The 121226-nt window shown below is 39.6% G+C and overlaps 3 protein-coding genes and 1 pseudogene across 7 annotated transcripts; 2 read left to right on the top strand and 2 right to left on the bottom strand.

Annotated features, from left to right (window-relative positions):
* Positions 1-9777: 9777 nt before the first annotated feature.
* Positions 9778-9876, top strand: LOC131834977 (U6 spliceosomal RNA; annotated as a pseudogene).
* Positions 9877-11263: 1387 nt separating this feature from the next.
* On the bottom strand, positions 11264-49011 carry PPIL4 (peptidylprolyl isomerase like 4). Of its 2 annotated transcripts, XM_059177284.1 has the most exons (14): positions 48860-48955; positions 46666-46781; positions 42636-42703; positions 42484-42548; positions 41992-42109; positions 40212-40354; positions 39700-39796; positions 38831-38947; positions 33296-33420; positions 31788-31854; positions 27703-27814; positions 26304-26400; positions 22347-22494; positions 11264-14954 (listed from the first exon to the last, which is right to left on the bottom strand). In XM_059177284.1, the coding sequence occupies exons 2-14, from the start codon at positions 46715-46717 to the stop codon at positions 14703-14705; spliced, it is 1461 nt and encodes a 486-aa protein (XP_059033267.1). In that variant the 5' UTR covers positions 46718-46781; positions 48860-48955; the 3' UTR covers positions 11264-14702. The 2 variants fall into 2 exon arrangements, with proteins under 2 accessions (XP_059033267.1, XP_059033266.1); XM_059177283.1 differs by lacking the exon at positions 46666-46781 and having other exon boundaries at positions 48860-49011.
* A 6334-nt stretch (positions 49012-55345) lies between these two features.
* GINM1 (glycosylated integral membrane protein 1) lies at positions 55346-76838 on the top strand. Of its 2 annotated transcripts, none has more exons than XM_059177282.1 (8): positions 55346-55549; positions 60500-60559; positions 60728-60824; positions 68509-68660; positions 69198-69354; positions 69921-70051; positions 71409-71572; positions 76137-76838. In XM_059177282.1, exons 1-8 carry the CDS (start codon positions 55430-55432, stop codon positions 76249-76251), a joined length of 996 nt encoding a protein of 331 aa, XP_059033265.1. In that variant the 5' UTR covers positions 55346-55429; the 3' UTR covers positions 76252-76838. The 2 variants fall into 2 exon arrangements, with proteins under 2 accessions (XP_059033265.1, XP_059033264.1); XM_059177281.1 differs by having other exon boundaries at positions 55347-55549; positions 69918-70051.
* Positions 76839-78306: 1468 nt separating this feature from the next.
* KATNA1 (katanin catalytic subunit A1) lies at positions 78307-115410 on the bottom strand. 3 transcript variants are annotated; one of them, XM_059177280.1, is made up of 12 exons: positions 115110-115410; positions 108736-108943; positions 106990-107164; positions 103621-103778; positions 98337-98517; positions 87075-87196; positions 85538-85643; positions 84504-84662; positions 81266-81392; positions 80635-80769; positions 79984-80110; positions 78307-78668 (listed from the first exon to the last, which is right to left on the bottom strand). In XM_059177280.1, the coding sequence occupies exons 3-12, from the start codon at positions 107149-107151 to the stop codon at positions 78470-78472; spliced, it is 1476 nt and encodes a 491-aa protein (XP_059033263.1). In that variant the 5' UTR covers positions 107152-107164; positions 108736-108943; positions 115110-115410; the 3' UTR covers positions 78307-78469. The 3 variants fall into 3 exon arrangements, with proteins under 3 accessions (XP_059033263.1, XP_059033262.1, XP_059033261.1); XM_059177279.1 differs by having other exon boundaries at positions 108736-108924; XM_059177278.1 differs by lacking the exon at positions 108736-108943.
* Positions 115411-121226: the final 5816 nt, after the last annotated feature.

Genomic DNA, 121226 nt, shown 5'->3' with positions numbered 1-121226 from the left:
GGGGAGGGACCGAGCAGACACCCCGCCAAGCAGGGACCCTGATGTGGGGCTCGATCCTAGGACTGTAGGATCTGCACAGGAAAGCCAGGATTCCCACAATTTCCCCGATTCCCACAATTTCCCCCCGCAATCCTTTGCTCTTTTGGAGTGCTTTCAACCAGTCTCCAAGTTAATGCTGGTCCCCAGATGCAGGGCACTCTCACTTGTATTGGGGTATTACTGAGCTGAAGGCAGATGCTTAACCCACTGAGCCACCCAGGTGCCCCTGTCTCCCACAAAAGATGTGAGGCAGTTTAGAACATTAAAACATGGATGGAATAAGATCATTGCCAACAAAGTACAATCAGAAATTATTAGAACAGGGGGTGCCTGGCTGGCTCAGTCAGTAGATCCCATGACCCCTGATCTCGGGACTGCAGGTTCCCGCCCCAGGCTGAGAGTAGAGATGACTTAGAATGATTAGAACAAAATCGAACATGGTGTCAGAACCTAAGTTTAAAGAGTCACTTCCTCTGGGCACTAGCTCCAGCTTGGAGTTTCCTGGCACAACGGGCTTCCTAAGGACAACCACGGCTGGGTTAGTACTGCACTGGGAGCCTTCCATCGCCGTATCCTAGTGCCACAACCACTGATGGCCTCGTGGTCATTATTCCCACTTTGAGACAGGATCATTGGGGTGAGAAAGGGTGACTCAACTGCCCAAGTTCACTCAGTAAGGGGTTGGGTCAGGACTGAAATCCAGGACCGCCGAGCTCCCCAAGAACTCTCTCTATACTGTCACCAGGGGCCTCTCCGCTGTCAGATCCTGAATAAAGCATGCACGCTTTCCCCATGAAAGAAACATTTTCCTGGTATTACATTTTAGGAAAAACCTAAAAATCCTTATGCTGAGTAACATATGAGACGGTATTTTCTATTCAAGTCCTATAGAAGCTCAGAGGTCATGGTGGGGAGGTCAACCCAGGAGGGAATTCTCTGAGAATCGGGCCAAGGGCCACCCTGCTGTGCACGGACCACCAGCTCAGCCTGAGCAATGAAACAAGGATCTCTATTTGTGTTCAACCCCAGGAGAGTAGTGCCTGTGCCGGGGAGAGGGACCGGAGGCGCCCCCACCACGGAAAGAAAGACGTTTGAACCTGCTCGACCAATCAGGCACAGGCCCCAGAATTCTGTGTCTGAAATCTTGGAGACATTATGTAGACGAGAAAAATTGTGATTCCTCTAAGAAAAGGACCCCCAACCGTATGGGCCTGTGATGGTATTGGATCCAGAGGAACCTGGGCTGAGTCCTTTACAGGCTAAAATGACTTAGTTGCCCGACTCAAGGTGCCAAAAGTTTGAAGCCATGGTTCAGGCTGCTTATTCCCAAGTGAATGAGAAATAGGGTCTACCCGAGGTAAGGATCTTCATGAGGATGTCACTGACCCCAAACTAGCCTGTGTTCATGACAGACGGAAATGAGACAGCAGAGGGGACAGGGCAGGTGGCGACAGCTCTCAGAAGCCAGGAGCACCCTGACAAGGGTGACAAGGGCGGGAGGGCAGGCCTGGCACCCTCCACTCCTCTCCTCTGCTTACCCTGGCCTTGCACCTGCCCTGCTCTGGCCCTCCCGGCAGAAGGAGGAGGTCTTTGCTTTCAGGAAGGGCCCACAGGTGTTGAGCCAGGGTATCCTAAGTGTGGGGACAGACCCTTCTCCGGGAGGGGCACTCAAGCGTGCAGAGAGATGACCCGGTGGCCTGGGGAGGCCCAGGCAATGGACCGAGGGCAGGGCCCTGGGGCCTAGTGGCCTCCCCTCTCCCCACAGCTTCGGGGAGCGCCGAGAACAGTCTTGCTCTGTATCGGGTTTTCTCCAGAAGCTAACATGGCCTGGAGGAATTCACAGCAGCGGCCTGGGGCCTGCAGAGGAGATGGGCTGGCTGGACAGCTCACAGCCACCCTCCGCCATCGGACTCCTCCCCAGGAGACGGGAGGGTGACACATTCTGCTTTCTGCCCATCCGATGGGTAAGAAATGCTACAGCCCTTCTTGTGGTTATTTTGACTTTCATTTCTCGGATTGCGAGGAACGTGAGGATCGCTTTGAGTTTACCGGCCAGGCAATTTTCCTCTTCTTCCCTCCGCGGCCCATGCGGCTTCCTGGGGGCTTCTTCTTACTGCGGCTGGTCACCTCCGCAGAGTCTCCTGCCGAGCCCTTAGCTCGCCTGTATGCCGCAGCTGTCTGGGCTAGCCCAGCTCTTGTCCTTTAGCTTTGTTTATGGTGTTCTGCAAACATTTTAGCTTGTGTGCGGTCAAAACTGTGGGCTTTTCCATCAACATTTGTGCCCTTTGAATGTTGTTTAAGAAGTCCTCCCTATCCTGAAATTGTAAATATGTTTTCCTGTATTTCCTCTAAAGTGGTAACGTTTTGTCTTTTACAATCAGGTCTCGAATCATGATCTGGAATGTGGTCTGCTGGATGCTATGAGAAAGGATCTAAGCTTATTATCATAGTTCAGGTCATAAACTCGGAGTCAGACCGACCGCCACCTACCAGCTGCGGAAACCTAAACGAATGGTTTATTCTCTCTGTGCCTCAGTTCCCTCATCTGGGTAATGGGAATAGTAATCACATCTATGTCATGGGGTATGAGGAGAATTCAATTAACCCATGCATGAAAAGTGCTTAGAGCAGCCCTTGGCACCTACAAATTGCTCAGTGGACGGTCGTTACTATTTTGAGCACAAACTTTAATGAGGATAGGATTCATGCAAGTGATGACGGCCAAGTCTAGCATCCAGGAGAAACTGAAACAGGGTCAGGGAGCTACAGAGACGAGGGAAACAACACTCTCGGTCCTCAACAGGAATGGGTACGCCCACAGCAGACAACGAAGCAAAGCGGAGAAGCAGTTGTCATTGCTGTGTGGGGTCAGCTTTTTTTTTTTTTTTAAGATTTTATTTATTTGATAGAGAGAGAGATCACAAGTAGGCAGAGAGGCAGGCCGAGAGGGCGGAGGGGACAGGCTCCCTGTCAAGGAGAGAACCCAACGCGGGGCTCGATCCCAGGATCCTGAGACCATGACCTGAGCTGAAGAGAGGCTTTAACCCACTGAGCCACCCAGGCGCCCCTGGGGTCAGCTTTTTAAATCTAATTTAAAACAATTGTGCACTTGAGACAACTGTAGTTTATTAAATAATATCTATGCATCATTCCTCTGAGTTCCACCTGAGATGTGATCTTAGCTACAGGGATCAAGGCAACAAAGACTGTTAAGAACATTCCAGTTTCATTTCACACTCTGCACCGGGCTGAGAGCACCAGCACCAACGGAACATTTCTGCCCCTGTGCGGGTGGAGGCAAGACTGGAAGCGAAGGGCTATGGTCACATTATGGTAACGTGCTAAACGTTAGCCTAGGGCAGGGTTTCGCAACCTTGGCGCTACTGACATTTGGGGCTGGAAAATTCTTTGGGGTGCAGGGACCATCCTGGCCCCTGGGGGATGTTTGGCCCGTTCTCTGGTCTCCAGACTCACCAGCACCCAGGAGCACAACCCATCCTCACATTGTGACAACCACAGATGTTCCCAACATTGAAGTGTCCCCATGAGAGCAAAAGGGCTCCTGACTGAGAACCACTGGACTAGCAGGTCTGTCAAAGAGGGAACCCCTACTCTGTGAAGAGGCACAGGAGGCTTCCTGGAGGAAAAAAAGGCTCAGCTGATTTAAGACAACAGGCTAGTCTGAGTTCTCTGGGACATTCCAGGTGGCAGGAAAGTCTAGGTGTAGGCTTAGAGGCACAGGGAAGCTTGGCAAGATCCAGAGGGCTGGTACTCAGCCTTGAAGTAAAGAGCTCAACTCAGGAAAAACTTCAAAAACTTTTCAAGAAGGCTTTTAATTTTAAAAAGTAAAATTAAATGGGGTACCTGGGTGGCTTAGTCAGTTAATCATCTGCCTTCAGCTCAGGTCATGATCTCAGGGTCCTGGGATCGAGCCCCACATCGGGCCCCACATTGGGCCCCTTGCTCAGTGGGGAGTCTGCTTCTCCCTCTCTCTCTTTGCTGTTCCCCCCTGCTCGTGCTCTCATTTCCCTCTCTCAAATAAATAAAATCTTTAAACAATAAAATATAATTAAATTATATTAACTGAATTATTAATAAATATGTTCTTTCACCCAGGCTTTTCTCTTGTTTTTTTTTTTTTTTTAAGATTTTATTTATTTATTTGACAGGCAGAGATCACAAGTAGGCAGAGAGGCAGGCAGAGAGAGAGAGAGGGAGGCAGGCTTCCGGCTGAGCAGAGAGCCCGAAGTGAGGCTCGATCCCAAGACCTCGAGATCACGACCCGAGCCGAAGGTAGCAGCTTAATCCACTGAGCCACCCAGGCGCCCCACTTGTTTATTTATTTATTTTCTTAAGCAAAATAATTTTCATTTCTGGGCCATAATGAAGCCACCAGGTTGGGAAAACGGATGGTCTCAGATGGTCTCAAAAACACCACCACCAGTATAATGTCTGCCTGGGCCCTCGCAGACTTCCTTTATTCCTTCTCCATCCCAGGCTGCTGACTTCACTGCCCTGCTGTTTACTGCCTGGTTTGCTAACCTGGGCTCAGATGCGTCTGTGTTTGGTCCTGGAGACATTCTCTGCTTAGAGAACAAGATTGTATCTCTATAACCTAAATAAGCTGGCATTCTGGAAAATCTTCCTAAAACTGCTGTGACACATAGCTTCTATGGATGACCAGGGACTTTGGAGAGCCTGCCTCTTCTGGACTCTGTGGTTCTCTCACAAAAGCCCTGAGGGAGATATGAGATGGTCTCCCCCTCTCCCCATGACAAGAAAGACTATGAATCAAAAGGCGTGAGGTTTATGAAAACCAGGTAGAGGAACCCAGGCTAAAGACCAAGAATGAGTGGCGATACACGTGTTAACTAAGGCAGCTTCTCCTGGGCTAATGTTTGTGGTGGTAAGTGGTCACATCTGAGCCCTTGTGACATCCCGTATCTAGAAACCTGGGCTCTAGGGCTCAACCTGGTTTTCTCTCCACAGCATCTTCACTGGCCTCTGGCCAAAGGGCTGCAGAGGCTTTTCTTGGACTTTGCAAATACCTCACCGCTTACAGTGGGCTGAATTGTGCCCCCACAAAGATACACTCAAGTCCTAATCTCCAATATCTGTGAGTGTGATTTATCTGGAAATGGGGCCTGTGCGGATGTAATCAAGGAAGGTTGTTACTCTGGGTTAGGCTGGGCCCTAAACCCAGTGTTGGTCAGAGAAAGGAGAGGAAGGGTTGCATGCAGAGACACAAAGGAGCCACAGGGAAGGCCAGAGGATGAGGAGATTGGAGTGTCACAGCCGTGAGCCAAGGACCACTACCGGGAGCTAGGAAGCGGCGAGGGAGTGTGGCCTTCTGGCCTTGCCAACACAGTGAGACTTCCAGCCTCTAGAACTGTGAGAACAAATTTCTGTTTTGTTAAGCCGCCCAGTTTGTGGTCATTTGTAATGGCAGCTCTAGGAAGTGAACACAGTCCTCAATCCCCAAACCGCCTTCCTCTCCGAGATCTTAGCCATGGCCACCATTTCCCCAGCTAAGCCTGCTTCTCCAGAATGGGAGGACGGGCAGACGAGCTCTCAGGCGGGTGAGTCCATGGGCCTGAGGGTTGGCTGATGGGCCAAAGAGCCGCTGTCCTCCCATGACACAGGGTCACCTGGGCCTGCACACCTAGGACAGACCTGAAGATCAGGGCACTCTACCGGGAGGCCCAGCACATTATTTCCCATAAGCACATGCCGGGAGAAAAGGCCACGGATGTGTGTCTTTAGTTTGTTTTCAGAGAATGAATAGTAGATAGTTATCAACATAATTATGAAACAACATTTATGATAAAGTTAAAAATACATTTACTTCCACCTGCTGAGGTGGCAGAATTTGCAAGACTGGTTTTCCACTTGGTGTGAGGCAGTCTCCTGCGGGCCAGATGTGAACAGACCAGTCAGGCCAGGGGCCTGTGGCTAACCTCTGCTGGTCTATCCGTGACCATTCCAAGGATATTCCAGTTATTTCCTATAAGGCCAAATGAGTGGTTATGTAGCCAGGACAGTATGACTTTTACACATTTTCACTGTGATGCCCGTTCCACATTCTGGCTTCTACATCACCTCCTCCGGGAAGCCTGCTTTGATGTGAATCTGGATTGGGGACTATTGTTGAAGGAACCATACACAATGCCATCTAAGGGATTTGGTGCCAATCCCCAACGATGATCCTATCCACAGCTCCCCAATGATCCCAACGCACCACTTCCCTTCTCCGGAACAAGTTCTAATTTTCTACTGCCTGGAAAATCAAAGCCTAGTTTCTCAGTCTTGCACTCAGCACACTCCCATCCTGGTTTCCTCCTCCCTTTCCATGTCCGGGAACCTCCACCATCCTCTGCCTCAGCCACAACGTCACATTGCTCTCCCCTCCATGGCGTGCCTCTGCTCTCAAGCCCAGAACCCAAAGTTCTCTCTGCCAGATCAAACTGCTTTTGGAGGAAACAAAACCAAACTTTCCTCTTTTTCAGAAGCCAGTGGTCACTGTGGTCTGGTTCTAGATTCACGACAACAAAGCAGCACCTTTCTAAATTCTCTTTTCGTCTATAGTTTACTTATACAAAGTAGGTTACCCTATCTGCAGTCCCCTGTGTGTCTCGAGCTTCCTAGTGCCCAAGGCAAAATAAATAATAGTCATACAGCCTTTTTTTTTTTTTTTAAGATTTAATTTATTTATTTGACAGAGAAGAGAGAGGAAAACACAAGCAGGGGGAATGGGAGGGGGAAAAGCAGGCCTCCCGCTGAGCAGGGAGCCCGACTCGGGACTCCATCCTAGGACCCTGAGATCATGACCCCAGCTGAAGGCAGACGCTTAACGACTGAGCCACCCAGGTGTCCCAGTCATATAGCCTTTTACCTGCACAGGAGACATCTCTCAAAAGCCCTGCCCCATCTGCCCATTCGATGCACAAGGCATAGAGAGAAAGCAAACGCAAAATTAAACCTAATGGGCAGTCCCTGCGTGGGGTAACATGGGGTAAGAATGAAGATTGTTCCAGTCACAATAACTGAGATTACTTGCTTTAAAAAATAGACAATTTTGAAAATTAAGGGGATCTCCGTATTCTATCACTTAACAACAGGAAGCACAAGCTTCTCTAAAATTTCCCATCAAAACAGTTTCATAGCAACAGCCACTGAAAGGTAAGACTTCTGTGATTTCGATTTTACTGTCTATTATGCATTCTTTGTGACTCAGTAAGGTGGGGAAGAAATGTCAAACTTGAGATTAAACATTTTTTATGATGCGTGGAAAACATAGATAGGAAAACTATCTTTCAGTAATTAAAAAACAACCAAGTTATTTAAAGACACTTGTGAAAGTAGCAGCTTATTTACATTTCTTTCTTTTGCTGTGACTCCTTAGGGCTTCTCTACTTTTAGCTTTTGCTAGTTCTGATCAAAACCTTTGAAAATTCAACAGGTAAGACAGATTGACCTGAAACTTCACAGCAAAGTTATAATGAGTGGGCAATTTTAGCCTTAAAATAACCTTTAAAAAAAATAACCTTTTTTGTTGTTGTTAATAAAAAACAATTTGATTACTCTATTTTGTTCTTTTTTCCCCAGTTTTAGCAAAAGCAACTAAGACGTGTTACTGGAGCCTGGTTCTGAGTTCAGAGAAAATGTCCAGAAGTAAAGCAGAATAAATAGGAAATACGGTCACCTCCCCCCACCCCCACTGTAACAGCCCCCTGTAAAACACCCTCATGCCAGATCAATCATACCAGTCATACTTTAAATACACCAATGAGATTGGAAGACAGGGATTTCCTCAAGACCCAAAAATATATTAACAAAATGTTAAGTGAACCACCAGCATTCATGCAGAGCTTGGTGGGGTGTGGGGGTGGGCGTGGCGAAGTAGTAAAGGCCTCAGACCACAGGGACGAGATATGTCAATGAATACCAGGATATGGGCCCTAAGGGAGTTGGGAACCTAAAGCCAGGGACTAGAAGGGATCACTGCTGGAGAAAGTCTAGGCTAGAAAAGAACATGTGCAGGCATCTTCCCAGCCCTGCAATGATGGAGACAGGAATAGACCTTAAAACAGACTGTTTCCCCTGATATTTTGTTAACTCTCACCATGGTCTATACTATGCATGCCCATGGAAACTATAAGCCAAGAAATCAAAGTGGCGTGGCTCCAGGTTATGTGATTTGCCTAAAATGTAAATATAAATCCTCTTTGGAGAAAAGCATTCTCAATTTAGATAACTTAGGAGTCCCAAATTACGTATTCCCAATTTTTTTTAAAAAATGAAAATACACAAGAAATCACTATGTACAAGAGCTAACAGGAAAAAAAAAAAAAACAACTAAGGATTTAAATTCTCAAGAGACATAGGATATTGGAATTGTCAAAAACACAGTATAAAGTAACCATGAATGGAAATAAATGATTAAAGAAAAAAGGAAATATAAAATAACCATGAGAACTTGAAAAAGAAGCCAACAGACTTCTAAAAATGAATCACTGAAATTAAAAATTCAGTGAATGGGAAAAAAAGGAAAAAAATTCAGTGGATGGGTTAAATAGCATATCTGGCTTATATGAAGAAATAATGGGTGTCCTGGAAAACAGACATGAAGAAATTACTCAGAATGAGCCATATGGAAAACATGAAAGTGAATATACAAAGAACAGAAGAAGGAGACACTAAAAAAAATGACTGGAATTATGAAGGGAAGAACAGAATGAACAGGGAAGAGACAATATTTGAAGAGAAAATGGCAGAGAAGCTTCCAGAATAATGAAAAATCTGAAGCCATCAGGCGTAATATACAATAAGGCACTGTAATCATGAGACAAATGATATACCAAGAAAGCTAACTTAAATAAATCTGTGTCTAGACATATCATGGTGAAACTCTGGCACACCAAAGACAAAGAAAACCCTTAAAATAGCAGCCAGAGACTTTTCACCAAATGGTGCTCCAGCAAGTGGATTAACTCAAACTGGATCACAAACTTAAATATAAAACTCTGAAACTTTTAGAAAAAAAAGTAGGAGAAAAACCCCAAGATCTAGGGCTAGACAAAACAGTTCTTATTCTTGACACCAAAAGCACAGTGTGTAAAAGAAAAAACTGATACACTAAACCTTAAAAAAATTAAAATCTTTTCCTCTGCAAAGACTCTGTAAGAGGATGAAAAGACAAGCTGCACACTGGGTGAAAACATTTGCAAACAGGGGTTGCCTGGGTGGCTCAGTGGGTTAAAGCCTCTGCCTTCGGCTCAGGTCATGGTCCCAGGGTCCTGGGATTGAGCCCCACATCAGGCTTTCTGCTCAGCAGGAAGCCTGCTTCCCCCTCTCTCTCTGCCTGCCTCTCTGCCTACTTGTGATTTCTCTCTCTGTCAAATAAATAAAATCTTTTTAAAAAACATTAGGATCTTAGAGCACTGGGAAAAAAAATTACTGTCTCCTTAGAACTGGGTATATTAAAAAATGAACTTTAAAGAGCAAGGGGGAATTAAAAGCACTTTTGATAAAAACAAAGGGTTTAGTCACCAACAGACTTGGCTGTTGCATCTCAGACCTTCTGAATGGGGAAAGAAAAGAAAAAAAAAAAACCAGTGTATTTGCAAATAACATTATTGTCCCCATAGAAGACCCCAAAAACCCTAGAGACCAATTCTAAATATAAGACTTTGGTAAAATGGCTGGATATAAGAGCAGTGATCAAAAACATTAACTTGTGTACTCACTTCAGTAGCACATATACTGGAATTGGACCAGAGATTAGCATGGACCCTGCACAAAACTGACATGAGAATTAGCAAAGTGTTCTGTATTTTCATTTTTGCAATGTTTCTGTAAATCTCAAATCATATCAAAATAAAAAGTTGAAAGATAAGTGTGACCTCATAGGTCAGGAAACAAAATCATACGTTTAAAAGATACTATTTAGGGGCATCTGGGTGGCTTGGTCAGGTCAGTGTCTGCTTTTGGTTCAGGTCATGATCTCAGGGTCCTGGGATACAGCTCCCTGCTTGGCGGGGAGCCTGCTGCTCCCACTTGTGCTCTGTCAAATAAATAAATAAGTAAAGTCTTATTAAAAAAAAAGATACTATTTATAATAGAATAGAATCTTATTCATAAAAGGTATAGAAACCAGGAGTAAATTCAACAAAAGAGCAAAAATTCCGTAAGGAAAATTTTAAAAGTTTCAAGAACAAACTAGAGCTATGCTATTTTTATGAAAAGAAGATTCAATATTATGATGATGTTTTTTTCCATGAAAGTTCCTATTGTTTTAATGCAAATGCAATTAAAATCCTAACAGAATTCTTGGAGAAACCAGGGAAGTTGATTTCAAAATCGCACACAAACAACAACAAAAAAAGGCAAAGGCATTACTAATAAAGCAGGTGGGGGAACTTGCTTAAATAAATACTTTCTAGGGGCATCGTGGTGGTTCAACCTTCAAAAGTATGCCTTCAGCTCAGGTCATGATCCTGGGGTCCTGGGATTGCTCAGGCTCCCTGCTAGGCAGGAAGCCTACTTCTCCTTCTCCCACTCCCTGCTTGTATTCCCGCTCTTGCTCTGTCAAAAAAATAAAATAATAATAATAATAATAATAATAAAATCTGTAAGAAAAAAAACAGACTTTCTATAGTCACAGAAATGTAGATGTTTGATACTGGTAGTGGGATAAACAATAAACCAATGGACTAGAGAGCCCATGAAACAAAACCCACACATATATGGAAACATATATGACAGAAGTGGAAGGGTAGATCAACAGGGAATAGATGAACCATTCACTAATGGATTTTGGACAACTGGTTGTATCCATGTTTTTTTTTTTTAGAGTGATATTTTTTCATTATATCAAACCATCTACATACACACATACAATGTAGATAAAGAGTTAAATGTGAAAAACAAAGCCTTACTATTGTATCTTAAAAATCATGAGTATTGAATTTTATCAATATCTTTTCTAAATGTATAAAATAATCACTTTCACTTTATTCTTTTAATGCATTGAATTACAATGATAGATTTATTCATGCCAAACCATTCTTTCATTTCCAAATAAAATTTTTTTTAAAAAAGCTTTACTTACAACTTTTAGAATGTAGAATATCTTTTTTTTTTTTTTTTTTTTTTTTTTTTTATTTATTACATTGAGAGAGACAAGGAGAGTGAACACAAGCAAGGGGAACAGCAGGAAGAGAGCTAGAATGTAGAATATCTTTATTAAGGATATCTTAAAATGCAAAAATCACAAAACACACAGAGAAAGGCTAATAAATTTGACATTCAACTTAAAAGTTTCTGCCTAAATATATATCCTAATTCTAATCAAACATTTAGACCTAACTTCCAGTTCATAGGAAATAGAAGAGTTAGAAGACACCATGAAGTTACCACCAAATAATTCCCCAAATCTGAAACATTCTGTGAAATATTCTGGCCTGAACTCTTCAAAAAGTCAATGTCATTTAAAAAAAAAAAAAAAAGAGGTGGGATGGATGGGTAAGAAATTCTTCTAGATTAAGAAAACAAAATGACAGCAACATGCAAGGCCTGGACCTTGAGTTTGGGTTTAAAAACAAATCAACACCTAAAAATGACATTCCTGAGGCAATCAGGGAAATTCCAGTATTGACTATGTGTTATATATTACGGGATTATTGTTACTTTTTTAAGTGATCTCTATCCCACTGTCAGGCTGCCTGATATGGAGCTGCATGCTGTAACAACGGAGCCAGCCAGGAGCCCTTATTATTAATTGTCTCAAATGCGATAATAATATTGTGATTAAACAGGATGCTTGCTTGCATTTTAGGAAATGCATGGTGAAATACTGAAAAGTGAAAGGTCATGATATTTTCAATTTACTTACAAACTGTTCAACAACAAAGAGTTATTGACTATTAAATCTGGATGGAAGGTATATGGATGTTCACTGTTTTTGTGTTTCTATATATGTATGAAGCTTTTCATATTACAAAGTTGAGGGGAAATTCGTAACTTGTGCTCTTCCAAGGGCATCAATAGGAAGGTGAAAAAATTAGCCACAAACTGAGAGAATATGTTCATAACATCTCATGGTAATAATGGATTAGTATCCACAGTCCATAAAATTCTGTAAGAAGACAGTAACTTCACATAAAATGGGCAAAAGACATGTAAAACTTTTCAGAGGGAGCCATCAGGAATTAATAAAACACATATGAAAAAAATGCTCAATCTTGTTAGCATTTAGGAAATGCAAATTTAAATACTGAGATTTCCACTTGGGCCAAAAAGAAAGTGACAGGACCAGGATTTACTTTCCCCATTTTAAACAACTAAAAACCTGTACAAAGTATATACTACATAGTTTTTCAGATACTGGACAGCAGACAGTGCAGGGCAGTGATTCTTGAGAGAAGGAAAACAAGAAAGCGACAATTGCCTGAGCTGATGTGCAGTTTCCACACTGTAGGACTATGACAGGGATGTGATTCAAAAGAGCCTGGGAGTCTCTGGGAGGGGGAGAGTTGGTGGAGCTAAGATGAAGTTTGTAGGGCAGAGTACTAGAAAAAGGAGGGAAATACAGAAGGAAGAGTTCCAGATCTGCAGAGGGTTTGCCCCAGTCTTCAGCTGAATATTCATTGGTGTATACACATGCGGAAGCCACCTAAAGGTGGAAAAGACCCACCAGGAGAGAGTAGGCAGCACAACCTAGGACCCAGTTCATATAGGACTCACAATAGTTCTCGTTCCCAATAGCCAGAGAGGAGAAATCTCTGAAGAGACTAAGTGAAAGGGAGATTATTCAGAAGGGTGTTACCTCAGTAGTGGGCCACATTAGCCTGAAAAGCTCTTCTGGTCCTACCTCATTACACTTAAAAGCAAGCTATAAAAGGATCAGACTGTTTCCAAGTAACTTAATTATGTTCCGGAGAAAGCTCAATATATTTAAAGGAACACAAAAACTCTAGTATCCAGCAATATAAAATCTAAAAATTACCAGGCATGCAAAGTAAATCACAACTTAATAATGGGTGGGGGGGGGGGGGAATTAACCAACAGAGACAGACCGGAAGTGATACAGATGACAGAATGGTCAAGTACATTAGAACAGCTATTATTAATGTACTCCAGGTGTTAAAAAAAAAAAAAAAAAAATGGAGGAAAGCATGAGCCTGTTAAGAAAAAGCACGGAGGATATAAAAAAGACCCAAATGGAACTTCTAAAATCAAAATATTGTACCTAAGGTGAAAAATACACTGGATGGGATTAACAGATCAGATACTTCAGGAGAAAAGATGAATGAACTTGAGGACACAGCCATGGAAACTATTCAATTTATGAAATAGGAGAAAAGGACTGATGGAGCATCAGTATAATGTGTGACAACCTCAGATGGCCTAACATACAAGTCGGTGGAGTCCTGGGAAAGGAGTGAGAGGAGGGGAGGGACAGAAAAAAGTAACTAAATAAATAATACCCACAGCTTTTCCAAATTTGGTGAAAACCATAAACCCGTAGGGAAACAGCCCCAGCAGAAGAAACATGAAAAAACTATACCAAGCACATTATAATCAAATTGCACAATAGCAGTGATAAAGAGAAAATGTTAAAAGCAGCTGGCAGCGGTGGGGAGAGGGTGGAAAAAAGCAGCCAGAGAAAAATAACGAGTTACATATAGAAGAACAAATATAAGAATAATATTAACCTCCTTCCTGGAAACCACAAGAAGGTACCACTAAGCATCCACTACACTGGTGAAATTTAAGATTGAAACTAAGAAGTATTCAAGATGGTATAAAACAAAGGTAACTCACATAGCGCTGGTCTGGGAATAAACTGGTTCAGCTACTGCAGAATATATTTGGCATTATCTTGTAAAGATGAAGATATCCACATCATACGAGCGAGCAATATCACTCCTGGACACAGAATGTTCACAGCAGCACTGTTTGCAACAGCAAAACCAAAAACAAACCAACAACTCCAAATGTTCATTAACAGAATGGGAGAGTTGTGGTCTATTCATATGATGCAATAAAGCAATAAAAATGAATGACTCTCTAAAGAAATACTAAGTTGAAAAAGCAAGTCACAGAAGTAAACATACATTATGCCACATATAAAATTCAAAAACATACAAAATTTAACATTTTTTAATACATACACTGTTGTAAAACTGTAACAAGCAAAAGAATGACAAATACAAAATTCAGAATAATCATCACTTGAGGAGAAAGCACAAAGAGGGTTTCTAAAATGCAGGTGATCTTCTATTTCTTAAGCTGGCTCATGGGCACACAAATATTTACTATTCTTTATACCTTATATATACATGTCTGTGAATTTTTAAGTATGAAATATTTCATTAAAAAAAAGAAGAGTGGGAAATGTGAAAGACTTTAAAAATGAAGACTACTATTTATGTATAACAATAAAATTAGTGTAAAAAAGTATACCCCCAAAAATGTTCAGTTCTTTATAGTCTTTCTGTGCCCTATACAATCAGAATCAATTGAAAGGGGCCATAACCCTAGGATGAAAAAAAAAAAAATGAGCAGAGTCTTTAAGGGCTTTGACACAAAATTTGAATATCTGAGGTTCTACATTAGACAACAGTAAATACATTAGCCACTCAGGTCTGATTCTTCATTTTTCATCTGTACTTAGATTTTTCTTTATCTTTGGATTTCTTGGGACTCCTACTTCGGTCTCTCTTTTTACTCCGTTCTCTTTCATAGGGGTCGGTTTGGTATTTGGATTTGTGACTATTACTGTAGTGGCCGTCCCTTTCTCGAGATCGGCTACGACTTCGGTTTTGAGGTCGGTCTCTCTTTTCACTCTTTTGTTTCTCCCAACAGCTTTCCTCTTCTTCATAGTGACCAAACCCCATCTCCCTATAGATATCCTGTCAAAGGAATGGAGAGAGAGTTACAAGTGAATCCATAAAATAATCATTTTGTAGGTACTGTCAATTAATAAAACTCAGAAAGTCTACCATACCAAGCAGCTGTAACAGCTCAAATTTGAACACTACCACTAATGCTGAGAACCTTCTAAATTAGCAAAAATAACTCAGAAAGACTTAATCATTTTTCTTATCAATATCATTGCTTTCTATCTACTACTTCAGCTGAACTGAAGGATCAGATCCCAAAACAAAGAACTGAAATCAGAACAAGTGTTTAGAGAAAATCACAATACCAACAATTCTGGCTGTGGCTAGTCACCTTTCTACCTCCCCCTTCTCTACTCCCCCAACTGATCAGCAATGGAATTACTAAAATTCCCATAAAAACCCTAAAAAGAAGACATTTAAATAACATGGACAGAAGATGCTTTAAACAAGTCAATCAGTCTAAAAAGAAAACACTGAATACTTTGGTCTGAGTGATTATTTTTATTTTTTTTAAAGATTTTATTTATTTATTTGACACAGAGAGATCACAAGTAGGCAGAGAGGTAGGCAGAGAGAGAGGGGGAAGCAGGCTCCCTGCTGAGCAGAGAGCCCGATGTGGGACTCGATCCCAGGACCCTGAGATCATGACCTGAGCTGAAGACAGAGGCTTAACCAACAGCCACCCAGGCGCCTGAGTGATTATTTTTAAAGTGTTTATTTTTTAACAGCTTCTCTCCAAATCTTCAATATATTTTCCTTGTTTACATTAGGCTGATATATGTGTTTTACTAAAATCATTTCTTGGGATGCCTGAGTGGCCCAGTCGGTTAAGCATCAGACTCTTGATTTTGACTCAAGTCCCGATGTCATGGGTCAGGAGACAGAGACTGGGGTCAGGCTCCACCCTCAGAGGGGAGTCTTCTTGAGAGTCTCTCCCGCTGCCCCTCCCCACTCACATGCATGTACTCTCTCTCTAATAAATAAGTCTTAAAATAAATAAATAAACAAATAAAATCCTCTATTTACATATTTCTTAAAAATGAGTTAAGAAACAATGGGCCAACAGAGTAGATACATTAAATACTTTTTTTTTTTTCTTTTTTAGAGGGGGTGAGAAAGACAGAGACAGAGAGAGGAGAGGGGTAGAGGGAGAGAATCTTAAGCAGGTGAGCCTGTTACTGTTACTAATTAAGTAACAGTAATAATTTTCCTATATGAAGAGAGCTAGTTACAACAATTCTATTTCTCTTTGTATTCTATCCCTAATTAAAATGAGTATCTCAGGGGAGCCTGTGTGGCTCAGTCTGTTGAGCATCTGACTATTGATCTCAGCTCAAGTCTTGATCTCAGGGTCGTGAGTTCAAGCCCCACCTTGGACTCCACCCTGGGCATGGAGCCCACTTTAAAAAAATAAATAAAATACAATGAGAATCTCAGCAAGTGGCTGAAATCTAAAAGAGACCAGAGCCACTGCTCTTTAAAGAGACAGTTCATAAAATTCAACTTCCTTAAAAGATTACTCTCAGAGGAAAGCAAAATCCTAAGGATTGAGTTCCCAAGGTTCCCAACTCTATCTACCACAGACATTATTACAGTAGATGTAAATGTCAAGGTTTCAAATCTAGAGTGATGAATACCCATGGTTAATGACTGGGTTTTAAGGATTCGTAACTATTCATAATTATTCCATATACTGTCTAGATACTGTACCTTACACCTGGCATGGAGACTGCAGCATGTGAAAATAGATCTAACAGGATTGTTGTAATCAGTGTTTGTGGAATACAACTTTGTAAACCATTTCATGACTTCCTGCACAATCCCAATAGTTCTTTTCACTCTATAAAGTCCCAGAGGAATGGTTTAACTCTTTAACAACTACTTTCGAGCAATATATGACAGCCCTAGATAAAAGAATTTTTTGTGCTTCCTGTAACATACACAAAGTGTAAATATCTATGTACTATTCTGTCTACTTAAGTCCTGTATTAGATGAGGTAACAAACTTCTAAAATGGAGAGACGGCTGATACAGAACTATAAAATCTTCAGTAATTATACAAATAGGCACTTAAGTGCTTTGAGTATTTAAAATACAACAGAAAGAGATAAAAGATTATAAAGTACTTAATTCTCTGAAAAACTTGATGAAAGTGAAAATCTGAAATGCACTGAAAGCTTAAAACCTCTCCTACTTGGGGTGCCTGGGTGGCTCAGTTGTTACGCGTCTGCCTTCTGCTTAGGTCATGATTCCAGCATCCTGGGATCGAGTCCCACATTGGGCTCCCTGCTCAGCAGGAAGCCTGCTCCTCTTTATCCTACTCCCTCTGCTTGTGTTCCCTTTCCCTGTCAAATAAATAAAATCTTTAAAAAAAAAAAAAAAAAAAAGCCTTTCCTACTTGGAGTATTTTTCGAAGCTACACACTTTAAAGTTTGGCAGTTCTAGGTTCAAAATGGTCTTTGTTAGTTAAGAGACGTGTCAAACAAGAAATAATCTTGAGATTAGATTTACCAGGGAAGGTTTCATAGAGAAGTTGGGACTTGAGATTAACCTCAAAGAATGAGTGGGTTTGGCTGTGGATGGGCTGCAAGAAGGCTAATGCATGGAGTGGAAGTGAAAACTGAAAAGGAAGAATCAGCACCATGTGCACGAAGGGGAAAAGGTCAGGAGGCTGGATGAAGCCATATTAGAATACACATTTAAGTGTGTGCTAGCACAGTGCTAAGTATTTCTGGAATACAATATTACCCTCATTCTAGAAAATAAGGAAAGTGAAACTCAAGAGATCTATACAGGGTGGAGAAAATTTAACTGATCAGTCACTTGACATACAAAATTGAAAGGGGATGGTAGAGAACAATGAAAAACCCCATACCTGACTGAATCAATATAATGTTAAAATTCTAGCTCTCTCGTTAAACTATAAAAGGCCACAGGCCTGTGGGGTCAAAATCTTTACATCTAAGGGAAAGGCAATGAATTAGATGAGCTGTCAGCCCTCTCCAGTGCAAACTTTAAAAAATTCTATCATTTTATACCCTTTAGTCGTAAGACAAAATGACAAAAATAGTATGTGGCTTAAAAGGAAAGAAAGAAACACCACAAAATAGCCAATTTATTTATTTTTTTAAGTGGCCAATTTAAAGCAATCACCTTAACCTATCCAATGATTTCATGTAAAGCAGTCCAAAAAAAATCTAAACTAAAAGCTATCCTTGTTCAGGTCTCTAGGACTAAATCAAAGACTTAGTTAAATCTAAATCACTAAAATAACATTAACTGATTAAAATGACAGCAAAAACAGAGTCTCCAGTTATAAGAAAATAACCACCTATGAAAGCCACAGAGGAGAACTGACTACCAGGATGCATCCTCTCCGCCAGGCAACCCACAGCCCAAAACTCACTTTCCGAAACTCCAGTAAAACCCAAACCTCAACAACATAGTAACCATCTCTGAATTAAGATATGAGGTGGAAAAATTAAACAGAGAAGTTTTCAAATTGAACAGTGAGGCTGTCACTCAATAAAAAACAAAGAACTTGAAGAAATAAGTTAAAACATTCTTAGGAAACTAGGCTCACCAAGCAAAATACCAACAAACAGGAAAACCTGAGCTACATTTGAGGATGAACTAGTACTGAAAATTCCCTTTAAAGAATTATATTTTTGAGACTGAAATCAAAAGGATAAAAACCAGAATAATAAGACAAAAAATTGGGCCCACTAAAATCTTAAATACAGATGCTATTTCATTGGGAAGAAAAAGAAAATTAGTGTACTTGTATTGTTAAATCAAAATATAAGACAAAAAAAATTTGCTTTGAGGGGAGAAATAAGTTAAGAGATTATTATTTGGAACTTAACAATTTTATAACTGCCAAATAATTTAATATTATTTTTTTTAATTCTAACAACATTCCCCCCAAAGACTACTTAATGGCTTTTACTCCATGCCAAAAAAGAAAAATATTTTCTATTGTAAAGTTTTAAGTAATCAAACAGCAGGATAAAAAAGATGTACAAAAAGAAGGGGGAAACACATACTTAAAATGCAGCCAGATTTTGGATTTTTTAGACCTCTGGTTATTTCAAATACACCAATATGTATCTCACACCTAAATTCACTGAAAATTCTATGTACAAGTACAGGATGAGAAGCCGTAGCTAAAAGCAACACGCGGCACGGTGGTTGGGGGTGATGCAGGGGGTGAGAAAAGGAATTCTAGTGGAAAACGTGTTAAATATTCATAGAAATGTGACGTAGCCACTATTTCAAAAGACTGGGGTGGTCTTAGACTAAACCAATACAGTACAAAAATTAAGAGGGAGACATGCCAGTTAGATCACACTGGAATATTACACTAGGAGACAAATTTTAGTAGGATAGCAACAGAATTTAGGGGAGAAAACTACCAGAATGTACTCCAGGTCAGAGCAATGGCTAGGAGTGCAAGTCTGGATTTACACTGTGGCTCTGCTACTCATCAGCTCTGAAAAACCGGGAAAGTCACTTAAACTCTTCAGTTTTCACCCTGTTGTAAAATGGGGAAAATCGTATCCACTTCACATTGTCAAGCACACAGATGCCACTAGCTGTCACTGAGGCATGTGCGTCTTAGTTGGGAGAACTGAGTAACAGAGGAAAGGTGTGACTTACACGCTTATGGCGGTGCATTAAAGATGGGACTCATTAAATAGCAAAAAGGCGGGGCGCCTGGGTGGCTCAGTGGGTTAAGCCTCTGCCTTCAGCCCAGGTCATGAACCCAGGGTCCTGGGATCGAGCCCCGCATGCTCTGCTCAGGAGGGAGCCTGCTTCCCCCTCTCTCTCTGCCTGCCTCTCTGCCTACTTGTGAGCTCTATCTGTCAAATAAATAAATAAAATCTTTAAAAATAATAATAATAATAATAAATAGCAAAAAGGCTGTGGAAAAAGGTCCACAGGCTAACACCAAGGAGTAGGAATACATACTATCTAGAATAGAGGAAACTAAGAATATATATAAAATACAAATCAGCTGAAATTTTTTAAAAGTGAAGAACAATCCATGAAGCACACTGGGCAGTTACCTTGGGGGGCAGAAGAAAGGGAGCAGGGCAGGGACAGAATCTAGGTTCTCTGCACATACCACTTCGTAGATTATACTTTGGAAGCATACAACAAATTTTTATAACTACAAAACACAAAAAATTATTTAAAGCAATCCCTAAATATTGAAAAGAAACAAATTAATTGAAATGAGTCCAGTGAATGGCCTTACCACAGAAACTATTCTGACTTAAAACACAGTAATTTTTAACAGTAAAATAACAGCCAGTGTAGAAAATGTGTGCACACACATACTTCTTCACTTTATCTTAACAACATACCTGTGAGGTAAGTATAATCTCAATTTCACATAAGACTGAAATCGGCGGCTGTGGCTCAGAAAGCTAGTTAGCTTGTGGAGGCCACATCAATGGCTAGTGGTGCAGAAACTTTACACCTCGCTTTTCCAGAGCCAATCCTGCATTTTGCCAACCATCCTACATCTCTCCTTCTCTGGGTCTTTGCTTGATGGGCCATTCCCCCATCTTGAATTTTCTCCCTCTCACCTCTGCCTACTAAAATCTCTTTACCCACCACGCCTAGCTCAAAAGTCCTCCCGTGGTAACACAAAAGCAAGGAGCTATCACGTAATTTGCTTTTCATTTAATGGAGAGCCAAAACACAGGCTAGAAATGACTTCTCCCTAAGAGAAAATCAGTTTTCTTTGAGGAATTATTAGTACCATGGTCTCCAAAAATGTATTGTTAGGGCACCTGGGTGGCTAAATCAGTCAACCGTCTGACTTCAACTTCTGCTCAAGTCCTATGTCAGGGTCCTGGGATTAAGCCCCCTGTCAGGCTCTGAGCTCAGTGGGGAGTCTGCTTGTCTCTTTTCCCTCCCCCTGTTGTGATGGTCCTCTCTCTCTCACACACACACACACACACACACACACACACACAAATAAGTAAATCTTTAAAAATAAAACATGTGGGGCGCCTGGGTGGCTCAGTGGGTTAAGCCTCTGCCTTTGGCTCGGGTAATGATCTCAGGGTCCTGGGATCAAGTCCTGCATCGAGCTCTCTGCTCAGCGGGGAGCCTGCTTCCTCCTCTCTCTCTGCCTGCCTCTCTGCCTACTTGTGATCTCTCTCTGTGTTAAATAAATAAATAAAATCTTTAAAAAAAAAAAAAAAAAAAGAACAAGTATTGTTCAAGAATACATTTGGGATGATCAAGTTAACTATGAGTGCTCTTTTTATTTCAGATACACAATACAGAAGGGCATAAATGTTTCACAGGTCTTAAAACTTCAAGAGCAGGGCTCCTAAGGAGCTGAGTCAGTTAAGTGTCTGCCTTTGGTTCAGGTCAGGATCCCAAGGTTCTGGGATGGAGCCCCGCATCAGGCTCCCTGCTCAGCAGTGGTGTCTGCTTCTCCCCCTGCCCCTGCTCTCACCTTCTCTTTTTCAAATAAATAAATAAAAATCTTGGGGCACCTGGGTGGTTCACTTGGTTAACCAACTGCCTTTGGCTCAGGCCATGATCTCAGGGTCCTGGGATCGAGGCCTGTATTGGGCTCCCCTGCTCTGCAGGGAACCTGCTTCTCCCTTTGCTTCTGCCTGACACTCCCCCTGCTTGTGCACTCTCTCTCTAATAAATAAGTAAAATCTTTAAAAAATACATAAATGGGGACACCTGGGTGGCTCAGTGGGTTAAAGCCTCTGCCTTCAGTTCAAGTCATGATCCCAGAATCCTGGGATCAAGCCCTGCATCAGACTCTCTGCTCAGCAGAGAGCCTGCTTCCCTTCCTCTCTCTCTGCCTGCCTCTTGGCCTACTTGTGATCTCTGTCTGCCAAATAAATAAATAAAACCTTTTTAAAAAATCTAATAAATAAATAAATAATTGAAAATAAGTATCTTTTAAAAAATAAAAATAATAAAAAATAAAGGAAAAAAACTTCAAGAGCTATAAGCACTATCCATAACACTAGGTGATAAGTTAAAATGAGCACTTTTTCAGCACCACATTTGCTTCTGATGAGAGTAAGTAAGTATCCACAGGTTCAGAAATCACTCGTTTCACAATATGGAACTGAATGATATTAAGTTACTCTGAAGACAATATTAAGTTACTCTGATATTAAGTTACTCTGAAGACATATTAAGTTACTCTGAAGACAATCTTTTACCATTTGTGATCTATATTCTTGAACACTCAAGTCCCTTACCCCAGAGAAACCATTCTATGTACTAGAGTTAGGAACATAACCACCCTGCTCAGAACTATATCCGCACCCCCTATATTATGCCACTAAGAAATAATTTACAGAGGGATGAAATATTTCTCTCTCTCCAGCTAAGGCTGGACATTACAAGTACCTGGTTGGTATTTCTGATTGGCATGTAGTCCTCATCTTCTTTTTCTTCAGAGCAGTGACGAGTTTTCTTCTTGTGTTTTTTACTTGTGTGTGAATGACTTGATTTTGAATCTTCTGCTTGCTCATCTAGCACAAGATCATATTTTGCACTGCAGCAACTAGTTAAGGACAGACATGAGAACTGACACTGATAATATAACAAAACGTAAGAATCTGGTAAACGAAGGAGGCCATGAGGCTAAAGGTAATTTTTTAAAGCAAAAAACACCTCACAAGCATAGAACTTATTTCTGAAACAAAACTACTTCATATTTTCTTTCGGGGAAAAATGGGAAGGACCCTGTCCTGAAGTAAACAATTAACAACTGGCAAGTGAGTGGGCAAAAAAAAAAAAAAACAAAAACCAGGGGGCAAAGAAACCTATATTCACAAATGAAAATTTAAGCAGCCATAAAAAATAAGGAAACCTATTTGTCAATAATGAAAAAAACTTAAACTCAGAAAATGAAGTACATGTTTCACTGGAAAAAGTTAAGATATTACAAACCCCAATGACAGAGGAGCTACAGGAGATAAAAGACATTCATGTGACCTCTCTTTTCAAGTACTAGTTAGTTCAATTCTATAGGAGAATATTTAGCAAGGCCTCACAACAGCCATATTTAAATTGAAGGAAGAATTTATAAAAGGTTAAAATAAGTTAAATAAAGGTATACATAACAATTACTTTTTATAACAGAAACTGAGAGTAACAAAAGCCTAGTAATAAAGACATTCTTAAATATACTTCAACAAGATATATTATTACAAAGAAGTTACTAGCAATGATAAATGAATGTTACAAAAACACCCAGAAAATTGACTATGAAAAATTAAATGTGGAAAAAGCTTGAAATAAAAATTGTCTATACCATATGGTAATCGTAACTTTACAAAACATAAAAGATCAAGATTTGAAAGAAACAATGAGAAAACTATCATTTGTCTAGGTAAACTGTGAGTGGATTTTTTTTTTCTTAGTTGAAGTGTAGCTGACATACAATATTGTGTTAGTTTCAGGTATACAACACAGTGACTCCACATTTATAGACGTGAGTGAATCCTGTCTTAACTTCATATAAATGTGCTATTTTTTTAAGGATTTTTTAATTTTTTATATGACAGACAGAGATCACAAGTAGGCAGAGAGGCAGGCAGAGAAGAGGGGGAAGCAGGCTCCCCACTGAGCAGAGAGCCCGATGCGGGGCTCGATCCCAGGACCCTACGACCATGACCTAAGCTGAAGGCAGAGGCTTAACCCACTCAGCCACCCAGAAGCCCACACATAAATGTGTTATAAAAGTTATGGTAATATGTTTTAATTCAGAGGCATTTTCTCTAATATACTATTATGTTTTGGAATAAGAGAAAATATAAAACTGTTGCACTCTCTGTTGAAAATAATCTCAAATTATTTGAGGAAGGCTGACAAGGGCCGGAATAGCGGTTTTCAAAAAAAAAAACAGCTTTGGAGGAAGCCCAACATGCGAGCTGTTTTAGAGGCATGTGCAACTAGAGGAATGGCGGACACGCTTCCCTCAGGACTAGCGTTGTTGGGTCTGTTTTCACAACGCCGAAGCCCTATGCCTTCCTCTGGGACGTCTCACTTCTATGTAACATGGAACAGGCTTGGCTTTTCACAAGATGACTAAAGACAGCCAGTCAGCCTGCACCATATCCTATTCCTACTTCATTATCTCTAACTTCTTTTCTCCTTTATATTACATCACACTGCTTCCAGAGTAGCTTCTGGAGCCTCTCCTTTTCAGGTACGGATCCAACAGCCCTTGCCCAGGATCTCACTTCCTGTGCTGCTGTACACATGCAGCTCCTTCTGTCCAAAATCCATTTAGTGCATCACAGCCAGCATTTTGTAATAAGGTAGAATAGAAAACAGAGAAGATGGCACCTAATAAAAATACCACGGCATTTCTGTTTCAATTATGTGTGTATGTGAATGGCTATTACCTGCTTCCTTCTCTCTCTGCCTGTCTCTCTGCCTACTTGTGATCTCTGCCTGTCAAATAAATAAAATCTTTTTCTTTAAAGATTTTATTTATTTATTTGACAGACAATGATCACAAGTACGCAGAGAGGCAAGCAGAGAGAGAGGAGGAAGCAGTCTCCCTGCCAAGCAGAGAGCCCAATGTGCGGCTTAATCCCAGGACCTGAGATCATGACCTAAGCCTAAGGCAGAGGCTTCCATCCACTGAGCCACCCAAATTTTAAATAAAATCTTTAAAAAAAAAAAAAAATCCAGTTGCTCAGTCCTTTTCACATGCTCAAAACCACATGGGGCTAGTAGCTACACTGGAGGGTGGACATATTTTCCACCACTGTAGAAAGTTCTAGTGGATAGTACTGGGCTACAGATTTATTTTCCAACATGCCTGGTTTCTTTAACTTTCAGTAATCTATCACCTTGAATTTAAAACATTTTATGACTACATATTCATTTTTTTCAACCTGGACTACTTACTTCTATGAGAGAAAGACAAAAGACATCGCCTTGTGTTCCTTTTATTTGCCCTACACATCTGCCAGCTGCAGCTATTAATGGTTAGCTTAATTTTTTTTTTTTTTTTTACAGATTTTATTTATTTATTTGACAGAGAGAGAGAGAGAGAGAGACACTAAGAGAGAACACAAGGAGGCGGAATGGTGAGAGAGGAAGAAGCAGGCTTCCCGCTGAGCAGAGACCCAGATACAGGGCTAGATCCTAGGACCCTGGGATCATGACCTGAGCCGAAGGCAGCAGCTTAACAACTGAGCCACCCAAGCACCCCAGTGGCTAGCCTAAATTTAATTTCAAAGATCTGTTAAATAAATCTCAAGTGTATTCTATCCAGACCTTTTATAATTTTAATATTTCAATCACATCCACCCTACTGTTCATCTTTTTAGACTAAATCTTTGTTCACTGTTTGGTGTGCTTACATGTGAAAGCTTCCTCCTCAGGTCAGTACAATTCAGACTTTATCCACCTCTTATGCCTTACAATGCTTTATGCATTATAGACAGTCAACACATTTTTTAAAATGAGTATATAATAAGTCAACCTGATATTCATCTTTCCTTGATGAATACTTGGAAAAGAAATGTCTAAGACAGTGTGGGAAAAGAGAATCCCTAAAACATCAACAGAAATTAGGAAACAAAGAAACCATTTACCAGAAAGAATCACAAAATCATCACTTTCGCAATGTGTAGAGTGATAGATTTATAATGAGAATATCAATGAACAAATTAAAATGACATAATGTAAATAGTATGTCTCATTGATTTTTACTTGTCTCAACCTAAAACTTGGAAGCACCTAAATTAAATGGTCAAGTCAATGGATTTTTTTAATCCTAAAAAACCAACTCTTGCATACAAATATGAGCCTAATAAATATTTGTTGCTGGACTGACAATGTACTAAGCAGAAAGAAGCAACCTAATCATGTAAGAGAACAACAGGATTTTATTAATCTACATATTCACCATCTCCAAAGAAGTTAAATATTATGCAAAAGGTTAACACCAAGAATTTAGCGTACCTATATGAAGAAAATATCTGAGTATGAGAAATTTAAAACATTACAATTATATACAAAATATGAATCTTACCTAAGATTTCAGAGTAAGTGTTAATCTTAACCTAAGAGTAAGGAGGGAAAAGAATTAGGCCAGAGATTTTGTCAACCCTAACCTTCTTCATACATTAGAGAATATACCAAAGAAAGAAAAGTATATGTAAGATGGTGAAAAAGGACTACAATAATCTAAATGATGTCTTCACAAACCACCAGATTTAGAAACCTTGTCTTCTACAGACTGTGACTTTTTTAACATATTACACAGTACTCTACTGTGTAGATAGATGTACAGAGTAGATAGTCTATCCACAGCAGCTAATTGGTTCTTGTAAAGGATACTCCTGCTTGGGCTTTACTTTATCTTTCAAAACTAAATTAGACGGTTTATCCTGTTCTTTTTCATACTCCTTGAAATCACTCTTGGTATATTTCCCACCTATTTATTAAAGAAAAAAGAAAAAAGACTTAGTAAGAAAACTCAACTAATTTATTGAAGAACAAAAACTAATTTGTAAGACATACAATATATCAGCTATTTTATAAGTGGCATATATATTGGCAGACAGAAAAAGGCTGAGAAGAAAACAAAAGAATAGTAATTCATTCTCCATTACTATTTTAAAATGAAATCAGATACCCATTTTGCTAAGTAGCTGTACATTGCCACCTAACGATGTGTGTGAGTATTACAACATCAAACTTGAAAATCCTCAATTACGAAGTGAATACATTCACTGGGAAATAACGCAGTATTTAAGTAGAGCCATTAACTCCATGAGAAATTTAGGTCCAAAGGAAACTGAGGGCTTGAGACAGGAGTCTGAGATCTGAGAGGCTTAGAAGTTTGGAATAAGTGAGGCTTTAAACTTCTCTGATCTGTCAAAAGAGACATGGACCAAAATCTCAACAGAGCACCAAGCAGATAGCACAACATCAGGAATGTACATAGATGTTCATTAAAGGGTGTGAAAAGGGAGTGTCCCTCCCAAGTGCCAAAAATGAAATCAACAATCCCTTCAGAAAAACAGGACCTACTGTTACGTCTTGACTGGCCTTCACTGGCAGGGCCAGGAAAAAGCATCCTATGCAGCCCCTCTACTCCCAAGTTGAAAAATATATGTACAAAATATACATACTTCCTTTTTTAAAAGAAAAAGCTATAAATATACATGAAACCTACATGGCAATAAAAATATGAAATAAGAGGAAATTCTAACATAAAGTAAATATATTTGTATGTATGTTCAAAGAATATATGTGGAAAATAATACAAGAACAGATAAGAGCGGTTACCTCTGGGAAGGGAAATTGGAAAGATGAGGGGCAAGAGTGGAAGGGAGAGTTTTTTATACCACCTTTTCAATTTTGTACCATATGACAACTAAAACAAACTTTGAAGAAAACTTAAGAGTTTTGCTCCTAGGAGAACCAAGCCACCACAACCACCAAAATCATTACTTTGCAAATATGCCGCGTTTGCAATGGGTAATTATAATTTTTAACGCAAAGATAGTGAATATATTCACCATCAGCTTAAATACACAAATATACACTCACACACACTCCCCTGGTACCCTAGATTCTTGTTATCAGCTACATGAAACCATAAATGGCAGAAGTTCCATCAATGAACATTTCTCCTAATAAACAGCACTAAGGCAAAGGAGGTACAGCACAAACACACACGCATGCACATACATCCACAGTGAACAGAAACAAAGGAAGCTGAACAACATACCTTTTCCTTTCCATTTAACCTTTGCAACAGACTGGCTAAAATCCACATGTATTCTTCTGTCATCTATAAGTACATTGTCCATTTTGAAGAACGCTTTCTCACAATCTTCTTCCTGATAGTAATTATAAAAACTCAAGCATAAATCTTCATGGGAAAGATTTCTGCAGCGAGAACAAATACTGAAAATACCACACGTGTTGTTATGAACACTAATTTTGAGTGTCTGTCACACCCCAGATGCTGCTGCAAGTTCTGCATCTATGGGCTCAGTTAACTCTGATAACAAGCGTATGAAGTACTACCTACCATTATTGCCATTTTCTTGAAGAGAACACATAGGTTTAGAAAGGTGCGGAAGTTGCCAAAGGTCAGCTGGCAAAGGGGAAAGCCACGACTTGAGCTGAGGCAGTGTGACTGTAGTGGACATACATACGTTTACAAACTGTGCTGTCCACGTCCCTTCACAAACCCTTTCATTCAAAACCCGAAAATACTCTGAAAGTTGAAAGCTGTTGTTATAAACTTGGTGTTAAAAATCCATTTGACAACAAAATTGGACCCAACAGAAGACCATGGCCTTGATTTATTCCACTTAGTGTCAATATGCATTAGTTTCAGTGCAGAAATATTCTCTGAATGATTAGAGTGCTGACCCAGAAGAGTATTATATAGTCCATAGACGTGTGTGTACATACACACACATACACACTTCACCTTTCTAAGTTCTGAAAAAACCTGAAATCAGAAACTTAGCTACTCCCAAGGGTGTGGATAATGGACTGTGGGCCAGAGATACCAAGGTCCGTGTTACATAAAGATTCTTCCTGTCAACAACTTCACAAACCCGGTATCTCCATTTCTGACATCTGAAGATTAGAAGTGATGCATTTTAACCCAGCACTGAACAAGTATCTCCTATATTCCTGGAAACATATTCTCTTTTTTTTTTTTTTTAAGATTTTTATTTATTTGACAAGAGAGAGATCACAAGTAGGCAGAGAGGCAGGCAGAGAGAGAGGGGGAAGCAGGCTTCCCGCTGAGCAGAGAGCCCAATGTGGGCCTTGATCCCAAGTTCCTGAGATCATGACCTGAGCTGAAGGCAGAGGCTTAACCCACTGAGCCACCCAGGCACTCTGGAAACATATTCTTTGGTGGTGTGCTCACAACTTACTGGAGACAGTTCAGAGAAGATTAAAAAAAAAAAAAAAAAAAAAACTAGTTATAATTTATTTATTTACCATGTATGTCAAGAGTTAAATGGATTATAAACTGCATAAAGATACAAACCAAGCTTTATTTATCTCTGTACTACATCATTTAGAACATCATCTGGCACATGATAAGCAATCAGCATATTTCTTTTTTTAAGTAACATTTACACCCAACATGGGGCTCAAACTCATGACCCAAGAGTCGCATGCTCTACTGACCAAGCCAGCCAGACATCCCAACAATCAATGCATGCTCGACGAATCTATATACTTGGACAGGCATAACTGCATCACTGCACCACTTCTCTAAAGAGAAAGTTCTCAGATACTTCACACTTATGTAGGCACCTGATTTATGACAAAGATGGCACTGCCAGGCTGTGTGGATAGGAAAACCTTTTTAATAAACTATGAGTCGCCTTGTTATCCAATGTAAGAAAAAATGAAATTTAATATGATACACATAACACTGAAAAATCAACTTACAGATCTAAATGGGAAAGATAATTTCACAGCAAACCTTCTAAAGGTAACACTGGAGAATATTCTCATGTCTGTGGGGTAGGCAAAGCTTTTAAAAACTAGCCGTAAGAAAAATATTGACAAACTGAACTAAAAATCAGAAATTTCTGCTTATCCAAAGCTGCTATTAAAAATGGTGAAAAGGCAAATCTATAGAGAAGATACTTGTAACACATACAATTAAAAAATAAGCTTATATCCAGAAAATGTAAACAATCCTTATAAATCAAGAAAAAGGCATCCAGTCAAAAAGTGGGGCGCCTGCTTTCTCCTCTCTCTGCCTGCCTCTCTGCCTACTTGTGATCTCTGTCTGTCAAATAAATAAATAAAATCTTTTTTTAAAAAAAAGAAAGATTAAAAAGAAAAAAAGAAAAAAGACATCCAGGGGCGCCTGGGTGGCTCAGTGAGTTAAAGCCTCTGCCTTCAGCACAGGTTATAATCCCAGAGTCCTGGGATCGAGCCCCGAATTGGGCTCTCTGCTCAGAGGGGAGCCTGCTTCCCGTCCTCTCTCTCTGCCTGCCTCTCTGACTACTTGTGATCTCTGTCTGTCAAATAAATAAATTAATAATAAAAAATAAAAAATTAAGAAAAAGGACATCCAAATGCAATAATCATATGAAAGGGGGCACAACAAGGGAAATGCAAAATAAAGCCATCATTAAGATACCACTACACACTCACTAGAATGGATAAAAATTTAAGACTGATCATACTAAGAACTGGTAAAGATACAAGATGACAGGAACTCTCATACATTGCTAATGGAAGTGAAAATTAGTATAACCACTTTGGAGAAAAAAAAAGTATAACCACTCTGAAAAACTGACTGAAATAATCTACTACACCCACAACTGTCCTATGACCTAGCAATTCACTCATAGGTACATACCCAACAGAAATGCATATATATGTACACCAAAACATATGAAAGAAATAGTTTACAGTAAAACCATTCATAATGACTCAAAACTACAAAGGACCCAAGTGTCCATAACAGCTGAATGGAAATCTAAATTGTTTTAGATTATAATAAAATAAAATACTATATGGCAACAAAAATCCATATACACACAATGAAATATCATGTCAATGGAAATTAACGAAAAAGGTTAATAAAAGCTACATGTAATCGGGGCACCTGGAGGGCTCAGTGGGTTAGAGGCTCTGCCTTTGGCTCGGGTCGTGATCCCAGGGTCCTGGGATCCGGCCCGCATCAGGCTCTCTCCTCGGAGGCGAGTCTGTTTCCCCCTCTCTCTCTCTCTGCCTGCCCCTCTGCCTACTTGTGATCTCTGTCTGTCAAATGAATAAATAAAATCTTAAAAAAAAAAAAAAAAGCTACATGTAACAATATATAAATCTTACAAATATAACACTTAAGCTAAAGATGCTGGAGACAAAAAACACGTACTGTGTTTACATTTATATCAAGTTTAAAATTAGACAAAACAGATCTATGATGTTAGAAGTAGCAGTGATATGGAGGGCCTCTGGAATTCTACTAAGTTTTTTTCTTCGAATCGCAGTGCCTGATATACAGAAGGTATTTGATAAATGTTCTGGAATAACTATCAGTTAGAAGGAACTTCAACTAGATACACATCAGTCCAATGCTGCTTAAAGAAATGACACAGCCTCTGATAGTGGCTAAAAGCAATAAGAACAGAGTCAGACTTTTCTAAATTCAAATCCCAGCTATGACATTCACTAGTGGCATGATTTTAATCAAGTCACATGACTACTATATGTTTCAGTTTACTTATTTGGAAAAGAAGGAAAGTACCTATCTCATCGAGTTGTGAGGGTTAAATGCAGGTCAAAAAGTGTAATGCCTGACTTAAAGAAAGTTATCTGAGTGACATAAGCCATCATTATTATTATAGATACTATTTAATCCAATATTCAAGTTGAATTTATAAGGAGGGTAATGCCTAGAAATAAGAGTTCTAAACAAACTGACAAACACCATAAAATAGGTGGTCAGTGACAGAGTTTGGGTTAATATCTAGAACTTTATACTCAGCCCTGTTCTCTATTACTCAATTATGGATCTACATAAACAATGCTGAAAAATCACTTATACAATGTGAAGGACTTCACCTAAAACTTTAAAGTTTCAAAGACACATAAACTCAGACTGCACCTGATCCTCATGTAAAGGTATACATATTAACACCCAAAGATGTTGAATTTACCCTCTATTTGAATATATAAAATTATCTTTCTTGGGTGCCTAGAGAAAGGTTAAACTAATTTTCTAATTTCAGAGACAATGGAGTTCTATAATTTTTCACATTTTAACGCTATATAAGAACAAAATAAATATAAACTTAAAGTATATATATTATGACCTACCTTTTCAAATTCAATAAAAGCATAACAGAGGGATTCTCCTGTCTTCCAATCCCGAATAACTTCACAACTGAAAAAGTTTGGAAAAAGTGACTTTTAAAGAAAAATCATTCACTTTTACTCTTCAAAAGTGAAGAACAAAATAAGCCAGTAATTAAAAGTCAAAGTTAGGGGGTGCCTAAGTGGCTCAGTCAAGCATCTGCCCTTGGCTCAGGTCATGATCCCAGGGTCCTGCTCAGTAGGGTGTCTGCTTCTCCCTCTGCCTCTCTTTCTTTCACACAAATAAATCAATCAACAAATAATCCTTTAAAAAATATATCCTCAAAAAATAACCTTTCATGGGGGCACTTGGGTGGCTCAGTTGGTTAAGTGACTGTGTTAGGCTCAGGTCATGATCCCAGGGTCCTGGGATCAAGTCCTGTATCCGGCTCCTAGCTCAGCAGGGAGCCTGCTTCTCCCTCTGCCCAGTGTTCCCCCTGCTCATTCTCTCTCCCTGACAAATAAATAAATAAAATCTTAAAAAAAAAACACAAAACCTCATAAAAAAAAGGTCAAACCATGGAACTATATTCCTCCAAATTTCTTCAATAACAATTAAAAGAAAATAGTTCACTGGTATAGTAACAAAATTATCTCAATTCTCCTCTAAATGCCCAATCTTGGCCTACAGTCCTCAATTTCTAATGCACTGAAGAAAGTATAAGATAAAATTATTTACTTCCCTGTGCCAAAAGTAAACCCCTGCTAAAAAACCCTTCAAGTCATAATTCACTTCTGGTCCAAATGTAGATGAATTATAGAATACCTAATGTTACTACAAAATAATGTAGGCACATTCATACATATATACATGTTTAATAAGTTTATGCTTTGTAGTTTTTGAATTTTAATATAAATCAAGCTTAAATTCCACCCTTAAGTATAGCTATTAGACTTCAATCAAGTAAAAGAGCCAATAAGATGGGAATTGAAAACCATGCAGCTTGTCCATTTTCTCACATATCGTAAGTCTCGTTTTATTTTATTTTTTTAAGATTTTATTTATTTATTTGACAAAGAGATGGAAAGTACAAGCAGGGGAAGCAGCAGGGAAAGGAAGAAGCAGCCTCCTGCTGAACAGATAGCCCGATGTCGGGCTCGATCCGAGAACCATGCAAGACCTGAGCCGAAGGCAGACATTTAACCAACTGAGCCACCCAGACGCCCCATAAGTCTCATTTTAAAAACATGAAATGAGGAGAACTGTTCCATTCACTTCTTGTTTTAAAGCAAAAATGTGTGTGTTGGAAGTGGGACAATCAATCAATTATGTGTGTGTGTATATATATGTACTTATGTATATATATTTGTATGTACACACATATACACATATACATACATATTTTTCTTCCCCACTGTAAAAAGATTTATCTGTAAAATCCATCACTACAAAATTCACAGATTCATCAAAAAATGTTCTTAGAAAATCACCAATACCTAGCTTTTCTAAAATCTCTAACTCTAGAGATTACCTTCTTATTGGTCCAAATCTTGAGAATATTATCTCCAGATCTTCATCAGTGGTCACCGGATTCAGTTTACACACAAACAGCACATTTTCTGGAGGTTTAATATCTGCATCAGGTAGGTCTCCCACCTAAATCATAAGTAAACAAAAATTTAAATCAATTCCTTTGTTGTTTCTTTTCTAAATACCCTATCTAGCCCAAAATGCTGATTTCTCTAAACAGCTAAATTTATATTAGAAATCTACTACAGAAAAAAATTTTTTTTTAATTTTAAAAATTAAAAAAAAAAAGAAATCTACTACAGGCTTAGTAAAAGAAATCTAAGTATGATTTCAAAATTTGAAATTACAGGGACACCTGGGTGGCTCAGTGGGTTAAAGCCTCTGCCTTTGGCTCGGGTCATGATCCCAGGGTCCTGAGCTTCCCCCTCTCTCTCTGCCCGCCTCTCTGCCTACTTGTGATCTCTGTCAAATAAATAAAATCTTTTAGGGGCACCTGGGTGGCTCAGTGGGTTGAGCCTCTGCCTTCAGCTCAGGTCATGATCCCAGGGTCCTGGGATCGAGCCCCACATCGGGCTCTCTGCTCAGCAGGAAGTCTGCTTCCTGCTCTCTCTCTCTCTGCCTGCCTCTCTGCCTACTTGTGATCTCTGTCAAATAAATAAATAAAATTTAAAAAAAAATTTTTTTTAATTGAAATTACAATGTTCCTGGTAGTAATATTAATAGCTAACACTTATCCACCTCTGACTTTGTATGAACAACATGTTTGGCACTTCATATACACTACCAACCAATTCTTAAAACAACCCATGGTTTCCATTTTAAAAATGAATAAAGTTAAATTCAAAAACATTAAATAACTTAAGGCCACATAGCAGTATGCAAGAGTTGGGATTTGAACCCAGATCTATCTGGCTTCAAAGTCCCAATTTTATCTCCTATTTTACTTTTTTCAAATATTTCTTCTATTAAAAAAAGAATTTATATAAAGTATATCTAAGTTAAGAAGCATGAAAATAAAAAACACCCATGATGCCAACAACTAGCTTAAGAACCAAAATGTCGGGGCGCCTGGGTGGCTCAGTGGGTTAAGCCTCTGCTTTCGGCTTGGGTCATGATCCCGGGGTTCTGGGATCGAGCCCTGCATTAGGCTCTTTGTTCAGCAGGAGCCTGCTTTCCTTCCTCTCTCTCTGCCTGCCTCTCTGCCTACTTGTGATCTCTGTCTGTCAAGGTACAAAAAAAAAAAAAAAAAAAAAGAACCAAAATGTCCCCTGATCCCACTGACTCTGCTTTTCTCTTTCTCCCCAGAATACCGAATGTCCTACTTTTCGGTTTTCTTTTTTAGACATTCCCCTGGATCTTCAGTTTTCCCACATAAGTATGTATCCCCAGCAATACAGTTTTAGTTTTGTTTTTAAACTTTTGAAAAATATTATTATCGTGACTCTAGACTTCTGCACTAGTAATGTCCCATTCTTTCATACTGTTGTTCGATATGAAACAGCAACAATTCCTGGACAGTGTTTCTAGCTTTTTACTCTTATCCTCATTATCATCTTCTACTTCAGCCAAACTGAAGTCAACTTCACAGACAACTACTGCACTGCACAGGGAATTCCACTGCCTACGGAAGAACCGTTGAGGGTGACTGTGGGAGAAAACCATGATGATGGAATTGGTTTCATCGTGGGAAAACTGTATTTCCCATGGATTTTTAGATAAGAAAACAATATTGTTTTATCCATATATTCAAAAACTCTCAGAGATAATTTCTGATAACATCATGTAAAATGTCTCCTCTTTAAAACACACTTTAAAAAAATTTTTTTTAAGATTTTATTTATTTATTTGACAGAGAGATAAGAGAGCACAAGTATATGAGCAGCAGGCAGAGGGAGAAGAAGAAGCAGCCTCTCCGCTGAGCTGGGAGCCCGATGTGGGACTCAATCTCAGGACCCTAGCATAATGACCTGAGCCTGAGGCAGCCACTTAACTGCCTGATCCACCAAGGCGCCCTAAAAAAAATTTGTTTTTAATCAGAAACAGTAATAAGCAACAGAGCCAGTATGATCTGCTCAGTGTTTCTGAAGCCAAAGACGATAATCTGGGGTACCTGGCTGACTCAGTCAGTAGAGCATACAACCCTTGGTATCGGGGTCATGAGTTCAAGTCCCATGTTGGGCGTAAAGCTTACTTTAAAAAAACCTTTTTTTAAAAGAGATAATAGGGACGCCTAGGTGGCTCAGTTGGTTGGGCAGCTGCCTTCGGCTCGGGTCATGATCCCAGCATCCTGGGATCAAGTCCCGCATGGGGCTCCTTGCTCGGCGGGGAGCCTGCTTCTCCCTCTGCCTCTGTCTACCTGTGCTCTCACTCTCTCTCTCTCTGATAAATAGATGAAATCTTTAAAAAAATAATAAATAATAAATAAATAAATTTAAAAAAGAGATAATAATCTATGTCCAATAAGCAATAACCCAGTATGTAAGGGAAAGAGCAAATCAGTAAAAATTCTGAAAAGCACCTAAAGGAAAAGCATCTAAAGGAAGCACAAAAGGAAAAACAAAAAAGGTTATTGAGTTAAAAAAGAATTAGCTACCCTACTTAGTCAAAAGTAACTTTAAAATACTATAAGGGGGGCACCTGGCTGGCTCAGTCAGTGGGACATGTAACTCCTGATATTGGAGTTCTAAGTTTGAGCCACACACTGGGTGTAGAGATTACTTAAAAATAAAACCTTAGGGATGCCTGCATGGCTCAGTCAGTTAAGCGTCCGACTTTTGATCTAAGCTCAGGTCTTGATCTCAGGGTCATGAGTTCAAGCCCCACATTAAAAATATAATAATGATAATAAAAATTTAAAAATAAAAACAGAAGATAGGGGGCACCTGTCTCACTCAGGTGGTAGACATATGACTCTCAATCTCACGGTCGTGAGTTCAAGTCTCATGGCTGGGCACAGAACTTACTTCAAAAAAGAAAATGGCAGTACCCAGCTGGTTTAGTCGGAGGAATATATGACTCTTGATCTTACAGTAATGAGTTCAAGCCCCAAGATTACTTATATAAACAAAACTTAAAAGGAAAAAAAAAGATGAAACCTATTAATACTGAATATCAAAACAACACAGGATCACCTATTAGAATGGCTAAAAATCCAAAACACTGACAACACCAAATGCTGACAAGGATGTTGATCAACAGGAACTCTCAATCAATTTTTTTTTAAAGATTTTAATTATTTTTCAGAGAGCGAGAGAGCACATGCACACAAGCAGTGGGAGTGGGAGGCAGGAAGAGAAGCAGGCTCCCTGCTGTACAAGAAGCCAGATGGGGGACTTAATCCCAGGACCTTTGGGATCATGACCTGAACCTAAGACAGATGCTTAGCCAACTGAGCCACCTAGGCATCCCTGGAACTCTCAATCATTACTAGTGGGAATACAAAACGGACAGCCAGTTTGGAAGACAAGCTTGGCAGTTTCTTAAAAAGATAAACAATCTTACCATAAATTCCAGTAATTGCACCTTTAGATATTTATCCAAATGAGTTAAAACATCTATCTATACAAAAACCTGCATACAAAAGTTTATTGCAGCTTTAGTCATACTTGCCAAAACTTGGAAGCAATCAAGACATTTTTTAATAGGTAAATGGATAAACAAACTGTGGTACATCCAAACAATGGAATACAATTTTGTGATCAAAAGAAATTAGCTATCAAGCCACAAAAAGACATGGAGGAAAGTTAAATGCATATGGCTAAGTGGAAGAAGTCAATCTTAAAAGGCTATATACTGTATGATTCCAACAGTATGACATTCTGGAAAACACACAAGTATGCAGACAATAAAAAGATCAGTGGGGGTTCCCGGGGGCTCAGTCGGTTAAGCATCTGCCTTCAGCTCAGATCACAATCCCGAGTCCTGGGATCAAGTATTGCATCAGGCTCCTTGCTCAGCAGGGAGACTGCTTCTGTCCTCTTGCCTCTGTCTCTCCCTGATAATCTTGTCCCCACTCCACCCCACCCCAAATGAATACATAAAATCTTTAAATAAACAAAAATAAAACAATACAAAACAAAAGATCAGTGGTGGGGCGCCTGGGTGGCTCAGTGGGTTAAGCCTCTGCCTTCAGCTCAGGTCATGATCCCAGGGTCCTGGGATCGAGCCCCACATCGGGCTCTCTGCTCAGCAGAGAGCCTGTTTCCCTTCCTTTCTCTCTGCCTGCCTCTCTGCTTACTTGTGATCTCTTGTCTGTCAAATAAATAAATAAAATCTTTAAAAAAAAAAAAAAGATCAGTGGTTGCCAGGGGTTCAGGCAGGGAGAGATGAATACACAGGGATTTTTAGGGCAGTGAAACTACGCTCTATGATACTATAATGGTAGATATATATCATTATACATTTCTCAAAACCCACAGAATGTATACAAAGAATAAAACTTAATGTAAATTATGGACTTTACTTAATAATATATCGATATTGGCTTACCAACTGTACCACACTAATGCAAGATGTTAATAAGAAAACTGTTGGGGAGGGGTAGAGAGCTACCCAGGAATTCTCTATACTTTCTGTTCAATTTTTTTTTATAAACCTAAAACAGTGGGGCACCTAGGTACCTTAGTAGGTTAATTAAGCATCTGCTTTCAGCTCAGGTCATGATCCCAGAGTCCCACAATTGAGCCCCATATCTGGCTCCCTGCTCAGCATGGAGTCTGCTTTTCCCTCTCCCTCCGTCCCTCCCCCTGCTCCTGTTCTCTCTCTCTCAAATAAATAAATAAAATATTTTAAATACATAAATAAATAAACCTAAAATAGCTCTAAAAAAAATAAAGTTTTATTTATTTATTTGACAGAGATCACAAGTAGGCAGAGAGGTAGGCAGAGAGAAAAAGGAGGAAGCAGGCTCCCTATGGAGCAGAGAGCCCCATGTGGGGCTCCATCTCAGGAACCTGGGACCATGACCTGAGCCAAAGGCAGAGCTTTAACCCACTGAGCTCCCAATTCTTTTGGGTGCCCCAAAAGAATTATTCTTTAAATAATATTTGGTCTAATAAACACTCTTCAAAAATGAGATGAATATAAACAACTGAAATTCAATGAATATTTGTAAATTGTACATCCACTACTCATCTTTTAAAAAGGCACTTGGCACTATATTGATTTTGGAACCAAATTTGTTTACTATCACGTATTATGTCATATAAAATTTAATCCAGAAAAAAAAATCTTAAATTTTTATTACTCTATCAAAGAGCCAAAAATAGGGATGCCTGGGTGGCTCAGCTGAATGAGCATCCAACTCTTAATTTCAGCTTGAGTCATTATGTCAGGGTTGGGGATCAAGCCCCACATTGGGCTCTATGCTGTGTGTGAAACCTGCTTGAGATTCTTTTCCCCTCTCTTTCCCCAAAGTCCTGCCCTCTCCCTATCTTAAAAAAAAAAAAGAAAAAAAAAGAGCCAAAAGTAAACTCATAATGAGTTATATATGAAATAAACTGCAGAACAACTATCTGAACAAAGATAATCATCTTACCATTTCTAATAGAATAGCTTGAGTTTTGGCCTCTTTTTCCGCCTTTATTTCTTCCACTTCTTCAGCTGATCTTCCTTTGAAATCATCAATTTCTTCATCTGCTCCTATTCGACCACTCTGTAAAGGCAGAAGTTACTTACACATATAGTGAAAAAATGGAAAAATCTGACAAACATGGGAGATGTGATGCTTTATCCTTAGTTCCATCAAATGTGTTAGAACAGAAACTGAAACTTACAAGCCTCCGAAAATTGACTGAAATTAATTTGATAATATGAGCCAGACGAAGCTTCTAATTTATTGTTAAATCAAGATAAGCATTATAAAGAAACTATCTGGTATCCAACTCAGTGCTGAATGCAGAAAATAAATGATCTTAAAAATTAAGCACCAAATCCCAACTATGAAGATCAATTCAGCTTTGAGAAAGCTTCATAAACAGAAACTTATACCTTAAAAAATCTGAAGGGAAAGTCTGCATTATTCCACAAAAATTTCTGGGTTCTAGCATGGCTCCAGAGTATTCTCAGCTGAAAAGCTCCCTTACAAGATAATAGTTTACCTTAGCCTTAAAGCTACACTCCTAGAGTTAAAAGACAAGAAAAAACATTTTTGCAAGGTATTTACATAAGCTTTCAGAGCTAAGGCTCTTCTAGTGGAACAGAAATTGAAAAAAGGAAATTAGGGATATGAAAAGATAGCTAGAAAAATGAGTATCTCTATGGAAGGGAAAAAGAATGCTAAACTTGTCCTAGTAGAACTGATCAAGAAAGACAGTCATTCTGAAGAAGTTTTAATAGACTAAAAAGCAAAATCTATGCAAAGCATTAATATGCATGTACATTCAATCACAAGAGGACTCTACTTACATCTAGCTGTTCCCTCGTAGGTTCTGGTGACCGATCAGGAATTAATAAATCAGGAGGGTCATCAAATGGATCGTCTAAAATCACTGTATGATTTATCCTTACAAAATAAAACCGGGCCAAAGGTTACATTTGCATTATTTCAGAATCCATGTTTTACTTTTTATAAAGATTATAACAAATGTCTTAAGTATTTCTAATGCCCCCAAATCATAGGCATTTAAATTTTAATGCACAAGTATGTGTTACTAGAGTATACTTTCACAATTAGTGTTACTGTTTCTCATTGTTCGATATTAGATTTACTACTCTGCATTACTCTAAAAATGTTTCTAATATCAATATATCTAACTCTAGGTATTTCTGCCATATTTTTCAATAATACACATTTTTAAAAACTAAATTAAGGATTAATAATTCTCCCAACATAAGCAATTATAAATAATTAGTAAAAGTATAAAAATACAAAAGGTCTTTTTTACTTTATGAATAGTACACCAGGATAGCAACCACACCTGATATCTTGATATGGTACAAAGTCCTTGTCAACAAAGGTCTCATTAATTTTCTTAATTATGTCCATGCCTTCTGTCACCTCACCAAACACTGTATGAACACCATCAAGGTAATCTAGATTATCTCCTGTGGTAATAAGAAACTGAATAGAAAAACATAGAAAAATATACACATATATATATATACATATATATAATCTGTAATTCAAACTGAAATCAGTTTCAGACTGACAAAAATACACAAAAGCAATACTCTACATTCACTGCATGGATTCTTACCCACTTGGTACTAGTACTAATTAAAAAGTACAAGCTTATATGTAAAATATCAATACACACATAGATGCTTCCCTGATTCTTAAAAATACTTGGGCAAGGGGCACCTGGATGGCTCAGTGGGTTAAGACTCTGCCTTCAGCTCAGGTCATGATCCCAGGGTCCTGGGATCCAGCCCCACGTCGGGCTTTCTGTTCAGCGGGGAGCCTGCTTCCCTCTCTCTCTCTACCTGCCTCTCTGCCTACTTGTGATCTCTGTCTGTCAAATAAATAAATAAATAAATAAAATCTTTTAAAAAAAAAAAGTTTCCTTCTCTACAATAAAATAAAATAAAATACAGTACTTGGGCAAACCAAAGCTCAGTTTCTTCACATGTGAACTGTGAGGGGAAAAAAATGGGTTGTTGTCAGGATTAGACAATGAATGGAAGATTCTCAACATGATCTGTTTTGAAGTAATAAATACCAAAAGAAAACAGACCACAATGTGGACATTGATGATCCATGGATAGTAGAATGTGGATAATGTTATTTTTCTCCCATGTACTTTTCTCTATTTTCTGAACTCCTGACACTGGACATGACTTACATTTAAAAGAACAAAGTTCGGGTGACTGGGTGGCTCAATTGGTTAAGCATCTGACTCTTGATTTCAGCTCAGGCCATGATCTCAATGTTGTGAGATCGAGCCCTGAGTCAGACTCTGTGCTGGACATGGAGCCTGCATGGATTCTCTCTCTCCCTCTGACCCTCCCTCTCTAATAAAAAAAATATATAACTAACTAAATAAATTTTTTAAAAAGAACAAAGTAATTTCTTTAAAAGATTTTATTTGTAAGTAATCTCTACACCCAGCATGGGGCTCAAACTCACCCCCGAGGAGTCACACATTTTACGGACTGAGCCAGCTAGGCACCCAGCAAAATAACTTCTTTATATAGAAAAATATACAGTATATTTTTCTTCTAACAACTATCTTTGAAATTCTTTTTTTTTTTTTAAGGATTTTATTTATTTGACAGACAGAGATCACAAGCAGGCAGAGAGGCAGGCAGAGAGAGAGAGGGGGAAGCAGGCTTCCCGCTGAGCAGAGAGCCTGATGTGGGGTTCAATCCCAAGTCCCTGAGATCATGACCTGAGCCGAACGCAGAGGCTTTAACCCACTGAGCCACCCAGGCGCCCCTAAAATTCTCTTCTTATTGGATAGTTTAAAAAGATACCTTGTGGCGCTTTCCAGTCCTTCATTTTAAAACAAAACTCATTTTGGGGTGCCTGGGTGGCTCAGTCAATTAAGTCTCTGCCTTCAGCTCAGGTCATGGTCCCAGGGTCCTGGGACTGAGCTCTGCATTGGGCTCCCTGCTCAGCAGGGAGTCTGCTGTCCCTTGCCCCTCCCCTTGCTCATGCTCTCTCTCTCTCAAATAAATAAAATCTTTAAAAAAATATTCTCTACATAAAAAAATAATAATAAAAATATTAAAAACTCATCTTCTTACTCATTTCCTAACCTGAGATCCATGTTGATCACTGCCATTGTTCACCATGGACACAGTGCCCTTCTTCTTGTGCTTAATTCTTGGCACTTTTTCAGCCTCGAAAAAGCTTGCTTGATCACCATACAGTTGACTGAAAATACATATAATAAAATTATAAAATATAAGTACTCTCAACATGAAATGCAAAGTACTAGTAACAAGTAGGATTATCATTAATCATAGCCTGCTTCCTCCTCTCTCTCTCTGACTGCCTCTCTGCCTACTTGTGATCTCTCTCTGTCAAATAAATAAATAAAAATCTTTAAAAAAAAAAAAAAAAAAAAAAAAAAAAAAAAAAAAAAAAAAAAAAAAAATACTTTTTTTTTTTTTTTTGCTATAGACATTTAGGGAGATTGAAAAAATAAACTATATTTGAACTGTATTTTAAAATGCAGATTGAAATATGTTAGGTAACACTGTTGAGACAATTCTATTTTTTCTCATTTAAAAAATAAAAGAACTCACCCAAAAACAGACTCTCCTCCACGACCAGTCCCTGTAGGATCACCAGTTTGTATGATAAAATCCCTCTGTAATAAATAGGATATTTAGTTAATTCACAGAGTTTGCTAAATGGTTCCAATAATATAGGACATGACTAATATCCACCAACTCACCTGTACATTATGAATAAGACAATAATTATAATACTTTATTTTGCACAACTTCAGGAAATTCAAGCAGGCTGAAAGAGAAGTAAATAGTAAATTTATCATAATTGTTCACAAAAACATTTTAAACCAAGTAAATGCACAGTTGGCATAATTTAATTTCTAAATTATCAAACAAATACCCCTAATGGTCAAATATCCTAAATCATAAAAAAGATGTAAGTGTACAAGAAGGCAATAAATTTTATATTTCAATATATTTATCTTTGTATTCTCTTTTTCTTAGGACTTCTTGGGCATCTGAACTAATACAGGAAACTGACAAGTATTTGGGATAGGCAACCATTTATTAATGGATTAGTTCTGCAAGAGAAAAAAAAACCCAAAGAGGATACTATAATGGAAAAGAATCTGAGTTTCTGAAAAGGGGTACAAATTATATAAACTAGAGAAAATCAAGTATCTGAGACCAATTTCTTAAATGACTAAATAGCTCCTCACAAAAATCCATATACTTATCATGTAGCAGCTTTCTCATATAAATGTACTCATTACTCAATAAATATTTACAGAGTCTCTTCTAGGTGCTTGGCACTGCTATCACAAATGCCATTAAACCATAGTCCCTCCCCTCAAGAAATTCATAGTCTAGTTGTACACTAACAAACTCTCCAAACACTAAGCTGGAAATCAGACAGAAAGACATATTAGGCTATCCAGAGTCCTTACACCCAAGAAAAAATAGTTACAAGACCAGATATATCTAATACCATCTGTGCCATTTATATAATAAAATGGTAAAAAGTGGTTTTTAAAAAGCCACAAGAGTTCAAAAGAGATTGTTTCTAGCCAGGGAAATTAGAAGACCTTAATTAATAACAATTAATAAGAAGCGCCACCTGAGAGGCTCAGTGGGTTGAGCCTCTGCCTTCGGCTCAGGTCATGATCTCAGGGTCCTGGGATCAAGGCCCGTATCGGGCTCCCTGCTCAGCAGATCCACCCCCCACCCCCCGGCCTGCTTACTTGTGATCTATCTCTGTCAAATAAATAAAAAATAAATAAAAACTTTTAAAAAACCCCACAATTAATAAGAAGAGGCTTAAGGGGTGCCTGGATGGCTCAGTGGGTTAAGCCTCTGCCTTCAGCTCAGGTCATGATCTCAGGGTCCTGGGATCGAGCCCCATATGGGGCTCTCTGCTCAGTGGGGAGCCTGTTCACCCTCCCCCTGCCTACTTCTCTGCCTACTTGTGATCTCTGTCTGTCAAATAAATATATAAAATCTTTAAAAAGAGGCTTAAGGTGGGCATTAAAAGAACTACACAAGCCAAGAGTAGAGAGTGAGCATTTCAAGTTGGGAAGACAGAATGAATAAGTCTGGATATGCAAATATAAATGTATTCTGAAGGGTCCAAAATACCAGCCTAAGCTCTGTAACACTCTGATAATACAAAGTGATAGAGGGTAAATAGACCAGCAGGGCAAGACGGGCCCATGGTATTGAAAGTGCTTGAGTATCAGGATTTTTATTGTTTGCCTAGAAAAATACATTTCTGGGATTACTGTTTAATGCAAAAAAGTAGTTCTTTAACAAGAAAACAAAAATAATGGATCTAGGCAGTGATCATCAATGGCTGCCAAAATTTTTAAATGAAAAGCTAATGGGGACACTGCAACAGACACAATAGGTAGAAAAGCCTGAACTCACCAACCAATTTTAACTTCACAGGAAGAACCAACCAGACATGATGTGCTTCCTGAATGTGATGCAGCTTAAGTGCAAAAGACCTTATATGAAAATATTCTTGCCAAAAACATTAAACCTGTACTTTATCAAGACTAGACTTAAGTGGCAATTATGAGAAACAGAATAGATAAAAATACATTTAAATATACAACAAGGATAAAATCAGTCAAATCCAAAATGAGGGAAATTCTATAAAATAAATCACTCGGATTCTTTCTCAAAAAATTGATACGGTAGAGGTGCTGGGGTGGCTCAGTCAGTTAAGCCTCTGACTATTTCAGCTCAGGTCATGATCTCAGGGTCCTGGAATCGAGCCCTGTGATGGCTCCACTCAGAGTCTGCTTGTCCTTCTCCCTCTGCTCCTCTCCTGCTCATTCTCTCTTTCTCTCTCTCTCAAATAAATAAATAAACTTTAAAAAAAATGAAGTTGTTAAGGGAAAAATGGGGGTGGGGTGGGGAAGAATCTACAGATTAAAAGATATCAACCAATATAATATATATAAATCTAGATCTTGGCAGTTTCTTCTTTTTTTTTTTCTTTTCAGCATAACAGAATTCATTGTTTTTACACCACACCCAGTGCTCCATGCAATACCTGCCCTCCATAATACCCACCACCAGGCTCCCCAACCTCCCACTCCCTGCCCCTTCAAAACCCTCAAGTTGTTTTTCAGAGTCCATAGTCTCTCATGGTTCATCTCCCCCTCCAATTTCCCTCAACTCCCTTCTCCTCTCCATCTCCCCATGTCCTCCATGCTATTTGTTATGCTCCACAAATAAGTGAAACCACATGATACTTGACTCTCTCTGCTTGACTTATTTCACTCAGCATAATCTCTTCTAGTCCCGTCCATGTTGCTACAAAAGTTGGGTATTCATCCTTTCTGATGGAGGCATAATACTCCATAGTGTATATGCACCACATCTTCCTTATCCATTCGTAGATACTGGCAGTTTCTTACAAAACTAAACACATTCTTACCATACAATTTAGCAATCTAGCAGATATACCTCTTGGTATTTACTCAAAGAAGATGAAAATGTATTTTCACACAAAAACCTGCACACATGTTTATAGCGGATTTGTTCACAATTGCCAAAATATGGGAACAACCAACTTGTCCTTCAGCAGGTAACTGAATAAATAATATGTGGTACAACCAGACAATGGAATATTATTATTTGTTACAAAAGAGAAATGAGCTATCAAGCCATGAAAAGACATGAAAGAACCTTAAATGTATACTACAAATTGAAAGAAACCAATCTGTAAAGACTACATACCGTATGATTCCATTCATGTAACATTCTGGAAAAAACCAAATCTATGGATATGGTAAAAGATCACTGGTTGCCAGGAGATGCAGAGAGATGTGCAAACAAATAGGGAGAGCATGATTTTTCTGTGTGATACTGTAATGGTGGATATATGCATATATATTTGTCCAAATCCATAGAATGTACAACACTTGGATTGTACCTCAGTGTAAACTATGGGTTATGACATGTCAGCATAGGTTCATCAAATGTACTACTGTAATGTGTGTACAGTATTACATAGTACAAATAATACAAATGTACAACAAAGGTACACTCTGGTGGGGGATATTGAAAATGGGGGAGGCTTCCCATACGTGGCAATAGGGGGTATACGGAAAATCTCTCTACATATCTTCCCTTCAGTTTTGCTATGAACCTTAAATTGCTCTAAAAAATAAAGTTTTTTAAAATAGGCAAAAGGGGTGGTAACCGGAGCATAATGATTAGAGAAACTGAATTACTGTCTTACACCCGAAACGAATGTAACATTATGTGCCAACTAAACTCAAACAGGTTTTAAAAAAAAAAAGGCAAGGGGGAGTTCTATAGATCAAAAGATATTTAAGAGCTGTATCAGCCAATATAATAAATGAACCTTGTTTGGGTCCTTAAATTACCAAGTATTTTTTAAACACTTACGAGACAAAAGGGAAATATGAATAATACCAAAAAATTATTGCCAATTTTTTCAGATGTGAAAATGATTTGTGGTTATTTTTTTTAAAAGATTTTATTTATTTATTTGAGAGAGAGAGAGAATAAGAGAGAGAGAGAGAGCATGAGAAGGTGGAGGGTCAGAGGGAGAAGCAGACTCCCTGCTGTGCAGGGAGCCTGATGCAGGACTTGATCCCAAGAGCCGAAGGCAGTGGCTTAACTAACTGAGCCATTTGTGGTTATTTTTTTGATCACTTTTTAGAAATACAAACTGAAGTAACCACAGATTAAATAAGTCCCATGTAATGGATTTATTACCAAAGAATCCAGTATAAATGAAACAATATTGGTTATGTGCTGACAAGTTCATTAACTGGTCATTGGCACAGGAGGGCTCATTTTCATGACTCTTTCTTCTTCTTTATATAAGTTTTCTATAATAAAAAGTAAAAAAAATAAAAAAGGAAAGAAATGGAAGGGAGAGAGGAAGGGAGAGAGGAAGAAAATTAAATCTGGATATATTTACTATAAAGTGTAAGTAGTTATACATGTAAGTAAATATCCAGTCACAGGCTTACAAATACATACAAATGGGGTAGGCTTATGTTTTTAGTCTTCCAAACCACCTTTGAAGAATCGCTATTTGTCTATTCTGTCTGTGTGAACTAGGTAGGATAACCCTACCTCCCCTTTAGTCCCTCACAACCCTGGGGAAAGAGGCCCATTCATTTATCAGATGCTGTCCCACATAAAGAGAGTATCAAACAAATTCAAAGGAAAGGAAAACCAAGAGATGAAAAATACAATTGCCTATAATATCCTTTGAATCCCTGGATCCCACCATTCTTAAAGCCAAGCTTACCTCAGTAACAGGAAGCACTCAATTATTTTCTTTGTTTAAGCCAGTTTGAGTTTCTAACATCTGCACTGAGAATCCTAACTAATGAACACATTTATATACATTAGTCAATCAAGTAATGAGCCTTTAGTGTGTGCAAAGTGGCAGGCACTGCACCAGGCACTTAGCATTGAAAGACAAGGAAGGAAGGCATAGTCTCTGCCCTCTTGGAGTTTCCATTCTTGAGGGAAGACAAGATTTGCAAACGATTCCAGGATAACAGGTAAATGATACAACAAAATGTGTTACATGCTGTTTTAAAAGATCTCAGAGCAGAAGAAACAGACCTAATTCTGCCCAGGGACAAGGGAGAGCTTCACAGAAGAAATCATGCTTGATAAGCAAGAAGTTTGCCAAAAGGACAACAGTAGAAAGAAACATGGAAGTAGAAGCAACAGTACGAGAAAGGCATGGAAGTATAATTGAGCATGTAGTGTTGGGGGTGGGGGGTACAAATCAGTGTAGGACAGAGTGTAATATGGCAGAAGAACACTGTATGTTCTGTTTCATCCTCTTTGACAGACTACATGCCAGGGGGACAGGATCCTGATTGTAACTAAACTCTGTGGCCTCTAGTTTCTCCAGCTCTGACACTGTCTCCACACTGTTGCCTGTCATCTTTCTAGAACATATGTGCCATGCCTCAATCCTGCTTTTAAAAACCTTCAAAGATGCTAGCCATCAGTAGGGCACACAAGACTATTCACATCCACCTAACTAACATAACTTATACAACCAGATTCATACTTTGCCATTCCAGCTCATGTATCATTCTTTCAAGCCATACCAAAATACTTGCTGTTTCCAGAAAATTCCAAGAAAATTAAAAAAACAAACAAACAAAAAAACCGAACAAACAAACAAACAAACAAAACCACCCTCATTCCCACTCATCTTTGAAAGAGCTAGTTCAAGTGTTCTACTTTCTTGGCTTGCTTTGCTTCTCCCCGCCTCCAACGGGGAAGAATTACTCCCTCCACTGGTTTCCATAGCAACTTACATTCTTCAACTACAACATTTACAATGGACACACAACACTTAAAGGGGCTCCCAGGTCTCTTTCTCCCAGTAGAAAATTAGACCGTCAAGGACAAGATGCCTATCCCAGAGCTTGGCACAGTCTCGCACAGCAGACGAGGAGTGTTTGCTAGGGCTCGGTGCACATCTCCGGACAGCCCTTCCTCCACCCAGGAGGGATGCTCACACTCACTGCTCCAAACACCATCCTTCCCGCTTCCATCAGGACTTACTGATTACACACCAAGGAATACAGGTTGTGTTCCTCTCACGAGTAAAGCTCAATAAATAGCCACAAAAGCTATGCGCATAGTATATGCAGCCGGCATTTCCACCCTCCTCCCCGCACACACAAGCACACATCACAGGCATTTAATGCCACAAGCACCCGCCACCCGATCGGCTCGCCCCAGATACAGGAGAGAGGCTGCTCCTCACAAAAACTTTTCTTCGAACCACGGCCCGCTAATAAAATAGCCCTGTCGTGGGACCAGTAGCCCAGAAGCTCGAACCCAGTCAAGGGGACCCGGCAGCGAAGAAACAGTGAGGAAAGGAGATCGGGGCCAGGGCCAGACGGGACCGGGGCCCGGGTCTCACCACGCGGCCGCTCCTCAGTGTACAGATCGATGACGACGTCGCCCAAAGTTGTCTCCAGCAAAACCGCCATGGCGCCCGCTCCTCCTCCGCAACGAGCCGCGGGTGTGACAGGCGCAGCCCGTCGTGGATCTACGCCTCACGTCACTCACGGCGCGACGCCTTTTACGTCATCCCTCCGGCGACGACCCTCCGGTAGCGGTCGGTCTGGTCAGCGCCTGGCCCTCACTGGGCTGGAGTGGTGACCGTGTGTCCCGCCTCCGACGCGGCCCGTTTGAAAATCCTGATTCTTCCAGGGCAACTGGCGCAGAAGCCTGTAGCTCAAAAGGACTTTTGTAAAGGGTTTTGTGTCCACTTCAAGAACGGGGGCACCTTCGAGCGGCCCTTTTTTCTCTCTGCTCCTTGGGGAGCATTGAGAGCGACCGCGGCGCCTGCTTCTCCCACGTTATTATTGGGACGACTACTCTGGATTTCGTAATCAGGGATTTTCGTCGTCCTGAATCAAAACCTTTAGGCCTTGAATGTACAGTTTGTTACCGAGAAAGGTGACTAACAGGGAATTCCGTGGCTGGTCGTGCCCAGGATAGAAGCTCTGCTCACAGTAACAGCGACTGGTCCTTAGAGCGACAAGCTAAAAAACAGTAGGCTTCAGCCCCAAATCATTACTGGTTTTATCAGTAATCTTTAACTTTGAAGACTTAAAAAAACGATTTTTGGCCTCTGTTGAGGATTTCCACGCGAAGTTTATCCTCCCCCCCCCACCACCACCACCATTTCGGACAAAACATCACTTTTGTACCATTTTGTACAATTATAGCTTCCAATTACTTAACATCTGACTAAAACCCAACGTTTTTATAATGGTCTGCAAGGCCTTACATGATACTCTCGCTGCCTATCTACATGTCCTCTCTCTTACTTTGAAGCCACACTACATTTTTGCTATTCTTTGAGCACTGTTGGCCACACTTCCGCCTCTGGGCCTTTGGGCTGGCTGCCCACTCTGGTTACAACCCTCTTCCTCTAGATATTTTCATGGCTCTCCTTCAGCTCCTTTTGGTCTTTTGCTCACTTATCACCTCTCAGTGAAGCCTTGCCTGACTACCATAATTAAAATTAAGCCCACATACATCCACATTTGTTTTTCTGCATAAAGCCTTTTCCACATGGCTCTTTATTAGCTAACATGCTATTTATGAATTTGTTTATGGTAAATATGAATATATTTTTATATTACTAAAATGTAAGCGCTAGAAGGCTAGAGCCAATTTTGCAAGTTTTATTTATTGCTGTATCCCTAGTGTCTATGACAGCCTGCCACATAATGGTTGAGTAAATTTTAGTTGAGTGAATTAATGAATATTAGCAATTAATTAAAGAAATGCATATTAAAATAACAATGAGATTGTTTATGGGAATATAAAATGGTAGAGCTATTTTGGACAGTGCATAGAACTCCAGTCAGAATGGCTGAAATTAACAAGTTAGGAAAGGACAGATGTTGGTGAGGATGTGGAGAAAGGAGGACCCTCCTACGCTGTTGGCGGAAATGCAAGCTGGTGCAGCCACTCTGGAAAAAAGTATGAAGGCTTCTCAAAAAGTTTAAAATAGAGCTACCCTAGGACCCAGCAATTGCACTACTGGGGATTTACCCCAAAGACACAAATATAGTGATCCGAAGGGGCACAGGTACCCCATCGTTTATAGCAGCAATGTCCACAATAGCCAAACTATGAAAAGAGCCTAAATGTCCATTGACAGATGTATGGATAGAGAAGATGTGGTATAGGGGGAATATGCAGCCATCAAAAAATTGAAATCTTGCCATTTGCAATGACGTGGATAGAACTAGAGGATATTGTGCTAAGCGAAATAAGTCAACAGAGAAAGACAGTTATCATACGATCTCACTGATTTGGAATTTAAGAAACAAAACAGGATCATAGGGGAAAGAAAAGAAAAATAAAACAAGATGAAATCAGAGAGGGAGGCAAATCATAAGAGGCTCTAAATCATAGAAAACAGACAGTTGCTGGAGAGGAGAAGGTGAGGGGATGGGGGAACTGGGTGATTCACATTCAGGAGGGCATGTGATGTAATGAGCACTGGGAATTATATACGACTGATGAATCACTGAACTCTACCTCTGAAACTAACAATACACTATATGTTAATTGAATTTATTTATTTTTAATAATTTATTTATTTATTTGAAAGAGAGAGAGAGGAAGGGAGCACAAGCAGAGGGAGAGGCAGAGGAAGAGAGAGAAGCAGCCTCTCTGGCTGCTCCAGCTGAGCTGGGAGCCCAATGATGCAGGGTTTGATCCCAGAACCCTGGGATCATGACCTGAGCCCAAGACAGAAGCTTAACCAACTGAGCAACCCACGCACAATTAATTGAATCTAAATTTTTAAAAATTCTGTGTATGGTCATAAGACATAGATCAAGAGAAAGAGAAGATTTGGAAAAATTAAATATTTTTTAAAGTCAAATTTGGACTATTCAAAGAGAATGAGAAATTGACATAATAAATATGAGGAATGATTTCACATATAAAGTGATTCACTAATCACTATAAATGATATGACCAGACTCTTTTGCAAACTCCAGGCCTAGGTGTGATATCTTAAGCCTAAGATAGAATACCTTATTTATTTTTCAGTGTGCAATTTGCTATATCTTCAAATTATGTTATACTGAATATATATACATACATAGACACAATAATATATCACTAAATATCAAATATTCTACCTTCATGGGGAAAATATTTCATGATGTTATATAGTTCATGCTTATCAGCATCTTATTACATTTTAAATTCTAATGGTATAAATACTTACGTGGTTTATACAGTAGATACATAGGTGAAAAGAAACGAGATACATCCTTCACAATTCTACCAAATGTAACTACTAAAGTAGATTCAGTCTAGAGAAAAGATTAGTAAATGTGTATTGCCTTCCGAATATCACCATCATCAACCATTACAACCAATTTCTCTGTTGACATCATTTCATATATTAATCTGAACAACCACATTCAAATGTCTGTAGCTTTACTAAAATTGCCAAAGGTAAAATCCTGATTTTAAATGACTAAATGTATGAACAACAAAAACACATATTTATGATCATATATAATATTATTTTTTGCAGAAGCATTCATGTGTTTGGCAAGTCCAGCATGGTTTTCTTTACTCAACTTCTGTTTCTTTTCATGCCGTTTCCCCTCACACCTCACACCCTGAGGAATCTCAGATTGGTGAACTAAGATTCATCCTAGTCACTGTTGTCATTACATTTTCAGTAAGATGTCTGGGACAGTGGCAGTCCAAGGGCTAGAGACCATTTCTGGCTGGCTGGAAAGCAGGACATTTTGCCCTTGTTGGAAGCAATCTTTAGCTGCTTCTTCATCTGCCTGTCCTTGTCAAGGACTTCAACCACTTTTTCTTTGTTGTGATTATTTTAGCATTGACGTTTTCCATAGGTGTTATATGGTGTTTTAAAATGTGGGCTTTATTATTATGCATGTACAGTAAAGCCAACAGGTCAGGAGATGACTGCCATTGAAAAGATAGTTTGTTATTCACAATGGGTTTGGGGGCACACACCATGCCATGCAGGACCAAATAGAAAAAGTACAAGGGTTGGTCAGGATGTTGAAGGAGCCAAGAGAAAACTATAGGCAGGAGTCCTTTTCCTGGTTTCTATGGGGAAAGTGAGACAAAGTAGGATAAACAGGTTTAGAATTGGCTAGTGTGAACAATTTCGGTGGGCTCTGGGGTATATAGGCTATCTCTAGTTGTCTTGTACCTGGTCCTGGGATGATTAGGACAGAGGAATATTGCTTCCTTGACTGTAAAAGCCTGATAGAAGAAGAAGAGATTCAAAATGTAGGCTCTGGATTGATTGTTTTGCATATAAAAGGCATGCTGTGAATTAATAGAAAATATATATTGGTCTTTGCCCCCAGTTCCTACCATGGAGATCCTGAAACCCTGTTAATTTCCTTAATGATACAAACACTAGGAGCATCTCTTGTTTTGAAATTGTTTTCTCTCTGGAGATGATTTTTTTTCTCTCTGGGACACCTGGGTGGCTCAGTGGGTTAAAGCCTCTGTCTTCGGTTCAGGTCATGGTCCTCGGGTCCTGGGATGGAGCCCCGCATTGGGCTCTCTGTTCAGCAGGGAGCCTGCCTCTCTGCCTACTTGTGTTCTCTGTCTGTGAAATAAATAAATAAAATCTTTTTAAAATATATGAGAAAAAGATTGGACTCTCTTTTTTTAAAGTAAGTCCTAGTCCCAATGTGGGGCTTCAACTCATAACCCCAAGATTGAGAGTCATATTCTCTACCAACTCAACAGTCAGGCACCCCTAATATTGGTCTTCAATTTTGTTTCAGAAGCTCTTGTGATCTCATGGGTAATAAGAGTGTCTTTTGTTCTACTGAGCTAATTCTGGGTGGGTTTCTGGCTGGCTCCTGGATGAGGACTGGTCACCAGAAAGACCAGGATGTGGCTTAGAATTTTCAGCCCTGTCCCTCATTCTCTTGACATGACACAAGAGCTGAAAATGGAGTTAATGATTGATGATGCCTCCATTAAAATCTCCTAAGTACAGGGTACAGAGAGCTTCAAGGCTGGTGAATAGGGGGAGGTGCTAGGAGTATGGTATGCCTGGAGAGGGCATGGAAGCTCTGCCCTCTCCCACATACCTTACCTATGCGTGTCTTTCCAACCGTTCATCTGTATCTTCTATTATATCCTTTAACAAATGGGGAAACCTAAGTGTTTCCCTGAGATCTGTGAGTTGCTCTAGCAAATTAATCCAGTCCTTGGAGGGGGTCATTGGAACCTCTGCTCTGTAGCTGATTGGTCAGAAGTACAGGTAATAACCTGGGCTTGCAACTGGCATCTGAAGTGTGTGTGGGTGAGAGTAGGTTGGGGCTGTCTCAGGGGAGCCCCGATCCTGTGGGATCTGATGCAATCTCTAGGGAGATAATATCAGAATTGAATTAAATTGTAGGACACTTAGTTGGTGTGGACAAGAACTGCCACTGGTATGTGCCAAAACCTCCAACAAACTCCAACTCTAGCAGGCTTTTTTACTGTTTTTTGTCCACAGCCTTCCTGGGGCTCAGAGCTAGCCATGGAGACAAATGGAAAGATAATGGATCATCAGACCATGGGGCAGAATCTATTGGGAAACAAGCTACTTCACTTTCCCTGTCTACTTTTTCATATAAATGTACTTTAGAATCTTATACATATTACTGATTCAAATTATGCAGATCCACATGTCATGTGTTCTGATCTCCAGATTCGTTTTTAATTCCAGAAGTCTGAAATAGAGTGAAAACCAGGTGGTTGTAGTTGGAACCCAAGAGTGGGTGGAACTTCACTGCAGAAACCACTTGCAGGTTAATAACGTTATTGCGAATCTCACAGTAGGCAAGGAGCTAGTTGATTTTTGCAGTATACCCTACAAAGATTTTATAATTACCCTAGCTAGAAAAGCAGACATGGGGAGAGGGGTTGATAAAGAAGAAGGGCTAAGAGGGATACATAGATTTGTGTTGTTTCCATGTCAAAAGTTAAAAAAAGGCTGAATGTTTCTTATTCTGCCTTGAATGGCAATGTCTCCAAGTTCTCAATCAATATTCAATCCTATTAATCTGAAATATCTTCCTTGGCATTTTCTGCTTTAGAGAGTTTCATAAAATATTTTTTAACAATATCAAAGTGGGAGGGAGTCTATCATCTTCATTTTGTAGATAAAGGAGATTAAGGAACTGAATAGAAAAGCCCCGAGAGCTCAGGTGGAGAGTGCTGTTACCACGGCGTCTGCAGGGATCCGCTGAATGTTGAACCTTTGATGCGTGGTTGACCCTCCACCCTAACACAATAAATCACTCGGGGGACTACAGATGCCAGAACAGCAGCCCAGACTAACTAAATCAGAAACTCGGGTGCCCCGTAAGACCCCACAATCAGTAATTTTTAAAAACTGCCCAGGCAATTCCCATGTGCAGTCATGGGTGAGAACTACTGATTTAATAAAATTCCCCCTCGTGACATATTCCCCCTCATGACAATTCTGCGACATTATCATTACTTCAGTTTATACATATGTGAAATATGCACACGCAGAGCTATAGCTATTTCCATACGTATATATACTAGTCTCGTTAGTATATACTAATTTTAAAATCATGTCAATGAAAACATTTTCACTCCCTCGGATCAGCAGTTCCTTCTAATTTGGCCCGCCAGTCCGAAGACCCACTAGGACCTTCCCCCGGTTGACTCCACCCACCCTCCCGACGTTTCGCGGAGGCGCGCATGCGCAGTCTGCTTTCCCCGTCCCGGGCGGTCCGCTGCCACCCGCAAGTTCCCGGGCTCTTCTCGCCCCCGCTCCGTCCCGCCTCCCAGGGTCCCGCCTCCCAGGGTCCCGCCTCCCAGGGTCCCGCCCCGCGGTAGCCTCGCCCCACCCTCGCCCCGCCCCCGCCCCGCTCCTGGGGCTGGCTCGGCCCTCAGCTCCCGGCCGTCCGCCGCTGCTGGCTTGTCCAAAATGGAGGGTTCTCCGCCGGCGTCGTTTGCCCTCCGGCTGCTCCTGCTCTCGGTGTTGCCGGCCGCCGGGTGGCTGAGGACAGCTACCCAGGAGCTGCCACTGCCGCCCCAAGCCCCGCAGGTAGGGCAGGGCGGGCGCGGCTCGGCCGCTCCTTCGCACGGACCCTCCGGGGAGGCCCGGGCCGGAGCTGTAGGATCGGTGTCCGCATCGACTCTTCTTGCCACCGGCCGGCGGGCCAGGGGAAGGGGTCCGGGCGTCCAAGAGAGGAGTGGGGAGAAGCATCCAAGGAAATGGGGGCAGCCTGGGAAACGGCAGCGAGAGAGCGAAAAGGGTTACTTAATGTGTGATTAAGCCCAGTGCCGCGAAACTTGGGGATTCTTAGGGCAGTCCCAGCCGTTGCCCGCCGGAGGGGATTTTGCCGTCGAAAGTACGCGATCACAAGGGCTCCCAGCCTTGTGTAATGGCGCCTTCCCGGGGTAGAGCCGGCACTGGGGCCGCTCAGTGTTCGGGAAACGTCGAAGTGGCTGGGAGAGAAGACAGAGCGATTCCAGGCCACCTGTCTGCTCCCGCGGCGGCGGGAAGCACTGCCTTCCTCCGCGGCGTGCAGGGCTCCGGGATGCGCCTACTCCGGGTCCCAGCCGCACCAGCATCCACTCGGAGCAGGCTGGAGACTCACTGATCCCATGCCTTTCGGGTAGGGCCCAGGAATCATTGTCGTCGGTAAGCCCCCCAGGCTGATTGTGAAGCAGTTGAAATTGGATAACCACTGCGCCCTGGTACTGGAGGGTGGTTGGTTTTTCTTGCTTTCGCGGGGCAGTCATGTTGAAATAAACCAGTATTTGCCGTTCATCGATTGAATGTATGGTTGGGAAAAGTTTGAAGATTTTAAAATGGGAGTTTTCCCAGAATGAGAAGAAACAATATAGGTATACTTTTTCTTACCGCTCAAGACTTGAATACTCTAAATTCAGGGGTGACTTACAGCATAAATATCACTTCAAAAAAAAAATTTTTTTTTTTTTTTTTTACTTTGAATGACATTATTTTCTCTCTGAGAAGAAAAATAAGGAGCATATCTCACTTTCAGTTCTGTTGGGGCATTTCGGGAAGGCACAACAATGCAAGCCCTAAGAACCACTTGTATATAAAATTGTATATGGATCACAGTGCAACCGGTCAAAAATATGAATGTGATCGCTGAGCACCAAGACACCAAATAAAAATGAAATGATTCTTAAAGTCCTGGAATTCCACTGTTTTCAAAAGTTTTTTCCCCCGTTTTTAAAAAAGATTTTATTTATTCATTTGACAGACAGAGATCACAAGTAGGCAGAGAGTGAGGGGGAAGTAAGCTCTTGGCTGAGCAGAGAGCCCGATGCGGGACTGGATCCCAGTACCCTGAGACCCTGACCTGAGCGGAAGGCAGAGGCTTTAACCCACTGAGCTACCCAGGCCCCCCTGTTTTCCAAATTTTAAAGCTTCATCTTAGTCCCTTGTGAATCCAAGGATACTTAAGTCTGTCCCCATATAGTCTGAGAAAAATGCATTTTGACTGCAAGCTGAAAGTACATTGCAATGTGAGCTTAGTGAGCTCATCATTTTAGTTCTCCCTTTTTATGCCATCCTTCCACTTTTGAAAAGTCCAGATCTAAACTCAGAATTTCATAGATGAAAGAATGCTGAGCAGGGAGAGGGAGAATCGCATTCCCTGGAAACGTTTATATGGGAAACTGAAGCCTCTTGATCTAAATTGTTCAATGTTTTATTTTTTAAATTTTCCTTCCTTTCTTTTCCTTTCTTTTTCCTTTTTTAATGTTTAAGCCCTAGTGCAGGAGGACTTGAACTCAAGACCCTGAGATCAAGACCTTAGCTGAGACCAAGAGTTTGACCCTTAACCGACTGAGCCACCCAAGCAACCCTATTTCAAATATACAGAACATTTGAAAGAATGTTGTGGTGGCCACCAGATTAGATGAGGTCTGTCCAGTAGACTTTGGTATAATGATGGTGTTTGCTCTGTCCATTACAGTTGCCACTAGACTACTGTGGTTAGTGAGTGCTTGAAATGTGGCTGACCAGGGCGATTGAGTAACTAAGTTTTTAAATTTTAATTTTTTTAAAAAGATTTTATTTATTTATAATAAATACAGGCAGAGAGGCAGGCAGAGAGAGAGAGAGGAGGAAGCAGGCTCCCCGCTGAGCAGAGAGCCTGATGCGGGACTTGATCCCAGGACCCTGAGATCATGACCTGAGCCGAAGGCAGCGGCTTAACCCACTGAGCCACCCAGGCGCCCTAAATTTTAATTTTAATTAAATGTAAATAGCCACATGTGATTATTGGGTACATACTATATTGAATAGCACAAACTTAGGCCAACGTTAACATTTTATTATACTTTATGCTTTATCATGTATCTGCTCATCTGTTCATTTTTGTGTCTAACCTGATGTGAATATAAGAAAACTGAAAGGAAAATTCCCTCTATATCCCCTCAGTATGCAGAGCTACTGGATTATAGGCATTTTTCTGTTTTGTTTACATGTGCAATTGTTAGAAGTTGAGGTTACACAGATTGTAAAATAATGCAAATTTTTATAGTACATGCTTCTAATATTAAAATAATTTTGTCACCAAGGAGAGACATCCAGAAGACACATACTTTCTTATATGTGTAAATATTTATTTCATATATTTCCCTGAGACTTAATTCATTTATTTTAAATGAGGTATCTATTACCTTTGTCCTTAGGAAGCTATGTGTACCAGCTGGGCATCTTGTGAGTGAAGGAATTAGAAGAATTGAAAATGGGTGGGTAGAAACTTCAGTTCTGCCACCCACTCTTTAAGTCTCTGCCATCCTGGCTCACAAGCTTGAACTTCCAGTTCAGTCAGAGGTTCTCAGAGCAAGAAATAGGACCTATCTCTGAACTTGGGCTCAGAAGGCAGTAAGGGACCCGGGTCACCTCTGAAATGAAATCATTCAGAAGACTAAAAAATTTAATTGAATTTGGTTCTTGCAAAATACAGCAGGATAGTGTCTGTTAATTGTCTTTTACAAACCCCAGATTTTACTAGGCAAGTGATCTATGTAAGTGCAGTAAATTACTAACAAAATAGTGTATGTTCACTACTGAAAGGCAGAAGCTATGAAAAGGTTTCTTAGAATGCTATCATTGGAGGGTTCTCCCAGGGCTATTAGAAGAACAATAGAGTGTATAGTTGACAGATCCTCTAGTTTGAAAAGAGGAATTTTTGGCTGGAATTAGAACACAAAAACTATAACCACCAGTTTGATGACTTACTGAGTGTTGGTTTGTTCTAGAGATGGGTGTATTGGTTCTGGCCCATGCTTAGTTCTAGATTAGGATGGACCCGGAGAAAGCCAGGCTGGTTCTGAAGCTTCGTAGGCCCCCATGTAGGTTGGCAAGTGTACCAAATGTATGGTATGGACTTTCCATGCTAGAGTTCTGTTCCTTGAGTATAATCACGTCAACCTCACACAGGTGCTTCAGTCTCATTCTCTCATTTGTTGGAAGTGTATAAAGTATTAGAGATAGTCATGGTGCCAAGAGATACTCTTGTATATTATTTTGATTATGAATAATTTTCCTATTTTCAAAGAATACCCCCTGGAAAAAAATATTTTTTATTCTAGATAACAGTGCCTAACTGTGAGTCAACTTAGGGAAGGATTTGTTTTTCAAATGACAAATTGTGAACCCTGTGAGTATTGGTGAATACTTATTAAAATAGTGCTTTCTTCTCTTTAGAAAGCATGTCATTAATAAACTTAAATATTTGAGTAACTGCTTTTGAGCATTTAGTGCCTCTCAAGGATTGTGAACAGTACATACTTGTCCACGGGCACAAGGGGTCCTATTTCAGAGGGGTTAAAGCAGAGGTGCCTGGCTGGCTGTAGTAGGAACACGTGGCCTTTAAGTTTGAGCCTCACGTTGAGTGTAGAGATTACTAGGAAAAAAATAAAGGAAAAAAAAAAGAAGGGGGCGTCTGAGTGGCTTAGATGGCAAGTGTCTGTCTTCAGCTCAGGTCTTGATCGCAAGTGCTGGGATTGAACCCCACATCACATCCTGCTCCCTGCTCAGTGGGAAGCCTGTTTCTCCCTCTCCCACGCCCCTGCTTGTGTTCCCTCTCTTGCTGTCTCTCTTTCTCTGTCGAATAAATAAATTAAAATGAAATCTTAAAAAGAAAAAGAAGGTTTAGAGCAGTTTTGTTTATGAAAATGAGAACGTTGGAAATGACTCAAATGTCCATGGATAGTGGAACAAATAAGTAAATTGGTAATCATATGATGGGCTTTTACACAGCACTGGAAATAAATGTCTTCAGCTGCATGCATCAAAATTTTAAATAAAAGAAGTTCCAGAAGAATCCATACAAAATTGTTCCACTTACATAAAGCCTAGAAACACATAGAACTAAACAACATATTGTTTGGAGAGAGAAAAGCACAATAAAACCATAAAGAAAAGCAAGAAATGATGAAAATGTGGGAACAGGACAGAGAAGGTCACGCAGGAGACTTAAAAGGTGTAGACGATACTCTGGTTTTTAACCTCAGTAGTAGGTACATGAGTGTTAAGTTTTTCTCTTGAACTTTCCATTTGCATATTATATACTCATAAATGTGACATTTCATAATTAAGTGGAAAAAATACAGATTAGGAGAAGGTGGAATTGTGAATAAGGGCATAATAAAGGCTGTAAAAATAAAAATGCTGGGCTTTAAAAAATGTTCTTTTGATGTTTTGAGTGATTATACTAAATATAGTTGAGGGGAAAAGAAAGAATTGAAGGGCGCCTGGGTGGCTTAGTGGTTTAAAGCCTCTGCCTTCAGCTCAGTCATGGTCCCAGAGTCCTGGGATCGAGCCCCGCATTGAGCTCTCTGCTCAGCAGGGAGTCTGCTTCCCTTCCTCTCTCTGCCTGCCTCTCTGCCTACTTGTGATCTGTCAAATAAATAAATAAAATCTTTAAAAAAAAAAAGAAAAAAAGAATTGAGCTATTCTTGCTTGGTGAAATGCATATCTATTCACTTCATGTATGTTTTACAGGACAACATCAGAATTAATGTAACTACCCTGAAAGATGATGGGGAGGTATCCAAAGAACAGGTTTGTCTCCTTTTGATTATGTTTTAGTATCACTGAGCTAAGTCGTAGGCAGCCTCTTATTATTTTTCCCTGCACGTCTAATTTAGTTAGATAATGTATTTTTTACATGAAGAATTTGTCATCATTTATAAACCATTGGAATTAATGTATATGCTGCTTTATTTTAAGGTTGTTCTTAACATAACCTATGAGAGTGGACAGGTATATGTAAATGACTTCCCTGTAAATAGTGGTGTAACCCGAATAAGCTGTCAGACTTTGATAGGTGAGTACTACTAAATTATTTCCATAATTTTTCTGTTTTTAGTAATACTAAATTTGTGAAACACGGTTTTTTTTGTGATGTATTTTCATTTTAAATTAATAATATACATCATTACTGGAGCATATAATAACACTAATGTGTTTAAAATTCAAATCCTACTTTATTTTGGTTATTCCTGGCATATTCACATTTCTTTCTCATGAGATTGTTGTTGTCCAGAGCTGCATTTCTGGTTGGTTGATACTAATGTAAGAATATAAAGAGGGGTAATAAGTGGAGATTTACAAGTAAGAGGCAAAATCTTGAAGGAGTGCTTATCACAGTGTGGAGAAAATAAAGAGAAAAATGAATTGTTGCTCTAATTCTCTGGTAGCTTCTACCCTTATGTCCAGATAATTTTTTTTTTAAGATTTTATTTATTTATTTGACAGAGAGAGATCACAAGTAGATGGAGAGGCAGGCAGAGAGAGAGGGGGAAGCAATGTGGAGCTCAATCCCAGGACCCTGGGATCATGACCTGAGCCAAAGGCAGTGGCTTAACCCACTGAGCCACCCAGGCGCCCCTCAGATAATATTTTTTTAATCTTTTAAAATCTTGGGTTGTTTAAAGACAAGCAGATATGTTGTACCACAGTATTTGAAGGAAATAAGGAATATGAGAAATATCTACAGTAGTCTTACTACCTGTTTTAATATATGCATTTAAGGCAGTAAATTTTTCTCTAAATAATTGTATTTTGTACTTAATTTGTTATGTACTTTTATAGTCATTTGGCTTACAGTGTTTTCCAGTTTTTTGTAGTGAGAGTCCCTTGTCCTGTGGGTCATTTAGAAGTTACAGTGCTTAATTCCTAAACATTTTGGAACTTTTTACTGTTTCCACCTCTGTCATCAGAGGTGCACGGTGTATAATTTTAACCTCTGAAATCAGAGACTTGCTTTGTGGCTTGGCAGATAGTCGGTTTTAGGAAATGGTGATGTCCAGGTGTCCTTGAAAAGAAAGTACATCGTATGATTACTTGGATATGGTGTTCTACATATGTTGGGTGAAATTTTTTGTTAATTGTATTGTTCAGTCTGTTAGGGAAGTACTGATTTTTGTTCATTTGTTTTCTCTGTCAGTTACTGAGAATGTATGTTAAATCTCCACTATGTAGATTTGTCTGTTCTCCCAGCTGTGTCAATTTTTCCTTTCTGTCTTTTGACACAACATTACCAAATGCATACAGATTTGAAGTAGTATGTCTTCCTTGTAGGTTGACTTTTTTATCATTATAAAATGTCTTTATCTCTAGTGATACTTTTGCCTTTAAGTCAACTTTATCTATATATATTTTTTTAAATTTATTTTTTATTTATTTTCAGCATAACAGTATTCATTATTTTTGCACCACACCCAGTGCTCCATCCGTGCCCTCCATAATACCCACCACCTGGTACCCCCAACCTCCCACCCCCCCACCCCTTCAGAACCCTCAGATTGTTTTTCAGAGTCCATAGTCTCTCATGGTTCACCTCCCTATCTATATTATTTTAACAGCAATTGCTTTTTGGCCTGGCAGGTGGGAGGAAGATGGATTGTGTGGTAGCTTTCTATTTTTTTTTTTCAGTCTTTCTGGGTCCTTACAATTCAAGTGAATCTCTAGTAAGCAGCATATACTGATCTTATTTTAAATCAATCTGTCAATCCATCTTTTATTTGGGATTTTGATTTATTTTTATTAATGTTATAACTAATATATTTGGATTTAAATCTTTCTTTAATTTAAATCTTTAATCTGAAGGGGCGCCTGGGTGGCTCAGTGGGTTAAAGCCTCTGCCTTCGGCTCAGGTCATGATCCCGGAGTCCTGGGATCGAGTCCCACATCAGGCTCTCTGCTCGGCAGGGAGCCTGCTTCCCCCTCTCTCTCTGCCTGGCTCTCTGCCTACTTGTGATCTCTGTCTGTCAAATAAATAAATAAAATCTTAAAAAAAAAAAAAATCTTTAATCTGAATCATTTGTTTCCTGTTTGTGTCCCACCTATTCCATGTCCCTTTTTCTTCTCCTTTTGGCCCTCTTCTGGGTTTTTTATTTTTTCTTTCATCATTTCCCTCTATCTTGTTGGTTTTATATTATTTTCCTGTTTTTTAATGGTTACCTCTGAGATCAATAAACTAGTATTTTTATCACTTCTCAAACAAAGCAAGAACCTCAGAACATGGAAACTCCATTTATTCCCTTTCTACATTTTTGCTGTTACTGTCATACATTTTACCTCTTTATGTTCTTAAATATTTATATTATGCATCATGCCCATGATTATACAACATAATTGTTCTTACTATTTTGTGTAGTCCAGTAATGACTTATGTTTACCTCAGTGGTTGCCCTTTCCATCTCTCTTCATTCCTTCCTGAGTGAAGAAATGATGAAGGGGAACAAGAAACACACACATATACGCTCAAAACTTCTGGAGTTTCTGTTGAGAATGTCAGGCTCATTGCTCCAGGATGGATAATAAGGTTTTGTTTTGTTTTCCTGGCTGCCTTTAATATTTTTTTCTTAGTCTTTGGTTTTCAGTAGTTTTACTGTGATGTACCCAGGTGTAGGGTTCTTTAATCTGTGACTTCCTGTCTTTTTGGGAAAATTTTTGAGCATTTTCTTTTCAAAAAGTACTATAAGTTCTCCTCCTTATTCCCTTCTTGCTTTTCATACATGTATGTTTGACTCTTTCATAAAGTTCCATATAAATTTTATACTGTTTTCTGTTTTTTTCTATCCTTCTTTTATTTTCATTCTCCCCGCACACTAATTCATTAGCTCTGCCTAATTGAGTTATCTTCATTTACTGGACTTTACATCTAGTATGTCCATTTTATTCTTTCAAAAATTTTTTTTTCATTTTTCTTTTCTTTTCCATCTCCTGCTCAGGCCCTGGATACTGGCCCAACTCTTCCCCCCTCTCACCCCAATTTTTTAAAAAATTTTATATATATATATTTTTTTTTCCCTAGATTTTTTAATTTATTCACTTGTCAGAAATTACAAGTAGGCAGAGAGGCAGGCAGAGGGAGAGGGGGGAAGTAGGCTCCCCGCTGAGCAGAGAGCCCGATGCGGGACTCGATCCCAGGACCCTGAGATCATGACCTGAGCCAAAGGCAGAGGCTTAACCCACTGAGCCACCCAGGCACCCTAATTTTATATTTTTAATTTTGATTTTAGTAGCTTGCACTTACCTGGTGAAATTATTCATTTTACCACCTATTTTCTTTTATTTAAAGATTATTTCTTTATTTTAGAGTATGCATGAGCAGTGGGGCAGCAGGCGGGGTGGGGGGCGTTCCTGGTCTGAGGGGCAGAGGGAGGAGGGAGAGAGTCTCAAGCAGACTGCACTGTATGGGAGCCCAACACTGGGGGCTGGATCCCACAACCACGAGATCACCACCTGAGCTGAAACCAAGAGTTGGGTGCCCAACAGACTGCACCACCCAGGCACCCATAATTTCTTTTCCTTCTTTCCTTTCTTTTTTTTTTTTTTTTTAGATTTGATTTATTTGAGAGAGAGCACGAGCAAGGGGAGGGGCAGAAGGAGAAGCAGAATCAGACTCCCTACCTAGCAGGAAGGGAGATCCTGAGATCATGACCTGAGTCTAAGGCAGATGCTTCATTGAGTCAGCCACCCAGGCACCCCTATCATCTATTTTATTGAACCTATTACTTTCAGTAACTTTATTTACTTTTTAAAGTAAGATTTACTTTCTTTTTTTTAAAGATTTTATTTTTTTATTTGTCAGAGAGAGAGAGAGCCACAGGCAGAGGGAGAGGTAGGCTCCCTGCTGAGTCCTGATCCAGGACTTGATCCTAGGACCCTGGGATCATCACGACCTGAGCTGAAGTCAGACGCTTAACCAACTGAGGCACCCAGCCATCCCTAACTTTAAAATTAAAATCTGCCCAGTCTAGTTTTTTGAGCCCCTCTGGATCTGTGTTTTCTTTTGATCCTTCTCCTTCAAAATATGTATTTTTGATATTGTGTTCAAAAAGTTCTAAAGTCTCCAGATATTATTATCTTACTCCAGAGAGGATTGACTTTAGCCCCTGGCAGTCATGATAATAAGGGGAAGAATACCATAATTTTTAAGTCGAGGATTGGGCTGACTGAAGGCTGGGTTCTTATCCCTGTGAGGCTTAGTCTATTTCTTATTAACTGCTTTTCCCCAGATGAAGCTCATCGTAGGTCCTGAGTGAAAACCGGAAGTGATTATGAGGGCCTCTGTTGTGTGGGCCTCACACTTCACTGTCATAAGCCTGCCAGGGATCTGCTTAGCTTCTTAGTGTCTTAGATAGAGGCTTGGTTTCTCGGCTCACCCGACTTACTAATAAGCACATGTTTCTGCAGGAGAAGACTGCATAGAATGTTCGCTTACTTCTCTTCTTCCCTTCTCTCTAGGATCTTGTAGCCATAATCTTTATTTTATACCCCTCTGTGTGGGACTGCCCAAATCTGCCCATTCAGCTCTGTTTAGCTTCTCTGCCTCTGAGTCCTTACTTTCTATTGAGCTTTGCAGCTTCTCTAGCTGTCAAGCTTGAGAATCAGTAAATGCCTTGTGGGGGCGCTGGCTGACTTTTTAGCTGTCTGCTGCCTCTAGACAGATGTGGGTTTTGAGTGTATATGAGTGTTTCTATTTTTACATCTTTTCTGGTGGCTCTCAGTGAGAAGGTTAGTATACAACAAGCTAATTCTTCCTAGCTAGGAAAAGAAGTGTTGTTGTTGGTTTAAGTAATAATTCCATTGATGGCATATTCATTAGGAATTTGCCACTGGGTGTGACCCAGCTGCCCTCTGTAATAGTTTAGTTCTAAACTTAGTAGGTGACAACAGTCTCTTGGTTCCTGTAGGTCAAGAATCTGAGCTTGGCCTACCTGGGACATTTGGCTGTCCTGTAAGGTTGCAGTCCTCTCAAGGCTTTGCTGGGGAGGATCTGCTTCGTAGCTCGCTCACGGCTGTTGACAGGATTTAGAACTGTGGGACTGAGGCCTCCATTCCTCCTTGCAGGAGGTTGACCAGAGGCCTCCCTCCTTCCCTTGCCGCATGGACCTCTCTGTTGGGCACCTCACGAGATGGCAGCTGGCTATATTGGCTGGAGGACGAGGGAGGCCGCCAGCAAGAGTGAACCCTCACAAGACAGAACCTGCAACCTTTATCATCTAATCACAGAAGTGACTTCCCGTCACATATACTTTATTCTATTTGTTAGAAACAAGTGACTGGGTCCAGACCATACTTGGTGGAAGGGAATAATGCAAGGACATGAATTGCCAGACTCAAGGGTTGTAGAGAGCCATTTTTGAAAGCTGCCTACCATAGTCAGGAAAATCAGAATATCAAGGGCTTTTGTGCTTTTTAATTTTATTTTATTCTCCAGCAGGGGTGCCAGATTTGGGGGCTGAAGAGTCACCACCTTGATGTCTTTATATGACTGCATTTTCCCCTCTATTGAATCTCTTGTGCCCTTGTGCACAGCCTTTGAGCAGACAGATACACTGACAAGAAGCATGCTGTTCTATGAGCAGGACCAATGGGCAACTAGGGAAAACACAGAGATGGACCACAGAGGAAGAGAAGGAAAGTTTTACAGCTAGAAGCCTTAGAGGAGGGGAGGGAGGGAGGTTAGGCAGACCAGAATGAGAGAGCAGCAAGTGCCCCCAGAAGGAGCCTGAAGAAGGACCATTCAGAGAACTACCAAACAAGTCAGAGGGATGCTGCTGGAGGTGTCTGAGCAAGGCAGCTGTGTAGTCAGAACTTGTTACAGAAGATTAATCGGGCTCCTCTGTGTGAATGCTTTGAAGGGAGGGGGATTGAAGAAAGGAATAGTTAGGTAACCATTATGTTGGTTGAGAGTTATTGAACGACATATTCCACTCCCTACCCCAACCCCACCCCTGGTGGAAGGGAGAAATATAAGAGAGACTAGACCTGGGGTGGCCTGAAGGAAGCAACTAACTGGATACAGAGAATGAGGGAGCAGAAGTCAAATGTAACCTCCTAACTTCTGTCCTTGCGAGTTTGGAGGAGGGTGGATTTATTTACAGAAACAGGGAAGTCAAGGAGGAACAGTTTTGTGAAGATTTAGGTTGAACTAAAAGTTTAGGTCACTTGGATCTTAATGTAAATATCTGTACCTATTTCAAAAGTTAGAAGTGGTAGTCTGTATCCCCCAGAGATTTTGATTTATTGATTGGGATGAGGCTTGGGCATCTGTACTATTCCTCAGTGGATTCTGATGCATAGACAGGATTTAGAGCCCCTAGACTGGGATTTAGAACCATTAGACTGGTTTTGAATAGTATTGGTAACTGATGATGGCATATTTATTTTAAATTATGTATGTCTCATTCTAAATGGAATCACTGCTGAATAAAAGACACAGAACATCGAACCTGACATGTACTGTCAGGGTAAGGCCACCTAGTAAGGAGACAGGTTTATAAACCAAGAGCTACACTGCAAGAAAGTGCTTAAAAAAAGGCACGAACTCAGAGATACAGGGATATAATAGCTAGAACTACTTAAGAGGAGTTTATTAAAAATGGATGAGAAGCGAGGGAGTAGTAGAGAACATTCCAGATAGAGGGAAGAGCCCTAAGGATCTTAGGGAAGAGCATAGAATCTATTTGTTTATTTATTTAAAGATTTTATTTATTTATTTGACAGAGAGAGATTACAAGCAGGCAGAGAGGCAGACAGAGAGAGAGAGAGAGAAAGAAGCAGGCTCCCTGCTGAGCAGAGAGCCCGATGCGGGGCTCGATCCCAGGACCCTGAGATCATGACCCGAGCCGAAGGCAGCGGCTTAACCCACTGAGCCACCCAGGCGCCCCGCATAGAATCAATTTAAACAGCTGGATCTGTATGCAGACTATCCATCTGGGTTTGGTTTTGGCTGACTGTCCTCAGACGATAACATTTGAGAGACTAACGTTTGAGAAGCTAAATGCTCCTTTTCCACTGGTTTCACTGATGTATATTGATTTATCTTTTTCTGTAGTGTTTTCTGCCTCTGGAAGGTCACCGCTGGCTCTGTAGACCAGCTGCAGCTGTCACGCCCCGCCTCCACTGCTGTGGTTTCGGAGGCTCTCCACCAGAGAGGAGCTGATCCTGCCCCATTGTCCCTTAGTGGGGAGGAATTACAGGGCGGTCCCAGCCTCTCCCTCATCCCTGCCCTCCAACAGCAACAGGTCACTTACTGGAGAAAGAATTGAGAAAACAACTTAGTGTCCTCACTGCTTTGGGGCCCCTAGATCCCTGGAGTTTGTGAATGAGTGAATGGATGGATGAATGTACTTACTTTACTGTTACATGGGATTAGCTCTGTCTTCTGATTGCTTTGTAAGTAGTTATGCCTTGTTCATTCCTCCTTGACAAACTATGTAAAGGAATAGGAATGATATTGCTAGTGTGGTAGTCTAAAGACTATCGAGCATTTATCCCTTTTCAACAACTGTTGTAGGCATGGTGAGGATTTGTCGAGTTGTCTTTATTTTCATAAATTCTGTAACATCAGTGAAGTCAGAGATTGAGAAAGCCAAAGAAATTGTTCTGCAACTGTCTTGTTCCATGTAGATGTCATCAAAATAATCAAACACAGCAATAGATTTGGTGGCATTTGTTTTGTTCAAAGCTGTCACTACTTTTTTTTCTTATAGTGAAGAATGGAAATCTGGAAAATGTGGAGGAAAAAGAATATTTTGGAATTGTCAGTGTAAGGATTTTAGTTCATGAGTGGCCTATGACATCTGGTTCCAGTTTGCAACTAATTGTCATTCAAGAAGAGGTAGTAGAGATCGATGGAAAACAGGTACGATAATATGATTATTAATTGAGAATTAAACCCTAAAGATTTATGCTGGGTATTATGCATGTGTTACATTATTGTACTATTTATTTCTGACTTATAAGGAAGAATGTTACCCCAATGTTGCCTGTCTGCAAGCATTTAGAATTTTTTACTTGTTTTAACATTTGTTTAGCATTTGAAGTCTTTAATTGTTTTAAAAAATGACTATATTCATACATGTTTATATCACTTTAAAATATTATAAACATTAGTAAATAAAGCGATTGAAGGGATTGAATAATTTTTATAGCTCTGCCACATTTTCCCCTGGCTAAGTAGATGAAATGGGACAGAGAGCAAGCTTCCAATACTGAATGCTAAAACACTCAGATTAAAGTTGGTAATTAAATGCCTCAAAGTGCAGGGAATGCAGAGTAATTGTGAACTGGATAAGTTTTTTAGTTAAATACAACAAAGGAGGAAAAGTTAGTTTTAGATTCTTATGGGGTTGTGCCATTATTTAAAATAAAGGGTAATTGTTTCTTTTTTCTTTCTTAGGCTCAACAAAAAGACGTTACTGAAATTGATATTTTAGTTAAGAACCAGGCGATACTCAGACATTCAAACTACACCCTACCTTTGGAGGAAAGCATGCTGTATTCTATTTCCCGAGACAGCGACATTTTATTTACCCTTCCCAACCTCTCCAAAAAAGGTACTTTGAAAGGCTGTTACTTAAAGTATTATGGAAATTATTTCTTTAGTGGATAGCTTTCTAATCATAGTTAATATATTTGGAAGTAGGCTTCTTTCAGAAATGCTTTATAACATTTAAGAACTTCCGGGAACCTATCTTGAGTCTTAATAGAAAGTGATCAAAACAAAAAGTGATCAGTAGTGACTGTTTGGTGACATTTTGTGGTAAATAGGTACCCTTACTCTGGGCAGTCGTCACAAAATACACCATCAGAATATCATTTAGGTATATTGAGAGAAAGAAGAATTCATTTTTTCCACCAAAACATGCAACTTTCTGAAATTTGGACTTCTGTGTTCTGTGTGGTAGAATCATAACTGGTGTAGCTCCCTCTTAGTGTCTGAGTCTATGGCTCCTTTCTGGCATTTAAACATGAACAGTGAAATGTTATTTTTTTCCTCCTATGGATGGGAAAGTATATTCTTAGTATCCTATATGTGTTTGGCATAGTAACAGTAGAACTAGGAAGAGAGACACTAGCGTGTACCTAGCGTTTTGGTGACATGGCTCTTCCTTCTCAGTAGAAGGTGTCAGCTCACTGCAGACCACCAGCCAGTATCTCCTCAGGAATGTGGAAACCACCGTAGATGAAGACGCTTTCCCTGGCAAGCTACCTGAGACTCCTCTCAGAGCAGAGCCTCCATCTTCTTACAAGGTACATCCGGTATTCAGGATTATCTTTCTATTACAGACATCTGTAGAACAAAACAGCATCTCAGATGAGGTGGAAACCACGAGGACTAGGAGTGTGAAATGTTAATAGTGGGCTCCTCACTGTTGCAGTGGGAGGCTTTCAGGTTGTCCCATTTTCTTTTCAAGTTCTATTTAATAATACAGTTAGATAATGATCATCAAGTCCCTGGATATCATTCTGGGGGGAATTTCAGCTCCAGAGTCATTCCCATATTCCTGTTTATTGATTCTGTGACTGCCATCTCGAGCATATGTGCATGTGCTCGCGCACACACACAGACACACACACACAGACACAGAGGCCTGGGGCCCTCAGGATCTTCACAGTGACCGAGCGCAAATGGTGAAGGGTGTACTCTCCGGAGTTGGACCACATGGGTTTGAATCCTGGTCCTGCCACGTACTAGTTATGTGATCTTGAACAAGTTCTTAGGCTCTCTAACCTCATTTTCTTTATCTGTGCAATGGGGCATCCACTTTAATCTGTAAAATCATGCAGTTGTTACCAGGATTAAATACACCGGGTACAAATGTAAGGATGTATTTCCACCAATTAAGTACTCCTGTATTACTAGGGGCATGGTACGGCTGCCTGGAAATATATACAGGGTTCACACTGAGTATCTTGATACTTCTGTATGTATTAGCTCAGCCTCTTACTTGAAATAATTTCTGTTTAAGTGAGCAAGAACTGTGGTCCAAAGGATTCCAAAGACTCTTTTTTAGGTTCCCACCGACAGTTGGGATTGCCTACTTGGGGTTGTTGTAGAAACTCTGGTCACTTTTTGCTGCCTGAACGCCAGCACCTCAGTCTGCCTACATGCCTCCCTCCCTGTCTGTGCACCTTAGTGTCTGTTCTGACGTGTTCTGTGCTCAGTGAACCTCCCATCTGGGCCAAGAGCCACTAACATGTTTGTCTTTCTCTCCTGCCGTTGTTCAACTATTAGAAACCCATGGTTGCCTTTGGTCTGTTTGGCGTAGACTAGCCAAACCTCTTACCATTTAGCAACAACTTTCACTTAATTTATACACAATAGTATAAATAATTGTAAAGGATAACAAAATAACATTCCTATACCTGTATTACTAGAACATAATTTTTAAAATTGTAAATAATTTTATCAAGGTATATTTTAAAATAAACTAGCGCCCATTTAAAATGTACAGTTAGGTAAGTTTTGATAAATGTAGGCACCTATGTAACCAGCATGATAGTCAAGATGCAGAATTTTATCAACGCTTAAAACTATAACATAATTTTTAAAGTCTCTTAGAGATCAGATGGTACTTGGCTTGTCTAATCAAAACTCTTCTTTTAGGTGATGTGTCAATGGATGGAAAAATTCAGAAAAGATCTATGTAGGTTCTGGAGCAGTGTTTTTCCAGTATTCTTTATGTTTCTGAACGTCATGGTGGTTGGAATTATAGGAGCACTTGTGGTAATAACCATCTTAAAGGTGCTCTTCCCAGTTTGTGAATACAAGTAAGTATTTTTTTTTTAAGATTTTATTTATTTACTTATTTTTTTTTGAGAGAGAAAGAGCACAAGCAGGCAGAATAGCAGGCAGAGGGAGAGGGAGAAGCAGGCTCCCACTGAGCAGAGAGCCTGACATGGGGCTCGATCCCAGAGCCCGGGGATGATGACCTGAGTGGAAGGCAGCTGCTTAGCTGATTGAGCCACCCAGGTACCCCAGTAGTTACTATTTTTAAACAGCATTAGTGTTTTTAATGATTAAAAAGCGAGTTGTATTTACTGTATTTTAGAGTACAAAATATAAATATTAGGAAGGCTGTAAGACGAGATGGAAGGAAAATGATGTCTGCTTTTTTCCTAGCTTGTCTTCCAACTTTAACAAAACTAAAACATTTATTGGATATCTGTCATGAACAAGACACTTGTCTTGGGGATTCAGATGTGAATAAGACAAACTCTACCCTCTAACATCTTAGCCTATTAGAGAGAGAGAAAGGAAACATTGCCTTTTAGTGGAAAATGCAATGTTAGACTAACAAGTGAAACAAGGGCTTCACCATGTATAATTTTCTACCTCCATCTATCTGTTTTTTCAAAGATTTTATTTGTTTTTTTGACAAGAGAGAGATCACAAGTAGGCAGAGAGGCTGGCGGGGGGCAAGGAGAGGGGAGCAGGCTTCCTGCTGAGCAGAGAGCCTGACGCGGGGCTCGATCCCAGGACCCTGAGATCATGACCAGAGCTGAAGGCAGAGGCTTAACCCACTGAGCCACCCAGGCGCCCTTCTACCTCAAAGTATCAATTTTGAGGTAACAAAGCTTGTAACAAAGCAAAAGCAAAAGAGGAAACCTCTGAACTGTTTATCAATGGTGGTTTAACTGACTAGCAAGCAGTTCCCATGTGCAGTGGGATTCTGTGCAGCCGAGAAGCAAAGAATCCAAAATCTATTAGGTGGGGGAAAACACTGCGTAGCATATGATCCCATTTGGGTTAAAAACAAAAGTATTATGTATATGCGTATATAAATGCACAAAAAACTTCTGAAATGACAAAATAAGTTACTTCTAATGAGTGGGAATGAGAACAGAGGTAGAGGTAGAGACACTTGGTTTCCCTTTCTGGATGGCTTTTTTTTTTTTTTTTCTTTTTTAAAGATTTTTTATTTATTTGACAGAGAGAGAGACACCAAGAGAGGGAACACAAGCAGGGGGAGTGGGAGACGGAGAAGCAGGCTTCCCACTGAGCAGGGAGCCCAACACCAAGCTCGATCCCAGTATCCCTGGGATCATGACCTGTGCCAAAGGCAGACGTTTAACAACTGAACCACCCAGGTGCCCCTGTATGGCTTTTTTTTTAACCATAAGAAATTATTTTATACATGTAAAAGTGAATTTATTGTTAGCATTTTTACAATTTGAACAGGCAGTGGGCAGCTGGCTGGCTCAGTTGCAGGAACATGCAACTCTTGATCCCTGGGGTCGCAAGTTGGAGCACCATGTTGGAAGTGGAGTTTACTTAGGAAAAAAAGAAATTTAATAAGTTAAATAGTCATTTTAGTTGTCTTAATAGAAATAATTTTCAGTAGATAGAAATGACCACAGTTTTTGGCTTAAGTTATATTGTACCATTTTAGAAAAATCCTAGGATTTATAGGAAAGAAAAAAAGATTCAATTCAGACATTTGCTTTTCTACTTGCTTGTCGTAAGGTCTTTGAAACTCCCATTGCTTTATGTGTAATATTGAACTAAAACCTTAGAGGCTTTGTTAGAAGGCCATGATGCAAGCAAAGAGCCTGTGGAATAAAGAAATACTAGTATCTCTCCCAACTTTTAGTTTGGTTTCCCCTGAAGAATTCACATTTCCCATTTCTTTCTGAAAATGAAAATTCTGGAACTTAATAGTTTCTTCCTTTTTCCTTTGACTGCCAGGAAGCTTAGGACCTTTTTTGAACTTTTTAGGCAAACCTGCCTAGAAAACTATGTTGCACTTTTTTTTTTTTAATTGTTCTTTTACCAAATGTTTTGTTATAGACATTTCTGTGGGAAGAGATACAGTGTAAAATTAAAAACCAGATTTGCAGTATACTTGCATCAATGGCAGTTGTACTAAAGTTACTTTCTGGTAGTAAAATATTTCATCAATATAGAAATACAGAGAGCATAAATTAAAATCCCTCTTCATTTCTCTGTTTTTTAATTGTTGTAACTAGAGGTGATCGTGGTTAACTTTTAGGGTGTGCATCTTTTATCCAAATTCTGTGTATTGATAAAAATGTATGGTAGAGTAAACAGTATGATCCCACTTGGGTAAAACAAAAGTATTATGTTTATAATAATAAGGTTGTTTATCAGCTAGATTCTTAACTGTCCCTCACATTGCCCTATTCACTTAACGACAGGTACATAGCTATCTCATTGTGCCAGTAATTTTTTCCTTGGTTCCCTTATCAAGGCCAGATGAAAATTAAAAGAAAAATTTTTATTTCTTTTTAATGCTTTATTTTTATTTTAAATAGTCTCTACACTCAATGTGGGGCTTGAACTCATGACCCTGGGATTGAGAGTCACATGCTCCACCAACTGAGCCAGCCAGGCGCCCCTTTATTTCTTAATTTACATAGAGATGTATATCATTCTTTTTTTTTTTTTTTTAAGATTTTATTTATTTATTTGACAGACAGAGATCACAAGTAGGCAGAGAGGCAGGCAGAGAGAGAGAGGAGGAAGCAGGCTCCCTGCAGAGCAGAGAGCCCGATGTGGGGCTCGATCCCAGGACCCTGGGATCGTGACCTGAGCCGAAGGCAGAGGCTTTAACCCACTGAGCCACCCAGGCGCCCCTAGATGTATATCATTCTTACGTATATTTGCAAATGGGCTGTGTGCGCCCCTCTACGGCCCTATAGAAAACTCTTATCTTGGAATCAGATGGGACACTGCCACCCTCACTTCCTGTCCACCACTAGCTTTTATACAGTGTTGCTTTTGATCACAGCTGCCAAAGTCCAGCTTTGCAAAGATCTGACCTCATTGAAAGGAATGTGTAGTACAACCTGATGTTGAAACTGTAAGCTACCCTCCAAATGAAATCTTGAAAATCTAAAACAGTCTGTAGGGCCCATGAGTCTGCAGCACCACCCCAGGGGTCTTGGTGCATATGGGAACCTCGCCCTTAAGACCTTTTCCTCTCAGCATGCGTATTTGCTTATTGGTCCTCCTGGCTGCATAGTGTTTTCCAGCATAGCTAAGCCATCATGTAACCCCTCCTCCACTAGACATTCAGGTATCTTCCAGTTTCATGTTCTTTTCAATAATGCTCTCGTGTACCTGTTAAATGTACACATATCTCTTGGCACATGTGTATTTACAGAGATAGATTCCTAAAAGTGAAATTACTGGGTCAAAGAGTATGTGTATCTTATCAACAGCTGACAGCAGTCTTTTTGTTTTTGCTACTGTGGACAAAAATATAGTCTCATTTTAACTTGCCTTTTCTTTTTCCTTGTGTCCTCACTAGCCCAGGTCTAGTGGAGTCTAGCATCTTTGTGATAATTGGCTGTGTATTTCTCCTGTGACATGCCTGTTTATAACTTTTACCTGTTTTTCTTTTGTTTTCTATCATCATTGGTATGTGGGAGCTCCTTTATCTGTTTTACACACATAATATCTATTACAATTTTTAAAAAATTTTTAATTAACATATAATGTATTATTAGCCCCAGGGGTACAGGTCTGTGAATCGCCAGGTTTACACTTCACAGCATTCACCATAGCACATATCTTCCCCAATGTCCATAACCCAACCACTCTCTCCCTCCGGCAATGTCTCAGTTTGTTTTGTGAGATTGAGAGTCTCCTGTGGTTTGTCTTATTACATTTTTTTTTAATCCCAGATTATGATTTGTCTTTTGCTCTTGTTTCTGGTATCATACAAAAGTTTTAAATTTAGGCTCAGAGCAATTCATGGGTTTCCTTTGTGTCTTTTAGGATTTTAAATTTTTCTTAAGTATGCCTTTCCTGTCCTAAAATTACTGTTCTTAAAACTTGGGTTTTTACCATCACTTGCGTATAGGTTAAGCTAGTTATGATTTAGTTTTTGCTTTCAAAACAGAGGCCATTGTTCCAGTTGTAATTTGCCCAGTGAATCAGAATGCTACCTTATTATGAATGCAGTTCCCACATACATTCATCTTATTTCTGGACTCTCTTCTTCGCTGCTTTATCTCGTGCTGTGCCACTAGCATGGTTTTAATTACTGTATTGCTTTAATAAAACCAGGCAACTGTCTCTGCTCTCCATTGTTCTTTTTTAAAAATGTTACAGCTATTCTTGCTGTACTCCCTTGTGAACTTTCAGAATCAGCTTGATCAGTTCCATAAACAACTACCTTCTGTTGACATCTTGATTGGGATGATACTGAACTTGCAAAACAGGTCTTGGATCCAATCCAGAGAACTCTTCCTTGGACAGATACTTAAGTAACAAAAGGGAGAATACTGTGTAAAGATCCTTGAGGTAGCCTTGTCTTACTATGAAACTGTAGACAGGAAATATTTAATTTCTGTTTTTTTATTTCAGAGGAACTCTTCAGTTGGATAAAGCAAATGTTATACCTGTCACAGCTATCAACTTATTTCCAGATAATCCTGAGAAAAAAAGAGCAGAAAACCTTGAAGATAAAGCATGTGTTTAAAGCACCATCGCAAATCATGGACTCTGAATTAGTCTTTTGGCTCTAAATTTGCCACTTGAATAGAATTTTCTTTAAATCGCTAAGAATCTGTTTATATACTAGGGAAGTTGCTAAACTCCTAAAACTGCCTAAAACTTGACCTTTAAAGTGACAAGTTAAAAGTCACCTTATTCTGTAACAGATCTGGCTATTCAGATGATGAATTAAAGAAATTTAAATGAAGTGGAAGAGAAGACATGAAGAAACTTCAAACTTACCAAAAAAAAAAAAAAGCAGGACAAATGCCATGTGCCAATACTTTTCAAGGTGCCTTTGTAAAGGAAATTCTATCCACTTAATTACTATAATATATGAGACTTTATGAAAAGCACTTTATGAAATTCTAATTTAAAAGCTCAAGAATTTAACACTTATTTTTTTATTCAGTTTACTGTGCCTTTATATTAAGTATGTGACTCAGTATAAAATCACTTAAGTGTATCATGATTTGATTATATCCTGTACCAAGACTACTTACCTGAATGCACCAGGATTTAAAAATAGTAGTGACATGTTCTCACTCTAAAATAAACTTTTTTTGAGGAAAACAGTATAGAGTTTTGGTATAAAAACATTTCCTAGGCAAGAACTGCTTCTAAGGAAGAGCTCCTTTCACAGTACACTGGCTGAAACCAGGGCTCAAATCAGTTAAGGAGTCCATCAACATCCTGGAATTAAACCAGGCCCTTGCTCTTGTGGTTCTTAGTGCTGTTTACCCTTCAGCGGTGTTTTGGTCTTTTTTTTAACCATCATTCACACTGACATCTATTTTATGCAATCTAATACATATAATACTTTACTCCAAATGGTATTTCCTATTGTTTAATTAAACTCCAAATGGTATTTCCTATTGTTTAATTAATTATTTATTGCAACCCATCATTTTAAACATACTATTCAAGAGTATAGTGACTGGTTTTTAAAACCACCTTAAATGGGTGGGGGGGAATAAAACCCCTTTAGAGTTAGGCTAAATAGATATGTATGTATGGGGAAGGATAACAGGTAGGGAAATGAAGGAGTGAGATTTCATTTTGCCTAGCTTTTTTTAATAAGGAATAACAGCCCTGTGAAATATACTTTCTCATATTATAGAAGAATAAATAATAGCATGCGATTTGGTTTGATCCTAAAGTCACCCAGCTAGTTAACACCTGCTTTATGTCCTTCCTCACCTTGAGATGCTAGAGATTCTAGTTCTAACTGCAAATAATGACAGGGTCCTACTGTATCCATTAAGCATATAGGGACTCAAGTGAGGAGAACCATGCAGGAGTCTCTGTGGCCCACTGGAGAGTGTGATGTGGGATTTGCAGCAAGCAGAGTCCTGTCTGCCTTCCCTCCCTACCGGTAAGACCCAGGATCATGGCATGATGCTCTTTTCTATGTTTGGGATGATACAGTTATTTTTTAAAAAGTAATCCTAAATGGGTATCTTACCTATAAGATTTTAAACCATTAATTCCATTTATTAACCTACAACTGCACCATTAACTATTTTAATTATGCTTTGTATCCATGAGTGAATGGGTTCATGAGTTTCATTCATTAGAACACAGTGAGCAGCACGGGCTGACAAGCATCCGCTTGCCTACAGTGCATCCTCAAATGTAAGCAGAATAAAGTCAAGCAAGAGTGCGCGCGCGTGTGTGTGCATATATATATTTTTATTTTTCTAAGTGCATTATAAAATGAAAGGTCTTTAAAGCTCTCCCAGGAAGGGGAGGGAAGCTACTGTAACCCCAAGCAGGAAGGCACACCAGAGCCGTGGTTTGTGCATCAACTGGCTGCTTCTGTAAAAACGTTCGGGAATTTTCAGTTAGCTACTGGCATCCAAGGTGCTAGAGCTAGTCTTATTCCCTAGAAGGAATAGCAGCTGGACAATGGAAGAGAAGATGCTGTATTTGGAAGTGCATGTAAAGACACTTTTCCAAGCTAAGTAATCGCCCCTGTGCTGCAACACAACGTGGTCTGTGAAAGAGAAAATCGGGTAATGCTAAAGTAAAACACATGTGCTTGCAGCTTTAAAAAATTGCCTTTATTCACAATCATACTTTTTTTTTTTAAGTCTTACCATTATCAAAGTTTAAAAAAATATAGCACTCAGTGCAATGAAATACTACATTTAATTATTAATCAAACACTTAAGGCAGGTTTCTCACAGTTTACATGTGAGAATTTAGCATGATCCAAACTCAAATATCCACTTCTCATATCTTTCAATGTCTGCAGCAGAAACGGACTTAGAGACCTTTTTTAAAGCCATTTCAAAGTCCTCCATAGTTGTAGGCATGTGCATTTCCTCTCTTGAAAGATTTCTGATCTCTTCTGGCGTCAAACCTTCAATGCGCCTTCTCATTGCCATCAAAGATGCATCCCTAGGTTTTAAATTTAAAACAAAGTGTTATTTTGATTGAATAAAATCAAACAAAATCTTTTTTCTGTGAAAAGAAAATCTTTTTTTCTTTTGAACAGAAAATCTTTTCAGTAAGTGGTATTTTGTAATTACCCACTATACACACTTAGTACTGCATAGACTCTTATCAGAATATAAGGCCTGTTCTGAGACATTTTTTAGCTGTTAAATATTCCATGATGAATTAAGGATATTAATAAATTTAAATAACTGAAACTGAGTAGGAAGCCAAGAAAAAGTAAAAGGGTGTAATAAAGAAGCTAGCAATTGGGGCGCCTGGGTGGCTCAGTGGGTTAAGCCTCTGCCTTCAGCTCAGGTCATGATCTCAGGGTCCTGGGACTGAGCCCCGCATTGGGCTCTCTGCTCAGCAGGGAGCTAGCTTTCCCCCTCTCTCTCTGCCTACATGTGATCTGTCAAATAAATAAATAAAGTCTTTAAAAAAAAAAAAAAAGCTAGCAATTGAATTTCATTTTATGTATCCAATAAAAGAAAGAATAAACATCAGAAAGACAGGAGAGAATCAGATGGCTGAAAAACTATTTTCTATACGGGTTAAAAAACTAAATGGTCAAGTTAGCGTGTTTCAGTTTTCCCTTCTTTATTAGTTTTGTCTTGTTTTTTGGCGTTTTTTTGTTTTTAAAGAAGAAACTTTAGACTCAAGGACCCCTCCTTTCATCAAGTTTCAGCTTTAATAACAGCCACCATTTATGCAAAGGGACAGCACCCTACAGCTGCCTTCCATCCACACGTTCTCACCAATGCTCACAACAAGCCCGTGTGGTATACTTTACATTGAGTACCTTGCTGATAAACATGGACTAATAAGACAAAACCTACTTCAATCAACTGGATTAGAGACAGTCTTTTTTCTTTTTTACTCCTGTTCCTGTCATATTTAAGACACCTGCACTGAAAAAATGGGATTTTACTCCCCTGGGGTATGCCCAATCCATTTCACACTTCTTAGGAAAAATACTGAAGAAGTACACCAACATTTTTTTAATCCAAGAAAATCACTCATTTTCTGTATTATACCAATTGTTCTAACATTAGCTTCCTGAACTTGTAGCTTTCAAAAGCACTGCAGACTATTCAATGACATGCAAGATACCCAAATTCTTACCAGCACCTTACCACAAACTTAATCCCAAACTCTTGTCTCTCACTAGAAATTCTAATGTGGGTTTTTATTCTTCACCCATTTTATTAATTCAGCATAAAAACTTCATAACAAAAGTTTATACCCACATACCCTATGCTTTCAAAATAATTCATACCTGCACACATTGGTAATGTCTGCACCTGAATAACCTTCCATATTTTCTGCTATGCTTGCAAGGTCAACATCATCGGCCAATTCCAGTTCACGTAGACTTATTCGTAACAGCTCCTCCCTGCCTTTTGCTAATGATGGAAACAAATTTAAAAATGTAAGCCTTCAACATAAATATACTGTTATTTTTTCTCAAATTTACTTTGTATGAGAAGTTGTTTTCCAATTCTTAGAGCTCATTTGCTTAAAAATTTAAGATTTAAAATTTTAATTTAAAATTTAAAATTTTCTGGTAGCAGGTGGCTCAGTCAGCTGAGTGTCTGCCTTCAGCTCAGATCACAGTCTTGGGGTCCTGGGACTGAGCCCCACACTGGACTCCCTGCTTGGCAGGGAATCTGCTTCTCCTTCTGCCTCTCCCCTGGCTTGTGCACTCGCTTGCTCTCTCTGTCTCAAATAAATTTTTTTTTTTTTTTAAATTTTCTGGTACCAAGGCTTTCAGAAAAAAAAATTTCTGGTACCAGTTAATATAAGGAAAGACAATCTACATTTGTCTCTTTAAAGGAAATTAAATTAATTACTACCAAATTTTAAAATCTCTAAGCAAAATAACCTAAGAGTTAACATGAGCTTCAGACAAGATTCAAATACAGATAACCTGATGGTAATGGAATATAGATTCTTTTTTCAAGACGTCGTCTTAATGCCTCATCAATATCCCAGGGAAAATTAGTAGCTGCCAGAACCATAACCATTTTGGAAGGGTCATCATTTTCAGAAGCACCTCCAACACCTAAAAAAAGGGAGAAGATAATGTAAAAAGACAGGAAGTCAGAGTATAGAAAATAAAGCTCAACTATTTAAAGATCATCACATATTTAGCACTAAATTGCAAGGTAGTGTAACTGTTAAGCCTCCCTAAGACTTCTAAAGCTAAATGGTACATATATGAATTTGCGGCCCAAGAAAAATGTTTTAATATGCAAAAAGTAGGACGCAAAATATTTAATCAAAAGACCTGCCCAGTTTAACTACATACCAATTTCTTGAAAGTTTTCAAAAACATACATATCCCTCAGGCAAATTTATTTACATTTATTTCAATTTCATGCTGAAATAAGAAATCCGAGCATATGCCCATGAGTGCTCTGTGAACAGCCATTATTTCTGGCATGTCTCCACAATACAGTCGATCTCCAGGACCTCCTTGCCAGCCCTCTCTGGTCGGCAGGAGCTGTGTGGCTTAGCCCTAGGAGTAGAGCTTGGTCAACGCACAGACATACACATACCATCCATCTGAACCAGCAGCTCGGCTTTCACCCGTCTGCTTGCTTCGTGCTCTTCAGAAGTCCCTCTGCGACTACAAATAGAATCAATCTCATCGATAAATATGGTGGCTGGAGAGTAAAATCGAGCCTAAATAAAGAAACCATGTAACATCAGGTCTTTATATCATTTAAAAAATAATCAGCAACAATTAGAAAAGAGCCCAGGAGCCCACCACACCACACATCTCTCTCTCATCCCAGCACTGGGAGAAGATAAACTGGAGCAGCTAAAAGACAGCTTTGAATGGAAACTCATCCTAGACTTCAATTTGATATGGCAGTACTTTAATATTCATAAGTGATATAAATACAGAATTACCTTATTTGCTACAACAAGTCAACAGTGGTGGGAAAACATTTACAGATAGTGGTAAGTGTTCTACAGTTCTAGAAAAAAGTTGGTTACCAAGAATCAGTACCTTAAATAAAATCATAGATTCCTTCTAAGAAATCCTAATTAAATTGCCATTTTTCTTTTGACAATACATTAATTATCGTAACTAAAGTTCATAATCATTTTTAAAGATTTATTTTATAGTGAGAGAGCACAAGTGAGGGGAGGGACAGAGGGCGAAAGGAGGACAGCGTGGGAGAGAACAGACTCCCTCTGGGCCTGGAGCCCAGCGTGGGGCTCCATCTCACAACTCTTGAGTTCCATGACCTGAGCCAAAATCGAGAGTCGATGCCTAACTGAATGAACCACCCAAGCACCTCCATAGTTATTATTATTATTATTTTTTTAAAGATTTTATTTATTTATTTGACAGACAGAGATCACAAGTAGGCAGAGAAACAGGCAGAGGGAGAGGAGGAAGCAGGCTCCCTGCTGAGCAGAGAGCCCGATGTGGGGCTCTATTCCAGGACCCTGGGATCATGACCTGAGCCGAAGGCAGAGGCTTTAACCCACTGAGCCACCCAGCCCCATAGTTATTATTTTTAAATGAAATATCCAATGAGGGCTAATTTCTCAGAGATTACCATAAAGATAATAAAAACAAGGCTTAAGGCACTGATGGCTATCAGAGCCACCACACAAAATCAAAGCCAACCCAGAGGTAAACAGGCAAAGGTCAAAAAGACATCCCCCCAAACATCTAAATTGTTAGATCCTGCTAGGCCTAAAAAGCTAAAGTAGATTCTGAAAATTCCTAACTGCATGATCCAATATATTATTCTTTTGGTTTAAACTCATTTGATTAGGTTTCTGGTACTTGAAAATGAAAGTTCTTGACAATCAACAAAAATTACACCATTAAGTTTTGGTTATGTGTTTGCTACCATGTCATGAGAAAAATCCTGGATTTTTCAGATAGTGGTAAGTGGCATTTGTATTTAAGTGGCATTTTTAAAAATACAGGCCTTGAAAAAGAGAAAAGAAAAGAACAAAAAAAGAACACTTGAAATATGTTTGCTTTGAGAGATTCAGGGCAGTGGGGCTGGGTCCTGGGGGAGAGGCAAGTCATCTACAGAGCAGACAAAAAAAAAGATATGAGAGGCAGTACTCTTCACTCCAGGAAAGAGTCTATATGATGAACAGGGGGGAAAAATTAAACCAGTTTTAATTTGAGTTTTAAATATGAGCCCTAATCAGAAGTCCCAAAGGCAGAAGCTCCAAACTGGCCAGTGACTCAGCCCCACTACTCAGCAGCAGGCAACTCAAAGTAGCAGATTCCAGAGAAGCAGGCACTTACTTAAAAATGGTTAACATCAGGGAAGCCAGTAAAAAATAAGCTGTTTGATAAGCCTTCATAACCCTCACTATAAAAAATAATGTAAATTGGGATTTTTTAAGAGGCTTCCCGGCACAGAAAAAAAATGGCTTTTTTTTTTTTTTTTTTAATATAAACTCTCCATTAGAAAATATATCAAATAATCCTGAAACAGAACTGCTACTACCGATTAGCCCCTATGATTCAGGCTCTACAGTAAGCAATTCACAGGCATTAGCTCATTGTGCCATCCGAACATTACAGAGGCAGCTCCTGTGTTACAGTCATCCTCTTACAGATAAACTGAGGAGCAGCAAAGGAATTTGCCCAGAGTTAGCCAGCTAGGAAAGAGATGACACAGGTGGGATCTGAAGCCGGGCCACTGTACCCTACAGACTCCAAACTTAGCTGTTCATTCTATTTACGTTTTAGAATTTTTTTTTAAAGGCTGCGTATTCTGGAATCCCGGCAATGTAATTCTCCTTCCCCTGAAGCAAAGGGCAAACTAATTTTTCAAACTCATCTAAGAGGCTCTCCACTACTACAGTATAAGCTACAGATTCCCCTACTACAGTATAAATTTCTGATAAACTATTAAGAACCTGTTGGAATTTGCATCCTGCCATATGAATTATCAAACTTGAAGGAGAATATGGGAATTCAAACAGGGAGAAACCTTTACAGAAAATGGATAACCTTAAATCTTAAGCGTTTTCATTTACTTGTTTTGTTTTATTCTGAGTCTAGGAAGTATGATCTAGTGTCATATTAACACAGTCCTCTAAGGGGTTGTCCCCAGTGAAGTCTTTAAAGTTAAGCATGCAAGTTCCTGTCCATATAATAAGCATAACTCTGTCCTGATACACGTAACTACACTATTTCTTAAATGAGGCAAGACTGAAATAATCAGTGAAGCTTAACAGAGTCAGAAGTCTAAAAAGCTGTTGAATTTAATCCACTCTACTATGAACTTGTTAAATTATAATTCCTTCTACTGATACTCAGATTAGTGGGAGCTGAAGAAGGGAAAAAAAGAAACTCAAATAAGAAAAGGAGAAACAATTCAAAGTCTGGATCATTAAACTTTAAGGTATTTAGCATAGTTAATAGACTGCAGAGATCTAACTTCCATAACGACTTGATTTTCACCATCTCATGTTACTGTTACAACACTGCACTTATCATATTATAAATAAGCCTACTGATTTAAAAAACAATAATTTCAAACGCCTAGAATAGATTAGGAAGGCAGATCCCATAATGTGAGCATGTCCATAAGCCAACAGAGATGGCTCTTCCTCTGGAGTAAAGGAGACACAGAAAAACTCCAGTTACTCATGTGATTCGTGGGTTCTAGCTTTGAGGGCAGGGGAATCACACTCTGGGCACAGTATCATCCAGCCCAGCTATTCTACACACTGGAGATAGTTACGACTCACTTCCATCCCTTTTAGAGGTAAAGAATCATTAGAGCAGTCTCAAACATTCACCATTTCGAAGAGAAGACGAACAAGCTTCTCAGACTCCCCTCTGTATTTGGAAGTCAGAGTTGACGAAGACACATTGAAGAACGTTGTCTTGCATTCCGTAGCTACTGCCTTAGCAAGGAGGGTCTTTCCTGTGCCAGGTGGGCCAACCATCAACACTCCCTGTTGGGGAAAATAATAACGTAACTGAAAGATTTACCTGCCACTGTTCTAATTCACAAGAATTCCATTACTAAGAATTAATTTTCAACTAACATAAAATATTAAGAAAAACAAAAATAAGCAAAAGGATACTTTATCACCAAGTTATTTTTTTCATTACAAAAGGTAACTACATTATTAAAAATGTGGAACTCAAATGAGAAAAATACAATGTTATAATACTGACATTGTAATAATTACACCCTAACACAGGTACCAATAGTATTTGGATACATTTCCTGCTAGTCTTTAGATCAAACAAACTGGTTTGTTGTTGTTGTTGTTACATAGTTGTACTCAAAGACTGTCCAGAATTTTGTAGCTCGCTTATCATTTAATATTTCAAGAATTTTTAATAAGTACAGAGTTAGCCATGACCACATTTTCTATGTCCAATAAAGTTTTTTTCAGTCTCTTTTCAGGTCAACTCATGACTTTTTAAAAAAGTATCCATTCAATACAGACAGATAGGTCTCAATTTCTTAAGGACAACAGCAAGAAGTAGAGGATACAAGTTCTGTAGCAGATACACCCAATGGAGTAGTTCTGCATTAGGCAACTTGTTCATATTTGCAAATATGAGCTCATTCTAAATCAACTTTCCAAAGATCACACTGTACCTATTTCTTACTCTAGGAATCTTGCAATAGCTTTTGGTCTAAACAAAATATGGAGTTACATATCATTTACTTCAAAATTTTCCTTAAAAAATAAATAAATAAAATTTGCCTTACTTATTCTTTCCCCTCACTTCCCTGCATAAGATAAATACTGGTTTTCTATAGCAAAGTACTTGCCGTTCACTTTGACAACACTATTAACAGTAATAAACTTACTTTCCATGGTCTCCTAATGCCCTTAAAGAATTCTGGCATCCACATTGGTAACACCACAGCTTCCTTCAGCAACTTTTTAGCTTCTACTAAATCAGCGATATCATCCCTGAAAGAGGATATATTTTATCAACACCCTCTTAGATCACATATTTAGCTGTAGGCACTCTTGAAAAACACAGAAGCACCGTTTTCCACAGCTGCCAGACTGCGAAGCCCCGTGCCTGGCACAAGTGAACTCGCACACAGGGAGGAGGCCTGCCACACCAGCCAGAACACATGCAGCACAACCTGAATCTTCAATTCCTGGCAATAATGATTTCCAACTTGGTGAATGACACCACTGGTCTACAGGCCCACTCTTAAATATTTATTATGCCATCTCATTTTAAATTCCTGCCCTGTGATGCTCATTTTCATAAACTCCATGATTTAGAAACAATGAGCCCATTAAAAAGGGGGGGGGTGCTCAGACAGTTAACCGTCTGCCTTTAGCTCAGGGTCCTGGGATGGAGCCCCACATCGGGCTCTCAGCTCAGCGGGAAGCCTGCTTCTCCCTCTCCCACTCCCCCTGCTTGTGATCCTTCTCTCGCTGTGTCTCTGTCAAATAAATAAGTAAAATCTTTTTTAAAAAGTAAGAATAAAAAGGGTGTAAAGCAGAGACAAGGCTCCAATATTGCTGCTTTGCCCCCAACCCTATTAAAATGTAGACACCAAGGATAAAGAGTATCACAGAGACTACTATGAAGTTACCACCAACCACCAGAAAACTCTTACTGCTACTACTATTACTGGTACATGTGGCATTTTCATGAAAATACATGTTTACTATATAAATACCAAATATCAAAAAATATTTTTAAAATGTCCCCCAAGTCATACCTAAAAATCATTAAGATTTTAATGAAAAATACATAGCAGAATGTACCTAATTTTGTGGGAAAGAGGGCCTTTTATTTTTTTTTAATTTAATTTTTTTTGAAAGGGAGCTTTTAGAACTGTGTGATAATTACATTTCTTTGATTAGATACAGTAAGTCAAGCTGAGAACCACTGCTCAAAGTCACAGAAAATAAAAGCAGCATGCATGGGATAAACCTATAGATAACAAGCAACAGTGGGGCATCTGGTTGGCTCAGTGGCTAGAGCACTGCAACTCCTGATCTGCGTAGGGGTTGAGTTTAAGTCCCACTTGGGCACAGAGCTTACATAGGAACAAAAAAACAAAAGCAAACAACACACATGCCTAAGAATCCGTGCCATTTCAGCATCAGAGGATGTCCCAAAAAGAAGAGATGTCTGTGATATAAATTATGAGATTTTTTTATTTAATAGAAACTTATTTATCGTTTGTTATTTTATTAAATAAAGATCTCAGACAAAAATCTGGTATAGCCGGAACCACTGGGTTTACATTGCAGGCACTCTCACTCCAGCCTCAAGGGCTGATGATCTTCAGTGCACGTAATGAAAGTAATGGTTCCCTTTACTTTTCCGAAAAGCATTATCAGCACCAGTTATCTTGCTGTTCTATAACTTACCATCGAACATTGGGATTCTGAGAAATTATATCTCTTTCCAAAGCTTCCACTAAGTCCTTATCATATCCGGTACTATCAAATTTACTTGTCTCTGGTTCAGTAACTGCAGCAGGTGATTTGTTCTACATTGGGAGAAGAACATAAGAACTTCTGATTGACTCAAAAATGATACTCAGAAACAAAGACTGGACTCCAGTGATATTTTTAAAAGAGCTAATATAATAGTACAAGTAACAAGAGAATCCAAGACTATTAAGTCATCCTCTACACCAACATCAGTTTCATACTCAATTTTTACTTTTACATTAAAAGTATGATGAAAGGGGATGCCTGGGTGGCTCAGTTGGTTAAGCGGCTGCCTTTGGCTCAGGTCATGATCCCAGCATCCTGGGATCAAGTCCTACATCGGGCTCCTTGCTCAGCGGGAAGCCTGCTTCTCCCTCTGCCTCTGCTGCCACTCTGCCTGCCTGTGCTCTCTCTCTCTCTCTCTCTCTCTGGCAAATAAATAAATAAAATATTTTTTAAAAAATATTTTATTTATTTATTTGCCAGAGAGAGATCATAAGCAGGCAGAGAGGCAGGCAGAGAGAGAGAGAAGGAAGCAGGCTCCCGGCCGAGCAGAGAGCCCAACGCAGGGCTTGATCCCAGGACCCTGAGATCATGACCTGAGCCGAAGGCAGCGACTCAACCCACCGAGCCACCCAGGCGCCCCTAAATAAATAAAATCTTAAAAAAAAAAAAAAAAAAAAAAGTATGGGGCTGCCTGGGTGGCTCAGTGGGTTAAGCCTCTGCCTTCACCTCAGGTCATGATCTCAGGGTCCTGGGATCAAGTCCTGCATCAGGCTCTCTGCTTAGCAGAGAGCCTGCTTCCTCCTCCCTCCCTCTCTCTCTCTCTCTGCTTGCCTCTCTGCCTACTTGTGATCTCTCTCTGTCAAATAAATAAAATCTTTAAAAAAAAAAAAAGTATGATGAAAGTGTTCAAGAAAAACAAAAATAATATGCATATGAATTGGTGAAAATCAAAAAAGTCAACACTTAGATGAACTGTTAAAGACAGATGGCTTATGTAGTTAAAAAACAGCTCGCTTTTTTTTTTTTTTTTTTTTAGATTTTATTTATTTCTTTGGCAGAGACAGATCACAAGTAGGCAGAGAGGCAGGCAGAGAGAGAGGGGAAAGCAGGCTCCCTGCCGAGCAGAGAGCCCAACGCGGGGCTCGATTCCAGGACCCTGAGATCATGACCTGAGCCGAAGGCAGAGGCTTTAACCCACTGAGCCACCCAGGCGCCCATTGCTTTTTTTTTTTTAAGATGTAATTTATTTATTTGAGAGCGAGAATGAGCTTGTGCATGTGAGCTGGGCAGGAAGCAGAGGGAAAGGCAAAAAATCTCAAGCAGGGACGCCTGGGTGGCTCAGTTGGTTAAGCAGCTGCCTTCGGCTCAGGTCATGATCCCGGCGTCCTGGGATCGAGTCCCACATCGGGCTCCTTGCTCCATGGGGAGCCTGCTTCTCCCTCTGACTCTGCCTGCCACTCTGTCTGCCTGTGCTCACTCTCACTCTCTCTCTCTGACTAAATAAATTAAAAAAAAAAAAAAAATCTCAAGCAAACTCCATGCTGAGCGCGAAGCCCCATGTAAGTCTCCATCTCACAATCCTGAGGTCACGACTAGAGCCAAAACCAAAAGTTGGATGCTAGACAGACTGAGCCACACAGGTGCCCCATCGATGGCTCACTCTTAACCACCTGCTTGGCCTTCATCAATGCTCCTACAACTTTGCTTTCCTCTGTTCCCACCCTGCTCCAAGACAGACACCATCCCCAGGAGCGATTCCTGCCCACCCTCCACGACTGCAGCCCACAGGGCCCCAGCTCCTAGGCCATGTACTGAAGTACTCCAGGGCACAATGGCAAGCTCACAGAGCGCTGCAAGATATTTTACATTTTTTAGTGAAACCCAGCATTTTCTGTTGAACTCTGCGTGAAATACCAGCTCCCTCTCTGTCTCTAGATTAAAACTGCTACATTCCTTTCAGTGATGCCATATTTTTGTCAGGCTGAGTTTCTGGCAGTTTCTGTGATAAGAGAAATAGTGGGAGAAAATCAAGGTGAAAGAGTCATTAGAGTGAAATATCTACTCTGCCTCTGAAGTCTGAGAAACTGAGCAGCGCCCAAAGTTATCTGAACTGAACTTCTGCACCGGTGTATGGGTATTCTTTTTGTCCTTGAGGGGCTGTGAAAACATCAGAGACACTCATGAATTTTTTAAGACAAGAAAATTTATGACGCGCTGCCTTACTGTGAACAGTCATTTACTTGGTCTTGTACAAGAATTCTTACCGTCTCATTAACATTGTTTTGCCCATATGTGCTTTCTCTGTCAGCAGTGCTATTTAAAGTCAGTATTAACATCTAAGCTTAACCAATATTTATATATTCAAAGGTCTTAACACTAGATGGTCAAAAAAGTGTCTTACAATACACATATTCACTATCCAATACAAACATACAAAATTCAAGGAAGGTATTGTGCAGTCTTTAGAAGGCTGGGGCTAGGGGGAGCCTGGGTGGCTCAGTGGGTTAAGCCGCTGCCTTCGGTTCAGGTCATGATCTCAGGGTCCTGGGATCAAGCCCCACATCGGGCTCTCTGCTCAGCAGGTAGCCTGCTTCCCTTCCTCTCTCTCAGCCCGCCTCTCTGCCTACTTATGATCTCTCACTGTCAAATAAATAAATAAAATATTAAAAAAAAAAAAAAAGAAAAAAAAGAAGAAGGCTGGGGCTCCTGGCTGGCTCAGACAGAAAAGCATGAGACTCTTGATCTCAGGGTTGTGAGTTCAAGCCCCACGTTGGGTACAGACATCACTAAAACAATAAAATAAAATAAACTTTAAAAAACAAATAAATAAGGGGCACTTGGGTGGCTCAGTTAGTTAAGCATCTGCCTTAGGCTCAGGTCATGATCCCAGGGGCTCACTGCTCGGTGAGGAGCCTGCTTCCCCCTTCCCCTCTGCCTGCCACTTTTGCCTACTTGTTCTCTCTCTCTCTCAAATAAATAAATTTTTAAAAAACATAAAATAAAATAAAAAATTACAAAATAAAGAAAAGAGAAGATGGTTATCTTTTAGGATTTATGCAGTTGCTGTTCATTCACAAATATTTACCAAGAACTCATTCTGTGCTAGCGGCTGTGGGGGACAGAAAGAAGACACTGTCCTTGATTACTGGGAACTCACACTGTGAGCCTAGGAAGACACAGATAGAAAAGCACTTTCTAGTTGTTTTCTTTCCTCCCACAGAACACAGTGCTGGTGGGATGTCTGCAGACAAAGCAAAAATGAATTTAAGCTAGGCAGAAAGGAGAAACAAATAATAGGTCACCAAAGGGAGATATGGAATTTGAAGTGCTGATGTTTTTGATAGGATTTTATTTCATTAGCCGAAATAGTACAGTTTCCTTTAAGCACATTATTGATTTAATAACTTGCTCTGAGTAAAAATGCTACAAATTACTAGCAGGTGAAAGGGAGTAGGAGAGGGGCTAAAAAGAACACAGTGTTCTTTCTGATGCTTAAATAAAACTGAAGATGAACCAGTTACCCAGGATTTAAATACCCAGGTTTAAAACCAGTTATTATGGGACGCCTGGGTGGTTCAGTTGGTTAAGCCACTGCCTTCAGCTCAGGTCATGTTCCCAGGGTCCTGGGATCGAGTCCCACATCGGGCTCCTTGCTAGGCAGGGAGCCTGCTTCTCTAGCTGCCTCTGCCTGCCACTCTGTCTGCTTGTGTGTACTCTCTCTCTCTGACAACTAAATAAAAAATCTTAAAAAAAAAAACAAAAACCAGTTATTATAAAAGCTGGCAACATTATACACACAAAATCCAAATCCACTATCTCAATTAAAATAATTTAAAGTGACAGCTAGACTTTAACTCACAGGAAAACAGAGTGCTATGGAGAACTAAAAATCCTGGCATTAGACATTTAACAAAGACAGGACTTTGAAAAGTATAGAGAAAGGAAGGCCAACCAGGGAATCTATACAAGGTGGTGCACCTTCTAGGTTTTCTTTCTCTTTCATAAATCCGGACTCAAGGTCAAAGAAGCCAAAAACCCAGAAACGCCATGGGCACTCAAAAACCCAACAAAAGCTTGCTCTCTCTAGCCAGAGGACCAAGAAAGAAGGAGGCTAGCAAGACGGAACTTCCAGACAACACTCTAATCAAAAGCACCTCAGGAAAGGCCGGATCCCAGACCTAGCCAGGCAAGCAAAAGCCAGGTAGAGAGCCTAGGCTTCCACCCTTGGGAAGCTGGAATGAGGTACTCTACACCTCCATTAGGGTATAACAGAGGCCAATTAGGGAGCTGGAATTTTCATCCCTGCCAATCAATGACAGGACTCCCACTCAGTAAGCAGAGATTACAGAGGAAGTGTGTGACCCACCCGGAAGTAACGGGGCACTGGGGTGATGTCAGAGGAAGACCTGCAGACTTTAGACAGGTCACTCCCACAACAATGTTACTGGAGTTCACACGGACAACTTCCGTCACGGCTCAGTGGTAATGGAAGACCCTTTCCCCCATTCAGTTGTCAACAGAGACTGGGTGGGACTTCTACTTCCATCTGATTGTGACCCCTCCCCCCATTTCCCTGATAAAGCAGTGTCAGAAAAAGTCAGGTAAAACAGTAGGTGTAAATAACACCTACAATCTCATAACATAATATGAAAATGTCCAGGTTGCAATCTAAAATCACTTGTTATATCAAGAACTGTAAAAGATCTCAAACTTAACGAAAAGACAATCAACACATGCCAAGATAGAATTTCCTGACAGATTTGAAAACCACCATGAATTTAAAATGCTTCTAATGAGCAATTATGAGCAAATCTGAAACAAACCAACAAAACAGAAAACTTCAGAAAGAAATAGAAGACCCCAAATTAATCCATTGAGAGTAATAAGCAAAACAACACCTTGCCTATAGGGAAAAACTATTCAAATGAGAGAAATTTCTCCTCAGTAAAGGAGGCCAGAAGGAGTTGGCACAAAACTGTTCAGGAAAAAGAACTGTTAATACAGAATCCTCTACCCAGCCTTCAGGGAATGGAAGGGTAATCAAAACATTCTTAGATGAAGGAAAAATAAGAGAATTTGTTGCCAAAAGACCAACCCTAAAAAACAAACAAACAAACAAACAAACGGTTAAAAGTTGTTCTCTAAACAGAAAAGAAACAATGTAAAAAAGACCCTTGGAAGGATGAAAGGACACAGTAAGTAAATATAGGGGTAAGTAAAACAGGCCTTCTTTCTCCTTTTGAGTTTTCTAATTTATTTAACAGTTGAAGCAAAACTTTAACACTCTGTGATGAGGCTAGATCTAAATGAGGGAGAGGAAATATTTAAAAACAATTATAATTGGGAGAGGATAAAGGGATATAAAGAGAAATAAGATTTCTATACTTTATTCAAAGTGGTAAAATGACAGTATCAATCAGCCAGTACAAGTTTTATACACATGATATCTAGATTAACCACTGAAAAAGCTAACAAAAAGGGATATACTCAAAACCATTATGGAATATCAAAATGTAATTCTAAAAAATATTCAAGTAACCCCATGAAAAGGCCAGAAAAAGAACACAGAATAAAAAACAAAACAAAAACCACATCAGAAAACCAAAAATAAAACAGCAGACTTGAAATCCAACATAACAAAATACATTAATCATAAATGGCCTATACACACCAACTAAAAGAAATAAGTGGAATAAATTAAAAACATGACTCAAGTATCTGCAATCATCAAGAAACTTGTCCAAATACAAAGATACAGGTAGGGTGAATGTAAAAGAATGGAAAAAGGTTTAACGTGCAAACATTAATCAAAGAAAAATAGGCATGGCTATATTAATATCAGACAAAGTCAATTTCAAAGAAAAAACCAAAGCCAACAACCAAAACACAACACCTTCCAGAGACAGAGAGGTATATTACATAATGATCCACAAGTGACTCCACCTAGAAAACAAAGCAATCCTAAATGTGAACGCACCGAATAACAAAGCCACAATATATGAAGCAAAAGCCCAGAGAAGTGAACAAATTGGCAAACCTTTACATATAGCTGGAGATGTCAACAACTCATCTCTCAACAACTGACAGAACAACCAGAAAGAAGATCAGCAAGGATACAGAAAAACTGAACAGCACCATCATCCAGCAGAATTTAACTGATATTAACAGAAAGTTCCACCCAACAAGGGCAAAATACACATTATTTTCAAGTACTCATAGAACATATTTCGAGTATTCACAGAACATATACCAAGACAGACCATATTCAGGGCCATACAACAAACTTCAACAACTTTAAAATAATTGACATCATACAGAATATATTCTCTAAGCACAAAGGATTCAAACTAGAAACTGTTATTGATAACAGAGAAGTAACACAATCTCTGGACTATCAGAAACTACGTAACACACTTTTAAATTGTGGGGTCAAAGATAAAGTCTCAAAAAATTTTTTTAAGTACATTGAATTAAAAGCTGAGTACTGAGAGGGAAACTTACAGCACTAAGTGCACAGATTAGGGAATAAATCTTAATAATCTAAACTCCCATCTAAAAATGTACAGTAGAACATCAGAAAACCAAATTATAAAAATAAACTCAAAAGCAAGGAGAAAAAAGGAAGTAGCAGTGATAAGAGCAAAGGCCAATGAAATGAAAAACAAAGAAACACAGGGAAAAATCAATAAAACAAAGAACTGGGGCACCTGGGTGGCTCAGTCATTAAGCATTTGCCTTTGGCTCAGGTCATGATCTCAGGGTCCTAGAGCCCCACATCAGGCTCCCTGCTCAACGAGAAGCCTCTTTCTCCCTCACCCACTCCCCCTGCCTGTGTTCCCTCTCACTGTGTCTCAGTCAAATAAATAAAATCTTAAAAACAAACAAACAAACAAAAACTAGTTCTTTGAAAAGGTGAATGAAACTGACAAATTTCTAGCAGCACTGAAAATGAAAAAAACAGAAAACACCAATTATCAATGTCAAAAATGACCTAGACTTACAGATACCAAAATAATAAAATGGAATCTTACAAAAAACAGTACATACATAAATCTGTTAATTTAGACAGAGGGATTATGTCTTGAAAAACCAACTACCACAACTCACAACTCAAATATGAAAAGATTATTTGAACAGCCTTACAACTACTGAGGAAATTGAATTCATAATTTTAAAACCAAAAAAGAAACATCCAAACCTAGATGTTTCACTGGACAATTTTCTCAAACATCTAAACAAGAATGACTAATCTGATACAGTCTCTTTCAGAAAACAGAAGGAACAATTCTCAATTCATCTTTTTTGAAAAAGGTATGAAAGCAATTCAATAAAATACAGCCTTTTCAACAAATGATGCTGGAGAAATTGCACAGGTACAACAGGCAAAAAGTGATCCTCAACCTAAGTCCACAACTTACACAAAAATCAACTCACAGGGACGCCTGGGTGGCTCAGCTGGTTAAGCGGCTGCCTTCGGCTCAGGTCATGATCCCAGCGTCCTGGGATCGAGTCCCACATCGGGCTCCTTGCTTGGCAGGGAGCCTGCTTCTCCCTCTGCCTCTAGCCTGCCACTCTGTCTGCCTGTGCTTGCGCTCTGTATCTCTCTCTCTCTAACAAATAAATAAAAAAATCTAAAAAAAAAAAAAAAAAAAAAAAAATCAACTCACAACAGACCATGGGCTTAAATGTAAAACATAAAATTATAAAACTTTTAGAAAAAAATAGAAAATTTTCAGGATCTAGGGCTAGGCAAAGAGTTAAAAACTTGACATCATATGGTACAATTATTTATAAATGGAACACTGGACTTCATCAAAATTAAAACCTTTTGCCTTATAAAAGATCCAGTAAAAAGGATTTAAAAAAGACAAGTTGCACACTGAAAGAAAATGTTTTCAAAACACATATAAACAAAGGGCTAGTACCTAGAATATATAAAGAACTCTCAAACCCCAATAAAAGAATGGACAACTCATTCTGACAATGGACAACAAACTTTAAGGGAGAGCACTGAAGAGCAGCACTCTGTGCTGTTTTCCTTTCCTCTAGTCCTCTGGACAGCTACTATTTAGAAGAGCAGACCAAGTCAATACAGAAAGATTGTTAGAATGTACTTATTACTGAAAAGAACAGATTATGATTCCACTTGTGCCCCGCCCCCCCAAAAACATGCATATGGAAAAGGATATACCATGGGATAAACAGATCTCAGGAGGGATAGGAATGTGAGTTTGAGGGTTTTTTTTACTTAATTCTATTTTTGATTTTCTAAAATGAATATGTTATAAAAGATTTTAAATAGGATAAAAATCTATTCACCTTCTATGGCTCAATGGTTTTATTTTTTTTCCATAAAGTTTTCTGACTACTACCAACTTCTGAGAATTCTGTTCTTTTTAGTCATTAGTTACTACCACTGTTAAGCAACTAATTATGCTATAATTACTTGAAATATATTAATCTGGTCTCCCCAAGTATAGTTGCTCAACAATGGGTACATATACTCAAGACACACCAGTTGACTTGGAGGGAAAACCCATTTTGTTTTTGTTTTTGTTTTTTTAAAGATTTTATTTATTTATTTGACAGAGAGAAATCACAAGTAGTTGGAGAGGCAGGCAGAGAGAGAGAAGGAAGCAGGCTCCCTGCTGAGCAGAGAGCCCCATGCGGGACTCGATCCCAGGACCCTGAGATCATGACCTGAGCCAAAGGCAGCGGCTTAACCCACTGAGCCACCCAGGCGCCCACCCATTTTGTTTTTTAAAAGATTTTATTTGTCAGAGAGAAAACAGCAGGCAAAGGAAGAGGGAGAAGCAGACTCTCTCCTTGGCAGGGAGCCCGATGAGGGGCTCGATCCCAGGACCCTGGGATCATGACCTGAGCCAAAGGCAGACGCTTGCTTACCCCACTGAGACACCCAGGCACCCCAGGGAGAAAACCTATTTTATATATTTGTTCTCTGCTGTCCCATACCCCGTGCTCAAAGTCCTGAGGATTTTAGCAGTTAAGTGAAGCCTACACTCAGCAGAGATACAGATAAGACCGCCTCTTACTGCAGCTAATCTTACGTTTATTTAGTATACTTTCTTTTCCTACTCTTGGTTGAAATAGCAGAGAACCAAAGAGTGGTGGAAACACTATACGTTTAAAAACTGACGGTTAGACTACTTTCACTGATAAACAAGAACTTTTTTCTTAAGTGAGTTTCCTTTTAGGGGATTTATTTTTGTCTTGCTTTTAACCCACAATTTCTACCTTTGCTTTTATATCCATTAAGGACAATTTTAAATATAGTCACCAACATCTGAAACATCTCATTTAATTTTTGAAAAAAGGCAATGGCAAAACTGTCTAAACCAACAGCAAATACAGGAAAATCTCAGTTACCTGGAATGTGTGGGAAATAGTAAAAGCTGACACTCAAGAAGTATGTGCTGGGAGCCAGAAAAAGCTACACACTTACCCTACGAAAACTCTAGGAGACAGGTGTTAAAATAATTCTATATAAGAGGAAATAAAACTTAGAAAGACTAAATAGCTTATAGTAACACAGCCAGAAAGAGCAGAGTTGGTGCTTCAACACAGGTCTACCTGTATCTAAAGCCCATGCTCTTAATCACCATGCTGTAGTTTTAAAAAGCTTTATGTTTTCGTGCCTTCCCAGCAAGATCATATTAATTTAATCTCTCTTGGATAACTGATTTGTTGAAAATTATTGTGCCAGAAAATGAGGAGGTACTCCGAGAACAATGAGTACATGTAAAAAAGAGATAGGATCTAGCTTCCAAGGTCACACTCCTCATATTAAGCATCAAAAAGATAGCAACATGATAATTCACTGAACCAAATAATCCATGACTGCATACTGATAAAATTGAATAAAGAGAAAGAGATGAAATTTTTCCTTATGGTAGGATACCAATTAATGTTTCTTTCTTTTTCTTTTTAAAATTTATTTGACAGAGAGAGATCACAAGTAGGCAGAGAGGCAGGCAGAGAGAGGGGGGCAGGAGGAAGCAGGCTCCCTGCTGAGCAGAGAACGGGGCTCAATCAAAGGACCCCGGGACCACAACCCAAGCCAAAGGCAGAGGCTTCACCTACTGAGCCACCCAGGTGCCCCAGGATACCAATAAATGTAGAAGAAATAACAGCATTAGAAAATCATGATTTTTCAATAATTACAGGAACAACATTTAGGCAGGCATCACTGGATGTTAAAACAAGTAGATGAAATTTTGATGAGAAATACGATATTTACATAGTCTCAAGGTATCTCCCCCCAAATTACTGTAAAGGGAAAAAAGAGTAACTTTATAGTGGAGAGCCTAGGCAGACCCCGCCCTAACGAAGCACTCTAATTTATCACAAGTAACAGAACAAATAAACATCCTGTGTCTCCTTATTATACACTGTAAAGAACAAAACTTTTCTTCAATGGTATTCCTGTCAAAAATGCACACCCCTCATCTAATCGCGAAGAAACATCGGAAACAGTCCAAACTGAGACACATTCTACAAAACTTCTGGGCTGTCCTCTTCAAAAACAACGGCCAAAAAAAAAAAAAAGAGAAAAGCTGAGAAAGATTTTCTTTATCAAAGAGACTACAGAAACATGACAACAAAATGTAGTGTACACTTCCCTACTATGTCCTTGCATGGGGATAAAATGAACTACAAATGTCATTACTGGGATAACGGGGCTAAATTTTAGGAGGGTCTGTGGACTGATACAGTACTGTATCAATGTAAAATGTATGGGTTTTGACAACTGTACTGTGTTTATGAGGAACAATGTCCAAGTACCTAGGAAATACACTCTAAAGTATTTAAGGGTAAAAGGGCATGCAGGATACCTACAATTTACTCTCAATGTTACAGAAAAAAAATTGTATATAGAGAGATGATAAAGCAAAACGGGTAAAATATTAATAATTGGTAAAACTGGATAAATTTATACCATTTATACCAACTTGTTTGCAAGTCTGAAATTATTTCAAAATATAAAGATAAAAAAAATACTCCAAAACGTTTGCTTAATATTGTGAATGGGAAAAATTCCAGTGTAAGTGGAATATGACTAAGGTTTTATTATGGTCTGGTGGTTTCAATGACTAAAAATTATTAACATTTATACAGTCTTCATTTTTAAGGTTAATAAATATTTCATTTGTGAAAACCAGTAACATTTACCTTTTCCTCTCTTCCTTTACTCTGTTCTTTCTTTTCCCGACAACGAACAGCTTTCCCTCTGTCATTGTGAAGATTGTGGGCAGATGAACGGTGAACTCTGACAGTTGTGCCTGGACGGTTACCATGTGGCTTAGGGTCACTGTACTGAGGAGACTGGCGTTTTCTAGGTCCTGGTGAGGGTCTAATTAGACACAAGATCATGAAAATCATAATGAACTGGAGGTGGTCCAAATACAGATGAACACAAATCACGTGCAAGTTAGAGTCTATGACCTAAAGAAGCCAAGGCAATAATGGAACCAAGATAGGACTGAATGAATGAAGTCACAAATCTAAGATCTGATATTTCTATGACACACAGTGGTCTGTGGTGATTTAACTAACAAGAAGAATGCACTGCAGTATGGTTATATGGTAGAAATAATAGAAGGCAAGTGATCATCACCTCTCCTTTGAGAGGCAGTCACTGGTGTCCATCAACGATGAATGAAAACTTCATCTGATTCTTAAAAACTGAAAAGACAGCTATTATCAGAGAGAGTTTTATCAAAAGAACCAGAACACAGGGACGCCTGGGTGGCTCAGTTGGTTGGACGACTGCCTTTGGCTCAGGTCATGATCCCGGAGTCCCGGGATCGAGTCCCACATCGGGCTCCCAGCTCCATGGGGAGTCTGCTTCGCTCTCTGACCTTCTCCTTGCTCATGCTCTCTCTCACTGTCTCTCTCTCAAATAAATAAATAAAATATTAAAAAAAAAAAAGAACCAGAACACAGCACAGGTACAGGATTCACATGTATCCACTGGTACATGTATAAGCTGACATTATTTTATTTAGAGTATATCACAGTCCTTATATTTTAATTAATAAAATTAAGTCATTTTCAGGGGCACCTGGGTGGCTCAGTGGGTTAAGCCTCTGCCTTCGGCTCAGGTCATGATCTCAGGGTCCCAGGATCGAGCCCCCCATTGGGCTCTCTGCTCAGTGGGGAGCCTGCTTCCCCCTCTCTCTCTGCCTGCCTCTCTGCCTACTTGTGATCTCTCAAATAAATAAGTAAAGAAAAGAAAAGAAAATCAGTGTAGAAAAGCAGAGAAATCAAAGTGATCTTCACCTATGTAAAGAATTATACAGACACTAACTATAGACAATGGTGAGCCTTCAGGAAGGATACTGGAGAGAAGGTGGTTCAGTGAATAGAAAATCTGAATACTAGCTCAAGAGGCTTAGGTTTTAGCTAACTGCTGCTCAAAGGTTTAAGAAAGATGAGTCCAGGGCTGAGAAAGATACACCGATAAAGGGAACAGAAAGCAGGGTTATCGGCAGGTTACAAATGTTACGGAGGCATGAGATGAGGGCCCGGCTTAAGGCAGTAAGCAATATAAGTCTGAGAGATACACTATTAAAAAAGATACTCCTAACCATGGAAAGTTGAGAATGAGGATTTGGCGGGATGATAAAGACAAAAAGGAATGATGGGGGTTTAATTTTTGGATTTAGGCACCTGGATAGCCAAGTGGAGCTATTTCTTTAAAAGATGTATTTATTTTCCTTTTACTAGAAAAATAACATAAAACAGACACAGAAATATAATCAAGTGTAAAGAATAAAAGTCACCTGTAACCCCATTACCCAGAGTTAACCACTAACATATTAGTCTATTTTCTTATAACTACCTTTCATTTAAACAGAACTGGAACTGTTATATACATATCCACTCATATTTTTCTCTAATCATATAAGGCATTTCCTGTATCATCACCTCATAAATGGCTTTTAATGACTAGATGGCAGTTACATGTAAAATATGCCACTTTCTATCCACTTCTTACTGCTAGCTATTCAGTCCTCCAAAAACTAATTTACTGAACTATCACTGTTGATTATGCACTTGGAACAAAAAAATTTCAAATGAAGTTTAATAAAACCTTTACTCTTACAGACTTATATCTGTGTATGTATGTATGTGCATGGAGAGGGCGCGTCAATGAAGACATCAGATGATGCTACATGCAGTCTAGAAAAATAAAGGAGGGTAGGGGCTCTCATCGGGGGCGGGGGGCATTTCAGGTAGGGTGGTTGGAGAAGGACTTTCTCAGGTAACATCTCAACAAGGTGAGACCTAAAGGAAATGAGAGAACAAGTCATGAAATGTCTGAGCTGAAGGAAAGGCATGTGCAAAGAAGTGAAGCATCTGTGTGTCTGACCTGCTCGAGGATGAAGAGTTGTAAGAACTCAGGTTCTAGAGTTAGTACAGAATGGGACCACATGTACTGCTGGAAGAAGATGGTGAAACTTCCGGTTTTATTGAGAGATAAGGAGATACCTGAGGGATGCTGGGTTTTAAAAGACATTTTAAAAGATTCACATTTAATAATTTTGAAGCTATTTCTAATCTTTGCTCTAAAAGGCTCAGTGAACCACCTCGTACAAACGTTTCTGTGCATGATCATAGAAGAGAACAGTGGGGGCGCCTGGGTGGCTCAGTGGTTTAAGCCTCTGCCTTCGGCTCAAGTCATGATCTCGGGGTCCTGGGATCGAGTGGGGAGCCTACTTCCCCGTCTCTCTCTGCCTGCCTCTCTGCTTACTTGTGATCTATCAAATAAATAAATAAAATATTTTTTAAAAATAAATAAATAAATAAAAGAGAATACTGGATCAGCTCAATCTTTTCTTTAAATGGGACTAAAATCCAGCTGATGACAAGGTCAGAATCACCAACAGAGTTTAAGAATGAGTAAGCTCTCCTAAGCATGAGTACAAATGAAGACTAACAAAAAATATAAAGCTTCGAGGGCTATCTAGTTGATGGAGTAAAATAAACTACAGGAAGGAGCAAAGAAACAGCAAATCAAGTCAAAGAGGAGAACTTTATAGTTAAGAGTGATCCATCCAAGGCACTTAAGATGAGGGACAGAAAAAGGTACTGAAGAAAGCAAAAAGCAATCAGAAAGGAAACTAGAACTTATCATCATAGAATTTCTTAGATGAAGAGACTCCTCTAATTCAACGTTCTATTACTCTCAAGGAGACTCCTCCTGCCTATGCTTGTTAGATTGAGGTGACCAAATAATTCATTAAATTTGAAAGGAACTAAATTTTCACTGGGCACATGTATTCATCAGAAAGTTCTTACCAATAAAGTCGGAAAGAAGTTACAGGGCTGTTATGGACTGAATGTGTCCCCCCAAAATTCAGCATCATTAAATCTCTCATCCCCAATGATACCAGTTCGAGTAAGGGACTAATTAAAGTTAAGGGAACCGGGCTGGCTCAGTCAGTAAAGCATGTGACTCTTGATCTCAGGTTGTGAGTTCAAGCTCCATGTTGGGCATGGAGCTACTTAAAAATAAATAAATTAAATAAAGTTAAATAAGGTGTTGATCTGAGGACCCTGTCCTTGTGAGAGACACCGGAGAGCCTGATTGTTCCCAAAGACAGAGACAAGGCAGCTGTCTGCCCAGAAGAGTCCTCAGGAACCAAACTAGCGAGCACCTTGATCTTAGACTTCTGGTCTCCAGAACTGTGAGAAATAAAGACAAATTTCTGTTGTGTGAGCCACCAGTGTGGTGTATTTTGTTATAGCAGCAGGAACAGACTATTAGCACAGGGGCCAAATGATGATTCTCCAGAAAGAGGAAAGAAAAAGAAAATAAATAGGAATAAAACATATTTATAGGCAAGAAAAAATAAAAACACAACTTGACTCATTATTAGTTCTCCTGAAATGAAGAAAAAAGAAATCATAAATGTAGAAAAAGATTCACTTACAAATATTCACTTTATAATAACAAAAAGTGGAAAACAACTAGTAAGAACACGATTAACTATGTAGGTTATATATAACCCTTTAAAAGCACCCAAACCTGAAATATCTCCTAGGTAAACCTGTATTATTTCAGACTCTTAGAGAGTAAAAACCCAGAATCCACATTTTAATAAGTGCCCCAAGAGATCTTTAGGTATTCTAGAGTTTGAGAATAACTGGTACGGCAGATAATGTCAGCTTTATAATCAAATATATCTGTGTTCAAATTCTAGCTCCACCAATTATTAGCTTTGTGATAATGGGGAAAAGTCACTGTACACCAAACTATCTTATCTGCAATATAAGGAAAACAGGACTTATTTGAAAAACTAACTGTGAATAAATGAAATAACATGTATAGTTCTAACAGTGCTTAGGACACATGAGCACTCAACATCTAGCACTTATCATAAATTACAATCAAGCAGAGAGTTACAAATGACAATGTGAAGCTGAAAAACACTGACCAACGTCTTCCTTATTAGTGCAAGGTTCTCAAACTGCTTAGGGGACAAAGGACCTGCAAATCAGTGTTTTTTTTTAAAATGCTCTTACGTTTAAAATGCTCTCCCACGTTTAGGTCCACAATACAAACTAGGAAATCTATTATGTGAGTGGAATAAACAAGTGACAACCATCTGACACTTGTCAGGAAAAAATATGGAGGGAAACCAAGCATGACTGGCTGTGTAGAACATTTCAGTAAGTATCACTTTCACTGTTCATTTGCCAGCTCCAGATAATAGAAAGCCAAGGGGGAAAATGGCCAGAAAAACCCCTAAAATAGAGAACATTTTATCCTTTTCTTTCTGTGAATTAAAAAGCCCATTTTTCAGGGCACCTGGGTGGCTCAATTGGTTAAGTGTCTGCCTTTGGCTCAGGTCATGTTCCTGGGGTCCTGGGATCGAGACCTGCATCGGGCTCTCTGCTCACTGGGGACCCTCCTTCCTCCTCTCTCTCTGCCTGCCTCTCTGCCTACTTGTGATTTCTCTCTGTCAAATAAATAAATAAAATCTTTTAAAAAAAAAAAAAAAAAGAGCACATTTTTCATTTCAACAATTTTGATGAACAGCATTATTCTATGATAGCATGTTTGAGAACTACTGTTTTAATCTAACTCCCTCACTTTACCTAAGAAAAATCTGAAGCCTAGAAAGATTACATGTTTTTTCCAAAGCTACGGATAGTGACAAAGAGAGAATGAGAGCCCAGATATTTCAATTCCCAGCTCCTTCCAGAAGATAATGTTGTTTCCACTACTTCTATAACCCTACTCACAAAAGCGCATTTTGGATTATTTCCACCTAAGTTTAATTTATCCACACGGGTCATAGTTACATGATACACAATGTAAGAGTTCCAAAAGGCATTCAGTAAAAAACCTTCTCCTGTTCTGTGTCCTGACCACCCAGCTCTCCTAGATATAGCCAACGCTATTCGTTTTCTGGGCCAATATGTTTCTTGAAAGGTCTCCACTCACCTTCGTTCAACAGGCACAGGTAAGGACCAGACTTCCCCCTCAGAGGCTGGGAGCTCATGCTGTGCAGCTTTCAGTGGAGTGTTGTCTAGCTTAAAGCTCTCCAGGGTTTTCATAATATCCTTAACATGTTTAGCTTCCACATTTATTTCTTGCCAAACCTGGTGTCAAAGGAGAATATGGCTCTTTAAATATCTATAACCAATAAATCACTGCCAAGACTAAATCAGGGCCATTTATTAGAGATGTTGGAAACCTCCATTTTGACATCAGCAATCCCATAAACCATGCCAAAATATTCTGTCAAAATTTTAAGGATGGTTCATTAAGGAGTGCCTGGGTGCCTCAGTTGTTTTAAGCATCTGCCCTTGGTTCAGGTCATGAACCCAGAGTCCTGGGATCGAGCCCTACATTGGGCTCCTTGCTCAGTGGAGAGCCTGCTTTTCCCTCTGCCTGCCACTCTGCCTGCTTGTGCTCTGTCTCTTTGTCAAATAAATAAATAAACAAATAAAATTTTAACCCCCCCAAAAAAGAATGGTTCATTACGTTTTTATTTGCAACTGTAAGAAAAAAATGAACTAAATATTCTGACCAATTAAATCATATTACTAACATATGGTTTGTACTCAAACTGCATAACATACTGAAGTTAGCTATAACTTTCTTTTTGGAAATTCTAGTAAAAAGAATCCTTTTGTAAATTGCTTCTTTGATGGTTTTTATTCTGTTACTGGACTTTTTTTTTTTTTTAAGGTTTTATTTATTTATTTGACATAGAGAGATCACAAGTAGGCAGAGAGGCAGGCAGAGAGAGAGCAGGAAGCAGGCTCCCCAGTGAGCAGAGAGCCCAATGCGGGGCTCTATCCCAGGATGCTGGGATTATGACCGGAGCCGAAGGCAGAGGCTTTAACCCACTGAGCCACCCAAGTGCCCCATGATATTGGACTTTTAAAATGGTGATGAGAATGCACTAATTTCATAGCCCATTAATGGACTGAAACCTATAGTTTGAAAAAAAATGGCTTCAGATGACGAATAGCACAATTCACATAAAACCAAGATTTCTTTTAAGCATTCTCGACTCAACTTATAAACAATATATACAAAATACTGAAATAAAGTTGGTAATGTTTGTTTTTTTGTTTTGTTTTCTGGGTTTTTTTTTTTTTTTTTTGATAATGTTTGGTTTTAAAACTAAATGATTCAAGTATCTTTACCAAAAAAGCGTAGACTTTTGGGGCACCTGGGTGGCTCAGTCAGTTAAGTGTCTCACTCTTGGTTTCGGCTCAGGTCATGATCTCGTGGTTGTGGGATTGAGCCCTGTGTTAAGCTCTGTGCTCAGCAGGGAGTCTGCTTCCCCCTCCACTCGCCTGCACACTCTATTCTCTAAAAAATAAATATAGGGGTGCTTGAGTGGCTTAGTTGGTTGAGAGTCAGGTTCTTGATTTTGCCTCAGACCATGATCTCAGGCCTATGATAGCTAGCCTCACGCCTGGCTCCAATTAGCCCCCCAGGCGGTCAGCAGGGAGTCTGCCTGTGATTCTCTCTCTCCTTCTGCCCTTCTCCCTCCTGCCTCACTCCCACCCCAAATAAATACATAAATCTCATAGGGAAAAAAAAAAAGCTTAAGACTTTTAAAATAAAAGTCTCCGGGCTAAAGGGGCACCTGATTGGCCCAGTTAAGTGTCTAACTCTTGATCTCAGTTCAGTTTTGATCTCAGGTTGTAAGTTCCAGTCCCACCTTGGGCTCCACACTGGATGTGGAGTCTACTTTAAAAAAGTCTCCAGGGGTGCCTGGGTGGCTCAGTGGGTGAAAGCCTCTGCCTTCGGCTCAGGTCATGATCCCAGGGTCCTGGGATTGAGCCCTGCATCGGGCTCTCTGCTCAGAAGGGAGCCTGCTTCCTCCTCCCTCTCTCTGCCTGCCTCTCTGCCTACTTGTGATCTCTGTCAAATAAAATAAATAAAATCTTTAAAAAAACAAAACAAAACAAAAAAAACGTCTCCAGACGGGGCGCATGGGTGGCTCAGTGGGTTAAAGCCTCTCCCTTCAACTCAGGTCATGATTCCAGGGTCCTGGGATCATGCCCATCAGGCTCTCTGCTCAGCAGGGAGCCTGCTTCCTCCTCTCTCTCTGCCTGCTTGTTATCTCTATCAAATAAATAAATTCTTAAAAAAAAAAAAGTCTCCAGCCAACAAACATAAGTCTTTCAGTGACAAATTTAAAACTCTTTATGAAATAAAAAACTTTCCCTCTTCTGGTAATGTAAGGGATATGCAGAGGCAGATATAGGGGAAAAGGTTTAAGTTCAAAGAGGTAGGATATTTCCCTCTTTTAAAGAAATTAAGTATAGGGTGCCTGGGTGTCTCAGTTGGGTAAATGCGCTGCCTTTAGTTCGGGTCATGATCCCAGAGTCCTGGGATCAAGTCCCACATTGGGCTCCTTGCTTGGCAGGAAGCCTGCTTCACCCTCTCCCTCTGCCTGCTGTTCCCCCTGCATATGCTCACTCTCCTTCTCTCAAATAAATAATTTTAAAATTCTTACAAAAAAAAAAAAAAAGGAACCAAAATTAAGTACAAAAATGGAATAATATCCATAAAAGCAGTTTAGTGGAATCTGAGGGATAACACTGTACCAAGAAGACCAGCTCAAAAGGACTATTAAATTCTGTTAACATTTCTTTCCTCTGTGATGTACCTAACCTTGCTAGAAATGCCATCTACAGGTGGACTTATAACTTCCACACTTTCCTCATACGGGATTCAAATAGGGTCTGCTTTAGAATATTCTACAGAGGGACACCTAGGTTGCTCAGTTGGTTAAGCGGCTGCCTTCAGCTCAGGTCATGATCCCAGCGACCTGGGATCAAGTCCCACATCTGGCTCCTTGCTTGGCAGGGAGCCTGCTTCTCCCTCTGCCTCTGCCTGCCACTCTGTCTGCCTGTGCTTGCTCGCTCGCTCTCCCTCTCTTTCTCTGACAAATAAAATCTTAAAAAAAAAAAAAAAAAAAAGAATATTCTACAGAGAATCCGTAGCCATGACATTCAGCCATGACATTCATCTGCAGTTTCAACAATGGCTTAATAAATTCTAATTTTACCAGGTAAAAAAATGTGATGTAGAAAAAAACCATCAAAACCATTATTTTTTTAAATCTATTACATTCCAAAAACTATAACTGAGTAGAACTCACAATACTGATGACAGTGAATATGGATATTATTAATATAATAAATCAAATTTCAAGTAACAGCATATATAAATCCATGTAACAAACCATACACTCTTCACATATAACTGCAAAAGGCACTGACAATCTCTTCAAGTCTTCTGAGTGCTTAAACCATGAAGACACACAGCAGCCATGATACTCACCTGTTGCCACTTCTGCTGGAGATAGGTATCTTTGACTGAATACAGATACTTGTTCATCTGGTCAAGAACTCCCTGATAATACACCATCGCAGAGTCATAGTTGCCCAGCAGCGCATACTCACGGGCCAATTTTACATTCTCGCTAATCATAAGAAGACTCATGCTCACTTGTAAGCTAAAAAAAAGAAAGATTTTCACATTAAATGTCTCCTAAAAATAAGTATACAAAGTTTCTCTAAAGTATACACTCTAGTTTCTCTGACTATATACAAGTTGGGGCTCCTTCAAGAAGCTCACAATCACACACACTGCACTTTCCATCTGTTATTTGCTCAAGCCATTTCTCCTTCTTCAAAGAAAGTTCTTGATTCCCACACACAAACCCCACCAATGCTTCAAAGTCCAGCTACCCTCTAAACTTCTCAGTCTAAAATAAACTCTTCCCCTTCTAAAGCCCGCTGACGCTTTACCCAGACCAGGCCAAATTTAAATAAAATCGAAGGGGCACCTGGCTGGCTCAGGTGGTGCAGCATTCAACTCTTGATCTCAGGGATGTGAGTTCAAGTCCCATGTTGGGTGTGGGGATTATTCACAAACAAAATCTTACAAAAAGAAAAAAGAAAAGAAAACCCCAAAACACTGGAAAATACTTTAAAAAATCAAACTATGGGTCATTTAAAAATTAAGAAACAAATCTTGGTGAAACTGATAAAGGAAAAGAAAAAAGAACATTCAAATAAATGAAACACAAAATGAAAAAGAGAAAATAACTAGATGGATCTGAGTTAAAAGTAAATGAAATTTTGGAGGCAATGGGGTGGCTCAGTTAGTTAAGTGACTGCCTTCGGCTTAGGTCTTGACTCTAGGGTCCCAGGATCAAGCCCTGCTCCTTTTCCTTCTGCCTATTGTTCCCCCTGCTTATGCTCTCTGTCAAATAAATAAGATATTTTAAGAAACTTTAGGAACCCCTGGGTGGCTCGGTGGGTTGGGCCGCTGCCTTCGGCTTAGGTCATGATCAAAAGGTCCTGGGATCAAGTCCCGCATCGGGCTCCTTGCTCAGCGGGGAGCCTGCTTCTCTCTCTGCCTCTGCCTGCCTCTCTTCTCTGCCTGCTTGTGTGTACTCACTTGGTCTCTCTCTGTTTCTGGCAAATAAAAAATATATATATATTTTTAAAAATTAAAAATAAATAAATAAATAAATAAAAGAAATTTAAAAAAATTTTTGTTTTATTTTTTCAGTGTTCCAAGAATCACTGTTTTGTTTTTTTAAGATTTTATTTATTTATATGAGAAAGAGAGAGCACAAGATGGGAGAAGCTCAGAGGAAGAAGACTCCCTGATGAGCAGGGAGCCTGAGGTGGGGCTCGATCCCGAAACTCTGAGATCATGACCTGAGCTGAAGGCAGACGCTTAACCAAATGAGCCACCCAGGCACCCAAAATTTTTTCTCCTTTAAAAAGTTGTTCTTCCCTTATTTCCTAGAAAATGGAATTTTAATGGAAGAACTCTACCTTTAAAAGGCTTCAGGTCCAGAGAATCTTTTTCTAGGTGGGTTTTACCTACCCTCTAAGCAGAAAGTAATTCTAATCACATAAAAGTTGATTGAGAAAACAAGGGAAAAACTGACCAACTCTTTTTAGGAGGCTGGGCTCACCTCAATTTCAAAACTGAGTATGAACCCGTTCTGCTTAGGACTATAGATGTGGAAATCCATTAAGAGCTAACAATGTTTCAAAGCACACTCACTCTCTCTCTGATCATGAAGATTCTCCACAGAGGGGCGCCTGCGTGGCTCAGCCGATTGAGCATCCACCTCTTGGTTTCAGCTCGGGTCATGATCTGAGGGTCATAGGGTCAAGCCCAGTGCAGGGCTCCACGCTCAGCAGGGCGTCTGCTTGGGGTCCTCTCTCTCCATCTGCCCCTCCCCTGTCCTCTCTAGGATAAATGAATAGATCTTTAAAAAAAAAAAAAATTTTACACAGGAATGCAAGGATAATTTAAGATTAGAAAATCCATCCTTGGGACGCCTGGGTGGCTCAGTTGGTTAAGCAGCTGCCTTCGGCTCAGGTCATGATCCCAGCGTCCTGGGATCGAGTCCCACATCGGGCTCCTTGCTCCGCAGGGAGCCTGCTTCTCCCTCTGACTCTGCCTTCCACTCTGTCTGCCTGTGCTCGCTCTCACTCGCTCTCTCTCTGACAAATAAATAAATAAAATCTTTAAAAAAAAAAAAAAAAAGAAAATCCATCCTTATAATTCCTCATACTGATGGACAAAAGACTTCAATGGACAAAATGGACAAAAAGAAACAAGTAAACAGCACAAAGGACAATTCAAATAAGAGAAAACCCAAATGGCTAAAAGTACAGATACTATTAACAGATGAATCCAAGTGGAAAGCAATCAAAGTCCCTCTTATACATTCACTAGATTAAAAGCAAGTTAGTAACTCCAATAACACTAAGTATTGGTAAGGATTTGGGAAAAAGGAAACCCTCACATATAACTTGTTGATTAAAAACTGGTACAGTTAAGGCACCTGGGTGGCTCAGTGGGTTAAAGCCCCTGCCTTCAGCTCAGGTCATGATCCCAGGGTCCTGAGATCTAGCCCCACATCGGGCTCTCTGTGCAGTGAGGAGCCTGCTTCCCTTCTTCTCTCTCTGCCTGCCTCTCTGCCTACTTGTGATCTCTCTCTGTCAAATAAATAAATAAAATCTTTAAAAAAAAAAAAAAAACAACTGGTATAGTCATTTTGAAGAGCAACCTGGCAGTCCTTAGAGAAGCTGCATATACATGTATCCTATGATCCAGCAATCCCACTCTTCTGTAAATATTCCAGAGAAAGTCTCACACAGATTCACAGAGGATGTTTTGGGATGTTAATGAAAGAACTGTTGGAGAAATCAAGGAGCTAAAGACAATCAACCTCTTCCCTGCTAGAGAAATGGGTAAGGAAATGTGCTGGAGGGGCGCTTGGGTGGCTTAGTTGATTGAGCTTTTGCCTTCAGCTCAAGTCATGATCCTAGGGTCCTGGGATCAAGCCCTGCATAGGGCTTTTTGCTCAGTGGGGAGTCTGCTTCTCCCTCTCCCTCTGCTGTTCCCCCCTGCTTGTGCATGCTCTCTCTCCCCCGTCAAATAAATAAATAAAATCTTAAAAAAAAAGAAAAAAAGAAAGAAAGAAAAGAAAATGTACTGGATGCATTCTCTGGAATACTATGTAGAAGATGGACGCAATTAACAAAATTTACAAATAGCAACATGCCCAGATCACTGAAATACGGGGTTGGGTGAAAACAAAAAACAAAAAAACAAAACGAAAAAACCTTAGATACAGAACAAGATCTAGACCACAATACCATTTTATAAACTCAAAATACATACGCTATACAAAACACTCTTTTGCCAGAGATAAATACAAATCCAAAAACACATATTAAGTATCTTAGAGTGCCTTTGGAGGATAAAGATACAGAAATATGAGTGAAGAAAGAAGATGAAGGGTAAGGAAGAAAAAAATAAATATTACAAAATAATGGTCTTCTATCAATATACAATGAGAGACAGCTTCCAGAATGGGTCTCCGTACCCTCTGCCCCCTTGTTTCCATAGCCTTGTGAAATCACCTTCATTTGAATGTGAGCTTGAAACAAACAGAATAATCAAAATAACGAAATGTCATTTCTGAGATTAGACTGTGACTTCCATCTCTTTCACTGCTTCTTGTTGGCCCACTCTAAGCTGCCCTGTGCAGAGGCTCACATGATAAAGAACTGAGGGAGGCTCCAGGCCAAGAGGCAGTGAGGAACTGAGGCCTTCCGTTCAATAGTCTAGAGGAGCCGAATCCTGCCATAACCATGTGAGGGAGCCTGGAAGCCGATCCTTCCTCAGTTGAGTCCTCAGATGATGCAGCCCTGATACCTTGATTACAGCCTGTGAAAGACCCTGAATCAGGAGCACCCAGCTACCATATGCCCACAGCCCAACCAAAGAAACTGTGAGATAAAAGTTCATGGTTTCGAGCCACTACGCTTTGGAATAATTGGTTATGAAGCAATACAGCTATGAAGTGACGTTTGTAAGTAACTCAAGATTGAGCACTCGAGGGCCAAAAGAAAAAAGACTCATGACCTACATAGTGATTCCATGGAGTCATGACCACTCATAATATTCCAGCTTAATAAAAGCTCCATGGCCAGGGTATATGGCTCTCTGTTACTTAGATATACCTCTAGCAACCTAGAACCTTGTTTGGCACACAGTCAATATTCAGTCAATCTCTGAATGAATGAATGATGACAGGCTTTTGTTTGAACTACCAAGACTTCTTATCTTTGTCCAGTTCCTGAACCTCAGCACTCTCACATTCCTTCACCCTCAACTCATCCTTACCAGAACTGTGACTGCTTCTGCCCTAAGGCTCTAGATGCCCTATAGTGACACCTCATCTGGGAAACAATGTTAGAAGAGTATAGCTGGGGCCAGGTACTGGCAGTATACAGTGTATCCTGATGAACCTGGATAAGACTCTGATGTCTTCTTCTCTCTCTTTCCCTTAATTGAAAGATCTGGATCCATCCAGATCTTTCTTTCTATCCCCCCTACTTAAAAAAAATAAAAAATAAAAAACAAAAACAAAACTAAATCAAGTTGTTACTGATACACAGATTTCATCTACTTTTTTTTTTTTTAATATCATGATTCAATGTCCCACAACTCATAGAGTTCACTCCAGTCCTTCCTTGAAGGTTCTGTGTTATGAATACTTCTTTCTAGTCAGAAAAAAATTCTTTAGCATCCAATGAATTGACATTTTCTAACAAAAAGAAATACAAAATCAATCCAAGGTCACCTGAAAAATTTTTGATTATCAAAGAAACAATGTGTTTATTGAAAATAGTATCAAAATACCCTTAGCTGATTAAATGTGAGACAAAAATAAATTTTCCTATTCTTCTAGAAGTCTCTAAGACAGCTTTCTTTTCAAATAAACAGCAACACTGCAAATTTATGAGACTCCAATTTTGAAGATTATTTTTTTTAAATATTTTATTTATTTATTTGACAGACAGAGATCTCAAGTAGGCAGAGAGGCAGGCAGAGAGAGAGGAGGAAGCAGGCTCCCCGCCGAGCAGAGAGCCCGATGCAGGGCTCGATCCCAGGAGCCTGGGATCACGACCCGAGCCGAAGGCAGAGGCTTTAACCCACTGAGCCACCCAGGCGCCCCTGAAGAATATATTCTTATCATTGTTAAAATTACACTGTAGTACAGAAATGAAGTCTACCTGGCACAATACCTGGCAATTTCTGAAGAAATTAGTATATTTGGAGAAAAGCCTACAGTCAAATTTTAACCACCATGAACAGTGAAGAGTAACTACTGGTTCAATTAATAAAACACTTATAAAAATGAGATTGTTCAAAAACTCAGATTCTTGATTAGAGAGATTATTAAAGAGACCAATAACCTTAGGTAATGCCTATTTTATCTCGAAGCAAGCTTTTCCTTTACATTATCCTATCAGAACCAACCTTTTGCTTACATGGCTTATGTATTCACTTTTGCTAATGATTAAATCAATTTAAATTAAGGAGGGTACAACATGAAATTTTAATTCAAGTAAAAGAGAGTAAAAATTTTTAGACGATAAAAAATATTGTAACGAAATTTCTAGCAAACTTAATAGTTGCTGTGGTGTGTGTGGAATCTCCACAAAGAGACTTAGGGTGTCTTTTTCTCCTTCAAGATTAGGGAAAAGAAGTGATTAAAGAGACACAAAAAGAACAGGCAATAGATCCAAACATCTGAGGTTCTAGGATTCCTACTCTCTTCCGAAATAATAAATATGGGGCCTTCTTTATTTCACACCTAAAAAGGATACCATATCCACTTAATTTTTTAAGGCTTTAGACTGGGTTCCACTAATACTGCAGTTTTACTCTAATGTGCATAGGTCACTCATTCAAGAAGTATTTACAGAGCACCTAATCAGTTGCAAGGAATTGTACTGAAGACAAAAATAAAAATTAAACCTTTAAATCCTTGAAGTTTAGTAGAGGGGACATCATTTGATCTATCTTATGTGTCTTTTCTTTATTTAGGAGGAGGAAACAAGCACAGCATAGTATTAAGCACAGGCTAAAAAATCAACATCTATGTTAAAAATATTTATCTGTGAGGCACCTGAGTGGCTCCATCATTCAGCGTCTGCCTTCAGCTCAAGTCATGCTGGGATCAAGCCCCGGCATCCAGGCTCCCTGCACAGCGGGAAGCTTCTCCCTCTCCCACTCCCCATGCTTGTGTTCCCTCTCTCGCTGATTATCTCTATCACATAAATAAGTAAAATCTTAAAAAAAAAAAAGTTATCTGTAAAGCTGATGTCCTAAAACAGAAACACATGAAATTCAAGCATACATTTTCTTGAAGGCATTTCTGTAAATCGAGTGTAACTTTAAATGTGACAATACAGTATTAAGCAATGTTCAGAATGTTCATCTCTGGAATATGAAAACAATCATAATACTAAGTTACAGTCAGTAGCTAATGATTATAAATACATACAGTAAATGAGTGACCCATGATCAATTACAGCATGGCATACATTCTTCTTACTTTTATAATCACTGTATAATAAATATTCAAGAAGCATGAGAAAGTTATCAAAAGAGTGCCTGCTCAGGAAAAAAAGGATATATATATAATGTATTTAGTAAACCTTCTCTGTTTATATTTATATAAACAAAATAAATCAGTGAATGTAACAATTAAAATGTAATTTAAAAGCCATTTTCAAGCCATATCAATAAACACTACAAGCAAAAACTATTTAGCATATTGTCAACACTGACCACATTGATTTGAAACACTATCTTTTTAACCAATCATGTAGCTAAAAAGAAAAACCTAAACCTTGTTGTAAACAGAAGTTCAACAATGTTGTTAGTACAGTACATTTCACAAGATTTCCTAATTCTTGTACTTGTCAGAAGAATAACTCCAGTTTCAATAAGATGCAGAATCGCTGTATAATATACCAAGTACAGAACATGTAAAACGAAAAAGCTTCTTGAATAACCAATGCCATAGAGAAGATTTACATAGCTTTCCACAATCTAGGAATGTTGGAAATTAGTCAGCACTGCCTTTTTTTTTTTTTAAAGGCATGATACAGTAATATTAACAATAATACAAAATACAAGAGTTCTGCTGCTATTCCTGTGTGAGAACTCACTGATTACAAAAAATTATCTCATTTGGAAAAGACAATAGGACTGCACATTGAGACACTTAGTCCTGTGAACTTAACAAGAATCTTTATTGATACCGTGGTGTTCTATCATTGTGGCAAAGATTCTAAAACACTAGGAATGTTTTCAGCAGGAATAAAGGTCTGATTTCAAAGAGGATTACATAAATCGATGCTTTCAAGACAGAATGATGCAAAATTGTGCTGTTAGAATTTAGTAACATATAAAATGGCACTTCGCAATTAAAAGAGAAATTTATTTTTGATTAAATAAGGGCTGAGACTATCCACTGTAAGGCACTTAGGGATCCACGTTTATCTCTAGCTTCGTCTCCGTATACTACACGATATGAAACAAAGGTCTGGAGGGAATACATATTTTTAAAAGGTACGAACTCTAAAGCAAAAGGGCCAAAAGCCTCCCAGAGGATGCCCGGCGCCAGAGTAAAGAACATCCTCAACAATATCACACCTACCTAACAAAATGTAAGAAGAGATCCCATTTCAAGGCTTTCGAGGTTTTTCAGGGGTGAGGATATGGGGCGGGGTCGTGGATGAATTCGGGAGAGAACCTCTCAAAAAAGCGAAGAAATAAAGATATACATGTTTTTCCGACCAGAGACTTCTCTAATGACACAAGCCTAGAAAAGGGATCGCCAGGAACCCCCAAAAGTCCCAGGCTGGAGAGGATCCTCAGGAAGAGGACCCGTCACCAGAGCCACAGGTGTCAGCGACAATCTGAGGACCTGAGGCCTCGGCGCAAGTAAGGGTAGTCTCAACGGCAGGATGGGCAGAGCTCTCACTGCTGGCCGCGAGTCCCTCGCCGAGCTGGCCACTGGGGTCGGGGATCCCCGGAGCACGGGGAGAGTAGACACTCACCTGTGGCTGCCAGGCTCCCTGGGAAACCACCCACCGCCAGGCGGAGGGGAAGGGCCGTGCTTGGCTAAGGGCGGCTAGAAGGCAGGGCCGGCCCTACCCAGCCCAAACACTCTGCTCCGTGCTCACGACCCCAGCACGACGGTGTCCAACCGTCACCAGCCCCCAGTGCTTCTTCAGCTCGCCGAGAATTTGAAGGCAAACCCGCCAGGGTCACTTCCGGTGCTGGGGGCGGCCTCGGTGACTCCACCGCACGCGGGGCGACGCCCCGGGAGCGAGGACGCCGGGCGGCGTGCGCGCGCCGGGCGCCAGGCACCGGGCGTGGGGGGCTGAACGCAGCTGGGCGGGGCTGGCGGAGCGCGCCTGCGCAGTCCGCACAGCCTCCTGGCTGCGGTCTGGGCAGTGAGGCTGGTGAGGTTTTAAGTTAGTATCAAGGATCATATTTTGGTATCTTTTTCAAAGATCTCCCTCACATTTCCTCCTATTTGATTTTCACCACACTCCTCAAAGGATAGGAAGTCAGAGTGTCTATTTTACAGTTGAGTGTCAAGGGTCAAATAATTTGTTTATGACAAATCCATATACGCAGAATTCGACTGAGGCTCTTGTCACGACATAGGATGAATAAAATAGGGAATGGGTAAACAAAGATAATCGGACGTGCTTCTAGTGGAGCTATATTTTCTTGATTTACTTTTTTGATCTTTCTCTTAGCACAACCAGAAAATACACAATACTATGCTGTTTCAGGATTTAGATACGTACTACTCAGTACAACTGGCCATGCTTCCTCCAGTCTCAATCTCCATCCTCTCCCTCCACCTAAAGTAGAATGAGGCACTAGACACGTTTTCCTTTATGAGTGCATGGTTATTAAAATTCTAATCTTAGGGGCACCTGGGTGGCTCAGTGGGTTAAAGCCTCTGCCTTCGACTCAGGTCATGATCCCAGGGTCCTGGGATCGAGCCCCACGTCGGGCTCTCTACTCCGTGGAGAGCCTGCTTCCTCCTCTCTCTCTCTTTGCCTGCCTCTCCGCCTACTTGTGATCTGTCTGTCAAAAAAATAAATTAAAAAAAATTTCTAATCTTAAATCATCGCAGCAATTTAACACAGACTTATATAAAGGCAAGTCCAGGGAAATAAATCCATTTAGTCCACAAATATTTATTGAGCAAGTACTATGCTGTCGACACTGTTGTAGACATTGAGTATATAGCGATAAAAAAAAAAAAAAAAAAGTCTCATGTTGCTTAAAGTCTTGTAAAATCCTTGCCTAAGTAGAAAATAATAGTTTTGCTATGGTGGACAGGAACTCCATTGTAATGGAGCAAATAAAATTGTAATTAGTACAGCTAAATAAATAAATAAATAAGAAATATAAAAAATTCTGGGACGTACAGATTAATTATCCTACTTAGGCTGAATCAAACTTCACCTTTTGTATGTGTACAAAGGTATGATGAATTATAAAGCCCTTTTGTACTTTTAAAACTTCTCAAAACAGAGGTGCTTGAGTGGCCCGGTGGCTAAGCAGCAGACTCTCTTGGTTTCAGCTCAGGTCATGACTTCAGGGTCCCCGAGTGGAATAGGATTCTCTCTCTCTCTTTGCCCCTCCTCACTCCTCACACTCACTCTCTAAAATATATCCTAAAACAAAACAAAAACTTCTCAAAACAAAATGAATGCATATTATATAATTCCATGTATATGAAATTCTAGAACAGGCAAAAATAATTTATAGCAACAAAAAGCAGATCAGTGTTTGCTTGAGGCTGAATTAAGGGCGGGAGGAGGGAGGAAAATGATTAGACTTCTCAGAGGCATGAGGAAAGGATTTGAGGTGATGGAAATGTTACATACCTCAATTATGGTAGTGGTTATACAAATGTATATATTTATTAAAACTCTTCAAATAGAAAACATAAAATGGATGCATTTTATTGTGCATAAGTCATACCTCGATGATCAAGTTGAATTTTATTTATTTTTATTTTTTTTTTAAAGATTTTATTTATTTATTTGACAGAGAGAGATCACAAGCAGGCAGAGAGGCAGGCAGAGAGAGAGGAGGAAGCAGGCTCCCTGCTGAGCAGAGAGCCCGATGCGGGGCTCGATCCCAGGACCCCAGGATCACGACCTGAGCCGAAGGCAGCGGCCCAACCCACTGAGCCACCCAGGCGCCCCTCAAGTTGAATTTTAAAGTAAAAAACCTCCAGGGGCGCCTGGGTGGCTCAGTGGGTTAAAGCCTCTGCCTTCGGCTCAGGTCATGATCCAGGGGTCCTGGGATGGAGCCCCGCATTGGGCTCTCTGCTCAGCAGGGAGCCTGCTTCCTTCTCTCTCTCTGCCTGCCTCTCTGCGTACTTGTGATCTCTGTCAAATTAAAAAAAAAAAAAAAAGGAACTAGAGCTTCTTAAACAACAAAACAAAACAAAACAAAAAACCTCTCCAAAGAATGGTTTACATTCACTAGTTTGTTTCTTCCTTAGTAGTACCAGTTAGGGAAACTACACTAACCTGTAGTAGCTCCTACCTCTAGGTTTCAAACAAGATTTTTTTTTAATGGGAATATAAACCCCTTTATACCAAAAAAGAACTCCCAAGTTTACTGTTTTATCTATTAAATTTAAATTTTAAGAATTTACGTCTCATCAGAGAAATCTAAAAGGACTTTCAAAACCAATTTATTAATTTTACTCACCTGGTTGATTGTATCGGGCAGTCCTTGTCTATATACTTCACAAATTTGAGCCATCTCTTGAGTACAGAGCATATATAAAACAAGAAAAGTTTAACCATGAGTAAGAATTGCTGGGTTTTTAGATTATGTCACAATATTTGCAGTAACAAACTGGGGCAGATCCCCAGTGTTGTTCATTAAGCTTATTGTATACATTCTTCCTAAATAATAGCTTCCATCACTGTCCTGCTACTCCCGGACTGCTGAATGCTAGGAGGAGGAAGGCAAAAATCACACCACCATGAAGATTAATGCAGGACAATTGTGTAACTTCCAACCCACCTGAAATATATTTTTCTACATGTTCCACCTCAGTTCTCTCTCCCACTCTCTTCACATTAGTTATTTCAGACTTTAACCACTTTCCTCAAGCTGCTACCCATTTCTGCCCTTTCAGCAAATCATGACGTCTCCACCCTAAGAGAAAAGAGAAGCTATCAGATTGAAATTCCCTCAACTTGCTCTTTGTGGCAGAGACTGCCATCTGGCCACCAAATACTCATTTTCTTAGTAACAGAACCAAGCTTGATAAAATTGGGCCATCTGGAATAAGGACTACATTTCCAGACTCTCATGCACCTAGGTGTGGCCATGGATCTAACTTCTGGCCAGTGGAAGTGTTACATAGAACTTCCAGGAAGATACTTTAAAGGAGAGGTCCTGAAACTCTCCCTTACCCCCTTCTCACCATCCCCTCTTTCTACCAGGTGAGAACAGGGAAAAGATGGGTGGAGTATAAGCAGCCAACAACTGATATAAGTCACCCTTAGGATATAAGCCATATGATGAAAGTAGCAGAATTGAACAGACGAGGTGCTGGCTGACTATGAGCAGCTGCCGTTCATACCTGCTGTGGACTGCCAACTCCAGATATTTTATGTCTAAGCAGTGATTGTTTTGGGTTTTATATGCAGCTAAATCTAATCACAATACTTTTACCCTCCAACTTACATATCTCTACTTCACACTTGCCCCCCCCCTTTTTTTCTTAAGATTTTATTTATGACAGAGAGAGACAGGAAGATAGGGAACACAGCACGGGGAGCTGGAGAGGGAGAAGCAGGCTCCTCGATGAGCAGGGAGCCATATGGAGATCAATCCCCGGAGACTGGGATCATGACCCAAGTCAAAGGCTGATGCCCAATGACTGAGCCACCCAGGTGGCCCACGCCTTTGGTTTTTGTCTCCCACTTCAACGAAAGCATAGCTTCCTTTGTTTACACCCAAGTCTTCCACTTGAACCTAAAGATTTTTGCTTTTATTTCCACTTTATGTATTCATATGGTTCAAAATTCAAATGATACAAAAGGTTATATAGTGAGAAGTCTACTTTCTTGCCACCCTAGAAATCCAGTTCCCATCATTAGAGATAATCAATGACATCAAATTCATTAATTACCTTCCAGAGATATTATACATGCAATTAAATAATCCAATTGGTTCTTTCATGGGTTTTCTCATATTCTGCCAGTTTGTCTTCAATCAAAGGACATTCCTTTTTGGTTCTTACAGCTTCTGTTTTCTTACTGGGACTTCCTATCTTAACATTTGCTATGAGAATATTTTTCTTTACTCCAGTCTCAATCTCCATCCTCTCCCTCCACCTTTGTTAATTTTTTAAAAAAAGATATTTATTTATTTATTTAGGGGTAGATGCAGGAGGAGAGTCAGAGGATAAGCAGACTCCACGCTGAGTTGAGAGCCAGTGTGGGGCTTGATTCCAGGATCCTGAGATCATGACCTGAGCTGAAGGCAGACACTTAACAGGAGCTACCCATGTGCTCCATCACTTTGCAGTTTAAGAGCCATTGTACTATCTTTGGCAATTCCTTATGTTGGAATAGGCTCTTGCAGTTGGTCTCCACTCCCCCCCCCCATTGTTATATTCTTTTGAGACTAGGTCATATTTTTGTATTTATGAGTGTCAGGTAATTTTGAAGTGTATCCTTGATATTGGATATGTTATGTTATAGATACTTTGGTTTAAATCTGTGATGTATCTCTGGAGGTGCTGGTTTTGTTGTTAAACAGATAATTAACTTGGGCGCCTGGGTGGCTCAGTGGGTTAAGCCGCTGCCTTTGGCTCAGGTCATTATCTCAGGGTCCTGGTATCGAGTCCGACATCGGCATTGGGCTCTCTGCTCGGCAGGGAGCCTGCTTCCTCCTCTCTCTCTCTCTGCCTGCCTCTCTGCCTACTGGTAATCTCTCTCTGTCAAATAAATAAATAAAATCTTAAAAAAAAAAAAGACAATTAACTTGATTTGATTTGCTTTCTGTTGAGCAGCACCTCAAATGCCAGTTTAATTCTTTTGTTCTTAGGATGCTTGGATTCTTCCCCACAGATATGTGGCAAATGATTCAGCTAGAGATTTGGGGCTTTCTCAGGCAAGATACCATGAAAATTAGATATTCATCCAGTGCCATTCCTCTCTTTCATGTGTTGACTTCCATCCAGATCTGCCTGTTCTTGGTTCTACTCAGTTATCTTTAGAAGTGGCTGTTTTTGTATTTTCCCCAGAATTTATAATAGTTCTATGGGGGTAAAGTCGTTTATGAGCTTACTTGGTCATAGCAGAAACAGAATCCAGTTATCTTTCAAGTAGGTCATTTGGATGCTAGTTTAGCTAATGAACTTGAAGGACCAGAATTAAATCAAATAGAAAGTTATTGCAGTGGGCGCTCGGGTGGCTCAGTTGGTTGAGTGACTGCCTTCAGCTCAGGTCCTGATCCTGGAGTCCTGGGATGAGTTCCACATTGGACTCCCTGCTCAGCAGGAAGTCTGCTTCTCCCGCTGACCTCTTTCCTCTCATGCTCTCTCTTTTTCTCTCAAATAAATAAATAAAATTTAAAACGAAAGTTATTGCAGTAATTCAGGCAAGAGCTGATGAGGGCCTCAACCATAGTAGTAACAGTAGGGCTGAAGATGAACTGAAGAAAAATGTACAAGGTAAAGTAACTGAGTTTCATGATTGGTTGCCTGGGAGATGATCAAAGTACAAAATGACCTCCTCTAACTGTTTTGCAAATCAGATTAAACAGTAATATAAATTTTATACTAATTAGGGTACAAGTTCAACAACAGTAAGAAATGGGGATTTGTACACACACACAGTTTTGCTTGTTTTCCTTTTCTCTAACATTCTACAATTTATTAGTCCAGCCTGGACAGACAACCCCACACCACACTATCTTTCAAGTAACCAGGTTCCTTTTTTTTTTTTTTTTAAGATTTTATTTATTTATGAGACAGAGAACACGAGCGGGGTGTGTTGGGGGGTTGTGGATGGAGAGGGACAAGCAAACTCCCTGCTGGAGCCCGAGGCAGGCCTCAATCACTAGACTCTGAGATCATGACCTGAGCTGTAGTCAGAAGTTTAACTGAC

The sequence above is a fragment of the Mustela lutreola genome, chromosome 6 (assembly GCF_030435805.1).
Source record: "Mustela lutreola isolate mMusLut2 chromosome 6, mMusLut2.pri, whole genome shotgun sequence".
Taxonomy (NCBI): Eukaryota; Metazoa; Chordata; class Mammalia; order Carnivora; family Mustelidae; genus Mustela; species Mustela lutreola.
The sequence above is the reverse complement of the archived record's forward strand: the minus strand, read 5'-3'. Positions and strand labels throughout refer to the sequence as shown.

Excerpts from the sequence above, each read along its gene's own strand:
- PPIL4 (XM_059177283.1), bottom strand. The coding sequence starts at position 48,929 with ATGGCGGTTTTGCTGGAGACAACTTTGGGCGACGTCGTCATCGATCTG. Across the intron at positions 42,704-48,859 it reads CACTGAGGAGCGGCCGCGTG|CCTGCTTGAATTTCCTGAAG; the intron begins GTGAGACCCGGG and ends CTTCTCTTTCAG. Across the intron at positions 39,797-40,211 it reads GTACCATATCAAGATATCAG|GATAAATCATACAGTGATTT; the intron begins GTGTGGTTGCTA and ends TTATTTTGTAAG.
- GINM1 (XM_059177281.1), top strand. The coding sequence starts at position 55,430 with ATGGAGGGTTCTCCGCCGGCGTCGTTTGCCCTCCGGCTGCTCCTGCTC. Across the intron at positions 68,661-69,197 it reads TAGAGATCGATGGAAAACAG|GCTCAACAAAAAGACGTTAC; the intron begins GTACGATAATAT and ends TTTCTTTCTTAG. Across the intron at positions 70,052-71,408 it reads AGCCTCCATCTTCTTACAAG|GTGATGTGTCAATGGATGGA; the intron begins GTACATCCGGTA and ends CTCTTCTTTTAG.
- KATNA1 (XM_059177280.1), bottom strand. The coding sequence starts at position 107,151 with ATGAGTCTTCTTATGATTAGCGAGAATGTAAAATTGGCCCGTGAGTAT. Across the intron at positions 87,197-98,336 it reads GTAAAGGAAGAGAGGAAAAG|AACAAATCACCTGCTGCAGT; the intron begins GTAAATGTTACT and ends CTCCCAATGTAG. Across the intron at positions 85,644-87,074 it reads CAGAATCCCAATGTTCGATG|GGATGATATCGCTGATTTAG; the intron begins GTAAGTTATAGA and ends ATCCTCTTTCAG.